Genomic DNA, 144,179 nt, shown 5'->3' with positions numbered 1-144,179 from the left:
CTTCCCGACCAGGAGAGGGAACTCGGTGTGCCGAGATACAACCCCGGATCTCACCTTTGTCAAGAGTCTGGAAAACGTCAAATGGACCAACACAGCTATCGACCTCGGTAGCGATCATTGCATCATCGAAGTGCTCATATAGGTTGCCCGCAACAAGACGAGGACCTTTAAGTTCATCGACTGGGACTTGTTCCGAGCCAACCGCTCCGAGCGCGCCTTTTCCCCGGATGCGGACCTAGACTCTTGGTGCGACGGGTTAAAAGAAGATGTGGCCAGCGCCACCAAAGAGGTGACAACCGATCTGGAGGTGGACAGGATGGACAGTAGGCTCGCGCATCTGTTGGAAGCCAAGCAGGCACTGCTCGCGAGATGGAAGACTCAGCGCCATAACAGAAGACTGCGCAAGAAAATGTCCGAAATCAACAAAACGGTAGGAGATCATTGCAAGGTCTTGTGCAAGCTGCAATGGGATGAGCTCTGTGATTCTATGGAGGGCCAACTCAAGACCGGTAAAAGCTGGAGACTCCTCAAACACCTACTGCACGACGGCAACACCAAGTCCAATCAGAAGAGAGCTTTGGCGAAAGCTGTCCATTTGGCCACCGACTCAACTCCAGATGAGGCGATCACAAAGAAGCTCACAGACAAGTACCTGGCGGCCACGGACGATCCGGTACCTCCCCAGTTTCCCGACTACGAGGGGCGCGACGCGCCATCGATGGACGAGGACTTCACCGTGGCTGAGGTCAAGCGGGTTCTCGCATCCCTCAATAGCAGACCCGCCCCTGGGCCAGATGGGGTAACCAACAAAATGCTCAAGCACCTCGACGACGACTCGATCGAGTTTCTTACAGACAAGATCAACGAAATCTGGCGCAGCGGTCTCATTCCCAAGAGCTGGAAAGCGGCCTGCACGGTACTGATACCCAAGCCGGGTAAGGCACCGAGCATCGAGAATCTTAGGCCAATCTCGTTGACGTCGTGCGTCGGGAAGGTGGCCGAGCACGTCATGCTCAACCGCCTCACTGACCACCTCGAGTCTAACGAATGCTATTACCACAACATGATTGGCTTTCGGTCGGGGCTCTCGACTCAGGACGCCATGAAGCTGATCAAGCACCAGGTCATTGACTCCGGCTCCGCCGACACCAAGGCGATTCTTGGATTGGATTTGGAAAAGGCTTTTGACAACATATCACACGCCTTTATTCTCAAGAGCTTGTCTGAGTTTCACGTCGGCAAGCGGGCGTACAATTTTGTGCGCTCCTTCCTTTCGTCGCGGTCCACAAGACTGAAGATTGACGATTTTTTGACCCACGAAATTACCCTTGGGCCAAAAGGGACACCTCAGGGGGCGGTGATCTCCCCGACGCTGTTCAATATCTGCATGATCAACCTGTCGAGGGCCTTGAACAAAATCCCGAACATTAACCACACGATCTACGCAGACATCACCATCTGGTGCCTCAGCGGATGTGAGGGTCAGGTCGAGAGTGCTTTGCAAGAGGCCATCGATGTGACGGAGCGCTATCTCATCCCCACCGGGCTAAGGTGCTCGCCCGCTAAGTCCGAGCTCTTACTGTATAAGAAGAGGCCCAGAGGCGGTTCTCACCGGTCCTGGAAGCCAGCAATGGAGAGCCACATTACGTTATTCACCGGTAACGGCTCCCCAGTTCCGCGGGTGGACACTATCAGGGTCCTTGGAATGTTTATCGAGTCTAACGGAGCCAATGGAGCCGCCGTCAAACGCATTTGTTCCAAGACCGAAAGCGCCTTCAGACTGATTTGAAGAATCGCTAACAGGCACCGCGGAATCAGAGAGGACAATCTGATCCGGATTATCCACGCATTCGTGCTATGCCACCTCGCTTATTCGGCGGCTATGCACAACTGGCTCGTGTCGGAGCGCAACAAAATCAATGCCCTAATCAGAAGAGTCTTCAAGCTGGCCCTTGGCATTCCCGTTCGAACGCACACGGAAGACCTCCTGAAGTTGGGAATCCACAACACGTTCGAAGAAATTGTCGAAGCCCAAGAGTTTGCACAGTTTGTCAGACTGTCTGGCACCCCAACGGGTAGAGCCATACTCGGCATGCTGGGACGAAACCCCACGGTTGTCGGTCCTGACGCTGTGAAGCTGCCCAACGACGTAAGATCCAAGGTCCAGATTGCGCGGATGCCGCGCATTATGCATCCAACCTACAACGAAGCACGAAGACGAGCCAGGGGTAAATCTCTGCTCGCCAGTGCCCGCTTGGACAAGGATCGAGCCTGCTTCGTCGATGCTGCTTCGTACATTCAAGAAGAAGCCTTCTCCTCAGTGGTCGTCGACTGTGATTGCAGAGTCATCAGCTGCGCTACCATCCGCACTTCTAGTTCCAGCGTTGCAGAGCAGGTTGCCATTGCTCTTGCATTGACGGACGGTGTACATGACACAATTTATTCAGACTCCAAGGCCGCTATCAAGGCCTTCCAGATGGGCATGGTGGCTCCCCAGGTCCTACAGATTATTCAAAAAGTCAAAGACCTCAAAAATCACTCATTGGTCTGGTTTCCTGCGCACCTTGGAACCATTGAGGGTGCCTCGCTCAATCCCAACGAGGAGGCGCACTCGGCTGCACGAGATTTGACTGACCGTGTGCCGGGTAACGCGTCATCTCCTGGGCGACCTGAGCCTCTCTGCTCGTACGACGAGATATGCAAGCACCACTATCTGTCAAGAAGACTGCTGCCTCTACCACACTCCTCGCTATGCAGGGCCCAAGCTGTTACTCTCCGAATGCTACAAACAAACACTTACCCGAGCCCTGCGGCACTGCACACAATGTACCCTGAACGGTTTCCAAGCCCGGACTGCCCCCTGTGTGGTGGTTATGCGGACTTCGAGCATGTACTGTGGGGCTGCGCCTCTGCCGGTCCCCCTTTCACCCAAGAGGAAATGAAGCGACTCATTAAGGCCCAGGACCAGACCTCTCAAATCCTGGCCGTCCAGAGGGCCCGCGCGAGGGCCGTCAGGTTTAACCTGATGGTCCCCGAGTGGGCCTAGCCAGGTGACGCTGAGTTTACTCGCGTCTATTGTGGACCGAATAAAGTTGTTTCACTCACTCACTCACTCTAGAAGTAGCAGGGTTGGCGTGCTTACGCTGCCACTCGTTAGTATCGTCACGTTGAGTTCCTTTGTGTCTTTCAAGGGCCGTTGTTTCCACGGATTCGGCGAAATTGGTATCGGCCGGGAATAGCACCTGACACTTCAAGTTTTTGAACCAACAGCACTGGTGCTGCTCCCCGCTTTAACTTTTCCACTTATACTTACTTTTTGCGAAATGAGTTACCATGAAAATATTAAAAATTAAGCATTATTTCGTAATAGCCGAGTTTAAAATAATGTCATTTTGCCTGGTGTTCGTGCGCCTGTATATCTATGAACGTTTATGCTTCCATTCCATTGTATAAACAGTTGTTAGTCAGCGCCGTGCGTCGTTTTTTTTTTTTTTTTGAGGCGAACTTTTGTGGAAAGTTGGTGTTGGAAGAACAATAAATATGACTGAAAGCGATCCCAGGAATAACTAACGGCAGTGCAAACGGGAAGGGCAGATGCTATAAGAATGGAGACGAGCGCGATTAACTGTTGCAGAAGCAACCGGCGATCGGAGGTTTCCGTACATCGCTATTTCGGTGAAAGTGTGCATGAATGGATGGATGGATGAAAAACTTTTATTGGGGTCCTGAAGGATGCCACCCCCGTTTTATAGGGGTAGGATCACGGGCCGCTCCCACGTTGGGACGGGGAGGCCCAGCCTCACCGCCATTCCCAGAAACAATGAGTAAATCATGACGCGCTCACGTAGCGAGAAGCATGCTGTATGCTACCCGCGCGTCACTTTTGTGCTGCAGTGAAGCAGGTCTTGTTTTCCCCAGGATATTCTGGTGGCATGGAAATGGGCTGTTGTACCACCCTGACACATTTTTTGGCTTTGGGCTAACTATTGTGCAACGTGACACACCACATAGACAGCCTGTTTGCGCATAGGCTACTCGGTCATTTGTGTGGAGGCTTTCTTTAATATAAATTTAATGGTAAGTCTTTGGAGCACTTCTCTTATCCAGTTCCTTCGCTGTCTTTGTGTTTTTGTTTTGTTTTTAGAGTGGTGGTAGGGGAGTTGGCTGGGTTCGTTTTATGTAGGTTGCTAAAGATTTTGATTAGTATCGTCATCTGAGTGAAAGAACCTCCTCCCAGCTTTACTCCTCTCTCGTCATTTTAAATGCGAAGCATATGTCGCACAACCTCGCGATTCGGCGTCAAAGGCGCCGTCAAAGTCAGGTGAAAATTGTTTTCTCTTCTCTCTACAAATCACCGAAGACGCTCAAAAATTAATCGTAAAAACCTCAACTATCAGCCATTGGCTGATTTCAACATGTCGCACTCAGTCGTTACAGAGATCGCTGCGGTAGGCCGAGACTTCACCACGCGAGCGCGCGCAATCACACTGACAAAGCCGCGCATTCGAAGAAAAAAAAAGTCGTAAGGTCAGGAAGCGCACGTGACATCTTTCTTTACACCTGCCTGACGTTTTTTTTTTTTAAATTGCACAGTGCAACACTTTCTGTAAGAACCTTCCATGAGGAGTGTTGTTATTATAACCTCAAGGAAGGTTTTACAGAAAGTGTTCCACTGTGTAATTTTAAAAAAGAACGTCAGGCAGGGGCAACGAAAGATGTCACGCGCGCCTCCCTCATCTTATGAATTTTTTTCTCTTGTTTTCTTCTTTGAATGCGCGGCAAGAAAGGATTTATGTTACGTCCTCATGGAGTCGGATATTTAGCAACTGAGCATGATCATGAATTACCGCCTTTGATTTATTCATGATCACTGCCTTTCACAGTATATGACGCTCTAGAATGGCTGCCTGACAGGAGACCAGCAATACAGTATTTTATAGAAAGTATGTCAAGGTTCCTCGAGGTAGTAGGAACAAATGAATGTTTTTTTATGGTTAGAAACAGTGAAAACCTTGCTTACTATGAATGCATATAAGACGTGATGTGTTACACCAGCGCTCGACGGCCATAGTAATTTTTCTGTTGGGCTTGTTGTGTTTTCTAATATATTAATATTATACCCCCTTGAGTAAAGTTTCACCGAAAATAAAGAAAATAAATTTGGCTTGATTCAGTTGTACAATATTGAGCTGGCACACATCGGGCCAGGTGCGAACTCCACTGTGTCCTCGGGGTTTTTTATTTAATGATGTTCTGTTTTCCTACTGCGTGCTATAGTGGTTACAGAAACCAGTGGCGGCAAACAACTACAGCACCGCGCATGACCCACGTGTTTTGATCTAATAAAAGGTTTAGCAGTAAAACAAGTGTTTATTTCGTATATACTTTGCACTGCAGAGCACCCTGCGCAGCTGAAACCTGGCTTGTCACGGCTTGCAGAGACTGAAGCACCGCGGGAGCCACGGGTGTCGTAACTTGCAGGCGATTGCATTGAATCCTCAGCATGTTGTACTCCACGAGGATCAGGCCACGCTGACTTGTACTTCCCGGACAATCTCGGCGATTCTCCACTGTGCGCACACATATTCTTGGAGGCGCTTCATAGGTCCCTGCATGATGGGCAAGGAAAAAGGGGGAGGTCAAATATGTGAGTAAGAGGAAGATCATTAAAGGAAGATCCACAGTGTAGTTGGTTCGTAGAAAAAACACTTTCAAAGTGTGCGAATAACTCTGTCCAACAGGATCACAACTTTTCATTTTCTAAACTTATAGAAAGCATTATCCCTGCTGTGTTGATTCGAAGGGTGATAAGATATCTCCGAGTTTACCATTCATTATCTCGGCCATCATTTTTGCTGTGACATTTAAAGAACTGTGTTGCAGTTATACTAATAACACATTTAGTTGCGAGTTTTCAAGAGATAAGTCTGATTAGAAGTTTGACTATAAATCAAAATAGATTCTTTCATATCATTCTTGAATATTAATAGCAATCCTGATTGTGTTTATGAGCCTAATTCATGGGTCCATGTGGCGCAAGAAGGTTCATTCTATCGCTGAACAGCATCGAACTGTACCTACCTGGAAACGACCTTCTATGATAGTGCAGAGGATCTCTGTTGTGGTAAAAGGCCACTGTTTTCCAAATGCAGAGAGTGCGTCTGCCTGGGACACGCTGTATAGCGGGACCGCTGGGAGCACCGAAACCCCAGGAAACAGCTGCACAAGGTCGTTTACTCGGCTCTGGAACCAATCACGGTTGAAGATGGTGCCGGCCTCGGAATGCAGGTTGCACAGGAGCACCCCGAACAGCACGTAGACGTCGTCCATCGTGGCGGTAGGCTCTGGTTCAGTCGTTCTGATCCACGGCTGCTGGCTAAGCACCATCCTGTCGATCTTCACTGGTTCCAGCCACAGGCCATCCTCGTCAGAGCCTTCCAAAACCTGATGGGCCAACAAAACCACCTTATTGAGCAGGATGTTCCTCTCCCATACTCTACTCCATGCGTAGCTTAAAGAACAAATCAGTCCAATTAACTGTCGGCGTCATGCCTTACAGGCCTTATTCAACCAGCTGTTTGCGGAAAAGTGTGATGCCACAGGAACTTTTACCTCAGCTGGTGTAAAGATTGATTCCCATCACTTTTAGCATACTCTGGTTACATTGCTTGGCATGTAGGAAGAAAATACTTATTATAATGTGTGCAATATTGCATCGCTGCTGTCATGTACTTTGCACTAAATCATTCCTTTCGGCTACTCTTTGCATGGGCTATCTCGTACAGTAGTCGCCTTCTTCACTAGATGTGTACATTCCTACATCATCTCTGCTTTAATGAAGTAGTCCCCCACGTGCCCCATTTTGCTTTTTGACGTCAGCTATGTGTTCATGTAGCACACTGACAATTGTTCAGATGAAACTGTTTTTTTAAGTTGATAACAAGATAACCTGGGATGCTTCATTAGATGCGGAAATTGTTAAAGAAGAATGATGCAAGAGATCATTATTTGAGAACGCCACCGTATGACGTTCTCATCGCATCGCAGATCAACTAAATTTGCGACATCGTCACAATGTTCTGTAAAGGGAAGTCGGTGGTCAGGTGGGACCATCCTACAGAAAGTGCAATACAAATGGAGGCCCGGATAATTGCAATGCAACCAGTCTTCGAGGCCTATCAAAATCATGTTAATGTTGCAGAAAGCTTTCAAATTGAGGCATTGTTGTTTCAGTGCATCAATTTAGAAGAGAAAAAATGAAAGAAAATTGCTTTCGCCTTTGTATTAGCTGAGGTAAATGCATAACAGACCCACTGACTATTTATACCATACAAAACGAGATTACATTTGGCCAGAAATAAACATTCACTCATTCCTTTACAATTTTCCTTGTGGCAAAGAATATTAAAAACTAACGGTATTAGCATTGAGAAGTAGCTCTGACGTTCGTTTAACTGCAACTGTTTTTTTGTAATTATAAATGATCAGACAACTTCAGCACCAAGAGTGTGTTGCCATTCTTATGCAACTAGCAAAAATGGTCTCCAGCATTGAAGTGTAGACGCCTTATTTACTCAAAGGGCAACTAGTACTAGCCTACATCACTTGGAGTGCAGCCGAGACAGACGTGATCTTAATGAGTAAGTGACCACACCACCCAGCTACTCAAGCTACACAGTTTCATTAGCCATCGTTGGAGTCCGTGGTTCCGATTCAGTCTTCAAAGTGTAAAAGTACATGTATGGGCTTTTCAAATGCGAAGTGATGTCTTCGTCTGGCTATGTCAGGCATCCGGCGTTGTCCCCGGTTCTTCCTCTCCCATAGCAACATTGCGGGCTCGCGTTTATCTTCTCCCCTAGCGACCGGGGCATGTGGTGCGAGAGAGTGTAGGAGAGGGTAGGTACAGTGCCTCGCTGCTCTTATTCTCGCCATTCACTCTCTGCTCTCCGCGCCTCACTCTCGACCGTTCGCTGGCAGGGCACCTCTCAAGAACACCCGGAATTGTGTGCTCGAGACGCCTCTCTAGAACGCCGAGCTGACAGAGCTGTTTGTTTTGTTCACTTTATATTATCTTTTAACCATGCATGCTAGATACTAGTGCTGAAAACGCTTGCCGCGTTTCTCGCGACAGAAAAACACCACCTGCGGTGAACAACACTATTTGCTGCACGGTGTAAGAAAAAAAAAGACAACATTATTCTTCTAAGGCTGGTTTTTCACCTGCGAAATGCCGTTATGGACACCACGCAATGCATTTCCCCACAATTCTTTTCGGGGAGATGGGGGCATTTTTTTTCGATCCACATATGGCATCAGCATTAAGAAGGATATATGCTTGCCTACCTTATAATATTGGGCCCCGCAGAAGCGCTTAATGAAGCCAACGAGGCAGGCAACAGCGGTGACCCTGTCGCCAGCTCTTGTAACCAAACGAATGCAATTCGGGTCGAAATCTTGCCACCGCGAAGGGAAAGTGTACACTGTCAGGCTGGGCACCGTGCTGACCCTGGCGTTGTGGACTTGACCGGCCTGCCTTCGCTCTGGAGTCATTTCCCTTGACTTCCTGCAGGAAATTGATACAGATGAGAGATGAAAGTTGGAAAATTTGTTTGTTGCAGAAAACTTGCTTACAGAGTTGTCTGTATGACATTAGTCAAGTCAAGGAGCTGACATATATTGCGGACAAAATATGGAAGAAAAAATTCATTGGCCTATTCACCTTACCCTAAATGTAAAGGGCTTGCTTGGCCCAAATAATACTTAATTTATATTCACTGAATTTGGCTGAGTTTGTTCATCACAAAGTGCAGATCAACTAGCCTGAGCGAAGCTATAGACGACTTCAGACAAACAAACAAAGCATTAAGCGAATAGGTTTTATCCTTTACCTTTTAAACATAACAGGCAGTAAGAGCGCTGCGCGGAGTTTCTGAAGTTATCTCCATTACAATAGCCAACCTCAATTTTAAATGGGCGGTCTTTTAGTAGTGTTCCTGTGAGAATTGATTTTCAAATGAAGTACGAAATTTTACAAGCTGAGCGGAACAGATAAAATCTTATGCTTTAAAAGTAATTAAGAGGAGTAAGGTAGCCAAGATCAAAAATACATGGAGAGAACCGGACTTGCTGTGAAAAACAGACCAAGCCTAAAAATCATGAAGACAAAAATAGCCGCAGTAGTACAAACCGGGAGTGTACATTAATTTGTAATGAGGGCTAGGTAGCTAGCTATGAGCACGTAGGATAGGTAAATTATCGGAATAGCTGCATAGAGATCAGTACAGTACCCAAGACAACTAATAAAATCATGGAAGAACCAGCACTCCATAGGCATTGGAAACCCCACTATTGTTATGACTGACGAAAAACAGAAAACCTCGGAAAGAATGCAGAGAGGAGAGGTGTTCGTGAGGAGGAGCTTGCAGCAGATGTATCACCAAGTGGTGTACAGATTGCATGAAAAAAAAAACAGACCACCCTTTACGCTGATTTGGCTACGTGCACTAATTTCGGGAAAAGGTTAAGATTATTATAATTTGTAACAAATGAGTTCTAGAAGGCTTAGAAAACTACAGGGTGATCCGCATAGCTGGCCAAAGCCTAAAAACTATTTACATGAGTAACCACAGATACAAACACATACAAGGGAGAATGCAATTTCTGTCGTTATTATTATTCTTTCACAATTCCAATATTGCCGGGCTCGGCCAGAAGACACTTGGTATGCGACGAAACGCGCATAAAGGAAATGAGGGTGGCAATGCCATTTGCAAATTCCTGCACTAGATGCCGGCAGGTCAAATATTTTGACGATATTTAATAAGGGCTATTTAGCTCCTTGTAGGTAAAAAATATCGTAGTTCCTTCTGATATAGGAAGTGGTATATAACATGAAAGTTAAGCCTGTCTTCACACAAGCAGTTTGATGCTTATTACACATTGGTATATAATGTCCGTTGGTGTTTAGTGGCAACAGCCCCCGCAGATATCGATGCGACCATTTGGATACCTAATGGCACCATGGTAATAAACGACTCGCGACCGGTATGCACTTTGCGGAGACGATGCATGCACCGGAGCATGGCGGAAATCGCAGTTGAACCTTAGCGTTCGTAAACCGTATGCAAGCGAAACCGAACGTGTTTTAATTCAATTGTTTTTGAACTCGCAATCTGCGGCTGCAGAGGAGCGCAATTTGAAGGTAGACTACCGTCCTGTGCATATGTGTCTGGCACGCAGCGTCGTGCGCAAACACGCTTCGGTGAAGGTAGTACGATCATTTAGGTCCTGCGTCGGTTCCAGTTGGGTCTCGATGCGCCCAACTTTGTAAACGCGAGAGACAGAGGTCTCGGCTTGTGCCGTGAAAGCGCGAAGGCATGTCACTGCGCCGAACTCCCTTGCGAATCATTGTACTTCAGTGGCGCTGAATGCAGCAGTTCTGGTAGTCAGTACCATCACACTCGCATACGTAGATGGCGGAGATGCACTGTTCACGCATATTGAAGCTGCACCCTACACACGCAACAGGAAGACCGAAGCAAAGCTCCACGGCGGCAGCACCGCCCCGACTCACGAATGGCGTGGGTACACGAAGAAGGAGTGTGAGAAATATACAGGGTGCGTCCAAGGATTGCCTCGATATGCTCTGATGGCTCAGTTAGGTAAGCGCGCGCTTTCTATTGTCCCTGATCGAAGGTTGTGGGAACGAATCTTGGGTCTCCGAAATCATTTATTTGCATGAGGCTCGTGCAAATTTTAACAACTTCATACCTGGGATGGAAATGCGTCGGGGAACTCTTGGTGGACCCTTGGCATAAAGCTTTATGGTATCAAAATGAAGCTCAGCATCCGCTTATGGGTACAAATACCTAACATACTTATTTTCGCGAAATTTCGTTGGAACAAAGCATGGAAAATACGTCACGTACAACTTGACAGTATATATTCATAAGAAGTTCTCAGAGAACACTTTATGAATTTAAACCAATTGATTGTTTCATTGTGGTGTCACTCTAACGTTGCCTCAGTAATTAGTCATCCAAAACACCAAGCAACATTTCGCACTGCATGGCTGTGGAAATGTAAAGCAAATTTGTTCTATGAAGAATATATAGCGAAAATCTCAAAATTCATTCAATGCCTCTAAACGGTGTTTTTAAATGCTATACTTTTTTTACAGTCAACCCGCTGGCGTCTTGGCTGAAGTACACTGAGCAACGTCAGAAAATTTCGTTACCTAATGCTTTTTCGAACGGCTAATCTACAATAACTCGTTAGTTAATCTTGTAAAATTTAACTTGAGCCAGTTCATTCCATGTTGTACTATATTGCAATTTATGGCATTTCCATTCATGAAGAATTCGAAAGTACACAACAGATTTGATATATTAAGCATTGAATATTAAGGCGCCGATCCTAGCGACATCGAGTGCGCAGCTAAAGGTGCAGTTCTTGTACGCCAGAGCAGATGTTCACGTGACAAGCATTCAAAAAAGACACGGCGCCAGAAGAGTCTTTTTAACTTGACTTAAATTTCATTGTTATATTGTTTTTGTAAAAAAATCAGCGTTGTCTTCAATCGTCATTGATTACGCGAAAGATTCTCAATGTGACATCAATAATAATAGTCCCGCAGGCATCGTGGAATCGTGATGTTAACAAACTATACATAACTAAAATACTGTTAAAAACCTGCAGCAGCTCCACAGCCACTGTTGTCCGTAAATAAAGCAATGAAATTCTGAGATAGTTGGGAGCAATAAAGGGAAAGTGAACTTTGTCCAGTGTTCATCACCGCGTGTTCTTGGAAGGGTTTCAGAGCCATGGATATATGAAACACTAGTTCATTTACAACGTTTAGTGTGGAACACCTTAATAAACCTTGACTGACTGATGACATCACGTACGTAATAACTGAGAAGAGGAATAGGAAGGCGTTATTACTCAATTGACAAGGAAACGCAAACGGTAGGGTAAAAATTGATAGACAAGAGGAAAGATAAAGAAATATTGCTTCCACCGATGTTGTCACCCCAAAGAAGAAAAAAAACAGATAAAGCTGCATAAACATAATAATACTGCAGTAAACATGAATTGTGAACAGCAGATGCATTCACAAAAGTGATAACACATAAAATGCAGCACGCACTGAAGCCTAACACATCCGGCAGGGCATTTGGTATACCTTCAATATAGCAACATGAAAATTCTCGCACCCGCTGGCGAGGTGTGTTGGCTACTACACAAATGGGACGTGACTTGGCGAAAAAAAAAACCTTCGAGATAGAATTTTTATCAAAGAGCTACGTAACGTGTGCATAAATATGCCCGCTTTCAGTGACCTTGGACAAACGATAGGCGTGCTAAAAGCGCCAATAAATGTCGGTGTCGTTCCGTGGTGGGCATCAAAAATGGATTCTGTGAGCGTCAACTATTCTCATAGTAAGAAACTTCCCTTTCCTGAAGAGACTAATATGTGTAGGTTTACGAACTCACTTCCGGTAGATTTGTTCTACAAACTATGACGGGGAAATGAACAACCCTGAAATTAAAAAAAAAAAGATTTGACCCACGGCCACGCACGTACCCAGCAGTTCTGCGGAAGCCTTTATGTGCACATTCGAGTAATATCGAGAAAGATGGCGGCCTGAATGTCTTACTTAAAAAACTCTATGACGGGCTGCAAAAATAGGAAATTTCACTTACCGCTATAAAGCGCTGTTCGATGTGGCGAAGAGACGTCAGACGTAGTCAAGCGAAGAACGTGAGAAGACACTCGTCTTATTCCCGGACACGAGCAACCACTGCGTGCACACGATGACAGGGGCTTAGGTTTTGTCGTCCCCCTTCCTCTTTCGGCGACACTGTAGTTCACTGCTGCTCCTTACTCGAAGTGCTAGCCGACTCAACTGAACGAAGTCGAAACTTCTTCCTGCTCATCTACCCTCTGACCGATGGGGACGTCTTCTCATTGGCCAATTTCTGTAGTGGCACGTGTCTTCTTAACCCAGCCATCAGTCGAGCACTGCAACCTATTGTTACCATTCACAGGCCATGTTTAACCTTTTTCGTCAAGCAGTTTTTCGAGACACCACAAGCAAGACTGGTTTCATGCTGCAGCGTACAGGTTATCAGGTACCACTTTTCACCAACCCTTTGTATGCGATTCCGAGAACTGCACAGGATGTGTGAAAGGGGTCAGTGGACAAAATATTTTTTTCAGTGCAGTAAAGCAAAGCACCCCCTCATGGAAACTAATAGCATATTTGCAACGCTTTCATCTTGTAGGTTGTAGGGGGCCATATTAGTCACGGCGAGGGAGATCTAGCGAGCGAGTTAAAGGGGGGGGGGGGGGGTACAGTCCTCTTGGTGACTCATGTGCTCTCATAGGTGGGAGACCGGCCGAAAGGAAACGCCCCGCCGCAGTATAGTCTAGTGGATAAGGTACTCGGCTACTGACCCGCAGGTCGCAGGATCAAATCTCGGTTGAGGCGGCTCCAACTTCGATATAGGCGAAAATGATGTAAGTTCATGTGCTCAGATTTCGATGCACGTTAAAGAACCCCGGGTGGTCGCACTTCCCGGAGCTCTCCTCAACGGCATCTCTCGTAATCATATGGTGGTTATGGCACGTTAAACCCCAAATATTAATCCATCAAAGGATCAATCCGCCTATAAAAATAACCTGGTTGGCTGCCACGTGGCCTTTGACCGACAGCAAACAATGACCAGTTTGGGAAGTTGATTTGATTGATATGTAGGGTTTAACGTCCCAAAACCACCATATGATTATGAGAGACGCCGTAGTGGAGGGCTCCGGAAATTTCGACCACCTGGGGTTCTTTAACGTGCACCCAGATCTGAGCACACGGGCCTACAACATTTCCGCCTCCATCGGAAATGCAGCCGCCGCAGCTGGGATTCGAACCCGCGACCTGCGGGTCAGCAGCCGAGTACCTTAGCCACTAGACCACCGCGGCGGGGCCCAGTTTGGGAAGTGTCACCGTCCATGTGCACCTGACAGTGTTTTCAAACAAATGTGAACTCTGCACTTGAACACGCCGAAGGAGATATAGTGTTCGCATTCAAGGGTCCTTTTTTTTTCAGTTTTCTTTGGTATCGATGTTTCTACAAATTCTTAGAAACGTGAGAGTTTCCTGTTGGAGAATTGAAGCTACTAAATTTCGACAAAACCTCTTGTTTTGGGTGTGAAGGATTGAACATGAAGCGCGAAATCAGTCTGTGAGGAAGAGTCAGGCGAGAGAATAAAAACTGTCACCTCACATGGAAACTAACTGCCCGATTAGCAACGCTTGTCGTAGTGTGATTTATTACTTACAGGCTGGTGAAAGTAAGAAGGGGCTAGGTCCTCATGTGGAACATCTATTTTCTAAATGCGGGAGATTTGACAGTAGTCAGAAAAGAAAATTTGCAACCACGCTGTGTTGTAGCTTAATAGGGAGTTTTAGTGCTGGGTACCCAAGCAGCTTGCGTACGCAGGACGTTGGGGCGGCGGTATGGCGCATGCGCGAAACCCCAAACAGATGCATCGCAAGATCGCTGGGGCGATGGGGCCATGCATCCGCGTGGTCCACCTTCGCAAGAGCTCACTGTATGCGCACTGCGGATACTCTAGCCGTCGAGTTAAAATAAGCCAAAGTGCGAGCACTTATAGCGATTACATGGTTTTGGCCAGATTTCCAAAGCTAGAATGGCCTGAAACATAGAAACTAAAAAGCATATGCCAGCCCCCGACCAGCTGAATAGGTGGCGCCATCTAGCGCAGCCATAGTGAAACAGACAACCACAACTTTGTTATTGCAGAAACATCGTGCATTCTACATCTGGTGCAAAAACTGCGCAGCGACAATATTACAAATTAGTAACCTTTTTATTCATTTTCACCTCAAAAACATTACGCGTAAGCTAACATGTTCATGACTGTGGTTGCACGACGTGTCAAAGATGTCGACACTGTCTTTACAGTACCCTTGTATTTTTCACTTTTTCGCATATACCAGATTACTGTACACAATAAAAATGTGTACTGATCACTATGTATGTTTAAGTTAACATTTTAAATCATAAAAAGACTTAAATAATACTTACGCGACAAGACGCTATGTCTCTGCGAGTGCGTGTGAACTTCGTGCGGCTTGCGTTTGCGTGCGTGCCACGGAGGCGCCAACTAAAAGGCATTCCGGTTAGGTGGGGGTTGGGCACGCAACGCCACGCGCTCCCAAGCCCGCAATGCCCCAAGAGAATGCGTACCCAGCACTAAAACTCCCTACTGTTGCCTTGCAGCCCAGGTAGAGGCATGACTTAGCAGGATACTAGTGCTACCGTATTTATTCGAAAATAGGTCACCCTTCTCTTCTTTCCCAAAATGTGTCCCACAATTTGCTCAAAGCTTTTACATTGTGTGCTGCGTGCATCACCGTCAGCGTGGCCGCCATGTCTGGGGTTTAGACAGTGTGTGCACACGAACACGCGGAGCAGGAAACTGCAGCATCAGATTAGTGATGGTGCTCTTCGCGATCCTCTCCGTACACCTTTGGCGCGGCTGGTGAAAATAAAAAAAAGATTGGGGGAGGGGGACACAAAGAACACGGGGACCGAACGACTGCGTGTACTTCCTTACCCTTACCCAACATAATGAGATAAAAAGCCATGGTAACCGCCATGTCTGGGTGTCCAGTGTGCTGAGAACCCTTCTGTAACAGGTTCTGAGCACCAGGTGCAGAAAACTGTCCAGGTGCAGAAACTGACATTTTTACGGAACCCATATAGTTATAGCTTACAAAATTGTAATATAAGTACTTATTGCAAAGGTGCCTGCAGAGTTTTTTTTATGTGTATCCGAATCGAAAACTTATCCAGCTTTCTTCTTTGAATATTTATCTCTTGTAGCAGTTTACGTCGTTCCACAACATATATTTATTATTTAGTGAAACTGGACTAAGAGAAGTGATAAGCACGCTCCAAAGATTTTATTAATTTAAAGAAAAAAGTAAGAGATCTTTCTCTCAATGGAAATATGATTGAACTAAGACACACATAAACTACAGCGCAGCATTCTATTTATTTTGCGGAAGATGTCTCCTGCCATGGTTCTTTGCGGGAGATATAATAAAGCTGTCCAAAAGTGTCGCAGCGTCTCTTTAAGGGGCGTTCATTTTTTAATAAGAAATAGCCTGAACATCTTGATGCTTCATCTCAAGAACCAACTCGGGATATTGTCCCCTGAAAAAGTATTATGGAGCTTTTAAATAGGTGCTCTCTGTTGGCCTCACCCTGTAGAGGTGCATGTGTGCCTAGACGTTGGATCACCGTATAAATATGACTGAGCTGTTTTTTTCAGTGAAACCTTTCTTTGGCATTTTCTTTTAGCATTAAGTAGCCCTTTTTTTATTTCTCCCCAGATAGAAACCTATCGCAATTTATTCGCCTGCCGCTTCAAGTAGACCATAAACACTTGTTCACTGCTCATAACGTCGAAAGTTATAATGTTGCTGGATTCCAAATAACCCTGAATTTAATGATATTCTTCTGAACTCACTGTAGTTGGTAAATTCCGGGTGAGCTTCGATGCTGGTATTTGGCGAGGACTGTTGACATAAGCTGAGTGACGAGTCTTCTCTCATTCACACGATTGGTACAGTAAAGATCTCGTTATCTCGAAGTCACTGGGAACGTGAGAAATCTTCGAATAAGCGAAGTTTCGATATAACGGAAATAGAAATAGGAACGACGCGAGGAACTTCAGTTTGTTTAAGCTGCCAGCTCATTTTTGGCTCCAAGGATTGTGTATTCCAGCAAGGCTTCATCTCAGTTTAGCCGCACACCCGTGTCATGATTAACCTAATTACGCACTCGCGAAAAACAAGACATCTTCACTGCAGCACAGCAGTGACACGCGGGCAGAATGTTGTCTGCTCCTCTCAGCGTCAGCCCGTCATCATGCAATCATTCGCACATTGTTTCTGGTAATACAAACAACTTAAATAAATATCTGTGGGATGAAGTTTGTGATGCGTGTTTGAAGGAATACAGGTTGACCGAACCTGTCAATCTTTCAAGTTTTCGTAGCAGGCGTTGCAGACAAGAATGCCGCGAGCAGTCAAGTGCGAGAATGGCTGGAGCAACCGACAATCGGAGGTTCGCCCCCATCGCAAATTCCACCAAAATGTCTTTTATTATATTCGTTAATCGAGAAAGTGTTTTATGTGGGGCTTTACCAAGACTTCGTTGACGTACTTCCGTCACAGAATTGATGTTCGAAAAACACACATGATCGAAAGAGAGAGAGAAAAAAAGTTCGTCAATGGGAATTTAATTCACGACATATTAGTCGGCTACTACAGTTTCTGGGCAGGCTATCCACTTGGCCATGGTTACATATATTCTAGCATTTAAAACGATTCCTTTTATATCTACCACTGCCCTCTCACATCGATCTTGGTAAAGTGCAGTAATGCATGATTACCGTAACATCCACGATTAGTTCATCCAGGCTCCATTTCTACGCATCTGTCCCATTCGACGCGTTCTCAATAGGAGACGTTAATTTCGTCAAAGCATTAACACATAAAATAGCTCTGCAGCGCATAGATCAAGGCGCCTGATTCTTCTGGATGTAACTCATCATTCGCCGCTTACGCTCACCCCGCGAAGAATTATGACTGCTCAACAGAGAAGACATAACGCGTGGTGCATTTCCCTCTAAATGGGTAGCGCCCTTCATTACCTCAAAGATGGCGTTAGTAGGTGATTTTCGGCAAAGTATGGCGTGCAGTCCGTCACGCTTTCTTTGGTTCGAACTCTCACTACAGGTATCCCAGGCACCCATGAACGCAAGGACATGCTCAATCATGAACGTTAGTCGTCTGGATGGAGATGTATCTCTAAGCATCAACGTGGATGCATTTACGTTAAATCATGCTTTATCTGTCAAACACCAACATACATTTTACAAGAGTATAAGCTCTGTTATTTATCCATGTACATTCTGTAGGGAGACGTACGTTTTATTTTACTTTATTGTGATTTTTAAAACGCAAAGATCACCCATGTCTTTTTTTTTTCTAGGCAAAGCATTTCTTAGCGAACTTCGGCGACATTGAGCGTATCTATCAATCTAGCTGTTTACGACTTTCAGCTCTCCTGGCCCTTTCGATAATGGTATTACAATTTGGTGTTACGTGATTTGAATGGATGACAAAATATACGACTGGTGGAAACATGATAATCCTGCCACGCGTGTCATTTAGGAACATGACGACATACCATGCTGATAGCATGCTCGCATCCGTTTCGCTAGGCCCACGTATAATAAATTTGGTACCACGTGACGTGAATAAATGACGAAAGTGAAGGACACATCCAAACATATTAATCATGGCACGGAAGTCATGTATCGCATCACTTACCTCCCCCCCCCCCTGCTCTTCGTAACGTTTTGCTGATTTTAAAGTGACAAATCAACATTTCTTATTCATGCTTCGCATATATACCATCGATTCCCTCTGTACGTGAATCTGCCAATTTTTTTTTCAAGAAGCAATGAATAAATCATGGTGCGCTGATGTTGAGAGAAGCAAGCTATATAAATTTCGTGGTGGACCACTGTATTGCAGTGAAGCACATCCTGTTCGCCGTAGGAGCACATTTAGGCGGACCACGAGGCCGTTTTTTTTTCTCGTTTAATTTTTTTTTTTTGCTGAAAGTAGCAGGCATGGCGTGCTTACGCTACCACTCCTTGTTATCGTCACGTTGAGTTTCTTTGTGTCTTTCAAAAGGCCGTTGTTTCCACGGATTTGCGGCGAAATCGGTATCGGCCAGGAATAGCACATGACACTTCAAGTTTTCGAACCAACCGGACTGCTTTAAATTTTCCACTTATACTTACGTATTGAGAAATATGGTACCATGAAAATATTTAAAATAAGCAATATTTAGTAATAGCCGAGTTTATAATAATGTCATTTTGCCTGGTGTTCGCGCGCCTGTATATCTAAACGTTTATGCTTCCATTCCATTGTATAAACAGTTGTTAGTCAGCGCTGTGCGTCGTCTTTTTTTTTTTTTTTTGATGCGAACTTTTGTGGAAAATTGGTGTTGGAAGAACAATAAATATGACTGAAAGCGATCCTAGGAATAACTAACGGCCGTGCAAACGAGAAGGGCAGATGCTATAAGAATGGAGACGAGCGCGATTAACTGTTGCAGAAGCAACCGGCGATTGGAGGTTCCCGTACATCGCGATTTCGGTGAAAGTGTGCATTAATAGTTTCTCTTTATTCCCAAAAACAATGAGTCAATCATGACGCGCTCACGTAGCCAGAACCATGCTATATGCTACCCGCACGTCACTTTGTGTTGTAGCGAAGTGGTCTTGTTTTCCCCAGGATATTCTGGTCTATCGAGGCATGCAAATGGGCTGTTGTACCACCCTGATACATTTATTGGCTTTGGGCTAACTATTGTGCAACGTGACACACCGCATAGACAGCCTGTTTGCGTATAGGCTACTCGGTCATTTGTGTGAAGGCATTCTTTATTATAAATTTAATGGTATATCTTTGGAGCACTTCTCTTGTCCGGTTCCTTCGCTGTCTTCGTTTTTTTTTTAGAGTGATGTTAGGGGAGTTGGGTTGGTTCGTTTTATGTACTTTGCTCAAGATCTTGATTAGTATCGTCATCTGAGCGAAAGAACCTCCTCCCAGCTTTACTCCTCTCTCGTCATTTTAATTGCGAAGCATATGTCGCACAACGTCGCGCTTCGTCGTCGAAGGCGCCGTCAAAGTCAGGTGAAAATTGTTTTCTCTTCTCTCTACAAATCACCGAAGACGCTCAAAAATTAATCGTAAAAACCTCAACTATCAGCCATTGGCTGATTTCAACATGTCGCACTCAGTCGTTACAGAGATCGCTGCGGTAGGCCGAGACTTCACCACGCGAGCGCGCGCAATCACACTGACAAAGCCGCGCATTCGAAGAAAAAAAAAGTCGTAAGGTCAGGAAGCGCACGTGACATCTTTCTTTACCGCTGCCTGACGTTCTCTTTTAAAATTACACAGTGCAACACTTTCTGTAAGAACCTTCCATGAGGAGTGTTGTTATTATATCCCCTTCAGGCGCAGCGTCCACATTTGTGGACGCCAACTTCACAGCTCAATATCTCGAAATTTACTTTGAATCTCGCGCGCAACCAGTGCTCTCTCTATCACTACATGTTGCTGCAGCGACCCGTGGCGCCATCTGCCGCAGCTGACACAAAATAACTACAAAAACAACTCTCAAAGATGGACGCCTCCACGTTTTACGGCGGCGCACGTAAGTGGCTCTCACTTTTCAAGCCCTTGCTATGTTTCATTCGAGGTGGCATGAAATTATGCACTTGTCAGTAAGAGCTAAGAGATACCTCATGCCAATAAACAAGACTTTTGCAACTAGAAACTATTTATAACGTCAAAAAGGGTGCGTAAAATACCGCGTCCACGATCGTGGACATTGCGCCTTAGTGCTGCCTTTGTTGCAGGGCAGCCATTTCGCACCGTGTGCGCAGATATGATGGTTATGTGTGATTTTTTGTCTCCAGGACTTGAAGATCATGCTTCAAAACGTCAGAAAGTTGATGATGCGACAGCAGAAGAAATCCTCATGAGAATATCAAATGGAGATATCTCAGATGGCGACTTTTCAGATGACGAATTGGAAGCAGAAAATGAAGAAAACATAGTAAGTTTGCTCGAGATTGTGAGACATTATTTTGTGTTCTCGGGAAACATATGGCACCAAACTGTCTAAAGGTACTTTGACCCTAATTTACGCTGTTTGTTTCAGCCTGCCAATGGTCAGGTGACCGCATCCACGACCACAGCTGCACTGCCTGCACGACCAGACGCCACGGTCAGCTCGAACGCACCTGCGGCATCTACGAAGGCTGAGTTCAAATGGGTGAAGAAAGATTTTGCTCCAAGTGATGTTGACTGCCACTACAATCCTGAAGTAGCCTCGACATGCCAGCAGCCACTTGTGTATTTTAGCAAGTATTTCACCGAACAGATATTTGAAGACCTTGCTGAATTCACAAACAGGTATGTCCTGCAAAGAAACGGTGCCGTATTAGCCACTACAAAAGAAGAGATCAAAATATTTTTTGGAATGCTCATGCTGATGGGTGTTCTGAAATACCCACGCGTCAGAATGTATTGGCAAACTGCAACGAGGATTCCCGCAATAGCCGATTCGATGGGCGTGAAGCGATTCTTCAAAATCAGAGGCGCTCTCCACATAAGCGACGCTAATGAAGAACGGGACCCGAACAGCCAAGACAAATTTTGGAAAGTTAGGCCGTTGCTAGAAGCTGTCAGAAGCCGCTGCTTACAGCTTGTTCCCTTGGAACAGAATAGCATCGATGAACAGATGGTGCCGTTCACAGGACGCATTGCTGCAAAGCAATTTGTGAAAGGAAAACCGAACCCAGAAGGCGTGAAGGTTTTTGTACGCTGCAGTTTTGACGGTCTTGCACATGACTTTGAGTTTTACCAAGGGAAGGGAACGGGAGTGAGCAAAGAACATGCACATCTTGGCCTTGGTGGCTCCGTCGTAATGCGCCTTGTTGAAAGCCTCCCGAAGGCACAGAACATCAAGTGCTACATGGACAATTATTTTACGTCCGTGAAGCTCTTTCTTGAGTTAAAAAAGATCGGCATTTTGGCTAGTGGCACAATTAGGGGAAACCGCTTGGCAGGATGCGTCATGAAAACAGACAAGGAAATGAAGAAAGAAGGACGGGGAAGCTATGATGAGCGGGTTTCCCAGAACGACGAAGTTGTCCTTGTTCGTTGGCAAGACAACGGGACCGTCAACATGGCTTCTACCCACCTTGGAGTTGGAAATATTGGCACCGTGAGAAGATGGAGCGAATCCCAAAAGGTCCACGTTGACATTGACTGTCCAGAGGTAGTCCTGGACTACAACAAATACATGGGTGGAGTAGACAAACTAGACTTCATCATGTCCCTCTACCCAATGCGGACGCGAACGAAAAAGTGGCCTGTGAGAGTGATTTCCCATTTTGCATCTTTTGCGCTCTCCAACAGTTGGCTTGAATACTTAAGGGATGCCAATAAAGCAGGGCTACTAAGAAAAGAGACACTGGACATGATGGCGTTCCAAACAGACGTCGCGAATTGCCTGCTGAACAGCAATAAGCCACAAAAGAAGCGTGGACGTCCGAGCAATGACAACTCCCGAACAGTGAAAAAGAAGGTACCCAATGCTTCACCACTACCAGTCAGCACTGTTCGCTATGATGGGATTAATCATTGGCCGCAGCAAGTAAACATGGCTAACGCACAACGCTGCCGGAGAGAGGAATGCACATCCAAAAGCCGTGTCCGCTGCAGGAAATGCAACATTTTCCTTTGTCTGACATCTCAGAACGACTGTTTTTATTTGTTTCATACCAAATAGACTCTTTCTGATTATTTTTGCGGAAAAGACTTCCTAAGCAGTGTTCCTGCAATGATTATTTGCGAGCCTCCGAAATAAAAGCGTTTGTTTTCTTCTTCTCCACCGTTCATGGGTATTGCAACAAGGAAAGCGAGATGTAAAATATGTATTTACTAGAGCCTATACAACAGGCAGTATGGCGAAAAACCCACGCACAAGCCATGGCGCACCTTCGTCGTCTTCCTTTCCCTGCGTCTTCGTGCGCGCGCTTGGGTAACGGTCACGTGACAATATGACTGCTTTGAGGCGCAATGTCCACATATGTGGACGCCATTGAAAAATTGAACCAATGAATTTTTTTCTGAATTTCTTGTGGATTCCTTCTTTAATAGCGTTATGTATTCATAATCTGAACAAAATTTTTTTTTCGCTACGTCAGATTTAATTCGCGCCTGAAGGGGATATTCTTATTGAAGGTTTTACAGATTTCTGTTAGGTCCTCATGGGGTCGGATATTTAGCAACTGAGCATGATCATGAATTACCGCCTTTGATTTAATCATGATCAGTTCATTTCACAGTATATGGCGCTCTAGAATGGCTGCCTGACGGGAGACCAGCAATACAGTATTTTATACAAAGTATGTCAAGGTTCCTCGAGGTAGTAGGAGCAAATGAATGTGTTTTTTTTTATGGTTAGAAAGGGTGGAAACCTTGCTTATTATGAAGGCATATTAATACGTTATGTGTTACACCAGCGCTCGACGGCCATAGTAATTTTTCTGTTATGCGTGTTGTGTATTCTAATATATTCATATTATCCCCCCTTGAGTAAAGTTTCATCGAAAATAAAGAAAATAAATTTGGCTTGATTCAGTTGTACAATATTGAGCTGGAACACATCAGGCCGGGGGCGAGCTCCACTGTGTCCTCGGTGTTTTTTATTTACTGATGTTCTGTTTTCCTACTGCGTGCTATAGTGGTTACAGAAACCAGCGGCGGCAAACTTCTACAGCGCCACACATGACCCACGTGTTGTGATCTCATAAAATATTTATCTGTAAAACAAGTGTTTATTTCGTATAATCTTTGCACTGCAGAGCTCCCTGCGCAGCTGGAACCTGGTTTGTCGCGGCTTGCAGGGTCTGTAGCACCGCAGGAACCATGGGTGCCGTAACTTGCAGGCAATTGCATCGAATCCTCAGCAGGTTGTACTCCACGAGGATCAGGCTACGCTTACTTGTACTTCCCGAACAATCTCGGCGATTCTCCACTGTGCGCACACATATTCTTGGAGACGCTTCATTGGTCCCTGCATGATGGGCAAGGAGAAAGGGGGAGGTCAAATAAGTGAGTAAGAGGAAGATCATTAAAGGAAAATTCACGGTGTAGTGGGTTCGTGGCAAAAACACTTTCAAAGGGTGCAAATAACTCGGTCCAACAGGATCACAACTTTACATTTTCTAAACTTATAGAAAGCATGGTCCCTGCTGTGTGTAATCGAATGGTGATAAGAAATCTCCTAGTTTACTATTCGTTATTTCGACCAGCATTTTTGCTGTTACATTTGAAGAACTGCGTTGCAGTTATACTAATAACACAGTTAGTTGCGAGTTTTCAAGAGATAAGTCTGATTAGAAGTTTGACTATAAATCAAAATAGATTCTTTCATATCATTCTTGAATATTAATAGCAATCCTGATTGTGTTTATGAGCCTAATTCATGGGTCCATGTGGCGCAAGAAGGTTCATTCTATCGCTGAACAGCATCGAACTGTACCTACCTGGAAACGACCTTCTATGATAGTGCAGAGGATCTCTGTTGTGGTGAAAGGCCACTGTTTTCCAAATGCAGAGAGTGCGTCTGCCTGGGACACGCTGTATGGCGGGACTGCTGGGAGCACCGAAACCCCAGGAAACAGCTGGACAAGGTCGTTTACTCGGCTCTGGAACCAATCACGGTTGAAGATGGTGCCGGCCTCGGAATGCAGGTTGCACAGCAGCACCCCGAACAGCACGTAGACATCGTCCATGGTGGCAGGAGGTTCTGGTCCAGTCATTCTTATCCACGGCTGCTGGCTAAGCACCCTCCTGTCGATCTTCACTGGTTCCAGCCACAGACCATCCTCGTCAGAGCCTTCCAAAACCTGATGGGCCAACGAAACGACATTTTTGAGCAGGATGTTCCTCTCCCATACTCTACTCCATGCGTAGCTTAAAGAACAAATCAGTCCAATTAACTGTCGGCGTCATGCCTTACAGGCCTTATTCAACCAGCTGTTTGCGGAAAAGGTCGATGCCACAGGAACTTTTACCTCAGCTGGTGTAAAGATTGATTCCCATCACTTTTAGCACACTCGGGTAAGATTGCCTGGTATGTTAATATTTGTGTGCAATATTGCATCGCTGCTTTCATGTACTTTGCACTAAATAAATCCTTTTGTCTCCTCTTTGCACGGGCTGTCACGTCCAGTAGTGAGCTTCTTCCCTAGATCTGATCATTCCTACATCTTCTCTCCATTAATCAAGTAGTCCACCACATGCCCCAATATACTTTTTGACGTCAGGTATGTGTTCAGGCAGCAGACTCACAATTGTTCCGATCAAAGTGTTTTTTCAAGTTAATAACAATGTAACCTGGGATTCCTCGTTAGATGCGAAAATTGTCGAAAGAGAATGATCCAAGAGATCATGATGTGATGAAGCCTCCATATGACCTCATCATCGTATCGCAGGCCCTCTAAATCTGCGACATCGTCATGATGTGACATAACGTGAATTCAGTGATGAGATGGGTCCATCTTACAGAAAGTGCACTACAAACAGAGGCCCAGATCATTGCAATGCACCAATCTTCGAGGCCTATCAAAATCATGTTAGTGTTGCAGAAAGCTTTCGAAGTGAGGCATTGGAGATTCAGTGCATCGATTTTGAAGAAAAAAAATAAAGAAATTGGCTTTCGCTTTCATATCAGCTGATCTAAATACATAACAGACCCCCTGACTTTTCATACCGCACAAAATGAGATTACGTTTGGCCAGAAATAAACATTTATTCATTTAGTTATTCACTTTTTCTTGTGGCAAACAATATTAAACACTAATGGTATTAGCTTGGAGAAGTTGGTTTGATGTTCGTTGAACAGCAACCATTTTGTTTTTTGTAATTATGAGTGATCGGGCAAGTTTAGCACCAAGGGTCTGTTGCCATTCTTATGCAACTAGCTCATGTCGGCTCCAACATTGAAATGTTGACACCTTATTTGCTCGAAGGGCAACTAGTACTAGCCTACATCACTTGGAGTGCAGTCGAGAGAGACGTAGTCCTAATGAATAAGCGACCACACCACCCACTACCTCAAGCTCCACGATTTGTTTAGCTACTGTTGGAGTCTGTAGTTGCGATTCATTCTTCAAAGCAATAAACTACAGATATCGTCTTCTAGATGCGGAGCATCCAATACTCGAGGCTTGTAGTGCGGCGCCGTCCGCAAGCTTCCTCCTCCTTCTTCCACCATCTGTGCATCCCTTCCTCCTCTACACACCGCACGCGCTTCACTCCTCCACCATCTGTGCACCCTTCCTCCTCTACACACCGCGTGCGCTTCTCCTCTTCACGAACATTCGCTAGCTGTATAATGTAGCGCGCATGCGCCGTCACGCTTCGAGAACATCGGCAGCTGACGCGCGCGCATGCGCCGTCGCGCTTTGAGAACATGGGCAGCTGACGCGCGCGCATGCGCCGTTGCGCTTCTCCCCCATCTAGAACATTCGACAGCTGACAGTGCATGCGCCGTCGCGCTGTATATATACTCAAGGTCGGTGCTCGCTCGCTCAGTTGCCGCTTGTCGGTTGGCTTGTACGGCGCGTCGACGTCCGAGGTCGCAATGATCGACGTCCCTTCGACCAGCGCCGGCCAAAGTGTTGGCGGAACCGCTCAAAGTTAGTCGCAATAAATAAACACCGCACTTTCGCATACGTGTCGTACGTGTTCACTCATTTAACACCCCTCCTGCAACCACGTTAACCAATTTAGCCAGCGACCCAAGTAAGTCGCAATTTAACACCCCATTTCACAATCACGTTAACCAATTTAGCCATCGACCCAAGTAAGTCGCACTTTAACACCCCTTTAACCAATTATATGCTCCGCATCCTCCTCAGTGTTCCCCCGAGGGAAGCTGCGGGCAATTTTTTTTCAATGCGAATTCATTTCTAAATTGGGCTATGTCAGGCATTCGGTGGGATGCACGGCTCTCCCTCTGCCATAGCAACAGCTTCGGGCGCGCGCTTTGTTTCTCCCTTAGGAACCGGGGCATGTGGTGCGAGAGAGTGTAGGAGAGGGTAGGTGCAGTGTTTTGCTGCACTATCTCTCGCAGGCAGTTCCCTTTCTCTCTTCCCGGTGCCTCACTCTCAACCATTCGCTTGCAGGGCACCTCTGAAGAACATTCGGAAATGCTTGCTCGAGACGCCTTTCTGGAACGCCGAGCCGAGAACGCTGTTTGTTTTGTTCACTTTATAGTATCTTTTAACTATGCACGCTAACTACTAGAGCTCGAAACGCATACCACGTTTCTCGCGACAGAAAAACGCCACCTGTGGCGAATAGCGCTATTGTGTGCATAGTGTAAGAAATAAAAAGGCAACATCATTCTTCTAACGCTGGGTTCTCACGTGCGAAACGCTGTTACGGACGCCACGCAATGAATTCGCATATGCTCACAATTCTTTTCGAAAAGGTCTGGGCATTTTTTTTATTGAACATTTTGTTTCCACATTTAGATGGTACATGTTTGCTTACCTTATAATATTGGGCCCCGCAGAAGCGCTTGATGAAGCCAATCAGACAGGCAACAGCGGTGACCCTGTCGCCAGCTCTTGTTACCAGACGAATGCAATTCGGGTCGAAATCTTGCCACCGCGAAGGGAAAGTGTACACTGTCAGGCTGGGCACCGTGCTGACCCTGGCGTTGTGGACTTGTTCGGCCTGCCTTCGCTCTGGAGTCATATCCATTGATTTCCTGCAGGCAATTGATACACATGAGAAACGGAAGTTGGAAAATTTCTGTTTGTTGCAGAAAACTTGCATACAGAGTTGTCTACACGCCATGAGTCAAGTCAAGCAGGTGACATATATTGCGGAAAAAATATGAAGGAAAAAAGTATTTGGCTTCTTTGCCGACAGCCTATTTGTAAAGGACTTGCTTGACACTAATATTAACCACTTGAGCCTGAACTTTTCCGAGTTTCTAGTTCACAAAACGCAGAATGACTTGCCTGAGCAAAGTTATAAACGACTTGCTGAGCAAAGCTATATTGACTTGCCCGAGCAAAGCTATAATGAAGCACAACGCCCACTGATGGGGCCATATACTTAACATACTTATTCTTTAGAAATTTCGTCAGAACAATGTGGGTGAAATACACCATGTACGCTTTCAATGTACAGATTGACATTAGGTTTTCAGAGAAAACTTTGTGAATCTACGCCAATTTATTGTTTCACTTTAGTGCTGAATTAAGGCCACCTTAGTAATTAATCAGCCAATTGACCAGGCAATATTTCACACTTTCTGTTGGACAGTAAAGGATATTCGTTCTACCAAGAAGTGATAAAGCAAATCGGAAAATTTAATCAACACCTCTGAAAGGTTTTTTTTTTACTTGCTACATTTTTAAAATTCAAAACATGATGACAGTGTGGCATTTGACGTCCTCGCTGAAGTACACTCAGCCGTGTCAGAAAACTTTTGCACTTAAATTTTATTTGAGATGGCTCATCTACACGAACCTAATTAAACTTTTATTTACTAACTTGAGGCAGTTCTTTGCATGTTGTAATACGTTACAATTCAAGGCATGTGCAACATACGTGAGAGTTTATGGCATTCCCATAAGAATTCAAAAATACGCAACCAATTTGAGTTATTAACCATAAAAATTTAAGGCAACGATCCTAGCGATATCAAGTGCGCAGCTGATGCGGCTGTTGCATACGTCAGAGTGGAAGTTCACGGGACAAGCTTTAAAAAAGGCGTGGCGCAGAAGAGTCTTCTAGGCGTGACATGGGCTGGAATGTCATATTTTTCATATAAAAAAAAAACCTGCACTGTCTTCAAACACCCTTCACAGGTTATGCAAATTCATTCGATTCGAAATCAATGGTCATAAGCATGCGTGTCGAAATCGCGATGTAGACAAGCTCTACAGAACTATATGCAGTTGGAGTGGCTTCACTGCCACTGTTGTCGTCTATAAGCAAAGCAATACAATTCCGAGATATTCGGTAGTAATGCAGGGAAAGTAACATTTCTCCAGTGCTCATCACTGCGCGTTTTCGGAGGTTTTAAGTACCTTAATAAACCTTGATTGACTCATGACATTATGTACTCAATAACTGATTGGACGAATTCGAAGGCGTCAATACTAAATTGACTATGAAATGCAAATGGTAGGTTGAAAATTATTAGGCAGGAAAAAGAAAGTGAAGCATTATTGCGTCAAGCAATCTTGTGGCTACAAAGGAAGAGAAAACGAGTTTAAACCACGTGCAAGGAATCCGTTTTCCGAGTTTGTACTTCACAAAACGCAGAATGACTTGTCTGAGCAAAGTTTTAAACGACTTGCTGAGCAAAGCTATATTGACTTGCCCGAGCAAAGCTATAATGAAGCACAACGCCCACTGATGAGGCCATATACCTAAAATTCTTACTTTTTGGAAATTTCGTCGGAACAATGTGGGTGAAATACGCCATGTACACTTTCAAGGTACAGATTTACATTAGGTTTTCAGAGAAAATTTTGTTAATCTACGCCAATTTATTGTTTCACTTTAGTGCTGCCTTAAGGCCGCCTTAGTAATTAATCAGCCAAATGACCAAGCAACAATTCACATTGGAAGCTGGACAGTAAAGCAAATTTGTTCTACCAAGAAGTGATAAAGCAAATCTGAAAATTTCATCAACCCCTCTAAAAGGTTTTTTTACGTTCTACAACTTTAAAATTCAAAACGTTATAACCGTGTGGCCATTGACGTCCTCGCTGAAGTACACTCAGCCGTGTCAGAAAACTTTTACACTTAAAGTTTATTTGAGGCGGATCATCTACACGATCTTGGTAATTAAAATTTTAATTATTACCTTATGGCAGTTGGTTGCATGTTGTAATACGTTACAATTTATGGCATGAGCAACATACGCGAGAGTTTTTGGCATTCCTATAAGAATTCAAAAATACGCAACTAATTTGAGATATTAACCATTGAAATTTAAAGCGCCGATCCTAGCGTTATCGAGTGCGCAGCTGATGCAGCTGTTGCATACGTCAGAGTGGAAGTTCACAGGACAAGCATTCAAAAAAGGCGTGGCGCAGAAGAATCTTCTAGCCATAACAAGGGCTAGATGGTCATAATTTTCATATTTAAAAAATCTGCACTGTCTTCAAACACTTTTCACAGATTGCGCAAATGCATTCAATTCAAAATCATTGGTCATAAGACAGAACTACAATATCGTTAGAAATCTCCAGCGGCGCCACAGCAACTGTTGTCCGTAAACAAAGCAATAAATTCCGAGATATAAGGGAGTAATGCATGGCAAGTAAGATTTCTCCAGTGCTCATTACCACGTGTTTTCAGAAGGTTTTCAGTACTTTAATAAACCTTGATTGACTGATGACATTACGTACTCAATAACCAATGGGACGAATTCAAAGGGGCACTACTAAATTATTTGAAACGGTTGGTTGAAAATTATTAGGCAGGAAAAAGAAAGTGAAGCATTATTGCATCGAGTAATCTCGTGGCTACAAAGGAAAAGAAAACGAGTTCAAACCACTTGCAAGAAACCCGCTCATTTTCCAAAGATTCTAGAAACGTATTGGCGACGCAATATACTTACACTCCGGGCATTCCAGACACACCACGAACAGTAATTCTTAACTTCTTTTAGGGGCAAGGAGTCCGAGTAAAGAGACAATAACATCTAACACTACAATGCATCTCAAGTTCCACCTCCCTTCTCAATTGCCATTAACCAGCAAAAAGGAGGAAATGGCATTGCTGTACTGTTTTCGTCTAAATTCAAAATAGTGGCGACAAAATATTCACCCCACGGAAAAGAAATAGAGGCACATGTCCTACCGAACGCGACAAAATAAATTTAAATGTCGTCGAGGACAGCATGTGAAGCCCTGAAATGTGCTCCCACAAGATAGGGTTATTTGCAGATTACTATAATTTACGCAATGCCCTGTACATGATCTTCTTTTGGTAAACAGAATAGTCGCCCTGTCAAAAAACACAGTCCAGGCGTTCATAAACGTGGTAATGCATCGCATGCATCTATTGTACTGGAGCCTAACATACGGCAGCTCAATTAGTATCTTCATTATAGCAACACGAAAACGCTCGCGCACACAGCCAAGGGGTTTTTTTTTTTTTGCCTTATACATAAATGGGACCTCTCACATGGTGAATAAACTTGGAACCTACAAGTTGAATGAAAGCTCTACGTAAGGCGCGCATGAACATTCGCGCCTTTAGTGTCTCTCCGTGCACAAACTATACACATATGCGCGCTAAAACTGCTAAGAAACCTCGGTTCTAAGGAATGGATTCTATAAGCGTTAAATGTTAAATGGTCACTAAGGCAAAAACTTTAATGGAAGTATGTTTACATCGATGACCTAATCATACTGAAACTGATACAGCGCATTACGACAGAGAATAAATGGCCGAGCACATCGCCGCAGCAGGACTGGCGCTCTGTCCGCTTGTGGCGAACCAGCTCGCCAAAACTTCAACACGTAATCATCCTTTCAACTCTGCAATTTCAGTTCTAATTGTGTACACTTTTCGCTGCGCCCATATTTACCTCTAGAATAGTTGTCGACTCAATTGAATTTGTTCACTGGTATCCTTAGCGGACATGACTTTTTCTTCGTTTATTTAACCTCGGGGAATCTCGTCATCGGAAGTCGACGTGAAGGTACGACCACGAAAGAAACAAGGCGATAGCTACGTCACTTTGTAATAATGAAAATTCCACAGAAGCGTTTCCTTGCACTCGAGTGACACAGAAAAATACTCTGGCCAAAAAGTTTTATTTTATGAACGCTACGATGGGCTCCAAGTGGAAAATGTCACTTACCTCTAAGGTGCTCTTCGATGTCACAAAGAGGCGATGACCGCGAAGAATGTGAGATGGCTCTCGTTGATTCGGGCCGGCACACGAAGACACGAGCAACCACTGAGCGCAGGCGATGACTGGCGCGTACGTTGTGCCGTGCTCCTTCCGGGACAATGTAGCGAACTACTGCTCCGTACTCCAAGTGCAAACGAGCTCAACTAAAGGAGATCGCAACTGCGTCCGGTTCACCTACCCTCTGAGTGAGTGGAACGTATTTTCATTGGTAAATATCTGTAGTCTGGCACGACCGTGTCACTTGACAATTTAACCCCGCCATTGTTACCATTTGAAGGTCGTGCCAAGTTTTATTCGACAAGCAGATGTTCCGAACAACTGAAACGGGACCGGTTTTCGGTGACGGCTTGAAGCTTATCAGCTGCTATATCTTTAGGGAGCCTCGTGTCCAGAATGCGAACAATGCAACGTGAAGCGTGAAATCGGTCTGTGAACAAGAGGTGACCAAGGTGACTGGAGGAAAAAATGTCGCCCCATCATGAAAATTAACGACCCGATTAGGAACGCTTGTCCTAGTGTCCCATATGACTCAGAGAGAAGGGGCTGGTGAAAGTATCGAGGGGTTAGATTCTCATTGGGAACCACCATTTCTTAAGATCGGGAGAACTGCTGATAGCAAGGCGAGGGAACTTGCTACCACGTGGCTCTACCACAAGCAGCCTGTGTAGGTGCGTGACTCAGCTGGATAGCGGGGCTGACGTTATTATTAGAACATAGGTACACGTTCTGCTTTTCCGAAGTGTTCCCCGCAATTTGCTCTAGACTCATTATATTCGTGATCAAGGCTAGAAAATGTACAGAGTATTTTAACCACTGCAGAGGCACTCTTCAAGCACCGGCCAGCCTCAATTTATAATATTTATTTATTTTAAATCGTTAGATAGAAAATTATTTGGTATTGAAAAAAGAATAATAAAAAATCCCAAATGAGGACAGTGCTGAAGGCGATAGTTCTGGACAATATACACAGAAGTAAAAAGAAGCCCGTCAGGTTCACTCTGTATAGGAATAGTTATAATATATATTGTTTATTTTAAATGATATATTTTCGAGTATATGTGGTAGCCTTCATTCTGCTCACTCGCATTCTCCTTACAGAGAATACTTGTATGAAGTACATCAAAGGTACGAGGTTCTGGTCGGTTGCAGAGTAAAAAAAAGCTCTTCCAGTGAAGAAAGGTTTATTCTTGCAAGCAGGCCTATCAGCAAAAGAACGAAATAAGGCCATGCCCTCCCCGCGTGGTCGTCCTTGTTTCAATTCAGTTGCTTCTAAGAATAATCCAAAGACATCATGTATTTTCATGCCGAGCTTATTTCAAGAAAAGTATACTTACATAGAACAAATATATATGCATAACGTGTAGCTTACAGAATTATAACTAGTGGAGTTAGCACAAAGGGGACTGGCATGGTTATACTTGATATTTATATAAGGCTCACAAAATTTTTCCGCTTTTTATATCTTGCTCTTCAATCAGATTGCGTCGTTTCTCATGATAACAGTTATCATATGGTGAAGCTCCGTATAGAGATGAATTACCTCGCTCGAAATGTTTCGTTTATTCGCCAATACGAGAGATGGACTTTTCTCTCCCTGGAAATATGGGACCGTGACGTGCACCCACACACACCAGAGTTGAACATCTCGAAAACTCGCGCACAGCCCTTTTTTTTTTTCTCCAAGATTCCAAGTATTTCTTTTTCTAATTTCAAATCTGTTTTCTCCCACCCCCTTTGTGCTTTCACCATCTTCAGTGTCTCGACAGTGTGCTAGGTGATTGAGACCCTTGGCTCAGCGAGTGGAAGCAGCAAAACCGGTCCGGGTATCGCATTTTTTCTTGGGGGGGGGGGGGGGGGGGGGGGAATTAGGTGACTCACATATTTATGACTGTCCTCACAGGACATGCTTGAAAACGTCTTTGTTTTCTGCTAACGTCTGATTTTCTATATGTCTATGGCGGCCGATTGCGCCGATACTGAGATGGTATAAATGAGCTACGTCGCGTGTTTTGGTCAGTGAAGACAGGGTGCCTAGAAAATAGGATATAACATGCTCTACATGAGCAAACAGATTATTTTGATAAACTTTAGTTTTCCTAGTGATAAATGGTGCACGTCTCGTCTATTTCGCGCACTTCAAGCTTTATTCCTGGTAGCCCTCTGCCAGATCAGCCGCCGCCCACTACAACAAGCAAATGGCAGGCACGTCAATTGTTTTCGAAAAGCAACGATCATTACCAACACATGTGTTACCATTATGCGAGTGTAATTATTACGCAAGCGACTACATCTTTTATCGAAAAGACAATGTACTGAAAATGGTGTTTCCAAACTTTAGAAGGCGTCGGGACGTGTAACATTTGTTTTGCTGAGCGTGGCTTGGAACGCTTGAGCTCGCGCAGCCGTGAGTCCGCACTTTTCGAGGCAGTCGGGGAAATATGGCTCGATAACTCACGGATACTAGTTACTGCGCATACGCGAGCAAGACAGTTTTCCACAAACTTGCTCGCAAACTATTCACAAACTTGTCAACGGGCCTTTTTTTTTTTTTTTTGAAGTCTGAACATCGCCTCTGTGGAGATCACCGGAATCGATATTGGGGGTCCGTGGCCTGCGAAGTTATCCGCCACGTACCGGTAAAAAAAATCACGTAGGCTTGGTATTTTTGGGACAATTTGCAAATGGTGCCAGGTCCCCTCAGTTCGCACCTTTCGCCTCCCTGTGCAACATTTATAGAAGTTGTTTAGCCTCCTGACCTCCCCCCCCCCCCAAAAAAAAAATATGACATGTGAGAAGCCACCCACCCTTCGCATGCGAACTAGCCTCTCGAAAAAGGTCTATTGTCGTACTAACATTCAACTGGTGTCAGGTGAAATAGTCGAACACAAACTGCCAAACACGCGCCACCTCTCCGCGAAGGGAAAGCAGACTACCAGGTAAAGTCCTACGAGTCTCAAAGCAAGGCCAAGTTCTTTGTGTACTTCAAAAATTCTTCTATTGTCCCCTGGTTACAAAGGCGAGCAACCACGATGGTCCTGAAATCAACGGCACAATAGCTTATCCTGGTCGTCAAGAATGCGATACGCTTTGTTTCCTTGTTTCTTTCTGTCACTCCCTCTCTTTATTTTCATCTATAGTAGCCCCTCAGGGGTTACATTGTGCATTGAAGACGTAGCGACTAGATTTTAGCCACTGGGCTAAACGCTGGACTCTGGAGAAATAACTCATACGTGTTTCGCCGGCTGTCATGTTTAGCGGCGTCACTTTTGACAAACCTTGAAATTGACGTGAGACAACTTCTGAGTTTTTTTTTTTCTTCACAGATGGCGACACCACTAAAATATATTTACGAGATTTATTATTTCTTGAAAATTTGTTGATTTAAGCACGGCTTCGTAAAGTTAGTTAGCACTAGTAATCACAAGACATGACACGGACCTGCCAACGTGCAACATGCTTCTTGTGAATTGACCTATAAAGGAAAAATAAAAGTAAATTTGTACGGATCTTGGCAAGCAGAAAAATAGACTTCATTCATTCTATCCTACAATTTCACTAATTGACGTAAGACAAGTTTATTTTAATAGAAACCCAGAGAAAGACTTGCTGCATGAATACTTAAAATTTCAAATTTTCAGCTTGAATAGTTTTGTCACTTCGTCGGCAATGCCTAAACATGCGGAGCCGTAAATTGCCGAATTCAAGTAGTAATAATTCTTGAACTGTTCGCCAGAATGTTAAACAACTTCGCGCAGACCTTAGGTACATTGTAGCCTGGAGATTCATTCGATATTGTTGTTCTGCACAAAAAAAAAGAGTCATTCACTCATAAACTTACATTGTTTCACCCATTTTTATTGCAGCCTGTATCACTTATTAATTGCTTTACTGGCTATATCTCTTCTTAGAAACATTGAATAATGCTTCATTATGACGCTCAGCAAATTTCATTTGGTTATGTTGAACAGTTTTGCCACACGGCCAGTACGACGATGGCTTGTACAGCAAGAACAGTGGTTTTTGCTTGCACTGTTTCCATTGCTATGCAATACCGCTTCAGACTGGGCAACGATACTAGCTGTCATTACAAAGTGGAGAACATAAGCTTTCTAATGCAATACAATTCACATCAATACGGTGAGCGCAGTAAGCGAAGTGCGTCGGCAAGCAATGAGTTTCTCTGCAGCTTGCTCAAGCGACTCTTTCGGACAATCAATGAAAATCAAGATATGTCTACGTATATGCACACAAAATACGTAGACATCGATGTCAGATAAAATATTCTGATCTTTATGGGCGAGGTAGATATAGGATAGGCGCCAAACATGACCCTATGATATAACGCCACTTTTTTGTGTGTACTGGCAATTTTCCCACGACATAGGTTTTTGGTATACATTGAGTGTGCGCGCGGGTGCTGCCGAATGTGCTGTGTTAATCTCTTCCCTCTCTGCTCTCTATCTTTCATTTGCCCCTCCCATGCGCAGGGTAGCAAACCGGCTGCTTATAGGCTGGCTCACCTCCCTGCCGTTCTTTTCCTCCTATTTTCCTTCCTTCCTTGTCAGCAAATTCATAAACACCGGAAGTGGTATGCCTGCGGCGTTATGGAAAGAAAACGGTCAATGCGTTCTTCTACACATTTTAACATATATTGTCACGTGGTAGTGATTGATAGAGATATTTAACATCTATGTAGAGAAAATGCTTGTAGGCTCCTCCCCTCTTCTTTTAAAAACCTGATTACAGCGTCCGAGTCTTTTACCAAATAAGGGTCTCCGACAGTTAACAGATTAAGCTCACTTTGCAAAGAGTATGGCAACAGATCTCCGCCAGGTCCCTTTTTTGGTTACAATTACTCTAAGTGGACAGTCGTCTTTGTGGGTGTTACCAATATCTGTTTTTTTACGTCCCAAAACCACGCATGTATGACTATGAGAAACAACGTATATAGTGAAGGGATTTGAAATTTGGACCCATTTAATGTTTTTAATGGTCATCGACATTGCACAGCATGCACGGGACTCGAGTATTTTGCTTATATCGAAATGCGAACCGTGGCCAAGATCGAATCTGCGACATTCAGGTCAGCAGCCGAACACCTTAATTACTGATTTATCGTGGTGGACTCTGGTTTTTAGAAGCAGAAATGAAATCTGAGCTAAGCTTTCTCGATTTTTTTTTACATACTCAAGAGAAGCAAGGAGCCTTTTGGCCTCGGGTTTTACTTTCTTTGAACATATGCTATCGTCGCGTACATGTATAAATATTCATTCTTTCCTTCCATTCTATAAACCATTGTAAGTCGGCGCTATACATGTGCGTCGCCCTTTTTCTGTCCACGTCTTCTTCTTGCGACGTGTTACCTCCAAAAAAAAAAAAAACTAAAACAGTGGCGTGACGTATCCTGGGTGTTTACGTCAGCTTTGTAAAGTTGACACAGTACGCATAAGTAAAAATACGATATAAAGAAGAAACAAGAATAGGCGACAATAAAAACAAACCTCTACCTAACGTCCGTATACATCATTATCTAATGAAGACATTCGCCATCATGAGCCCATGAAGGATTCTGCGTTTTTATTAACGCAAACATTTTTTTTTTCCTTAATGGGCTATAACGCCCCAAAACCACGATATGACTAAGAGGGACGCCGCAGCAGAGGGCTCCGAAAACTTCGTCCACCTTGAGTGTTTAACGTGCATGTAAATCTAAGTACACGTTTCAATTGATTTACCTCCGTCGAAAGTGCGGCCGGGAATCGGTTCTGCGACCTTCGGCTGAGCGACCGAGCACCATAAGCACTATGAGGGCCACTGTGGCGGGTATGGATTCGAACTAACAATTCTGACTCAGCCGCAAGTATTGAACGATGTGTCTCCTAAAACAACACAGCAAAAAAAAATCTACTATTTGTTTTAAACTTTGACACAAATGGGTTGTCGACAGTGGTAGCCCATTCGCTTTTCTTGCTACGGAATATGGCCTCTGTGAAATTTCATGTCTAAACAGGCCATGATTGACATATCGTTGTGCGCAGTTTCGTGTTTGCACTAAACGTATAACACTAAATATAACTTTGAGTATAAGATTCAGTAAAAGTTTTTGTCACTTTCCTCGGTGGTAGCGCATATGTGGCATATGTACAAATGTTCACCGTTCTCTTCCACGGAATAAAGTGCTGTAAGTCAGCGCTGTGTCTGCGTCAGCCTTTCTTGTCCGCGTCTTCTTTTGCGCTCTGTTACCTCCAATCGTTCAACCAACCCGCCCAAGCTTCCACCGTTTAATACCGCCTTTTCTTGGACGAATATCTTTCAGAGCCATGTAGACTCCAATACCGCGGAATCGCTAGCACGTTACATACTGAAGTTGACTCGGGCCACGCCTAGTTCTTTGCGAGAGATATTAACAGGGCTGTCGAAAAGGTGTCGCATGAGCCGTTTAAAGGGGCCCTGCAACACTTTTTGAGCATGGTCATAAAACGCTGCTGATCGGTAGTAGAGAGAGAGATAGGTTTATTTACAGAAAGGCTGAGAGGTCGGCCTAGCCATAGCTTGCTCTAGCCTGCTACGATATACTGGGGGAAGGGAAAGGGGAAAAGAAAGATTAATGGATGACGATGGTGGGACAGAGAGGTGAGTATGTAGTACTCTTTCTAGCTGAGACAAACTTTATAGCCGCGCATATAGTCCAGTTGCTTCCAAAAAGGTTATAACCGCTCTTATGACCACAATTGCACTGTTGGTGTCTGGCCAAGGGCCCAACATGGTCTCATCAGTTAATGACCTACTGCGATATCGTTCACTAGAAAAAAAATCAGCGTTTTTTGTTCACGTGCGTATGCCGGGCAGACATAAAATATGTGCTCAAGTGTTTCTGGCACATCCCAGTGCCAGAAACACTTGAGCACATCACATCAATTAGGACCGGTGTCAGTGTGACCGATGATATGTGCGTAACGTCTGGTGTACGCCACACCAAGACGAATGTGGTGGATCATACTTGTGAGTTGCCGTTTCAATTTAGGGGGCATGCGGAACCTCATTTCCAAGTCCCATTTGTGAAGTCACCGGTGTCGCCGTTTCGGTTTGGTGCAGGGCTGAAGTGTGTAGCTGCGCATGACGCAGCGAAGCAGGGCGTTCGTGTCAGCTCGTTAAAACGCAATGGCTCCCAACAGCACGCGAGCCAAATAATGTAGCACACAACGCTGCCTGGAATTCACCATAAATTATCAAAGTCAGCTAAATATTGCTTTCTTTTCTCTCGACAAATCACGTTATATGTCCAAAAATCATACGTCAACGACACATCTGTCAACCATTGGCTGATTTGAACATGGCGCGCTCGCTTGTTACAGAGATCGCAGCGGAAGGCCGCTACTTGTCCGCGTGTTCTTTTTTTTTTTTTTTAACAGTGAAAGCTTTCTTTATTTGGCACCTCTCAACAGTGAATAATCCTTCCTGAATTCTGCCCACTTGTCGAGCGCATCGCAATTGATTCTCCTGCCACTTCAAGTTAAATAACTGGACTAGAAAAAACTTGTTCAGTGCTCCTAATAACGCCTTCAGACACGGCGTACGCAAATGTGTACGCAAAGTTTCATAATTTTTTTTTGCGGCCGCCAGCCATTTTGGCGACTTCGAATTGCGCGCCACACGTCTGCGCCAAGTTTGAGAACTAACATGTGGCGCCATCTAACTGAAAGAATTAAAAAAAAAACAAGAAGGAAGAAGTTCCGCAATGGATGTCGCTTCGTTCTACGGCAGCTCTGGTAAGTGGGTTACAAAAACACAATTTTCACCTAATGGCACAATCTCGCAATTATTGTGCATGGTTGGTAGCTGGTCCGAAGAAGTTTATTAACAACCTGACTAAATATCAGCTTTTGGGACAACGAATTTGTCGCGATAAGAGGAGTTGACTTTATGCGTACACATTTGTGTACATTGTGCCGCTACCCATACAACACTACATGTCTTGCCATTTCGCTAGTGGTGCTGCAGAAGTGCTCAAAACGGCTATTATTTTGCTGTTTTGTACTTAGAGCTGGCGGACCATGCGAAGAATCGCACGAGAATAAAAAACGAAGCAGCTGAAAATCTGCTAATGAGAATAGCGGATGGGAATACGTCAGACATCAGTTTGTCAGACGACGAGGAAGGCGACCAGCAGCCGACTCAAACTGTAAGCAGTTATTCCATTTTCTTCGTGCTTGCAAACCAGTTTTCGTGATATTGAAGAATATACTTAAAACGCAGGACAACCAACCAGATGTTGCGGCCGGGCCTTCATCACCGGTGGACGAAAACGACAACAACGATGGAGAGTCCACTGCGAAAACTAGAGTTTCGTGGACCGCGAAGGACTTCGTGCGGCCAGACACCACGTTCCAGTGCGAGTACGATGACCCTGTTGCAGTCGCCGAACCCATTGAGTACTTTCTGAAGTACATTTCTGAGGAAGTGTTTGAAGAAATGGCAAGATGCACAAACATTTATGTCATGGAAACGACAGGAACGATCCTCGCGACTACTCCAGATGAGATAAAAAGGTTCCTTGGTGTTCTGATTATAATGGGAACCCTTAAATTTCCGCGCACGCGCATGTATTGGCAACCAGCGACACAGATTCCTACAATTTGTGAAGCAATGAGCGTGAATAGATTTTGCAAGGTCAGGTCCGCCCTACACGTCACTGAGTCAACAACACCGCACTCACCAGCTGACAAATTTTGGAAAGTGCGACCACTCCGAAACGCTGTCAAAGAACGTGTTTTACAGTTGCCACCTTCGGAGCACTACAGCATTGATGAGCAAATCATCCCGTTTACAAGCAGGGTAGCGGCGAAACAGTTCATCAGGAACAAACTCAACCAAGAGGGAGTAAAGGTGTTCCTTCGTTGTAGTGCAGAGGGCATGGCCCATGACTTTGAACTGTACCAAGGAAAAGGAACTGGTGTGTCCGAGGAGCACAAGAGCCTTGGCTTGGGTGGCTAAATCGTCATGAGGCTTGTTAAAGACTTGCCCTTGTATCAAAATTTCAAATGTTATTTCGATAACTACTTTACATCCGTAGGTCTTCTGCAAGAACTGAAGTCCATAGGGATCTGGGCAGTCGGAACAATCCGCGCCAATCGACTGCAAGGCTGCGTCTTGAAGACTGACAAGGAGCTGAGACGCGAAGGCAAAGGAAGCTACGACCAGAAAGTCACAAAAGACGGGGACGTCATTCTGGTACGGTGGCAAGACAACGGAGTCGTAAACGTCGCTTCAAGCTACGTGGGCGTGGATGACCTGTCCACTGCAAGGAGGTAGAGCGAGGCCACAAAACAGCACGTCGACATCCCATGCCCTGCTCTCATAAAGGACTACAACACCTTTATGGGAGGCGTGGACAAAATGGATTTTCTCTTCTCGCTGTACCCTCTCCGCCAAAGAACCAAGAAATGGCCAGTGCGGGTCATATGCCACTTTGTCTCTTTTGCCATAGTGAACAGCTGGCTCGAATACGTGAAACATGCGGAAGCGAACCGAATGCAGCGTAAGGACACTTTGGATTTGCTGGCATTCCAGAATGAAGTTGCCATGGCACTCATCATGTGCAGCTAGAACGTTGCGAAGAAACGGGGCCGCCCAAGCCTCCAGGAGCCGTCTGAACCTCCTCCCCGCAAAGTACACAACGCGGAGCCAAGGCCAGTCAACGCTGTTCGCTATGATGGCCTAAACCACTGGCCAGCCCACTCCGCACAACCGTTTGCTCAGCGTTGCAAGTTTGAAGGCTGCACATCTAGAACGCGCATCCGCTGCCAAAAGTGCAATGTGTTCCTTTGTCTTTCTGCCACCAAGAATTGTTTTTACGTTTTTAATAACAAATGAGTGATCGAAAGCACGGTTTGCATGAAAAACACAGTATGTAAAATGCCAGAATAACGTTGGCTTGTGTGTAAATAAACCTTTTTCTATTTTGCAATTACCAGCAAATGTGGTGTGTTTGTACTGTGTGGGGCACGATGTACACAAATGTGCACGCGACCTAAAACTAAACCAGAGGTATGTAGAATTTTGTTGATGTGTTTAATTTATTCACTAGGGTCATAGATGGCAGAAAAGAAAAAAAAAATTTTATCCATAACATTTATTCGTGTCTGAAGGGGTTAATGTGAAATGGTAGTGTAGGATTCAAAACAAACGTGAACATTAAGATATATACTTTCGAGCTCACAGTAGTTTAGCGAATGCAGGTCAGTGACAGCCACAACGGTGATTTTTGGCGAGGATTCTTGGCATACTTTTGTTAACCCTGCCGTACGTGAGCGCCTCAACGCGTTCCCCACGCCGCAGGTGTTGGAGCGGTGCCAAGTACGTCGCTGGTACATGTGCGTTGACGTCATGCTCCCATCGCAGGTCTGTGCTGACGTCACTCTCTTCCTCACCCGCAGCACGCTTGCCGCAGCACCTGCATCTGCCGGCTACCCCGCTCCCTCGCAACACACTTCTCTCTCGCTTCACCCTCTCCAACGCCCGCAATTAGCTCGACCGCACTTCAAGTAGAAACACTCTTTCGGCTCGTTTATCTGTGATGAAACCTACATAAAACCTAACGCACCCACCGTGTCTTTGTGTTTCAAACAAGCGTTTACTCAAGTAAACGCTACACTGAGCTTTGCTTCAAACCGAACGTTCTTCTAGCACCCACGTCGACGCCAGTTTCAAACGGCTCAACACCGTTCGCACCGCTGCTACTTCTCATCCCATCAGGGTTCCCTTCGGGGACATGGTTCATAATGTATTATGGTAAAGTGTGCGTATGGCAGGCAGTATGGCAGGGTGCTGAAAGATCATGAAACGTCCGGCATGTGATGGGGAGGAGACTTGCCTGCTTATTTCACAGTATGCTATCGCTCGCCCATTTTTAATGACACCCAGACATGAAATGCGAGAAGCATGTAATCAAACGCCAAAAAGGGGGAGGGGGAACGCCTAAGCCTGCGCCAAAGCGCAGTCACTAAAACTAATACGATTTAATGTACCCACTACACCATAAACAATTATTTCTATCAAGTTCTTTGTGGTTGATTTGAACAATAGTTTTGGTTGGACGCGCTCATCAAAAGATCATAACCTCTACAAATTCCTGCACTGGCATGGAATGCGCCACGTCTATGCTCAGCGGTGAGTGTATGACGCTTCGCCCAAAACTGTCAGATACAACTTGTAAAGCTGCAACGTCACAGCAGACCAAGACCAAGAGGCGTCAGTCTTTTTGGACAACAAAGGTACTGCTTTAGTGCACTCTACCGCACCCCACTCCTCACGTGTGTGAAGAACGAAACTGGAACTGTAAAAAGAGAAAGAAAAAAAAAAAGAACTGTAGATTGTTTGCCAGCTAACGCTATTCAATATAAAGCCTGTACTTCTCATTTCATCTTCCCACGATCGTACTATGATAGCGGTGCCAGTTTTTAAGGCCTTTGAGATGGCAACAATATCGCTTATAATCTCAAAGTCCATGGGTGTGCTCGCCCTACCGTTTAATTCACGGATTGTTATTGCGTGCTTCAGTATTATCAAAAAAGTGCACTTCTTATCAGTGACGACATTTTTTATTGAACTTACGTTAAACAAACCTAGAGTAATTGTTTTTAAGCATACCTTTCTATGTTTTCAGTAATTCCGCCTGCCAGTAGTGGCGCCACCAGCACGTTTCAGCGTTGGTCTGGCTACAGTGGCTAAAAGAAGTGAAGTCTGGCTTTGGTTAGCGCTTTCAAAAAACCAGCGGGTGCACACGAGTTTAGGATCGAATTTGTGAGAAAATGGCCAATTCTGGGCAGTTAGGCCAGTGCGGAACATTCGCACATTGTTGGTAATGATGCCTGGAGGTAGTAAATGCGCCGCTGCGTGGTGCCGCAATGAATCGGAGAACGGCATTTCCTTCCACAAGTTTCCTACGAACCGCAAGTAGCAGTGTGTTTTTCATTTGCGCCATAGTTTCGTCTTGCCCATTTCGATGGGTTTAAAAAATGCCGTGTCATTGATAGAGGCTTACGACACGTGTGTGACATTCCGTTTAGTAAATATTAGTCTGCGGCATCTCGCAGTACTCGAGCGATCGGTAGTTCGCTGACTGCTGTCCCTGCGCATTCTACGGACTGGGCAAGCTTTGTAGTTTATGGACGATCCATGAGCGAGCGCGGTAGTACGAGCGACATTAGATTTCTGTGTTACAGATATTCTAGTTGCGCCAGGATCAGAGTGTGGCATTGAATATAACGCCGTAGTGGGCTAGTGCTGTTCAACTTTGACCTCGTGTTGTTTGGTTGTTTGTTGACATGCACCTAATTATAAATGCGCAGGTGTGTTCACATATCGCTTGTATAAAAACGCGGGCGTTGTTACTTGCAATCGAACCCGTGACCTCCTGCTACGCCATCGTGACACAATAAGTGATGTGGTACCACAGCAGGTTCACTTTCAAGCACAAGTCATGTGTAGAGTTACTCAGTACATATTTTTTAGGTCCAACCATATTGTTAAAAGTCTGCAAGTTATTTTCTTGCAAGTATGTTTGTAGTGTGTAGGTGTTGATAGTTGGCATATATAAGACTTCATATCGAAATGCGGCATTTCACTTTAGCAGGCAAAAGTTTCTTCACATAACAAGAAACGCTAGGCCGAACATTATAGGATTGTCGAGGAAAAGCTTTTGTTCGCTGCAACGCTATGACTACTGGACAAATCGATGCATCAGGTTGCCTCGGTGCCATTTGTCAAGGTAGCCATGACTTTTTATAGCGATAACTTCTTTGGTCACTGGTTGGTTGGTTGAGCTGCCTACAACTTGGAATTCATTGCAGCATGTCAAAGAGCCCTACTCTACAAAGCCATGTGTTAAATTTAATGTGTCGAAATCAGAATTCAATGTCGAAGACACACCCATTAGGCATTAAAGGGTTTTACGTGCAGGATTTCGGTCTTGACAGTACTTGCTTGTAGTACTAAACTGCTACTTTTTTCTGTGCAGCGTCGACCAATGGATCGAATATGCAAATTGCCCAAGGCTCAAGGATCTTCCAAGCAAGCAGCTGGACAGAGTCAGGCTGTGCGCCCTTCATTTTACACCGTTTATGTTCCTGAGGCCGGGGCCCACGGCAAGGGGCATATTGAAGAGGCTGAAAAAATGTGCCGTGCCTACTGTCCCCGTCTACGACCCGGAGCTGAGGCCTTTCGTTCCACCAAGTAAGTTCAGTACGTTTTTCCAGTTTAGGGGGAATGACTAGTCTTCATTTGCCTCTAATTACGAGACATTCAACCTGCTCTGCTTATCATGACAAGGCTAAAGTTTACGGGAAGAGGAAAGCTTGAAGAGATGATAAGTCATCAAAGCTAGTTTTCACTCAACAGGATCTGTCTTCATCAGATTGCTCCAAGTCTTCAACCTTATGAAGACTCTTGCTGCGAGCAGTTGATGCCGGACGAATGCAAGTTCTCTTGTCGAGGCAATGGCACCAGTAACGTTCATTGTTGATTACTTTTCTTTTGCTTTGCTTAGGAGCATGCGAGAAGTACTGCTTGCCGGACTTGTCGGTTATTGTTTCTGATCAGGGTATAAAAATATGGCAGTTTTTGCTCGATGAAAAAACGATGGAAAAGGTCAAGGGGAGCGCAAGCTTTGGACTGAGAGTCGAAAGTTTGTACTCCCTGCGACCCCTTCCCTCGTTTTTTTTTTTGTCGTGCAAAAATAGCCATAATTGTGTTGCCTTTCCAGAGGAACCAGGAGTATGCATACGACACATTGGCATCTTTTCTGCTCTCTCTTTCAGAGTTTTACAAAGGACCAGTGGAAGAAGAAGGTACGTGTGTTTTTACACGCTGGTGTGTACCGATCCCTCTGGCTCAGAATGGAAAGCAGATATTTGGCATGTATTTATGCTGAGGGCTGTGCAACACTAACATAGAGGACTAGAATAGAAGAAGTGCACATGACATGCCGTCACGCCGACGCGATGGTGTAGTGGTTATGGCGCTCGACTGCTTACCCAAAAGTCGCTTGATCGAATCTCGGCTGTGGCGGCTGCGTTTTTGATGGAGGCGAAAATGTTTCAGGTCCGTGTACTTAGATTTAGGTGCATGTTGAGAAAAACCCCAGGTGGTCGAAATTTCTGAAGCCCTCTACTAGGTTGTCACTCATCATTACATTGTGGTTTTGGTACGTTAAACACCAGTTATTATGGATATGTGCTGTCGTGTGCATGGTGTCTGTGGAATGTGGGGTACACTTCACAGACACCAACCAAATGTCTGTGAAGTGTGGGGCACACGCTTCACAGAGACCATGGTAATTTATAAACAAAAAAAAAGCAGCTTGCCACAGAAATTATGAAGGCCTTCCACATCAGACGAAGGAATGCCAGACGCGTAAGCCACCCATCACTTTAAGCTTTCGGATACAAAGAATGCGAATACTAGGTTGGCACTTGTAACGATTTGTCCTGGGATTCATTGCGCGTATGTTTAGTTCAGGGGCAACGACAAGGAAAGTTCTTTTTCGTTTGACATGATCCCATGTTTTTCGTAGATTAGGGTTTTGTGTTTGTGTAAATGAAAATTCAGTTGGTAGTGGGTGGTTGTTCTGTGCACTCCATCCGTCCTTGTCCTTTTTGTGAGCGCTGCACAATCCTGAACATGAATACCATGGCTCGTTTAGCTTGCCTTCACATTTAATACTGAGGGGGGGGGGGAATTTTTGTCATGGCTGCGTTATTTACTTGTTCCATTTTGAACGCGCAGAAGCGTAATTTCTCTTATGGTAGTGTGAAAAAGCAAGCACAAATTTTAAAGTACCATAACATTGCCTGCAGTGGTGGCTTGGTGAATACCGTTTGGTGGTACTAATTATGCAGGAGGCTTGTGTTCCATACATCGTTGTGGTTGTGCACTTCAGTAGAGGCAAATCACAAAAAGGCGTATGTATCTGCAGCGAGGTGAATGCTACAAGTGTCTTCTTGGCAAAAAAAAAAACAGAAAAAAACACATTTTGTGTGCAGCAAGCACTACTATGCGCAGCTCAACCACTTTTTGTAGTAGGAGCATGAACTTGCCACTCTCTCAAGTGCACTCTCTTGATACAGAAGATTCTCCTCACTTTTTTCGAAGCTGACGATGCCAGCTTTTTTATGTAATTTTGCAGAATGGTGTGATATCTCAAGAGCTGATACAAATAGTGGCATTCGGATGAAATGGAGGAAAAGAATTCTCAGGGGTTGGTTTCTTTCTTTGACACTGCCTTAAAGGCGCCCTGGACCACTTTTTCAGGTAGCCACGTAATGGATTCACTAAAGGAGCTTATTGCCTCACAAATTCACCGCCGCAAAAATGTTCAGAATCCGTCCTGTACAAGCGGCGTTACAAAGATTTGTCGCATGCTGAAATTGCATTCGCTCTTCTCTTGTCCCGACTAGCTGGAAGCTAAGCAGGGAGGGATGGCAGGGGGGAAGAAAACATGTCATGCACGCCTCGTTACCTTGAGCATGTTTTCTCTCTCCCCTCTTTTTTTTTTCGAATACGCGGATTTTCAGTGCTATCGCCCGCACATGCGTGGACAAGCAGTGGCTTCCTACGGTAGCCCGAGTAATGAATGAGCACATCATACTCAGATCAGACTGTGGCAGATAACAGGCCTGGGACGCAGTGATTTTGAGCCTGTAGCATCATTTAATGAGAGAAGAGAAAGCATTTTTTAGCTGAATTTCATAATTTATTGTAAATTCCACACAAATGTGCCTTGCTATAAAGTTTGACACATGTGTTCTCGGTAATGTCAAGCATTGATCAGCAGCGTTCTTTGACTGTGCTCGAAAAGTGTTGCTGGGCCCCTTTAACAAACATCCCTCACACACATCCAAAAAGAAGCACACCAGAGTACTTTTTCGGCAAATAATATTCTTGCTCTAACTCTAGAAACTTTTGAGCGTGTGGCAGTGTTTGAAAAATGGTTCACTCAGAGTTGTTTGTTGCACTCAGTGCACATGTATCACATTTTTTTACGAAGTTCCTGTCGCTGAGAGGTGTTGGTACTGACAGCATCTTCTCTGGGTCCCGCTTCTTCTAGCATTGGAGGGCGAGAATTTCTCTATAAAGTGTTCGTTGCGCACTTCCGTAGTGTAAGCAAACTGCATCAGTGAATGCATGGAAGAAAAAAAAAAACATTGGTTCCGCACCCGTCTAAAAAGCAAAAAGAGTGAAAAGGTATAATAATCCTTTGTCTTATCACTAGTGAGATGCAGATAGTTTTTGCTTGCCCCAAAACAGGAAACATAACCATGGCGGCATCGTTTGTAAATACAGAGCTGCACGGACACAAATGTAGTCATGCCCCCTGGAGCAATAAACAAGAGAGTAACAAGTGGTCGCCCTTTGAGAGATTAGAAATCAGGCTGTCATCAGCTTTCCAGGCGCGAAAAGCGATAACCACCTGAAGGGATGAAGGCGAAACCAGCCACACCACGCACGTGTGCTTGGATGTGTAAGCAAAAGCTGGTGCATCGCTCTGGAAAAAAAACAGAAACAGTGACACATCAAAAAGATTCGTCTTATTATGGCTAGTATGTTCAAAAAGGGCACACAATGCTGTGTAAACAATGCTTCACTTGGAACAAAGTAGTATGTTCTGTACTTTCCTTTCTTACATTGCTCTAATTTTCCAGGTGCACCACTGCCTTCAGCAAGCACTATTCCGTACACAATCCCCCTGTCACTCTTGCCTCCTCTTTCGTCGCTGTGCATCGATGCCTCTTCGCACTCTGCTTCTCCTGCATCGCCTGCGGCCCTTGCCTCTCCTCCATCCCCTTCGGCTCCTCCGTCCCCCTCCGTTCCTGTGTCTCCTGAGGCTCCGCCCTCCCGTGCTGCCCCACTGTCCCCATCCACTACCTCGTCAACGCGGCTGAAGCAGAGGACGGAAGAGTTGACAGACCCTTTGCAAGCACTCTCACAGCAACTGTCAACAGATCCGGGTGAGGATCAAGGTAAGTGATTCCGATGTTTTAAATAACTGTGCGAGGGAATCTGAGAAACTTTCTGTAAATGGACTGCTGACACCTGCTTGGTAGCTTAATGATTACGGCATTGTGTTGCTGGTTGCATTGGCCAAATTTCAGTGGGGGCGAAATGCAGGAGCGCCTGCATGCTTGGGGTTAGGTGTATGTTTAAGAACCTTAATCAGGTAAAATAAATCAAGTGTTCCTCTTTTGAAACTAGTGTTTATAAGAAACCTCTTTAGAAACTAGTGCTTATATTGCTTAGGCACTCTTTACTGTGGCACAAAATACATTTTGCAAAAAATGAGGCAGGCAGTAGAGAAGAAACTGAAGTGCTGGCTAGCAACTGTTAAGTACTGAAGCAATGATTGGGAATTCTCGGCTATGCCAGCCCTTAAAGGGACCCTGAAACGGTTTGGATATATCGTACAAACAGGTTAGAGCAGTAGACCAAGTCAAAAGAGTCATTTAAAAAACCAATTTGAGCTGTCTGCATAAACTGTGTAATTTATTACAACGCTTTAAAGGTGTGAACCGCTGCAGATCGCTCCGACTCGACCAAACGTGCTTTCAACTGCCTATTCATAGAGCGACATGCTCTGCTCCATTGGCGCCACCGTGGCTGCTTATCTGATTGAATTGACTGTGGAATGCGCGGCACAGGCCCCGTGAAGGCGGAGCTTAGCCACGAGTGCTCGAAAGAAGAGCTTAGGTAGTTGACGGTGAAAGGCAGAGTGAATGAGGGGGTACCTGTTTATTGCTCATAGCTTCATTTATAAAGAGTTTTTTTGATTGAATTATGGTGCCAATGTCAGAAGTGGTGTAATCAAAAACGGAATGTGAAAAAAAACGTTTCAGGGACCTTTTAAGAGAAGATGCGATTTGGGAAAAAAGTTGTGTTAATCTGTAGCCTATCGTAAAAAAGTTTTTGCAGTAAAGTTTTGCTATATGAGCGTTCATGCCGATTTCAAACGTGAAATTAGCTTCGTAGTAAGTTAAGCTGTTTTAGTTTTATGCAATGAGAATATGTAACTTATACTTGGTTTTGGACAAACTTTTACTCCCTGTAAACATTTATGATTGTCAGCTATTAATGGCTCGTGTTCCTCTATATTAAGTGTAGAATGCAAATAACTATCAAGAAAGGGCGTATAGCTAATTTTAATGGACGACGAAAAAAATTGTGATGTGAGAATGCTTAGAATCCTCAGCCTATATTCGTGTTAGGTTTGAAATTATTATGCTGGTTATATGAAGTTTTAAGGAAGATACTTGCACCCTCCACACGTTAAGGAATATGTGAGGCAAAATTTCATCACAATCCGGCTATCAGAAATACCAAAAACATGTCTAAACTGAAGGAGTGACCCAAAAATGGATCTTAAGAAAAATGCACTTTAAAGGTATAAGTGAAAGGTCATCTATATGATTTTTAAGATGATTTCTTCTATCATGATAGCTTGGCAATCACAGCCATTTTTAGTGTGTGGTTTTATGAACTCGTGGGAAATGCAATGGCAAATAGCCAGGTTACAATTTTCAGGGGACTTCAGAAAATGAGTTCCTTTTAGTTTTTAGTAGCCACCTTGAGCTCCTTAAAAGCGATTTATACCTACTACTAGTTTATTTGTAATTTTGAGTTTCTTTTTTCGTGAAGGTAGAGAAACTATAAGCCGTTTTTGCCGAAAGGAGGATCGTAGCCTCGAACCAGTCTGTTCGTCACGCTCTATCTCTCTGCACAGGCTGTTCCGCCACTATGGCTAGTGTGTGGGGATTGCTGCGTTTTTCAAGCGCGCGCGGCACATGAGAAGTCCCTGTGTTTTCTTCCTTTTCCTTCCCTTTTTTTTTATCCGCTAAAGCAGTTGTGCTGTCTGGACGAGAGCAGGTCGACAGGCTATCGGGGCGCTGTGTTTAGCTGCGATAACTACTATAGAAAGCACAAAAGGCTGGCAGCCGAGACATGCGAGGTGCACCTTCCTTCGAAATGACTTTACTTCAGTCGCAAGTCTTCTTCTCCCATTAGTATTTTATTATACGTGGTGCTTGTCCTTGTGCCCTTTTCTTCACTCTGCTGCAAAGAGAAGCAATGTCAAAGATGACGGTTAATACAGAGAATGCTTTGCCCTCTGTAACACCAACATCCCCAATTTTTATGCAACAGCACATGAGTTACAATGCCTGTGGCTACTGAAAACAAAGCGCGGGCAATTGGAATATTATCGAATGAGCACTTTTTACCCTGAATGGCAGAAAGGCCAGCATGACATAAGTGTTCTTTGTCTTAGGAACGTGCCATTAGCTTTTTTTTTTTTTTTTTGATGGCACGTCATTTCTCAACTTGTCGATTTCGCGACTATAACAGGAAAACTTTAATGACAACCACACTTTTTTCGCGGCAGCCTTGGGGTCGTGAGTAATCGACTGACAGTCGTTGATGCCATGTCGTTACCTGAACACGTGCTGATCGTGATGCTTCCTGAAAAAAAAAAAAAAAAAGAAAACGACAGCAATGTTACCGAAAACAGGTGCAGTTTCGGGGGTATCACCAGTGGTGGCTGTTCGCACCTAAGTGAACTAACCTAAAGCCATGCCATGCTTCCAGATTTGCAAGACAGAGGGGTAGCCAGGGGGCGACACATCGAGACTGTCCCCCCTCCCCCCAATTTTTTTTTCGCCATGGCATAAAGAGCAAGAAATTATTACCACTTAAAGCGGGTGCCTCTTCCAAAATCAACAAAATGTCCCGCTCTTCCACGAACAAAATTTCTGGCTATGCCCCTGGTGCAAGACGTTAATTTTCATTGTTTCATTGTGTTTCTCAAAAGGAAATTCGAGCTCATCCGTCTTACATTCTTTTGTTATCCTGCGCAACACAAGCTTTTGACTACGACAACAATGCGGATGGACACACACCTCGATGTTTGTGCTTTCTTTGTTTCATTAACTTTGTATTGTGACGTTCTGAACTGAATGAGATGATGTGCTATTGATTGTAGAGTTACGTTAAACTTAAGGACTCACACTAAAGAAACCAGAGAGTAATTTTAAGCACTCATGCGAGCACTTGAAGTGCAGCTAGACTGTGGCGTACGAATTCATTTGTCTCCATTTACGTTTTGGCTGTTACAGTTGTCCGAAAATTTAGCGCTAGTGCATACTCTTAGAGCCACCAGAAAGCTAAGTATAACAAAAAGTAATAACGAATAACCCATTTACACGGGCTGCTTAACCCTGTCAGAAGCTATGTACACACTTGTGAACACCTCTCGTTTTTGTTACTATTAAGTAGAGACTAAGAAAGAGCAAGATATATTGTACATTAGATGAATTGAATCTGCTGCATGATTAATTTATCTTCATTTAACCTAATTTTGCGGTGTACTGATAGGTGTGATCTCTTTTCTGAAGGCACTACCACGTTTAACGAGTCGTGTGATGGGCGGCTTCCTGCAAGCAATGTGAAAAGCAGAAATATTCCTTGCTCACAATTGACATGAACGAAAATAAATTTGCACTAAATTTCTAACCTGCGATTAGATTCTATTTGTGCCAAAAGTAAGCATCAATGACTCCAGGATGAAGAGATATTGAATTGCAACTTAACTAGAACAAGTTACTATGACACACATAGATTCAACAATTATCTTATTTTTGTTGCTATAGAATATGGAGTACCTTGAAGTAAGAAACGTTGGAGTAATTTGACACATTTACAGACATTTCTAAATAAATGGCATCTGAATTGGTAAGGAATGCATTGCAATTTTACTAACATTCCTTCTTACGTCGGCGCCGCTGCGGGAATGTCTCATGGGCCGCCGTTGCTTTCGGTTTCAGCTATTTGGAAGCCAACAGCTTAGCAATTACAGTCGACGACCGATTTTTCGAACCCTCAAGGGACCGCGAAAATGTCTGAAAAATTGGGCAGTCCGAAAAAGCAAATGTGCCCCAAAAATGCTCATTTTATTGGTTACTATTGAAATGGAGGGCGGAAAAAGGGATCCATCCTCTTCTGGGCCATGCTTCGCTTCCGTGCGAGCACATCCGCCCGCATTTCAGCTAGAGTTGCCGTGTCGCTGTACGCTGACGAAACGGTTGCGATAGCTTGCATCAGCTCGGCTTGCGTCGGCTGTGCTGTTGCAGGTAAGTCATCGTCACTCTCGGACTCCGCAAGCACTTGCCGAATTATTTCCTCATCCGTGAAGCCAGCGCACAGTTCCAAATCGTTGTCCACACACGCAAACTCGGAAAACGAGACATCTGATGGAATATCGACGCCCGCAGTGCTAAGGTCGTCAATAAGCTGCTCGCTTCCCAACACGTGGTCGACGACGCTGTCTTCGTCCAAGGTGGCCGACTCGCCATTCAACACAGATCCCGCGTGGCGGAAACATTTGCGCAGCGTTGTCGATGCCATCGACTTCCACGTAGCGGCGGCGAGCATGCTTAGTGCCCCAAGCAAATCGACCGAGTACACTTTTCCACTGTCGTGGCACACCACCGCATGCGAAAGCAAGTGTGATCGATAGTTCTCTTTGAGAGTGCGTATGACACTCTGGTCCATCGGTTGTAGGACACTTGTCGTGTTCGGTGGCAAGAACTCGACGCGCACAGCCTTCAAATTGGTTATGTGCCCGTGTGAAGCGCAGTTGTCGACAAACAACAAAATTTTGCGGCCTTCTAAGTCAAATTTGTGGTCCAGTCTTCTCACATAGCTTTCAAAAAGCTGCTGAGTTACCCAGGCCTTTTTGTTGGCCCCGTACAAAACAGGCAGGGGCTTTACGCCTTTGAAGCACCTCGAAGATTTGGACTTGCCGATGACGAGCATCGGCAGTTTTTCTGTGCCCGACATGTTGCTACCGATCAGTACAGTAACTCGCTCCTTACTGTGTTTGTCACCATGACAAGGGTCGCCAGCAAAGGCAAGTGTCTTTTCTGGCATCAGCTTGAAAAAAAGCCCGGTCTTGTCACTGTTGAAAGTATCATCTGGCGAGTACTCTAGTAAAAGGGACTGCAGCTTTTCAGAGCGGTAATTCGCAACGACGCTGAAGTCAACAGCTGCACTTTTGCCGCACAGTTCTTTAAAACTGAGATCAAAGCGCTTCTTGAAGTTTCTTAGCCAGCCGTCACTGAACTTAAATTCTTTAATGTTCATTTGAAGCGCCATCGTCTCAGCTTTCTGTTTCAGGAGGCTCCCAGAGACGGGAACCTTGCTGGCCACTGTCGACTTCAGCCAAACGAGAAGGGTCTCCTCGAGCTTAGGGTAGGTGCCTTGGCTGACATTCTTCTGAGGACATCCTGTAGACTTTTCGGCCGCCTCCAAAATCTTTTGCTTATTTTTGATGTAGTCCGAAATAGTCTGTTTAGAAATATGGAACTCTTTCGCAACGTCTGCCTGTGATTGGCCGCTGTCAACGAGCTTGATGATGGCAGCTTTTTTCCGACATGGTGACATACTTTCCGCGCTTCATCGGAGCTTTCGAGGCCGACGACATCGAGGGTCCCTTATCCATTCTGAATCAGCGCTTGTAGCTAGGCAACACACATGGCAAACGCACAGGCGAACAGTCGGTCGATTCGGTCCTGTTCATCCAACGGTCACAGCAGAGAAGAAAGAAATATTGTTCGGCAGCGACACTGATGCGGAAACAGCCTCGATCCAGCAGTTTGAGGTAGCCACCCTAGCGGAGGTTGGTGGACGTCGCGCGCACGGCCAGCACCGGTTCGAGGCTACTGGATGAAAAAGTAAACAAGCAAGATCGCAGCGGCGCGAAAAATGATGGCGGTCGGCTCGACTGACGCTTGGAAAGTCCGAAATATCAAACAGCCCGTCCTTAAGTGTCCGAAATTTCAAGCTGCCAAATACATTGAATTTATAGGGTATGTTCTGGTGCCAAGTAAATGTCCAAATTATCGAGCATGTCCGAAAAATTAGGTGTCCGAAATATCGGTCTTCGACTGTACTTACTAGCGCCTTTACACTCGCGAAGCGTTGCTGTGTTTTTTGTTTCCATTGAGTTCCAGTTCCAGTTTTGCATTGGGGCTAAGGAGAGGCAAATGAAACATGTGAGTAGCAGATGACAATGTCGGTACAGAGTGGACTACGGCTAGTTGGACATTAGATTTTGGAGAGAGGAGGCAAGGAAGATATGTTTCTGTTTAGCTGACTTGGAACAGGCACTGCAACATCATGGACATACACACGCTAGACTGCCTCATGATGAACTCTGTAGCCAGTTGGTACGCAATACTGAAGCAAATCACTCAGTACATCTTGTTTCTGCACACATATAGACCCGTGATCAAAAATTTCTTTGCTTGTTTAAGGCAAATGTGGGCTACGCTCGAGCTTGTTCATTGCTGGGATGAATGAAATGGGGCATTTTTTACTGGATGGATGGATGGATGGATGTGGCTGTACCCTTTAGATCGGGTGGCGGCTAACGCCACCTAGCCGTAATACTTAGTGAACTAACCATTAGATTTATCTTTTCTTTAAATAGTGAGGTTGAAGATTTGTGCTTTGCAGTGAAGGGTTTAATTTTCACTTGTGCCTTGACTTTAGCCACCAATCAGATAACCTCCTTCTAGTTAATTGTACCCGCTTAAAGTCTATTTCGCCCTCTCTGTCCCTAAACGCCAGTGCGTTGAAAAACTCTGCGCCATCATCCTGAACTATGGGGTGAAGCCCTTTACAGAACATTATCAAGTGTTCGGCAGTTTCTTCTTCCTGTCCACACGCACTGCATACTGTGTCTACCCCTTCGCATTTGGCCCGATACGTCTTGGTTCGCAATACTCCCGACCTGTCCTCAAACAGTAGAGAACTACCCCGAGTATTAATTATAATAGATCCATTCCTTGGCAATTTCCTGCTTAAAAGTTCGATAGATCTCTAGTGCGGACTTCTTAATCATGCCGATTCTCCACATGTCAGTCTCTGTTTCCTCCACTTTCTTCTTAACCGATAGTTCTGTTCGGTTTGGCCACCTGCTGTTTTCTAAGTATTTACCAATTTCCTGGTTCGCTTCCTCCATTTTGTATCGACATTCTTCAAGTACAAGTAGCTAAAAACCTTCCTAGCCCAACGATCCTCCCTCATTTCTCTTAATCGTGTCTCAAATTTTATCTTGCTGCTAGGTTCCCTGCCCTCAAATGATGTCCATCCCATATCACCTTGTACTCTCTGATTTGGTGTATTCCCGTGAGCTCCTAAAGCAAGCCTACCTATACCACGTTGCTTAATTTCTAATCTTGCTCGAACTTCTGATCTCATGCAGAAGACCGCATTGCCGAACGTCAGCCCAGGAACCATGACCCCTTTCCATATTCCTCTCACAACATCATACCTATTGTAATTCCACAGTGCCCTATTTTTCATCACTGCTGCATTCCTGTTACCTTTAGTCGTCACGTATATTTCGTGTTCCCTTAGGTACTCGGTCCCATTGCTTATCCATACGCCTAGATATTTGTATTTATCTGTTATCTCTAGCGTGACCTCCTGTATTCTAAGCTCACTACTTTCGTTATCATTGAAAATCATGACTGCTGATTTTTCCTTACTGAATCTAAAATCTAACCTATCTCCCTCATCACCGCAGATGTGCATCAATCTCTGTAAATCTTCTTTGTTGTCGGCCATTAGCACTATATCATCTGCGTACATTAATGCTGGTAGTGCTTGATCAATGAGTTTTCCTTGTTTGACTTAACAGAGGTTGAAGCCCAGTCCACTTCCCTCTAATTTGGCCTCTAATCCTTGTAGGTACATCATGAATAACAAGGGTGACAGTGGACACCCCTGCCTAAGCCCCCGTTTTACCTCTGCAGGCTTGGATACCTGTTTTTCCCACTTTATAACTACCTTGTTACCTTTATAGATATCCTCTAAAAGATTAGTGACTATATGATCCACGCCTAGTGTGTCCAGTATTCCCCACAACTCCTCTTGAACCACGCTATCGTACGCTCCCTTGAGATCCAAAAATGCTAGCCACAGGGGCCTGTGTTCCTTTTCTGCTATTTCGATGCACTGCATCAGTGAGAACACATTGTCTTCCAACCTCCTGTGTTTCCGAAACCCATTCTGCACTTCCCCCAGCACCTCCTCATCCTCTATCCATGCCTGCAGTCTTTCCTTTATAATCTGCATCGCCAGCCTGTTGACCACTGATGTCGCTGTTATAGGACGGTAGTTGTTTATGGCAGCTATGTCCCCCTTTCCTTTATAGATCATGCTCATCCTGCTAACTTTCCATCCAGCAAGAACTTCACCATCGATTATTAGTTTGCTCACTGCCTCTCTCAAAGCCTGCTTAGATTTTGGACCTAATGTCTTTATCAGCGTAATTGAAATGCTATCTGGGCCTGTTGATGTACTACTAGGAACCTTTTTCTCAGCCCTTTCCCACTCTCGTTGTGAAAATGGAGCCATTGCACCACTTGATTCATCCTTGTCTGTTGTGGTGCATAAAGCACTTCTTTGTTCAAATTTTTCTGTCACCCTTGTTCTTATATATTCAATAGCTTCATCCCCTTCTAGCCTAGCACCTTGGGCAGTAGTTATAAACCTCTGCTCTAGGCTCGTCTCATTTCTTAGGGAGTTTAGATGGTTCCAAAATTTCGCAGCTGCCTTTCTATCTTTTTTATGTACTTCTACCAGCCACTGAGCTCCTTTCTTCTAATCTTTTCATTGATCAGAAGGGATGCATCCCTTCTACAGCTTAGAAAGGTTTCCCATTTTCTTTCAACATCATCTGTCGGTTCACCCCGCTGCTTAGCATGTCTGTGTTCCCTAGAGGCTTCCTGACGTTTTGTTATGGCTCTTTAAACTTCCTCAACCCACCAACTTTTGGGTTTGTGTCTGCTTTTCCGGGGTGACTTGTCACGCGTCTTAGCAAGCTCTAGCTCAAACAGTCTAATTAGATTCGTGTATGTCCACACTGTTTTATTATCCTCCGTGATTACTTTCTCAATTTGTTTAGTGGCTATTTCAATTTCCCTTTCTGGATAAAAATTTTCCTGTAGTTGCTCACCTTGTCTCCTTCCCTCTTTCACTGCTCTTCCAAAACTTAGCTTGATACGTTTGTGATCACTACCCAGACTTCTGGAGCCACCTTCATCTATGCGTATTCCTCTGAGCTTATCATACATCCTATGTGACATCAGTGCATAATCTAGCGTCGACTGCAGCCTTCCTACCTCCCATGTTATTTGCCCTTCACACTCCTCCGTACTGTTGCAAATGATCAACTCAAGCCTTTCACACATATCCATGATCATTTTGCCTGTCGGGTCGGTATACCCATCTATATCTTCTATGTCCGCTTTCATATCTCCTAGTATAATTATCTCGCACTCTCTTCCTAACTCCTGAATGTCCTTTGATATACACTCTACCATTGCCTGGTTTTCCTCTCTGGCGTTTGCTCCCGTCCACAAGTACACGAAACCAAAAAGTGTCATTTGACCTGCCACTTTCCCTTTTAGCCATAAATGTTCCTTGCACTCCTGCTTGAACCTTTTGCCAGTCTGTACTTTTATGAATGAATGCCCCAATACCACCCCTCTTTCTGCTGCCTTCTGTTCCATTACAATATTCCCTCGCGTAGTTCGGATTGTTCTGAGGTTGTTCCATGTCCCTGAGATGTGTTTCTACAAAACCGTACACCATCGGCGTCTCTTCTCTTAGCTGTTCTTCTATCTCTTCCCACTTCAGCCTGTTCCTACCACCCTGCATGGTAAAGTACCCTATGTCTGGATTGGCTCGGCGCTCGTGGCTACGTCTATTTCTGCCCCGGACTCTACCTATCTTAGATACTGGTGCCACTTTGGAATCGTATCTGTCCATACCACCTGTCAAAGAGTCTCCCTGGTTGTTGTTCTCGTTACTAGCTACTCTGCACCCCGAAGGGCCCGCTTGCCCCCCAAAAAAGCTACAGCGCGTCCTGCAAGTCGCGAACCCACCTCATGACCTAGCCGCCCATCGAAGTGAATTCTGTCTCGTTGAAAACCACCCCACCTATGCACCTCTTTGTTTATTTCCACCACCTCAAAGCCTTTCTCTCGACTCATTCGCCATATCTCTTGGTTTGTGTTGACAACCGCTCTTTGCATGTTGCTATCACGCACCGGTACCTCTGGTATCGTGCATATCACTACCTGTACCTGAGGAGAAGTGGCGTGCATGTCATCGACGCCTTTCGCCAGTGTGGTTGCTAGTCCTGCTGTATCTTCATTCAAGACATCATTTAAGCCGCCTGAAATTATCACGAGGTTTCGTCTATCAGCTGTAGTTTTGAGTTTTGCGCTCGTTTGCCTCATGACTGCTTCCAGCTTGCGTCCTGGGAACACCCCTACTGCAGCCCTCTTGTCACCTCTTACCCTCTCTTTGATGGCTTCTGTTCATCGATTTAAATTCGAGTCCCCGGCAATTATCACATGCTGTGACTTTTCAGCTGGAGCGTCCTGCACCTGCAGGCTACTTGCACCTGTGACGTCGGCTGCTTTGTCCCCTCCTAGCCCCACCACTACCTCGCTGAAGCTGGGCCTTGCGACAATTGAACCGGCTGAACCTTTTTTTTTTTCAAACTTGCTTGCTTTTTCTTCTCCGCGGTTCTGGTTGCCGGTTCTCTACTGTTCTCTCCGTAGGCTACTCCTTTGTTCAGCTTCTCTAGTGCTTCCTCGGCGGACTTCAGCCTTTCTCCCATTGCCCTCGTTTTCTCTTGCTCTGTCGCCAACGCTGTCTCCATCTCGGCGATTCTCATCAGCAGTTCACTCTGGGCAACCATAATTTTCTCCATTTTTTCCTCGACCTCACATTGCCTACACTTCGAGTCAGCCTCTTCTCCATCCGTTTCTACACTTGGGTTCACTTTCAGGCCCACTCCACATCCTGAACACTTTACAGTCTTTTTAACCATGTCTTTCTGACACCAATTGTCCCTATACTCGATAATTACTGAACTCGAGCCCTGCACTACGAAACAAAAAGAAAGTCTAAGCTCTACTACAAAAATTTGCGTGTTCAATGTACGTGCGCCTCCCCCACGGGGTGGCAAAAGAAAAAAACAACAAACAATTCAAACACACGCACACACGCGCACTAACTAATAAATACCTGGTGACTGGCCCCCGAAAAAGCCGTACCATAAAATAAGTGCTACGAAGATTTCAACTCCTGCCTTATATCTATAAAGACAAGCTCAAAACATGCAATAACACTTATCTGCGCAGTCGATCGTGAGCGCTAAAAAACACGTCCATTCACCGTGACAGTCCGAAGCGTGAAAAGTGTCCATACTAGTGTCAGCTGGCAGCGCCACGAGTGGCAAGCACTGGCAATTGGGAAAAAATGACAGTAAAGAGTGTGATCAATTAGAGGGGCTTTTTTGACAGGCATAGATTTACAACAGAGCTCGCCTGCTTGAAGTGCCACCAGCTGTATACATCTTTCATGCAGCCAGAGATGCTTACAATAAAAAAACAAGCGCCCCTCCCCCCCCCTCCCTGAAGGGAATTGTGAAAAAATAAGACTGCATTTCTTGCAGGAAGAGTACATGGTGTAGTAATTTTAATGGCGTAAATAATGACGAGGCGAGGAGTTGTACCGTAACCATTTATTCACACATTCATCAGCCACCAAACGATCGAGAGTGAGGTGCACGCTTCACTCCATTTATATATATACGTACGGGTGAGCAGACAGGAGGGTGGGGCGCAGGGAGGAGAGAGAGTTAACGGCAAGAGAAAAAGCGGCGGAGCACTGCACCTACCCCCTCCTACACTGCCTCCACACACGCGGGTGCTTTGCCGAGCTCCCGCGATGAGAGTGCCCTCACACACCAGAGCGTGCTTCCCCTTTCTACTCACTCTCCACTACTCCGCCTGCACCACCTGCTCCGGTTGCTCGGTGCGAGGATAATCGCGCGCGCCTGCAGCTGTTTCTATGGGGGAGAGAGCTATAGCGGAGAAATAACACCTGCCGATGCGAAAACACCGACAGACGCCCTACATGCTCCCACTAAGAAATGCATTCTCATTAAAAAAAGAGAGACTGTATGCAGATGTGGCACTTGACATATCTATCAGGATTTCTGGGTGGAGATTGGGTTTGAGCGAAAGGTACAATTATCTCTAGTTCACAAGTGAATATGGTGCGGGTTGTCGAAACTAGAGCAGGCTCCCAGCAACTAGTCAATTCTAGTTAATCATTTAGGACACTCATGCACATGCCAGCACATGTTCGAGTGTTTAAGGGAAGGGGTAGTGAGCATTAAGTTTGGAATACGCCAGGTTTGTGTAGGTCTGTTGAAGCGGGAGCCTTACTTAAAATATCAGTACCATGACTTTACTGCGATATCAATAGTGGTGGTTAAAATTCCCCTTGTATGCACAGATATTTGTAATCACTATCAAATCAAGTATAATGACTTAACCTTATCTCTGTAAATGAACTGCATAACAGTTTATGAGAAAACAGGCAGATGGATACTAGTGGCAACTGACTTCTAAAAACAAAACGTCAACTTTGAAATAAGTTATTAGGTGAATGTTAATATTCAAGTTCATGAATATTTCTTCCTCTAATGTGCACCTTATTTACTAGGTCTAGCATGTACCAACAACTCCATCAACAAAGTCTACTAAAGCACTGTACAATAATAATATGAATTTATCCAATGTGTGAGGAAAAATATATTGAACTGCGCTTTCATTACCATGATAACCCAAAACTGTTGTGTAAAAAAAAAAAGTTTGAAAGAATGCAGTCATAAGCATTCCCTTTTTGTAATCTTCTGTTGTTTGAAGATTCATTTATACCCAATGTCATCAATGGCCGCCACCCTCTTTTTACATTGTTCTTAAAATCGTAGCACTGTTGAGAAGTTTAAGACATTTTTGTGTAATAAAAAATTTTAGAAAAACACATAGACGCTTTACAGAACCTACTCACATTGTGCATGCTTTGGATGAGTATTAGAATTTCAGCATAAGCATTTCTGCTTGTTGTTGACATAATACAATGTCTTTACTGTGCAGAGCCCTGTCCTCAGCCAGCGTCCTTGCCTGATGGCCATAGCGACCATGCATATTCTACTCCACTGTCACTGTCTGATGGCTATTATGACCATGCATACTTCAAAAGTAAGTTTGTCACCCTAGAAGTAAGTTTGAAAAATCCGTGAACAAGAGTTGCGTGCTCGAGCCACCGTTTTAACTAGTGGACCCGTTTTCCTTCAGAGTAGAACTAATTCCTTTAGTGCTAAGGTGTATATGCTTCGAACCCTCTTCTCCAATCAGAATGAAGGAGGGCGAGAGGGAAACTGGACGTTGTTTGCCGGAGGGTGCGTTGTGACAAATTGTGTGGGTAAAATGGAAAAGATATACTGAAGTAAAAGCAAAGAAGAGAGCCGGAGGTGGGGTGTTTAATTGTTTCTCTGAATCATGGCTGTCAAAAGAAGCACCTCTGGACAATGGTAGGCTTGAAATTTTTAGGGAGTTTAAATCTCATTGGTTTTCATTTTGTATGTATCATATCGAATGGATTCAATAGCGCTCTTAGAAACTGTAGTGAAGAAGAGAGGCCTCAGCGGCATTTCTCCGTGCCTCAGGGGGCATCGCCAGCAGCATAAGCTCGTGCTTACTGCGCTTGGCCAGACGCTGCTGACTACTTCGCCTTCTGCGTTATGCTCTGCAAACAAACCCCGTTACAAGTGGTGGAGGTGCGGGGTTTCGATCACCCTGGAGCTTCGGGATCGCATTTTACGGTCCATTATGCCTACCGACGCAAGCGCCGCTCCAACTCCTCCACTGGCACCGCCTACTGTCTTCTGCGCCGATTCTCTGCGTCTGCGAGATCCCCCTGTTTTCTCAGGCACAGAAGACAAGGATGTTGATGACTGGATTTCTATGTATGAGCGAGTGAGTGCTCACAGCAAATGGGATGACGCTGCCTAGTTGGCCTACGTCTCCTACCTGTCGGACGGGGCCAAGCTGTGGTTTATAAATCACGAAGTGGAACTACCTACGTGGTCTTTCTTCAAAACGAGCCTCACACAAGTTTTTGGACGGCCTGAGGTATGCAAACGCCGTGCCGAACAACGCTTGCATGCTCGGTCCCAGCAACTTGGTGAGAATTTCACAAACTATATTGAGGACGTTCTGGACCTTTGCAAGTGAGTCAACGGGTCGATGTCCGAAGAGCTTAAGATCAAGCACATCATGAAAGGCATTGAGGACGACGCTTTCCAAATGTTGCTTTCTAAAAGTCTTCGCACTGTCATAGAACTGACCGAGTTATGCCAGAGTTTGGACGAGTTACGCAGGCAACATCTTTTCACCCGACGTCCCTCGGTGCCCGACGACTCCTTGTGCAGCCTGTCCACCCTTGGCAAAGGAGATGACCATGCCCCTTTTTTCTCAAAGATCCAAGAGTTCATCCGCGTTGAGGTCGCTCGTCAACTCTCTTTGATGTCCTGTGTACCCGATCAGCCACACAGATTGACGTCTACACTCCGCGACTTCATTCAAGACCAGGTCGCATAAGCTCTTCCTCCCGCCTGTGAACAGCCGTCAGTCGCCGCACCTCTCACATACGCCGAGAGGTGCAGCGACTGGCGGAACGGGGCCTCGGACAACAAGACATTCAGTTGGGACCGCAGGCTGTGGCATCGTCTAAGTGCCAAGCGTAGAAGCCGTTGCTCGACCTCGACAGCCTGCGTTCCATCCAGCGCCTATGTATTTGCCGCCGACCTATTCACCGCCGCCTACGCTGATACCACCTCGGCCACAGTTTTCTGCCCTCCAGCAATGGCGGACCTACGACACCGTCCTATAAGTTTTGCTTGTGGCGGTGTTGGCCACGTGGCGCGTTTTGTCGTCGTTGCCAGGCTGCTCTGAACATTGACGAATGCCCTCTTTCGACCCTCACTTTTCTTCTGCGCCTTCAAGCCCTCCTTAATTTTTCTTTCCCTCTGATCGTCCACTCAGCGCCATCCACCTCTCCCCATCTCCACGTCGACATTCGCCTTCCCCTATGCGTCGCCGTTCCGGACCCACCAAACAGGAAAACTAACGGCTGCAGTTCCTGAGGCACGAACTGCATCCCCGTCGCCATGCGCAAGTCCTCGCCCCTGTCTAGCTAATGTGATTGAAGTGTCAGTCGATAGTATCGTCATCGTGGCACTTGTTGACACCGGAGCCGCTCTATCCGCCATTTTCGTCCACCTGTGCCGCAAACTCCGCGAAGTTCTGACGCCATTTTCCGGTCTCTCTCTTAGAACGGCTAACGCACAAGGTGTAATACCTCTCGCAGCCAGTACCACACGAGTCGTCATCAAAGGGATTGTGTATATCGTCGAATTTGTAGTGCTGCTCTCGTGTTCCCATGACGTAATACTCGGCCGGGACTTCCTTGCGAATAATAATGCCGTCATTGACTGCTGTCACGCTGAACTTGAGCTGTCTGCACCTCCTGATGTTGACGCTGTTGAAGCCTCCCTACAGTATTATGAACTGTCTGTTTCTGACGACACCACCATACCACCGCGCTCTTCTCTGATGGTGACTGTGTCGTGTGACGCTATTTCCGATGGTGATGTTTTATTTACGCCTTCTGCCCTGTTCATTAAACACAAATGTTCTCCACTACCCATTGCTCTCCTTACTCTCCACCATGGCGTCACTAAGACGCTCGTGTACAATACGCTAGAAGGGCCTTTACCTTTATTCCATGATGAATGTCTCGATCACGTGCATTCGATCGACGCCCATCACATTTTCGACGCTCCGTCTAATTTACTTTCTACGGACCTCAGCGCACTTATTTCTGGCCTTGTTGTTGATCAGTCACTCCTTGATGCTTTCCACCGCTCCATCGATGTCGCAACGTCTTCTTCAGAACGAAGCCAGTTGATCAACCTGCTGCAAAAGTTTCACACTTCTTTTGACAGCCACTGTTGGACCTCTAAGCCTTACTGCTGTGGCACGGCTCACATCAAGTGAAGAACACGTCTTGCCAAATGAAAGGCTTTAATGGAACTCAAGAAGAAAGAAAGAGACAAGGGTGAACCGGCGCTGCTGCGGGGCCGAGTGTCAGCTCGTGAGGAGGCTTGCTCACGATGATGCTTGCTCTTCTGCTGTGAGGGGTGAATAAAGGAGGTCGCAACCGTCTCCCGCGCTGAGAGATGACGCTAGGCGGCTTCCAATGGGTACAGTAGCTGCACCGGACGCTTCACAATAGTGCCGTCGGGCAAGCATAGAAGGCAAGTCCTCACGATGTCGTCACGTCCACCGATCAGTTCTTCTATGTGAACCAAGCTCCACAGTTGCCTTGGACGATGTTTTTCTCCGAGTAGAACTACATTACCTTTCTTCAATATGGGATTTCTTTTTGCTTGGTTGAATGTGTAATTCCTGAGTTCATTGAGGTACTCCTTTGACCAACGAGATCAGAAACTTTGCAAATCCACTTCTCTCTTGCTCTAAAGTTTCTTCAGTTGATCGTTGGTCGACTCGGTTTTGATTTTGAAGTGGTAGGGTGATAGCGTTGTCAGTCTTCTTCCAGCGAGAAAATCTGCTGGAGATAGGGGGTACGGCACATCCACATCATTGTACACATATGTTAAAGGCCGAGAATTTATTACTGCTTCCACTTCCGTTAGTAAAGTAGCCAACTCTGTCTGATTTATCAAACAACGACCAAGCATCTTCTTCAAGCAGATCATCACAGAACGTACGAGTCTCATAAAATCCACCCCACCAAGGAGCACTCAGGCAAATGAATTTCCACTGAATCTTTGAGGAAGAGAAAAATGCAAGTACATCGGGATGCCGGATGGTTCGCTAGGGCTTCTGTAGATCTTTGGACGTTTTGACAGAGGTTCAGGCATTGTCGCTGTACCTTGTGTGACAGAGGCCTCGACGTGATACGAATCTCCGAAGTAAAATCTCCGACGGTGAAAGGAAATTCACCGTTGTCAAATCTTCCAACAAGTTCCAAGTGAACAGCTCTTGTTACAGCACAAGTAAAAAGAGCGATGTAAGAGCGCTGGTGAAGATGCCCTTTGATGTAAAGTGGACCCGCAAAATGTATTCCACTTACAAAAAATGGAGGGGTTTGATTACAACGATCCTGGGGCATACAAGGTGAAACTTGCTCAACTGGTCTAGACTGTAGACATTGGCAGATGACACACCGTCGTATTGTTTTTTTCACCAGCTGTCGTAATTGTGGAATCCAGTATTGTTGTCTGGAGTCAGTGTGTCTCGTACTCTTCCGTGGAAGACTTTTTCGTTAGCATGATTGATGATTAAAGTAATGAGGTGAGAGTCTTTCGGTAGGAGCATTGAATGGCGAGAACCGTACGAGTCGTCCGTCATTTGAACTTTTCCTTGTATCCGAAGCAGCCCATTGTTGTCGAGGAACAATCTTAATTGTCGAACGAGACATTGGGAAGGAATCGGATTCTCGTTTGTGACGCAGTTGCCTTCTTTACCAAAGTGAGCTCTCTGTTCTACGCGAATCAAGTAGCACTCCGCCTGTTGAATTTCTTCAGCAGACAGCTCCTCGAACCTATTGCTTTCCTTCAACTTTTTAACATAACGGAAATTCCATGCCGTTACTTTTACAAGTTTTGTGAGGCTGCTGAATTATTCGTTATCAATCAGCGTTGGCATCGATGTTCTTGTGTTAAAAGCGTGGATATTTGTTTCTGGCCCCGTATCAGCTGCCTCTAGTTTTCCATTTTCGGGGTCAAGTTTTCCTACGAATTCAGGCCAGAACGTATGAGACATGGCAAGCCATCCGGGTTCATACCACCACAACTGTGATCTACTCAGTTTGTGTACAGTCAAGCCTCGAGTGAGCAAATCTGCAGGGTTTTCTTTTCCGGGACAAAATCGCCATTGAGAATATACTGTCAAATTTCTGATCTCTGGCATCCTGTTTGTACAAATGCCTTCCAAGAAACGGGGTCCTTGTAAGTCGAGCAAAGGGTAATCTGGGAAGCGGACCAAAATGTTACTTCACCAATGCCCAGGTCGCAGTTCTTGATGATGTAGGCAAAAAAGCGGGCTGCAAGCAAAGCTGACATCAATTCCAGCCTCGCCAAGGTGACCGTCTTTAACGGCGCAACTCTGGTTTTTGCCATTAATAGTATAGGGTGGACAGTACCACTAGAGTCGACGGTACGAAGGTAGGCTACAGCACCGTATGCTGATTCACTTGCGTCGGAAAAGATGTGCAGTTCTGCCTTTTTATAAGCGCCTTCGCTGCCCGCTGCAAGGAACCTGGGAATACTGATCTCATGTAGCATGGCTACCTCCTTGCTCCATTTTTTCCAGACAGCTGACAGCTTCATTGGCATGGTGTCATCCCAAATGAGGTTTTCCCTCCAGAGATGTTGTAGGAAAATCTTCGCCCTTACTAGAAAGGGTGGCAGAAACCCCAGAGGGTCGTAGATCCTTGCAACAGCCTGAAGCACAAAGCGTTTGGCAATTCGATGCTCCTCCATAAACTGTAGAATATCGTGCGGCCTAAATGAAAAGGGATCCATCTGCTTGTTCCAATAATGTCCCAGGACTTTGTCCAGAAGGTGAGAAAAATGATTTTTCGGAAGAAGTGATTCGTTGTACGAAGACGGCAGATACAACCGGGTTGTTGCTGGCCCATTTAGGAATGTTCGTCGAAGCATCTTTGAAGATTTCAATTATCTCTTTATGCATTTGAATAGCTTGTTCAATGGTGTCAGCATCAATAAGAGGTTCAAACGCTTACAACATGATAGAGTGTTCATATTGTCACAAATAGTTGACAAACATGTCATGAACGAAATTTCGTTTCATGCATGCCGCAGTCAGTTTAGCTTGTGAGTGACATCTCTTCTATGTCTCATCTCCATGTTGTCTTGAGGAAGCTTCTCGTGGCGGCATGCCAGGCTGCAGCACCCACGATAGACCTAACGAGCTCTAGCTGCCTTATCGGTAGGGGCTGCCGATTGTCTAAGTTACTGTTTGGTGCTGAACCAAAAAGGCATTTTACAGTTGTTGCAATTAGAAGGGGTGACTTTGCATATTCAATGAAAACGAGGGCTTGTGTGAGCAACACTCGAATGATGGTTTGTAATCGCCACTGTTTTCTACATTGCGCACATTCCCGGACAATCGAAAAAATGAGAAAATTTGAATGGCTGTTTGACATGTAGTGTCTGCGCAGAGTGGTACTGTGGTAGGTTCGCATAAATGAAGAGGTCCAAAACGTTGTCTGGTAGCTTTTCATTATGGCTCATATTTTCCCCCTACATCGGTTATGTAAGCACCGCAAGTCCATGGGTGCTAACTGTTAAACATCTTCAAATGCAAGCAGATCAAAACTTGCATCCTTGTCGCATGCCTCGATAGTCTGAATCGCACAGCCATGTCTTGCACATGTTGCAAAAATATTGTTTTGGTTATAGTGTACAGTGCAGTCCACTTATAACGATACCACATATAACGATATATCGGTTATAACGATGGGTCGACTTAACAGTCTCATTTTATGCATTGGGGCTATGGGGAAAAAAACCATATATAACGATATGTTATCCACCGCATATCGGATACAACGATGAAAAGTTTGCCGTGGACGGCATGTTTCATTCAGAATAATCGTAACCTTTAGATTGATAAGTTCCTCTGAAACGAACTATGCCGAGACAAGACGAAAAGTTAGCGTAGGCGAGTACCTGCCGCCACTGCAGCACAGCGCCGGCAGCGCGTCCCGGCCGTTCAAAAAGCCGAGGAGAGCATCGCGAGTTCGCGCGACGCGCTACAGATGGCGCCAGCTGTGTCACGTTTTGCGCCTCGCCGCGCGACGACCGCGGAGAGGCTAAGAGAATTTAAAAAAAAATGCGAAAAGCAAAGCGCCGCGCACCGCGGCTCCCCGCCTTCTACAACGGCAAGCCGGCAAGCTACTCGTAGCTTGCCGAACGAAAGCGGGAAAGAGAGAGAAAATAAAAAAAGCGAAAAGCAAAGCGGCGCGGCAGCATCGGGGCGGGGCCTCGTTGGCATTCCGGCTGTGTACCTCTGGCTGTGCTTTCTTCTTCCCACTGCTCCCACCCCGCCGTCGGTCAGTCTCTCTTCCTCAGCGAACCCGTGATGCGTTCTTCGGAGTAAGAAATAAAGTCTTGTTTTTGACATCCTACTATCTACAATATTTATTAACTGGTGAAAATAGCGAAATGAAGCCTGGAGCTACAAAAGGTACGTCCGGCGACGATTTTTTGGCGGCAGTCCAGATATAACGATCACCGGTTATAACGATCATATTTTTAGGTTTTCTCGATATCGTTATAAGTGGACTGCACTGTAGTTCTACTTCTAACACATATATTCCTGACCGTGGCAAATTATGGTATATGCTCTATAGGGATGGAGAAACTGCAATGTCACGTAAAAGTGTTGTGCGGTTATATTGTGTTTCTTTATAGAATGCGAAATTCCAACACGCCCTGTCTAAGAAAGCTGTAAAATAAAGCTGTGTGAAAAACATAAATGAATAAAAATCGCTACTGTTGGTTGGGTGTATTGAATACCAGGCTAAAACCAAGCACAAAGGTAATACATGCATCTGTTCTATGTGTTAGTGATTATGGTAAAACATTGCCAATTTCTGTAAATGCAACATGACTCCACACTAGAGCTGTGCGGATAGCAAAATCTTGGGCTCCAAGCAAGTTTGAATGTTTTTTAATTATTTCTAAAATATTTTTACAATATTTTGAAGCAAAATTGCAGAAAAAGAAGTTGGAAAGGATTCCAGAGCACGTTCTCATAAGATAGTGCCATCGGAGTGTTTCAATTCGCTAGGTTGCGGAAGTGCTGGGAGTGGTGTTTCATAGTTGTCGTATCAAGAATGGGGCAATGCAGAAGCCAAATTGTATTTATGTACATGATTTGGTGGAACCACGATGTAAGAAAAATAATTTAGGTGTGGACACTCCGCCCGATGGCGTGTCCAAAGAAGGTTCACCTCTTTCCTCCTCTCGGCCACCGTGTTGGAGCGTTCTTCAAGCAACTGGGGCTGCCGCATGTACTATAAATATGAGCTGTGTGCATAGGGTTCGTAACGGTGTTTAGCACGTGAGAACTCAGAGTTACAAATATCATGCTTTCCTTTTTTTTTTTTCTTGCACCGTGCAGCCAATAGCGGTGTTCGCTGCACGTGGTGTTTTTCGGTTGCGAGAAATGCAGTATGTGTTTATATCTCTAGTTTATAGCATGCACAGTTTAAAAAAGTACCACGAGTTGGAAAAAAAATGCGTGTTCGCCTCGTAGCGCAAGGTTTCTTAAGCCCCCATGTCACAGCGCCCCCAACAAAGCTGCGGCCGCGCATGTCTTAAAGGAGCACTGACATCAAATTTACTCATGCCAAGATTTTTGTGTCAGCGAGTAGCTATAGACCCTGTAGCAGCGATTCGCGACCTAAAACGCAACTGAGGGATGAATAACTATCACTTTTATTGATTTATGTTTGACAGACATTTATGTTTGACTTTTATTGATTTTATGTTATGACAGCAGTGGCAGCGCCACTGCTGTCACCAGCAGTGGGGCTGCCTCGCGGTCACCACCAGATCACGCCACAGCTGACCACTTCTTCACAGAAAAGAGTGACGTCAGGCGCAGCTGCTCCACAAACATTTCGTCGGCTAGGCGGACACATTAAGTCATACTTTGTCACCTGCATAACTGTCGTCGCCGTACAAAGTGTTGACTTGGGTTCAATACGATAGTCTGGAGCTTGGAATCCCTGCGATTTGTGATGTCGCAAATTATTTTTGTTTCGATCGACCTTTTGCAGAACAGTGTTTCCGAAATGGACGCTGTTCCAAGCAGCACTGCAGAGGTGCTCGAAGATGCACGCTTCAGCCATGTTCGCTCGTGTGTCTCAGTTAGCTATATTTGTGTGTTTTGGTGTGCAAAGCATTCAGGTATACGCAGAGGGGTCATTGCAATATAGCTATCGTGAATGAGCATTAGCAGAGAAACAGAATACGTGTCCTGTTTGCCAGGTTCTTTTTTGGGGCTCCAGATGGCCTTATCTATCCAGCCTCTCACGGTTAAGGCGGTATTACTTCTTTTATGTGGATGCAAAGTCTACAGATGAACTAAAATTCAACAATACCTGCATGTTACTTGTTAGCGATGATATCTGACTATACGCTGTTCGACTTTTGATAGCTTGTGGTCGTGTTGATGTGTAACACATACATGGTATGGAAAGACACCCTCATTGCGCTTTTTCCGTGCTTCGAACTAGACGACTGCAACTCACCTGCAACTCGCAACGATTCCTCGACATGCTGACCGACAAGCACACGTTTAATGATGCTCTTTTCTTTCGCCGTTCTTTTAAAGGTGGTTTTTATCTTGATAATTTGACGAAATCGTTCAAACTGTTCGACGAAGATCAGACGCGACGAGCGAGTTCATTTCTGCGCTGTGGCGCCAGTGGGCGCCACGATAAGAACACTCGGATTGTACACGTCATCGCTACTTGGGCATCATCACTCAGGATGGTATTTGTAGAATTACACCGAACACGTAGCACTGGTGACCATGCCGCAGGGCAGTCTACTTTTAGTTTTTTCTCCTTGCTTTTTCTACACTGTTTGACATCGAATTAAAATAACTTCCTTGCGACGGATGCCGTTCAAATTTGGCCAAGAAGACCTATGCATACTGAGCGACTGAATGATGGGCACATCTCGATCTTGTAATTTGTTGCGAGTGCTCCTTAAAGGCGAACATTATCTGAATGGGATTTCTCTAACGACGGACGGAGTGTGTCCACACCTAAATTCTTTTTCTTACACCGTGAGTGGAGCCGAAGCGTTGCCAAAAGCACTTTACATGTGAAAGGCAGAGAAGCTATATTCTCGGCCTCTCCTCCTCTTTCAACTTCTGTGGAAACCCAACTAATGTGGCGGGCAAGGGTGTGCTGCCTTCGAATCCAGAGTTCCAAATCTGCCTTGTAGACGCCAATATGTAAGAACATCTGAAATTTTGTATTTTAAAGATCTTCGGGGGGGTCCAGTTCTTTTGGACTTCCTGCCCGAATTTCAGGTCCAAAATAGCATTAACCGAGCTCCCGTCTCTGCCACATTTATCAACTTCATGTTGGAACGAACGCTTTCTTGAGTCAATACAATTGCAATTGGAGCAAAGCCTGAAAGGTATTTTTCACCGCGATACTAGAGTGAGATTAGGTGAAGCGTATTGAAAAATGTCATTTGCAGTCTGATGTTGATTGTATTTGTCTTTTGGAAGTTTAAATAGTCCAAGTAGTATAATTCTAGTGTGAATCAAATCGAATAGCAAACACTAATATAAATATATTAGAAATTTTGAATCTCCACACATCTCTATTATACAGTTAATGATAGCATACAGTCATCACGAAGTACAATGTACCTTAACGGTCATGTGTCAGCATTATGTTATTCTAAACATGAAAATGTGTTCGTAAACTTGTTCGTATCTTCCAGCTCGTTTGGATACTAGCCCCTTAAGTCACATATTTAATCGTGTGTGAATATTCAAGACAATTAAAAATATGCATTTTACTAATTGTATATACTTTCAATAAAATATATTTGCTTTTGAAATTTTGAAATATTCAAACACCCCCTAGTTGGGACACATTGAGAAATTGCCGTCTCTGTCTTCCAGAGAACAAAGGAACAGAAGAAAACGGTACGTATATTTTTCATACACTAACATATATATCTCATGAATAGAAGCTGCAGGTATTCCTGTCTGCTCTGACCCTTATGGTGCACTATTGTATTTGGCACGAAAGGATGGTATTTTGTAGCGGGTGCATTATGTGATTGTTTGATTTGTTGAACAAGCAATCCTATTTCCCCTTAGAGTAGTACCCAGCAGCAGGTATACACTCCAAGGAAACCCAAGTTTACCTGCTGTAGTGACTTAGTCATTACCTTCTGGCATTATTAAGCCACGGGTACATGTTCATTACTTGGCCGCGGGGACACATTTCATTGGAGACGCGTTACAAAAAGTGCCCTTGTATCAGTAGGAAAGTGCATGATTCTGAACCGTTCCTCAAGCTTGCGTAAAACTCGCATTTTATGAACAGCAAGCACTGCTCTGAACAGCTCAGCTAAATTCTATAAATGTGTGTGGCCTGTAAAGATTATAAGCGTAGTAAGTGATGCAATAATTGTGGTTGATGCGGAAGCCACCTCATCGCCCAGTGCTCTAAAATTCAGGGCAGGCGCCATTTGTGAGCACTAGAAATGCTTTCATTGACGCTAATCCACTTCAGATATGAATTATTATGAACTATCTGCAAATTTATCTAACATAAACAATATTTTTTCAAGTGAAACTATGCTATATTTCAAGAAAAAAAAGGAGGTGTGAATTTCAGTAATAAGCTTAATTAGCTAGTAATCAAGTATCTCTCTATTGTGCAGTCAGTAGGGCTTCATTTTATTTTATAGAGCGAATTTAATAATGGCCAGAAAACACTTGCGTGATTTGCTTTTGCTTTTGTTTTCTTTACAGCAAAAAAAATCATACTTTTGACAACATTGCTCCTGGTATCCTCCATGTCATAACGATGCTTTGTAGTGCCTTCACCAAAGTGCTCTGCTGCAGTCTTATGTGACATTTTGAGGTTAAGTGTAGACACCCAAACTATGCGGGAGGTTGAGTTCAGCTATCTAACGTGCGTCTCACTCGTTGCTGGCCACTAGTCGAATGAACTGAGAAAACTGAATTGCGTTTGAGTATGGGCACACTGCGTCTCATAAGAAGATATTACTTGTCTGGTTGACTGGTACAGCGTTCACTAATCAGGGTGTCTACCAACCAAGAAAACCGGGTAATCTCGGGGATTTTGGTTAGTCTGGAAAACTCCGGGAATTCGGGCTTCTCTCAGGGAAAAACGGCTGAATCTTCATTGAGGGAACGAAAGTCGTGGTAATGCTGGCTCTAACTATGCACCTTGTAAACGAAGGCTGGCGGAGCGCTGTTAACATCTGATTTGGTTTGTGACCGTATGGGACAAAATGAGCCCTTCATAAGATGCACGTGCCACCTTCGAACAACAGAAGGCAGTCGCGCTGCCAGTGGGTTCCCGAAGTGCGCACAACGAAAAAACAATTATTAAAGACGGCGCAACAACGTGTCGGACATCGAGCGGCGGCGCGTCAACATCCTTACCACCTGGAAGCAGAAGCCGGCATCGCCTAGAAAGACTGAGAAGGAATGATGCCACAGCTTGTGTCGCCACTGTCAGCGGAAAGTACCAAAGAAAACTGAAAGCGTTCATAGCCTCGGCTGTGCTGCACGCAAGCAAAGGCCCCAGAACCGCAGGCCCAGGCGCAAGGCTATAAAAGCATGCAGCGGCGGGGAGCAGTCAGTCTCAGTCCGATGCTTCACATGCATGCAGCGCAGGGGCAGCTACGGACGCTTCCCGTCTTCTCTGGAACATCCCGCCGACAGTGGTGTTGCAAGCCGCGGTGTCATTCCTTCTCTGTCTTTCTAGGCGATCCCGGCGGCTGTTTCCAGGTAGGGAGGAAGTTGTCGTGCCGTCTTTAATGGTTGTTTTTTCATTGTGCGCGCTTTAAACGTGAACCCGCTGGCGGCGTGGATGCTTTCCCTCGTTCGAAGGTGGAACTCGCGCCTAAAAGAGCACTCACTTTGTGACCACAGAGCTGCCAAGTGACAAATCGTCTCTTATTTTTGTGTAATCACTCTAAACTGACTGTTTTTTAAACATGGCAGTGGTGTCGCGAGCAACTTTCGTTTGAGACGTATGACGGCGTTCAAGTGTAATTTGACGAATCCCGAACATTCCGAGTGTGCAGCTTGGATAAGGGCCGTTAAAAACAATGTGAATGCGGCGTACTATCTGCTGTGCAGAAAACAGCTTTCACTTAGTAACATGGCAAAGAGAGCTGTGGCAAGCCACGCCAATAGTAAAAAGCATAGACTTGTTATGAGTGGAGACGGGATACCCTCCGTACGACACCCTCCGTAGGGCACCCTCCGGAGCCGGGACACCCTTTGTAGTCGACAGTCGATCACCGGTTTGACCAAGACAGGACCAGCGACGTCAAGATCTGCGCATCCTTCACCTGCTACAACTATGCCTACATACTTTCAGCTCCCAAGTACAGCAAAAGATTTGTTTCAACGTGACAAAGAGGTCATTAGTACGGAAGTAATTTGGTGCCTCAGTGCTGTCATGACGCACTCATCACTACATGCTGCTGCGGGGTCGCCTTTCCTGTTTCCGCTGATGTGTCTGTCGTCAGCTACAGCCCAGAAAACGCAACTTGGCAACGACAAGGGGAGTTATACCATTGTCTACGGTCCCACATCTTTTTTGAAAGAAAGGCTTGTGTCGGAAGTGAGTCAAGCGTGCTACCTCGTCATAGCATTTGATGAATCGTTGAACAAGGTTGTACGAAAGGAGCAAATGGACGTGTGAGTTCGCTTCTGGTCAGATGCAAAGGAACGCGTGAAAACTCCCTGCCTGACGTCATGCCTTCTCGGGCGCACTCGAGCTGAAAAAATGGTGTCCACATTTAAAAAGGCCACAGAAGGTCTCTCACGATCGAAAATCTTACAGGTATCAATGGACGAGCCAAATGTCAACTTGGAAGTTTCTACGCAAGATTAAGCAAGGGCTTTGTGAAGTGAATGACGGCCGCTGAATCCTCGACATTGGTAGCTGTGTACTTGACGTTGTAAACGGTGCATTCAAAATGGGACATGCGGAAACAGGGTGGCAAGTTGTGGAATTTCTACGGGCTATGAACTATTCGTTCAAATGTGTACCTGCCTGACGCGCTGAATATGCACGCATTACTTGGAGCAACATTTACCTGCTGAAGTTTTGCGCCGTCCGGTAGATTGAAAATGTTCGCGTGCTTTCAAGGGCCCTTGAGGTACTGCCATACATGAAGGTGTTCGTCAAGTTGTGTCAAAACAAGAACAAGTGGCCGAGCAGTGCCAGTTACGCCATGGTCAACAAAGCCATCTGCGATCCTCTGCTGTGCGCGAAGTTAACCTTCATGCTTAGTGTTGCGGAAAAACTGTAGCCATTCCTGGTCTAGTTACAAAGCGATACATTGATGCTTTCATTTCTCAGAACATTGCTGGGAACGCTTCTACGATTCCTAATGAGCGGAAATGTAAAGAAAGAGGTGATGATGAGGGGGAACAGCCCATTGAAGTTAATTAGGATATGGACCAGCTCTTGCAAACATTTTTCCGGCGCCCAAGATAGACTTTGGATTTGCTACAAAAAATGTGCTCACTAAGGCCCTGAAACTTTATGACTGGATTATCCTTCAGTTCAGAAGTTACGGTGTCTCATTTTCAAAGAATTGTGCCAAAAAATTGTGGAAATGTCGCTGCTGAAGTTCCAGCTGACGAGAGGGTCTTCATCGCTAGATCTTGCGTGTGTGCCAATTCCAAAGCTTGGAGAAAGGCATTTAACTGATGCTCTTGAAGTTTGAATGGAACACCAGTGGTGGACTGGAACAGGGGCTGATCAGGCAATGCGTGCCTACAAGCATGTATGTTTTTTGGCATCGACGCAAACAGCGTTTAAAAACTTCGATAGGAGCATGGATTTGCTGGATGCCCTTTGATAACAGAAGGAACAATCTCTGATTGCCCAAAGAATTGTCTTCGACATTGTGTCGTCAGCTGGAGGAGTTGCCCATGTGCAACTGACGGAAAGGATGTTTCAAATGGTCGTGGGGCAAATGCCGGTTAATAAGAATAGTTGGAGAAGCCTAGTACAGATAGGGCCAACACGTTACGAAACGAGCATGAAAAGAAGCGTGCAGCCGCTTCTCTGAAGGAGCTAGAGCTAAAGAAACAATGTTTTGGTGGATACCGCTAAGCAGGTTTCCTTCTTAAAAACAGAAATGAAATCTCTAAGGCAGTGACACAGTATGTGGTCGTATTAGGATAGTTGAATATCTGGCTGAAGAGACAATATCACTCGTGCCAATGTTTGAATTTCAAGTTGATGAGATCGCAATTATATGATGAAAGGTCCATGTTTAAAAAAAGGTTGCTCATGTTGCACCTCCTCTTTATTCTTATTTGAATATTGCTCTCGGCCATATCAAAGGGTGTTCCTGTTTTCAAAAACTTTTATTTGCTGCACATTTATTTTTACTAACTTGTCTTTTTGTGTGAAATAATTATTTGCTTACCATCTCAAGAGGTCTAACTGATTTTTTTAAGTCTTAGAGGGCTTTCGCTGTACACGTAAGGCGATAGTTTTCTGTCCTGCGAGGTCTGACGCACGGGAACATTTTCGACCCTCCGTTTAAAATTTTGCACCGTAACCATGCATGCTCACTAGGAGGTGCTTGGAGTTGTGCCATCTTCTTGTGGAAATAAGCAGAACTGATTTCTAGCATCAGCGTGCAGCACAGTTAGTGGCAACGCCCTGTCGTGGTTTCAGTTTCTCTGCGTGATCGCAATACTTAGGTGCGCAACACTTGCTTTTTATCTTTCTCGGCACTGCTTTACAGGGGGGTGGCGGAAGTCGATTTTCATCTTTATTGGGGAAGCTTTTAGCATGTTTATCATCGATGCTGACGAGGTATTTTTCCTCTTCTTGATTATCAATGTTACTCTACCCAAGGCAGCTGCACACAGAGGTGCCCCGTGTGTGCCAACCCAACTCATTGCTCCAAGAAAACAGATACATTTTATTTGTGCAGACTGCGATAAGGCCCTGTGCATTGACCCGTGTTTCAAAGAGTACCACATTTTAGGTATTCACATGACGTCATTCGCAAGGGCTGCAGGCGCGGCAACCACCGTAGTGTGGTCACGCATAGTGGTGATCGTATGACGACCAAGGTGCTTGGCGACGCGACTGCGTCCCCGGCGCGAGTTGTTGTGGTACCTTTTCTCATCTCTTCATATAGAATCAGAACATCATATGATAGATCGCTGATAGACCACGGCATTGTTGGCTGAAGATGGTTAAAGATGTACTTCTTCGCTGGCGCCGCCGGGCTGAACTACTTGAACGCTGCCTATGGTACAGTTTGCAGTTATAAATGATGCTGACACTAAAATACTGTTCCAGATTTTTTCATATAGATTTTTCTCTACATTACACATTTCGTAATTCAAACTCCGCATTAGATTAATTTGACCTATTGGAAATCTTGGAAAACTCGACCCACAAAGCATTGCACATGCTTGCTAGACAGCGACAGCAAATGGTGGCACGGTGCCTTCTTGTATTGACATGGCAGAAAGTTATGTGCCACTTAGGGAATTTCGCAAAAATACTCGGGGAAAATCTGGGAATGTGTTAATTTTGAAATGCTGACTTGGTAAACACCCTGCTAATAGAAAAGTTTAACGATTGAACTTTGTCTACGGGATAACTCCTTTGACACTCCGAGCAGTGGTCACTTCTATGCATCTGCTGTAAATGCTGACTGACTAGCCAAATGTCTTCAAGATTGTGGAACAGCAAAGTTGTGGTAAACAGTGTACCCACACAAAGTCATTGTATGAAATCTTGAGTATCATATTTTGTGAGGGCTAGCCTGTTAAAAGCTGTTGTCGAGGTCATAGCTTGTTGTCAGTCTTGTTCATATCTCATCAGCACTACAATAGAGATAAAATTGTGTACGGTGTTTATCTGTTAGACAACTGTCTATCCGGCAATCACACTACACATTCTCGATTCCTTGAAAGTACTAGTAAATATTTTACCATTCCATTTGACAAACTCAAAACATATGGGAAGCACAGCACTGCATTGGGCATGAAGCGGGCAAACAGTATTCACTTCATTCAGACCTGACATGCCAGCCTTGTGATACCGGTGTACGCCGGTGAGTGCACGCTCACTACGATGAGTGTAAGGCACCTTGGGGAAAATGTAAGGTCATAGCTGGATACTGTTTCCAAGAGAAGCGTATCGTTAAAGAGACTCTAAAGATTAACCATGGCTTAGTTTATATTGATTAACAGCGCTCTGAGAACTCTAATCCCCAATGCTTCACTACCATAAGTTCATTATTAGCGGAGAAAATCAAGATTAAAGTTTTAGTTTTAAATATCGCACTGAAATCTCCCTGTGTGACATAAACAATTCTAAAATGTATTTCTCGTATTTTCATGATATTGGCTCGACGAAGTTTTCTGAAACGTCCCATCGAATGAAGCATGACTCAAACTAAGCCTCATTATAATGAAGATGGCATTACTATTAACCTGCACGACTTTCTTTTTGATGCTTTCTCTACTTGATTTAGTCAGATGGTCGCTAAAGAAACGATGTCAGTAGTGTACAATGAGTTCTTGGTGGTGGTGAGGGGTGCAGCAAGCACAGGAGACATCAGTTAATGTGGTCTCTCATATGCTGCTGTACTCACTCACTCACTCTCTACATTTCTTGTGGTCGAACGAAATCGCATATTTCAGATGAATCGCCGAATCAGCAGCAGACACCAAAGCCACCACCAAAAAGGCGCGGTCGTCCCCCTTTCCGCAAGAAGGTCCGGCCATTTGAATTCGTGGATGATCGGCTAAGTAACGATGGAGTAGGCAGTCCTCCAGACTCTTCGCAACTCGAACAGCTGCCAAGCCATTTCAGTGACACAGAAAGTGTAGTATCTAAGGAACTATCTTCCCATGAAAGAAGAAGCATGTTGCGACGCCATTACTGGACAGCGAGGCATCATTTTCTGCGTTTCGCTTCAAAGTTTCAAAGACCGAGAAGAGCGGTCATGGATCGTGAAAAGATTGTATCCAGTGCCGCCAAGTATGTCAGCGGAGAATTCCTGGACATCTTGCGTGCCGAGCTTCGCCTTCCACCCCTAAAGAGGTACTGTGTAGTAGTTGGTCTGGGTCATCTGACCATCTTTTATTTAACTCGCTTTTGTTTTTAAAGGGGCACTTGAAGCAAATAACAATTTTTGTTAGAGTGAAAGCTCAATGTATGACAGTCTAAAATGGCAATATTATCAACAGCTGTGTCTTACTTACCGAGAAATTAACCTAAATGTACCACACGATGAGCCCCAGGAGTGGAATATTTTGGAAATGATCCCGTTGACGTGAGAGCGACTGATTACAATTAATCACTAGTAATAAAACTAACCTTAATAAAGAAAAGAACCTTCCATGCATCAAGAGATACAATAAAATGCTGCCTGTCCTTTTCTGTGCGACTTATAAAAAAAGGAACATAAAAAAAGGAACCACCGGGAGTTACTGTGGGAACTGGCGGGAGTAGTTCAAGTGTTCCATTTTTGCCTGGTCAAACTTAACTGGTGGTGCCATCTAGCGGGGCCTAGTTGAACCAAGCACGCGAGCCATCTTGGAGGCCATGGCAGAAAATTGTTCAGTGGCTGTTGTTGCTGTTGTGACTCCCACTACTTTCGCTCTGCTTGTACTAGTGTCGGTGGCCGCACAGTAAAGCCGGGCACCGTAGTGCACGGCTACAGTGACGTGAGACGGTCGACTTTCGGGGGGGGGACTTGAAGTGTGCTATTGCGATGCGGAGCTGTAAAACTTAATTTCATTTCAGAATAAGCACTTTTTGGCTCAGAATCAGAACTATGAGATTTCTAGACAGCTATTTCAGCAATCGAAATTGACTTAATGTTTGCCTTTAGTGTTCTTTTAAGGACTGCAAAGTATTATGTACTGGCGGGTTGTGAACGGCTCGCAGTAAAGCTTCATCAAAAATTTACGCTTATAACACTGAACAAACCCTACTGATCGAACATTAAGTACTTTCACAAGACAATAGGTCACCAATTTTATATCCATCCGCGTAATGATAAACAGGTCATTTATTGTTAAAACAAACTGAGCCAAGAACAACTTCAATCGTCAATTGGTATTGAACATGAATGGCTACTTATCTAGGCAATAAATTGTGTATACGGGAATGCAAAACTGACAAATGCATGCCAGTCATGGCTTCAACAAACACTAATGAGCAGCCTCAGCAAAAAGAAAAGCGTGATCCTGCCAAAAAGCGAAGAAAAGAAATACCTGTTATAACACAGGTTTCTCACTGAACATTATAGTTTCTATTCTGTATTGTTCTGAAATATATATGAAATATCAAATCTTTAAATTACTTCTGAAAGAAAAAAAATCGTAGAATATGACACACCTACAAGCATGCTACTATAACTGTTATCATCCTAACACTTATAAAAAATTCCTTAATGATATGAGTGATCAGGTGATAATAGCAAAGAGGTTTGCGTGGATGACCAGCTTAAAAGTACCCTGCAATCTTTTTCCCTTGTCGACGTCTAAGGTAGCACTGTTATTTTTGTTTTTTTTAGATTAAAACTTTTTTGAATTGGCAGTAGCTATGAAGTCTATGTGTACAATTTACGCTGCACTCGGTGTGAGGCGAGCACGAGAGTAGTTCTAGCGGGTGGGTGGAGGTTCGCCGCACACGTGCCGTGGAACAACCGGTTCCGTTATAGTTTCATTTCATTTCATTTCATTTATTTACTCTCAAGGCACTGGGCATTACAGAGAGGAGTGGGACAACAAATATCAATAAGAAGTAAAACAAAATGGCACGATTAGAATAGATTATAATGCACTTTCGGAAATGATTGATTTGAACGCGTTGGCATCTGTGATTGAAGCGATCGATGCGGGAAGGTGGTTCCAGTCAGTACATGTTCTAGGGATGAAAGAGTTGAAAAGCTGGTTCGTATGGCAGAAGGGAACGCCAACCTTGTATTGATGGTCACTGCGTGCTGATATGTTGGCTGGTGGAAAAAACAGTGAATCAGAGAGGGTTCTGTTAGTGTGATAGATCTTATGAAAGAGACAGAGACGTTAATTTTTGTGTCGTATTGAGAGGTTATACAAATTGAGTTGAGCCTTCATTAATGTGACACTTGCAGTTCGAGAGTAATTGGACAATATGAAACATGCTGAGTGATTCTGAATGGATTCAATGTTGTCTATGAGCTTGTGAATACGAGGATCCTAGATAGACGACGCATATTCGAGTTTTGGCCGCACCAATGATTTATACAGGAGAAGCTTTAGGTTAATTGGAGCACGAGAAAAATTTCGGCTTAAATAGCCAAGAGTTCGATTAGCATTGCATGTTATGTAGTCAACGTGAGCCTGCCATGACAGGTTGTTACAAATGTTGACACCGAGGTACTTGTAAGTAGAAACGTTGTTTAGGGGAGTGTTATTAAGTAGGTACGAGGGGGACGCAACTTTTGAAGGGTTACAAGCTACCCTCATTGATTTGCATTTATTTGTGTCAAGTTTCATTAGCCAATTATTACACCACAAAGAAATATTGTCCATGTCAGATTTCAGCGTGTCAGTGTCATTAGAGGTCAAAATTTCGCGGTAACACAATCGTCAGCAAATAACCTAATGGAAGAGGAAATATTATAAGGCAAATCATTAATATATATTAAAAAAAGTAAGGGACCCAAAACAGGGCCTTGAGGCACACTTGAGATTAAGGCAGTAGGAGGAAAGTTACATTCATTAGCAGTCACAAATTGCTCGTGGTTATGTAAGAAGCACTTGATCCACTTTAAGATGTGTGGGTCAAGATTTAGTTTACCTAACTTTAAAAGTAGTAATTCGTGACAAACTGTGTCAAATGCTTTAGAAAAGTCGATAAATACACAATCAATAAAAGTACCACGATCAATAGCAGAGAACAAATCATTAGTAAAGCATAAGAGCAGAGTTTCACAGGAGTAACTTTTTCTAAAATCATGTTGAAAGTTAGTAAAAGAAGAATTATTCTCAAGAAAGTTGACTAAGTTGCAGTAAATGACATGTTCTAATAGCTTACATGGCACACTAGTTAGTGAGATGGGTCTGTAATTGTGGGGATCGTTGGTGTTACCTGGCTTGTGAAGTGGAACCACCTTCCCCACTTTCCAGTCGTTTGACAGGGTACTCGATTCCAAAGACTGTGAAAAAATTTTGGACAGTATTAAGGACGAAAACAATGCGGTGTTTTTAAGAAACTTGGCGCTAATTCCGTCATCTCCGGGGAAAGAAGGCGGCTTGAGATTTTCAATTAATTTTCTTATGCCCTCCCAATTAAGCTCTACTGGCTCTATTAGATCGTAGTTGTGAGTAGACAAGTTAGGAACAGTGGTTGGCGCCACGTTTGCAAATGATGATGCGAATACACTGCTAAGAGCTAGGCAGCAATTTTCTCTTGGAATAAATGATTCGCTCCCTGAAACTGGGTCGATTTGTTTTTTGTTATTTCCATCGATTACCTGCCAAAATCTACGAGGATTAGTTACTAACAAAGAATGCAACGTTTGTTCAAAATATGAGTGCTTGGCAAGTGATAGTGCGCGTGCGTACTCGTCGGCTACACTACGATAATCATCCCATCTTTTGATGTTGCCCGAGTGCTTTGCACTTCGAAAGATGCGCTTCTTTTTATTAAGTAGCTGCCTTAAAGTAGGCGTGAACCCAGCAGACTGATTGTTATCGGTTGTTTTACGGCGCGGTATGAAGCGCTCGGTAAATTCTTCGATTTTACTCTAAAGCGTAGCCAGTTTTCGTTTACCGAGTGTTCATGTAAGCTAGAAAAAAATTCGTGTGAATATGTCTCCAGTTCAGCATTAACTAACGTGTAGTCAGCTCTCCCGTAATCTCTGATTGTTTTTGTAGTTTTACTAATTTTTGACGGCGTGTTCGGTACGAGAAAGTGAATGGCAGAGTGATCGCTGAGACTTGGCCGACTGACAGAAACTGGATGAGATCAGGGTTATTTGTGAACACCAAATCTAATATGGTAGAACTAGTAGACGTGATACGGGTTGGGGAGTTGACCAACTGGCTAAGGTTAAACTCTAAGCATGTATTAATAAGGAGGTGGATTCCGAATTACTGGAGCCAGGTAAGGTACAAGGCAAATTTCAATGGATGTCGGGGAAATTAAAATCACCTAAAAGAATAACATGCGAGGCGGGAAACCGAACATAAAGCATGTTAAGGGCATCGTACAAATCTGAAGAAAAACCAGCAGGTACATTAGGAGGCCGATAGCACACACAAAGGAGAGCGTCTCTATTGTGTAAGCAAACACTAACGCACACTAATTCTAGAGGGCAAACGAGAGCTACGTGCGATGAAACCAGATCGTCTGCAACAGCTATGAGGACACCGCCTCTGGAACGCGATTCACGATCGCATCGATAAAACTTGTATTTTTTTTCGCAATTTAGAATTTTGGAGCTGTCTACTTCCGCGGAAAGCCACGTCTGTGTCAATACGAGGACGTCTGCAAGACAGGTGTCAGTCAGAGATGACAAAGCGTCTCGCTTGCCCATTACACTTTTCACATTACTAAGCAGAAAGGAACAATTGTGTTTGACAGTACCACGTCATGGATTTGTTTTTTGCTACGAAGACTCTTGGACCGACGAGCTAGGAGGACTTAGGTTACTGTTGTTTTCGTTGTTATCGTCAACTGGAACAACAGACAGGATACCATCAGTGACTCGGCAGCACACGTAACTTTTCTTGTTAGTAACAACCTTGTTGTATTTTACTGAATACTTTTGACCGCTGGCTTTACCGAAATCAGTTAGTTTTTTCCTGGCTGTCCGTGTGGCTTTACAGAAATCTTCGTTCATGTTAATGTTCATACCGTGCAACTTTGCTTTTTGGGAAAAGATGTTGTCTCTAACTTTGAATGACGCAAACCGTACAATAACAGGGCAGCATTTGTTTGGCACAAATGCTCCTAGTCTGTGGGCTCGAGATATCGCGTCATCTGAAAGCTGCATCTCGAAAGAACTTGAAAGAATTGCCCTAAACTTTTCTTCCGTGTCTGACCATGTTTTGGCTGCAGCATTGGTAATTCCGTGGAAGATTAAAGAGCAAACCTCATAAGCGTGAAAGCGATGCTGTGAGTGACGAAACAGGGCGTTCGCGCGACGTGTCGCGTGCTCGTTTTCGAAGCGACCGCTTGGTTCTCCAGATTTGGAAACCGTCGCTCATTGCCCGGAAGTGCTGGGCTCAAGCAGCCAATAGCGAAAAACCGGAAAAAGACAAAAACTACGTAGCTGCACGTGATCCTGCCCGAGTCATGTATGTGCAACAAGAAATAACGCAATGTTTATGCATGTGCATATAAAAAAATTGCTGCAAGGCATTCATAAACACTTTCCGTTTCATTACACCACAATATATCTTATTTTTAAATTGCATACCGCTCTCTACGTGGTTTTCTTGGTGCGAGTAGAGGGCCTCATATCAGCAACAGTGGAATTAGCTCGCCGAAGCCGTTGCGTGAATGAGGTATGCCTGCCCTAGCGACTGATCGCGCGAAGACGATCTACGTCACGTCGCTCGTCGCTGTCGCGTGCATTTTCGTGCTTATGAGGTTTGGCCCTTAGTTGTCTCGTCGCGATCAGTCATCGGAGTCGTCAAGTCATGCGCGAAGAGCAGCATTCTCACTATGAACTGCTGATGCAATCCAAATTAAACAATCCAAACGTGATCCCTCGGATAAGTTTTCAAAAGCGTTCGCCTTTTCTTCAAGGTTTGCTAAACGTGTTGTGAGGTCGGACACTTTGTTGTCAAGAAATTTTTGGTTATTTCTGACTACTTCAGTGGATGCTAGAAGATTGTCGTGCCGCTGATCGAGGTGCTTCGTTAGGTGACCGATAGCTAATAGGACTGCATTATTCTGTACTTTGGGGTCTGGCTTTAGGGGACCAGGATTCAGTTCAACGTCGCCTCCTAACAAAAGAAATTTCACAACATGAACACATTCACCAGCAGTAACCATTAAAACGTGTGGGCATGGGAATAGCAGCAAACATACGTTATTACATCTTCTACAGTGAATAGAATAACAACCAACCTGGGTGAAAAGACAGAAGTGGTTTTTAGCGACCATTGTCGCTGCTGCCATCCCATGTCCACTGAACGAACAGGTGATGCTTCGAGGACGAGCTTATGTAGTCCACCGTTGTCGCTGTCGATGTCGTCGCGGCCTTCCTCAAACGCTCCGGTGTCGCATCACACAGTGGGTGAGGGGGTCCCAGGAAATCAGCGCCGATATCGCTGCAAGCCTCCGGAAGAGGGCACGTGCCAGACTAGGGTACGTGCGCGGCACAATCCACGCGGACAGGGATGCACGTTCTGACAGGGATGCAGTTATCCCAATGACAGTGCTTCTCCTCAACGTGCAACTGCTTTTCCCTTGTAAATTGCACAGAATAGAATGAATTTGAGTAATAATATACATACTCTTATCTTGAGTGCCAATTGTGATGCGGATGAGACCATCAGACTACTGCAGCCAAATAATCGACTCCATGATAGAGCTTCGAGGCTCTTCCGCTGCATGACATACCGATTTCTCGTGGCCTTTTGTGCTCAATTAAAAATATATATATATGTAGTAGTGAAGAAGAGTGGCCTCATCGGCATTGCTTGTACTCCCCCTGCCTGGCACTTAGCTATTCATAGGTGACGTCGCTTGTGAAAGGAGCCTGCACCTTGAAAACCCGTCGAAACACATGTGAGCACAAAAACGGGAGACCTACACGAGTGGGGGGATCAAGTGGCTCTGAGTCGTATGTCAGTTGGCTTAGTCTGGGTGATTTGACGGAGGAGGACGAAAGCTGAGACGTTGTGGTAGTCCGCGACATGAGCCCAGCTGTTAGTGGTCCAGCTGCCACACGGAACTTTGATGATGACATCGTACATGACGTAGTTTCTACGCGAGCAACGTGGACGCGGTACTTGCTTTCGGTGCCGCGCTACCTGGCTCAATACGCATGGGCAATGTGCCTGGGCGGTAGCACAGCGATGAGGCCACTCTTCATATATATATATATATATATATATATATATATATATATATATATATATATATATATATAATGAAGACTTTCGTTGGTTCGGCACTATATATTTCCACTAAAATTTCGTCTCGTCCTCCGGATCAAACATTGAACATATACAGTGCCAAACCATCGAAAGTCCTTCTTCCCTATTCCGTGTTATATTGGGATTTACAAGATTTTTTCTAAAATATATATATATATATATATATTACTCAGGTCGTATGAAGGATGCCTGAATCTATCACTATAATTCATGTTTTTTTCATTTCCACCAATACCTAATTACACTTTCTGGCCAATTGTTGTACCTTTAAATGCATTTTTTTCCTCATATTTTCCTTACAACAGGCCCGTAGCTGAGGGGGCGCAGAGTGTCCACAGGCCCGGTATCCACCTATCTGAAGTCTGTATGGAGGGGGGGGGGGGGGTGTTTAACCAAAAACAAATAATGATAATAGGTGTTTTTCAAGGCCTTCAAAAAGTGCCCCTCCCCCCCCCCCCCCCCAAATAAATAAATTGTAAAAAATCTTTTTGGCTACAAGTCTGCCTTCTAAGCCCGCTGAAGTCTGCATGAGAACGATGACAAATTGGCGGGATGCTATGTTAGCTCATGTCATGACCTTGAGCACTTTTTTTTCCTTTGAATGCGTTGGCTCATTTTCAGTGCTGTCGCTAGTGTCGCTACTGTGTAATGTTATCGTATCACAGAGTGCTTCTTCTGCATGTGACAGCACCCCGTGGCAGCCGCTGTAGCCAATCAACACAAGTACGTTGAAATTATCCAATGGTCATGTCACTCCCTTCTTTATGTAGTCAGTCTGCTTGGTGCCGTAATATTCGCTAAGAAGAGCAAGCGATTTCGAGCATTCTGAAAAATGACTGCAAGTTCCCTGCTGCGTGCAGTGCTGTAATATTTGGATGTGAGTTCACAGGAAGCCCCGACTAGTAATTGGTCGCATTTTCTGGCCACGTTTGTTGAATAAGTGCTGCAGGGCCCCTTTAAAGGTTGTGCAGCTTGCTTATGTACTAAGATGTGAGCAGATTCTTGCTGCTCTCACATGACCTTGGTTCCAGCATTTGACTTGTATGTTGCGCTGTTTAAGTGCTTTGAGAGTGTTGTTCTGTAGAGGCCTCTACATCAGACCTTTGAGATTTTTACTTTGAATGATTGCACAGTTAGCTACAATTCCCTGTACGAGGTGTATAAAATCAGAAGCAGCATTGTGAACTCCGCACATTCCTCTTGATATCTTTGCCTCTTTGATACGTTTGCTACCATGTCAGAAATATTATATAGTCAACCCTTCTCACTTCTCATCTATCTCACTCTTTCATAGCGTCAAGAACAAGCAGACAAGTTGCTCAAGCAATCTGTTCGCTGCTGAGAGTGGAGGCGACTGCAGGCAGGTGAGAGTCTTCAGACATGTTTATCCACAAAATTGGGAGCTAGCTCGAGTTAGAGGTCAAAAGTGCCCCACTCTTAATTCTGCTACAATTAGCTGCCGAGAACAGTGGCCAGGCGGTCACTGGAGTTTCTTATGACCACGCCGATGCTTGTGATGCATTGATTTGCCCTTAATGTTCAGTCGCGCGCAATATGAGTTGCACCATGGTGGCCATGGTTGAAGGGGTCCCCGAGTCTGAGTGGTGCCATGAGCTAATGGTTAATTGGTTGAGAGCATGGCTCGGCAACATTTGAGGTCGAGAGCTAAAGTTGAACAAAGCTGACATGGCAGGTGCCAGACAGCTTCATGCCCAAGGGGAGAGAGGGGTTTACAAGCTGAAAAAATTTGTTGAATTGACAGTAATCCACATTGCTGGAATAAATATCATGCTTATATAAACTGTCAAGGCAATATTTTTTGCTCAATATTGAAAGCGCTTCATTACAGCTCTTATAAGTAGTGATGGGGGGATGAAGGGAGGGGGGGTGTGCTTCAGACATCGTGCCAGTGGCCGCATAATAATTTCTTGCGGGCAGCAGGTTGCAGACCCCTCGTTTAGAGAATACGAATTAATGAAACATTGTTAACTTCACTAGTTTACTCTGTGTCGGCAGCGCTTTGCAGTATTGGTGCCACTTTACATGCGGACCTCACTTTGCAACTCATATTAGGCATGACTACATGCCACACACCCATGATGAGAGACATGCGCTGGGCAGATTCTAAGCGCTAATGTATTGCCCCTCACCAGTCTCCCCCCCCCTCTTTTGTTCTGAAATTCACTATAATAGCATGGACATTTTAAGAGCAAGTCCTTTTAGTGCGCCAGCAAATCCCGGTTGTCATCCAAAGGCTGGTCGTAATTCAAAGATAGTTAGGCGTGGGACCTGCCAGTTTTTGTGTGATTTATTGAAACATTACCGTCTTTTTCTTCTGCTTTTTTTCAGTTTCACAATTTGACTTCATTCGGCCCCGAGTCTCTGGATGACCCACAAATTTTCCTGAGCTCCTTAGATGGTACAAATGCGTCGACGCAAGTTTCTTGTTGGCAAGTTTCCGTTCCCACGGCACAAAATAGAGCCAAAGTTCCTCACAGGCCCTCTTCTCAGATTGCCACGTGACGAAAGCTGCTCAAGTGGAAGCTACCCTTGGATGTGCGTTCCGCTGTTCTTGCGGCGTTATGCTATGGTAACTGTTTCTGCCACGCAGTTTACACAGCTTTTAGCAGGTCTTGAAGTTAAAAGTGTCTGTGACACAAACGCGTATTGCTGCATTTCATTGCATTGTCAGTTCTGCTGGCACTGCCTTCTTGAACTCACCACTTTACTCGTTTCTTAAATATAAAGAAATGGTAATACTGGAATCGTTCAGAAAGCAGCATTGTAAAATTTTGTTGTCATACAGATGTTGCATATTAAATGTTACTCTGATCCACATATTGACACATGACAGTCGGCTCTCATGGCAGTGGGCACTCTTCCTCAGCCTCGGCGAGCGCTATCCCTGCTATCCAAAGCAAGCGTGAAAAAGCATGCAAGCTGGTTTCGCTTAGCAGCAAACTTATAACAGGTGCTATAACATGCTCATTATGTAAAGTGGAATTACTGTACTTTGGAGGAACGGTGGCCAGTACAGTTTTATTTGGAAACACTAAAATAAAATAGCTCGTCCATTGATGCCATGGATTATTTTTTTTTGTAATGTCCGTAAATGATTTTTTGGGCAGTTAAAATGACACTGAACAAAAACAACTTTTTGTGCATTGATAAATTACTAATTTAAGATACTAAAAACGCCACTCTTACCGCAAGAAGACGCTCGGTAAGTGAGAAAATGCACGAAAGGAAAATGTTGGTGGTGACGCTACCTTGTAGTTCCCGCTCCAAACACTGCGATTTTAGAGATTTCGGCGTCTTCTAGGCTGTGCATAGTCGATAATCTGTAAAAATGAAGTACATTTTACTGCAAGGAGGCCATAAACATGACATACAAAGTTTCAGGAAATTTTGTTCGGCCCATGTCACCATAATACTCAAAATACCATTTGAAATTTTATGTCATGTGTGAAGATTTCAGCTTGAAATTTCAAAATAAAATTTTACCTTCATTTTTCCTCTAAATATAAAGATATGATACTGAAATTAAATATGTTAAGGTTCTCAGAGTATAATTTAGTAATAACTGTTGTCTCATTGTTTCACCTCAGTTTCTCTTTAAGACAAAAAAAAAAGCCACTGTTCTCTCACTGAATTGAGCATTTTGCGTCAAAACACCCAAGGATGTTTAATAGTGCAAGTCTATTGCCAGCAGTTGAGTTCTGGTTGTTGCAGCTGTCACCGCCTGCTTGTGCACCATCTTTTTGGTCATAATCACTGCCATCTTTCTTGCCATCATCTTGGCAGCAGTCATCTTTATAATGTGTTCCACACTGCGCAACTTGCATGTCATGAGATGGTCATCTGTGCACACAAACTCTTGAGGAAGCGTTTACTGTCCATTGATCCCAGCTCCGGGTCTGTGAAATCCACATTTTACAGACGAAAGCTGTTATGAGATCACAACTCGGGTCACGCGCAGTTGTCCGCCGCTGCCGCTGATGTTCATAATCACATTGCGCGATATTAGAAAAAAAAAAAAGCTAGCTCCAATGCCACAGTGGGGCTCAAAGCCGGGTCCACTGGGTGCCAGCCCAGTATTCTACCACTGAGCTACGCCGTTTTTTTTTTCCCGGTTAAACTTCACAAACGGGTGGCTAAGATAAATATATTACAATTCACAACGAACAATACAAAAAACTTAAAAATAACTAAGTCCGTCAAGCATTACTATAACACATCACGTCCTAGAATTCCTTCATGATCAGTAGGGCTTCTACCCTTTCTACCCATAAAAGTACACATTCGTCTGTTCTTACTACCTCGAGTAATCTTGAGATGCTTTCTTTAAAATACTCTCTTGCTGGTCTTCTGTCCGGGTCACAATGAAATCCAGCCATTCTAGAGCGCCATATACTGTGCAAGGCAGTCATCATGATAAAATCGAAAGGTAATCCATCCTCATTCTCTATTGCCAAATACCTGATCCCATGAGGGTCTAACGGGAACTCTTTTTTGATTGTCCTTTGTAATACGTCCCAAAAATAAACTCCTTCCCAACAGTGCAGAAAAACATAGTCAATAATTTCCGGTTTCTTACAGATTAGACAGTGAAATCCCCAAGGCATATAAAACCCACGCTTCTCTAGGAAGGTTCTTACAGGAAGTGTTCCAGTGTGTAATTTGAAAAAGAACGTTTTTGCACTTGGAGCTGCTGGCATTTTTTTAACTCGTTTAAGTACATTCTGACCCTTGCGTGCTGTATATAGCGCTCTGTACAATGGGATAGGGAGCATGGTGTCGCATAAATCTTTGTACAGTTTTTTCTTTCCAACAGACCACAGGTAGTCAGTTGAAAACCGAACACACAAAAAACGCACGCTGGCCACAACTTCCTTCATGTATCCTTGCACAGCCCCTGTGGTAACATGAGTGCTCACAACAAACTCGGGCAACGGTCTACTTAGTTTTGTTTGACACACTGTTAGTAGGAAAGGATCTCTTGTCTCGCGAAAAAAGAAAAACTTATTTACTAACTGCTTGACAAACAGATGTCCTAGCCCAAGGCCTCCACACTTCACTCGCCTAAACAAATTCGTGCGACTGCACCTTTCCCAGTTAAAACCCCCACACAAATACTGCAAACACCCGATGTAATTTTTGCACATTGACCCGGGAACAGTACAGCACTTGCATCACATACCACAGCTTAGACACAAAAAACCAGTTGCATGCAGTAGCCCTAGCAAAAATGGACAGATAGGTTGCATTCCACCTATTCGCTTTCTTTTTAATTTCTTTCGTTTGGTGTGTCCAATATTCATCAGTACTTTTGTATGACTCGAGCGGTACTCCGAGATATTTAATTGGCATTCTTGTCCATTTAATGGCTGCAAAAAATTCTGGTGTTGAAGGCCGATATCCATGCCAGAAGCCGAGGCATTTACCCCAGTTTATGTGGCTTCCCGTAACTTCGGCGAAAGATTTAGAAACTCTGATTGATTCTTCAATACCTTCATAGCAAGTGCTACAAATCGCAACATCATCAGCGTATGCGAGTAGTTTGACCTCTGAAGATTGTACTCTAAACCCATTAATGATGTCATTCTGCAATATCGACCGACATAAAGTTTCAATATATATGCAAAACAAAAGTGGACTAACAGGGCAACCTTGACGCACTGAGCGCTCAATTCTAATGGGGGGCCCAATGTCTTGTTGATAATTAGTCTCGTACTACCATTCCGATATGCCATGGCTACTCCGTCAATAATTATCTTACCAACATTAATGTGCTTCAATACTGCAAACAAAAGAGCGTGGGCAACGCAATCAAACGCTTTCTCCAGATCCAGCTGGAGTATGGCCACACGAGCTTGACTGGTGTCAACACATTTGAGCACGGATCGCATTTTATGAACGTTTGTAACTATGGACTGACCTTTGATTCCACACGTTTGGTGTGGACCGACGATATCTTTTATTACTGACTGAAGTCTAGCCGCCAAAATTTTCAATAATATTTTGTAGTCTACGTTTGTCAGTGCGATTGGCCTGTACGCTGTGACGTGCCTGAGTTTTTCAACCTCGTCTGTTTTCGGAATCAGAACGGTACGCGATTCACCAAAGGATGGTGGTAATTTCTTTTCCTCATATGTCTCATTAAAAACGCCCACAAGTATTGAAGACAACTCACTTTTAAAAGATTTGTACCACTTGGCACAAAGACTATCGGGTCCTGGAGATTTCCCGGGATTTAACTTATCAATCGCCCGTTCAACTTCAGATGCAGATATAGATAATTCCAAAGAGTTTTTCACTTCCTCACTCACTTGCGGCATGCGTCCTAAATATTCGTCTTTAAATCTTTCTAGGTATACCTGTCTACACGCAAAAAGGTTTTCAAAATGACTTAAAAATACGGATAAAATGCTGTCCGTATCGGTTACTTCGTGACCATCCTTCTCTATTTTTTCGATATGATTCCGTCGAGCGTTCGTTTTCTCCACCCCTAACGCTCTTTTGGTTGGCGTGTCTCCAGCCGCTAAAGCCTCAGCCCTTGCACGGACGAGTGCACCGCGGTAGCGTTCCTCGTCATGCAGTGCAAGTTTCTGCTTAATATTGCGTATGTCAATTTTATACTCTCCCGGTTGTTTGCACTCCAAGTCTATTAGTCTTTCCAAAGTCTTTTGGAGTTCTTTTTCTTTTTTTTTTCCTTTCGTAACTCAATGCGCTAGAACAATCAATAGCTTTTATTTTTATTCGCTGCTTGAACTCTTTCCATTGTTCTGCAAGTTTAGCTCCATCATCCATATTTATTTCATTGATGCAGTTCATAACCTGATCTAAGAAATATTCGTTAGTGATCAAAGTGAAATTCATCTTCCACAGCTCCCATGAGAAAGTTCCACCTTTTGTTTTCTCCCCCATATCACATTTAACTAAACAATTATCACTGAAGTGTATTGGGTAGACAGCATATGTCTTACAGTGGGCTATTAATTCAAGCAACAGGTAAATGCGATCAAGGCGCGCATGGCTATTCCCCTGAAAATGTGTGAAATGCACATCCCGCGTACCCTCCATACAGCTGCCCACGTCTTCTAACTCGAATTCAGTAACTACGTCCGCTAGCGTCCTACTACTTTTATCGTAAATGGCGCGTCCATTTGCTCGATCTCACCCGTTGAGGATGCAGTAATACATATTTCCTTTCCAAAGTGAAGTGCTGCTTTAGGCTTGAAAAAAAAAGTGATCGCTCCTCGCAAATGGTTGGTGCATATATACACACCATACGCCACTGACATTCATTGAATACAAAATCACAGGAAACCAATCTACCAGACGGGAAAGAGAATGTATCTTGCACTACCAGACCCGGCAACTTCTTAATGAACAAAACACAGCCTGCCTATCGCTTGACTTACAATTGCATAGTAACGCGCCGTAAACCTCAGCACCATGCCCCGGGTCTCCTCCTCACCGTCTACTTTTGTTTCTTGTACAGCTAGTATATCCAGATCATGATCCACGAGCAGCCTGTAGACTTGGCTTTGTTTCCACTTGGCGGCAAGACCTCGAACATTTAACGTTGCCACTCTAAGTTTCGGTACAAAAGCCATGTCTACATAGTGAAGAAGTTAGCCCGGGGCATGATGCTTACCTTCAGCATCTAGCATAGAGCTAGACATCTTCGGAGCCTCCAGGTGGACCCGTGCTACTGGAGGACAAAGGTGGCCAGTGTTTGTCCAATATCGTGTTGGGACGCAGCCTTGTGCTGCTGTGTCTGAACGAGGTCGCCTTCGCAGGTGGCCCCTCTTCATGCTTTTCACTGGACACCTTACGCCGTCCTGCAGACTGCTCGCGGGGTCTTTTGCTTGATGCCCTACCACTGATACTCTCGCACGACACTGTAAGTTCGGTTAATTCCACCGGCTCAGGCTCCTTCGATGGGGTGCTTGTGAAGCCTTCTTCAGTTTGGCCGGCTGGCTCTTGAGTAACCTCCCCAGATTCTATGTCTGCTTGGGCTGTTGGTTCATCACCACCAGTCGGTGTGGCTGTAGTAGTTGAAGCTTCTGGATTCACCACGTCGCCTGCGCCTTTCGCCACGTCTTCAGCCTCGGTCACGTCCATCACCAACTCTGCTGTGTCTTCACCTTCAGCTGATCCTATAGCCGATGCGTACGTTCGCATGCATGCGTCTTCGCTGTAGCCAAACCGCCGACAACGCGACCATCGGGGTACCTTACACTCTCTTCTAACATGGCCGGTACCTTGGCAGCGCGGACACTGCATTGGCCGACCAGGTGCAATCACAAGTGCCAGTTCACCAGCCACCCTGATTTGATGCGGGAGATCTTCAACCTTCACGTCACTCTTGAGCTTAAGAAGCACAGTCCGTGTGGTTGACCCCTTGTCGCTGACTCCTAGAACACGCCAATTCTCCCTGGTGACTTGTACGACCTTCCCATAAGCCGCCAATGCCGTTCGCACATCTTCATCGTTGACGCCATACAGCAGCCAATGAAGACGCAGCCGCACCTGCTGATCCTGGGGGTCTACAATGATGCAGCGTCGACCCTTGACTTTCAGCTCCTTCACGTCCAGCAAGCGTCTCGTAGCGTCCGCGTTGTTCATGGTGACTGCCCAGACATGATTCATCTGGTAGGCCCCCAGTGCCAACACCTCCGGCAGCAGTCCTGTAGGTCTGAAATCTTCTAGTCGATACGGTCTGCCACGCACATCACCGTGTAAAAACACCGTGTTTTGCGCGACGCATTTCTTGGGCAGTGGTGGCAAAATTACCTCGTATCCTGCGTCTTGCTCTTCGCTCGTCCTGTTACCGTGGCTAGTATGTGGCGCAAACGCCGCTCCTACGGAGCACATGATTCTTGCGTCCGACGCGCGTGAGTGCCGACGAAAGAATGAGCTACGCCGGTGCTTGTGACTTGTTGGCTAACTTGCCTTAGGCAGGCTTGATGTCGGGGAAAGCAATTGCATTAATACGACTTATGAAGCATATTAAAACACCGAAAGAACAGCGACTTGTCGCACAATGCGAATACCTAGAGTAACAAGTGGGCCGGCCAATGCTCCAACTCATTACAAAAGCTTGTTCTTGTTCCCCTAATAACTGTGGCGCATACCCACTTTAGCCACAATTCCTGATCGTCGGTAGCCACAGCATGAACAATTGGCACAAAATTTCTTGCAAGTGTTTAGTGGATACCAGGCTTCTCAGAAGAATGATGAAAAATAGCATAGCGAATGCAGACCTACCACCCCAAAAAATTTATTATTAATGCCCTAGTGGGCATCAAGCAAGTGTGCTTGCAGTAGTTACCCAATGAGTGTTTTGGGAAGGCTCTGAAAGGCCGCTCTTCTAGCTTTCGCTGTGGCTGCGCTGCACCTTCCGCGCAGGTCCGGTGTTTTTTTAACAGTTATCAATGCTTTCTGGCTCTGCACAATCCCACGACATCACCTAAAAGTGAATGGCATCAAGAAGGTCCATCTGTATCCTTCTCCCGGATATTGGCTAAAGCAAGCTTCTTTGCATGATCATCGAAAGCAAGGTTCTTATTTTCACTGGATATTTCAACTGGCTGAAAGCAAGCACAAGCTTTGAGGGTGTGTTCCATCAGTCCATGTTGTGCACTCCATGTTGGTTTTTGGTCGCCATTCACAACTTTCCGCAAATTCCTTCACATCATTACTGTTTTCAGCGCTGGAACTGGCAAACCAAGTTTGCGTGCCAGATTTATATGCTTCTTTGGGTTTTACTCACACTTGAGTTATTTTGTTTTTTTCTCAGTCAGCACCTTTAATTTCGTCGACATTGTCAGAGGGTTCATACCACCATTAGGCTAACAACTTTGAGATGCAAGAAACTCGTTGGACATGCAAACAAAACGCTCCGTTATACAGCAGTAATATTATCAGCATATACTTTGGCTGATGATCTCATTTTTGTTGTCCTGGCCTCATCAAGCGTGAGGCCCACGGGACGGCTTTATGCTTTCCCATATTAGAGTACCATGTACTCTAAATCCTTAACAGCTTGAGATCCAGGAAGTGATGCGAGAGCGAGACAGAACAAAGGGAATGCAAATGATTCAATATGACACTGCTAAACAAATGGTCTAGCCGACACCATATGGGAGTGCAAAAGTAGTGGTTAGGCAGGTCCGCATGATACCAGCGCCTTGTGTGTATGTAATTGAAGCAGCAGTTCTTATTGGTCTTTTAAATGGCTGCACTTAAAATTGTAGCAACTTGTATGAAGTCACACAAAACTAGGTCATGCAGAGCTGGTGGGCACCTGTCTAGTCCTGACTTGGCTAGGCTTATAGCCCCTCACCTCTCACTTTCCCACCCTTTGTTGTTCCCTCTCATTCTGTCTATATTCCTTTTTTTATGCTACACTTTACTCTTTCCACTTCTTCCTTTGCTGCTCCTAACACTCACTTCCCTTTTCCATGCTCTTGCTACACTAAACTGTACAAAGTTATGCCATGCTCTTAGAGTACTTGGGTAGCATAGTGCTAACAACCCTCACCTTTTAATTGTAACTGCGCTAGCGCAAATCTCAATCTCGCCAAATTTTTTTCGGAAGAATTTCTCGTTCGATCTCTCTCCGGGATCGTTCTGTTGCCCATCAGAGTTGTTGCATCTCACGATGGAAAAATCAGTGCTTGTGTTCTGGGAGTGGAACAGAAAAGGAAGAGGGGGGCGAAAAAAGCATGTGGCAGTTCGGGATGATTATAATTTCTGGTCCATGCTACACAGCGAACCTCGAGCAAAACTGCTTTGCTGTAAAGTGAGGAGAAAATGAAGACACGTTCAACAGACAGACGCCGCCTTTTCTTTGAGTATGTTACACGAACTTGCCCACATCAAGCTCTGGATGCTCGCTGGTCTTCTTTGCTCACACACTTTTCTCACCAGAGCACACCGCTATTTAAATTAGTTCCGGACTGATGCCTCCTACTGCATGAAAAAGTTCCTTTGTGGTAGCTTTTGTGGAGAGCATTCTACTGCCCTTAGTGTGCAATGCACATTGTTCAGCTTGGGTGGCTGGCTCTTCACACATCATTTATTGGGAGCTGGAACACAGCTTAATCAAGTACATTGAAGCTCTGAGCTTCAGAAATGCCAGTTTGCTGTCCCAATATACAACTCTTGGTGTCAATGCTATTTTTTTGACCGCATTGTTACTAAAGGGGTGTTAGCCAGAAAAAGAAAACTTACACTCTTAATCAGAGCTTGGGTAAATGTTGTCTATATCCTGGAAACCAGACCAAAAATTTTGATTTCCTGGCTATATTCATCACTTTAGGTGGGATTTGATTACGAGTGTATTATCCTGAAATACATATGCCAAATCATATCAACAAGGTTTCACTGTATGTACCATAATGAGCCAGCCATCTTCGTGTGCACAGCGCTTGCATTTTGTGCTAGAAAGTGGTGGGTGCCATACGGGCTTTCTTTCACCTGCCATGTCCTGATCACTGTACATGCCCCAATACTCTAATGCATAGTGCACAGTGAGTGCTTTTCGAAGCACCATTGGAAAATAATTCTGTATAATATGTATGGACGATTTCAAGATTGGAAGGTTTGTACCCTAGAAAACTTCTGGTCACCTCATTTACCAGCTCCTAATGTCGAAACTGAAAGCACTTTTTCAAGTTTCTTTTAAATGTAAGAAATGTCTCTTTTTAGTTCTTTAGATAAAAGGAGTGTGCGTAAGGTTCAAGGGAATCTCATAGCTTTTATGCAGCTCAAAAGAATATTTATTTGAATATATTTTGCTAAATAAGGGAAAGAAAGTGTAGGAAATCAGCGGTCTATTTTTAAAGCTTTTCTTGCCCATCGATGCTATTAAGGCACATTTGTAGACGAAACCGGATGTCATCAAGGGGCTGCGTTGTTAAACAGTAGAAGGGTCTATAGACTGTGCATGTGCCACATACGTTGTGAATGGGATTTACTGAATCATGCTTTGTTAATATATTTACGGCACTTACTGGAATGAGAAGTATGTGGACACTGAGAACGTGTGCACTTTGGTATTTCACAATAAAAAGAGAAATTCATTTCTGGTTGTGGCTTACGTTGGTTGGTGTATAGCATCATACATTTCACTTGCACTATGTAGCTGTCATTGCTGAATGTAAGTCTCTCTTCAGTACACATGATGTGTTTGCTCCCTTTTCAACGCAACAGCAGTTTGCTGCAAAGAATGAAAGAAAATATATGCAACACGAGAACTCGCACTTATGTCATAACGTGAGTGCTCATAAGTTCCTCTGTAGTGTTTTTTTTTTTCTGTTGTAATCTTCTGAATTGAGAACTGCAGCTTACACATTTTTTGTTTTGTAAGGAAAGTTCAAGTATTGCAGTAGCCACTTCAGCTCAAGTTATTCATTTTTGCTAGAAGTACTTCTTGCAGGCTGTGTGTAAAAAGTAACAGTGAATAAAAAATTTAAATGGTTGTCTTAGGTTAACATCTTAACAACGATGTCTTAGGTTTTCACATTATTTTGCTGCTTCCTCATGGGGCTTGAGCCGGCCTCAAGTTTACTTAAAGGGACACTAAAGTCAACTACCAAGTTGAACTTGATTGTTGAAATGGCGGTCTAGAAACCTCGTAGTGTTACTTTTGTGCCAAGGAAGGGCCTATTCTGAAATAAAATCACGTTTTAGTGTTCCGGATCGGGTTAGCACAGTTCAAATTGCCCGCCTCAGGAAGCGGACCGACCGGACCAATTGTTCTAAAAACGTTGGACCGGACTGATTCACGTCACTGTTGCGATGCACAACGTTGCCCAGTTTCACTGCTCTAGTAGCTGCAGACTGAAAGTAGCGGGAGCCACAGCAGCGACAAAGGTCTTTGATCAATTACCCGCCACTGGCTTCGAGATTGCAGGCGATTTTGTTTAAACTGAACCCCGCTAGATGGCACCACCTGTCCAATGTAACTACGCAAAATTGAATTTTGAACCACTCGCGCCATTCCCCATAGTAACGTCCGACGGTTCTTTTTTCCATGAATCAAACAGAAACGAACAAGGAGCATTTGATTGCATCTCTTGATGCACGGAAGGTTCTTTATTTTGTGCAGTTAGATCAATTACTAGTGATTAATTGTAGGTGGTCTGTCTGATGTCTTCGGGATCATTTTGAAAATGTCCTACTGCAGCGTTTGTGTTCTTGTGCATTTACCTTAATTTCTCGATAAGTAGGGTTTTGTTGTTGATAATATTGTTGTTTTAATGTTGTCATACATTGCGCTTTCAGTCTGACGTAAATTGTTATTTGACTTAAGTGTCCCTCTAGTGATCCGAGGAATGCGGAAAAAATCAGATCTACCGACACATGCCTTAAAGCAACCGAGTCTATTCCTACTGGACCAGAACTGCAGCAACCTTGTGCATATCTGTGCTGATAGCTCGACTACGTTGTCCAGTTATGATGGAGCAGTGGCTATACCATCACAAGGGGTAAGTCTGCGTTTTAAGACCTCACATGCGACGATGTCCACGATGGCAGAACTCGCGGAACTCATCGATTCTGAAGAACTCATCGAACTGGAACTCATCGATTCTGAAGAAAGACCGAGAAAATGGGCCGTGCTTTGTGACTCAAAAACGGTGTTAAAGTGCCTGCGGTCAGTTATCCGACACGAATGCCATGACCAGTTGACATGTGAAACTGCAAAACTTCACCACGTCGTAATCCAAAAAGTCCACAACATCGTCTTTCAGCGGTTACTTGAGCTTTGTGATATCAGCGTAAATGATTCCGCAGATCATGCTGCTCATGCGTCACATCAGGAAGCAAAGAGCGTTCCAATTCCACTTTCAAGAGTGAACGTTGCAAGGCAGATTCGTCAACTGGCCCGCAGTCTCACACTGACTGATTGAAACACACCAAGCTTACAACGTACCGGACTACATGAACTTGACCCTTCACTGCAACTCGGGCCTTCGCCTGGTCTACATCAACGTGAAGCTTCGTTTTTCTATCGCCTTCGGCTGGGAGTTGCTTTCACGAAAGCATGTATACCTCATTAATCGCAATGACTGACTGTGCGGCATGTGATGTTTGCGGCACCAATGAAAATATCGAACACTTGCTGTACCACTGTCCTCGAATTGTGTCGGAGAAACAAGTACTTGGCAACGTGTTGCGGTGACTGGATGATCGGCCTATTTCTGTGCAGGTGCGATTACAGCACCGTCCACATCCCTCGACAGCCCACAAGGCAGTGAAAGCCCTCTTGTGTTTTTTGAGGATGATGACTTTGGGTGAACGCCTCTGACTTGTGGTTGATTTCTACACGCTGCAGTGAATTTATTGTATGTCTCTTCCTTTTCTTTTCCTTCTCTTCCCTCTTTCTGATCTTTCTTTGTCCCCTTCCCTAATCCCCCAGTGTAGGGTAGCCAACCGGGTGTCTTTCTGGTTAACCTCTCTGTCTTCTCCCTTCGTCTGCTTCCTTCGTTTGTTGTTTGTTAGCTCTCATTAAAAGAAAACTAGTCCTGAGATTTACCCGTACTCCTCAGACGGCATATATTCCATTAACACCATGTTAAACTACGCTACCGTAATATTGTTTTAAATTCGCGGTTTCAAACTACAGTTATGGGGCAACGATATACTTACGGAATTATGAGAGTATAAAGCAGCTCAAAAAACAGACACAGGAACAACAGGCAGTAAGCAGTGTGGAACGTTCTTCTGTTCTTTTTGCGTCTTCGTTTTTCCGCGCTGTTCTGCAGTCACGAAGACATGCGAAAGCATCCATTTCCAGACCTTTTGGAACACTTTTGGCAATTAACTTGCGCAGTTGAAGGGACGTGGCAAAGAAAAACTCTTTCACTCTTATTCGCTAATTATGCTTTACCTCTGCCAGCACATCACTCTTGCCACGAGGAAGCGTTTGGTAAGCCAGGAAACGCTAAGAAAGAGCTCCAATCGCTAACTGCTTCGCGTAACCGTCGATTCGCTCGGAGTGTGTGATTTGTCGGCCGTATGCCTTCGGTATGGGGCTCGCAAAAATGGCCAGTTTCCCGTTCTTACAAACGTTTCCTTGAACTCCTCAAGAATCATTAGCGGCAAAAGTGCAATTAAACAGGCTCTTTACCGCGAGAACGATGCATCGTGAAGACGACCGAATATTCTTTGTTTTGGGGACGGCCAGAGAATCGCGGTTTTAAGTGGAGAGATCGCGTATTGTGACGGAGCGAGGATTATGTGGCGCAATTAGGGGAATGGCGCGAGCTGTGTACAACGACAAGCTACACGTAAAAAGCTCCCGCATGCAACTGCCAACAGCCGTCGAAATAACACGAAACACACGCGGAGTGCATCTCGGGTGTCGAGTGAAAGCCCGGTCCGACAGCATAAGACCGTCAAACCAGAAAACAATGACACGTCGCTGAATGAATGAGCACTTGTGTTTCATTCTTTACAGATGAGTAGAAACGCCTCCTTGTTGGTGTTGTTGTGGCCTCACAGCTTGCCATAACTCGGGGGATAATTGAGTCTTTCTTTCTTTTTTTTTTATGAGGTCAAGAAACCGCTTGGTTTCGTGCCATCGTGCCCCATTTTCTGAGTTGACTCGGCCTCGGGGCAGTTCCTTTTCGAGCTGGCCTTTTGCTAGTCCGGCCGAACACTCTTCTCTGGGATCTCTGGTTACAATAGACCGAAAAATGCGATCTGCCTGTGGCCTTTAGTGAATGAGCGTGTTTCCGTAGCAGAACCATTAGGCCCGTCTGGCCTACGTGGAGGTGCGACCGCTGTCTAAAGACAGAAGCGCAAGAAAATTTCACCCCGTGTCTGGTATAAGGCTGTTAGGTGATGATTGATTTGTAGGTCCGGTTCTTAATCGACACCGAATTAGCAGAGATTTTCATTCCTATGCTTCTTTGCAACTGATCGTGCGAAATCGATTGCCAATGGTGTGGCTATAGTGTCGGGAATATCCGGAAACGAACAATTTTAGGTTAATAGATCACGTGGTTAACAATTTAGAGTACTTGGTACTCTACAATGGGAGGAAGCCGTCCGGTGGGCCTCACAAATGCGAGGCCTTGCTGCCAAAAATTGCGGCATAAACAAGAACTTTCTCCCAATAGCATGACCTCTTTGAATTGACTTTATTTCCTCTGTTAAAACCAGAAAGGAAGCAGAAGCTAAAGACCGTGTTGCGTGACAAAGGCTTCTGCTCCTACGGCAGTTCGGCACGCAGGCCGTACATAGCACAAGTCAATACAAACCATACTGTACGGACATATTCCACTGAATAGTCACGAAATTAAAAGAACTTGTGTACCAAAAAAAAAGTGGAAAAGTGAGGAGAAACACGTTATGTCTGCAAAGAGAAAACAAAAAATGTTAGATTTTTTGTTGTATTTATGTGTGTGATTACGGACCAAGAGTCGCATGGTTCCTTATGAATTTGCCTAAGATGATTTGAACGCGAAGAGTATGTTCTTTGTCTCAGTCGATTGTACTCAGCATAGTACTGCCCCTAGTTCTCAGGTGGGTGGGCGGCCGTGGCAAATGCCGCTTACTGGTCTGCTTCATCGCGTACCTCTTTCGGTGGACCAGGGGTCTCAAACTCGCCTCAGCGAGCGGGCCGCAGCTACGCAACGAGGTCCCGCAAGGCCTGTCGCTACAGGGGAGGAGGTACAAACGATGGGGGGGGGGGGGGGGGGCTATAGGGGGGAGCGGCTGTAGTTTGTATTTTGTCAGCGAACGTACGTTGCCATCTAAAAGCAGCCTTCCCACATGTCATACGGGTCTTTCCTGAGGGTGATATGGCGCCAGGGTTCCTACAAGATGTCGATACCTAACGCCAAAATCATTAAAATCTAGACACCGATTCCGAAATGCAGTTTTTGTTTCACGGCTATGTCTCAACACATGGTCACCACATGGGGTGCTTCACGAAAACAGTGCTTTCAATCAGTCATGCCTGTCTAGCCCACGTACATACTTAACAAGAGAAGAAATTCACGCATATCCACCAAGTGGATGCTGACGATGAAGCGAATATTGGTCATAAGGTCTATACAATGTAAGGACGGACAGATGGAGGGACGCACTCACGGACAGACAGAGGGATGGTCTATTTTAAAACCATACCTGTGTTGCACCTGCCCTTCGACTGTGCGCGGCGCACGGATGGATTGAAGCCGGATGGTCATCGTGAGGTCCTAGAAAGTTTCGCTTAGAGAGAAAAAAAGAAGTGCGATACAAACAGTCATGTGAGGGCCGCAAGCGAGAGGATCGCGAGCCGCATGGGGCCCGGGCCCCGCGGACCGCGGGTTTGAGACCCCTGTGATAGACGGTCCAGCCCTCCGATTGTCCTTTGAAGCGGGCGCCTTAGGAAAAATAAATAGCAAGCGTGCGCGCGCAATGCCGATGAGCCGTGCCTGACGCGACCTGTTGATGGTGAAAGTCTGTACAGTCACCCTTGTGGTTTTAATGGCCGTCAACTCCGAGAATAGAGCTAGAACACAAGCGCCCTCGCTTGCGTTTTTTTAGGCGCGTCATAAATGCGAGGTGTGAAATAAAATGTAAAAGTGTTTCAAGAACGACAAATTTGAAAACCTGAAATTCGTAAACTCAATACTTTTATACTGCAGTCTCTCTTCTTCCCCCCCCCCCCTACAGTGTTTTAACCTGTCCGTCCTAAAAATTTCTGGGTAGAAACCCTGTTGTTTCCACAGTACAATGTCGACGCCAAAAGAAACTTTTTTTTGGTATGAGAATTGTGTCGAGAATATGTGGTACGGCTCTTAGCCGTTGTGTGCCTCTCTCTCTCTCTCTCTCTCTCTCTCTCTCTCTCTCTCTCTGTGTGTGTGTGTGTGTGTGTGTGTGTGTGTGTGTGTGTGTGTGTGTGCGCTTGGACATGGCAGGTGATTGTGCAAACCGCAGAGAAACAAACCATTTGCTGAGGGAAAAACTATTGATCTGCTCAACAGGGACCTGAGTAAAGTCAATATCGCTACGACACCCACGTAGAGTGGCAATATATAAGACACAAATATACCGTGCGTATACCACAAGAAACAAAACAAGTCGAAAGCGTGCACTTGCCAGTGCTTTTCCTCCGTCTTTGTCGATAGTAGTTGCACATTTAATTTTCTCCATTATAAACATTCTCGGTTAGCGATAGGCTTTATTGAGCATATACATTAAGCAATAATATTTAGAATGATTACGTGTAATAAAAAATCTTCAGCATATGGCAGCCCATTTCGCAGTTTTGAAGCTGTGAGCATGCTAACTCATAACAAAAATTATCATTAAACGAATTAGCTTGCTTTACAGTCTTGCTCTTACAGGCAGGACATAATGCGACTCGGGTTGCTGCGGCAGCCTTGACCGTCACGTATATTGCGTCAGTGCGAAACGCGTAGAAGGAATTCTTAAAAGCGGAAATTTTTTTCTTCGAATAACTGCGCTGACGTCAACTTCGTGGTGATTAACATGCGTGCTTAGACTTCGCAGCGTTGTTCTTGTGTCTAGGTAAATTGTCTTTTTTGTGCGTTGCTTTTTTTTTTTGTCTGCAAGGAGACGAGGTAAAGCGGATGGTTTTGTTAGTTATTCCATTCAGCTGCGTAAGAAAATTAGTGGGTTGTGTATGCATTAGCGAACAAGTGCTATTCGCGTACAGTGTTCTCGAAATTACGATGGCAAATTCTGAAAGAAAAAATAAAGACTGCACTTTTAACGCGGCTTGAGCTTGGAGCGTGACATATTCGAGACCCGTCACAATGTACCTAATTTGCGCTACGCAACACAAAAGAGCTGCTGCTGCCTCTAAGCTCCGCAGGCCTCATTGAAGTGCTATAAATGGTTCCATTGTGTATGTGCGTGCGTGCTAGCGTTATTCGCGTGTATGTGATATCGCTGTGTGTACCATGCTGTTCATCGAGTGGCGCCTGCAGTAACGAGGCAGTCGCAATCCAGGCCCGTAACTGGAAGGGGAAGGATGCTGAGGGGGTTGTGACGCCCTCCCCCAAAACATTTTTAACACGAAAGTGTTTTATGCCGAGGCCCACCGCAGCTTCGCTGATGTATTTCCGTCACGTATACGGCATAAAATATTTACAAAGATATTGCAAAGAAAAAAAAAACTAAGTGCAAAACATCTGCAGCCGGGCGTCGAACCAGCGACCTGCCACTAAGTAGCGTGTGACGCAAGCCACTGTGCCACGAAACGTTTTTTTATTACTTTTGCACATCGTGCAATATTAATACAGTGCATAAACAGTACATACAAAGGTGCTGAACAGAATGGTTAAGTAGTGACTAGAATATCTTTATACGGATAAGAATCTCAAGTTGTTCGAGCTACTCTTGAACAGGGTCTTTAGTTTTACTCTTCAGTAAAGTTCGTCTCTGGCCATGCTAGCTAACGGCAAACCATTTATATACACCATGTACGTTTCTTTGAGGGCGCACCTCCACTGGGCATGGTCTCTCCTGCGCGCGCGCTTATCAGATCAGACTCGCGATTCAGAAAAGCACGAAGTTGTAGTGTGCTAGTAAACTATAATGAAGGTCACTTCGCTGGCTGTTGCGGCCACGTTTACGAAAGGAGCGCGCTGCCCACTTACGATGAAGTGAAAATTGTGACAGTAGTTCGCGCTCGTCCTGTGTGTATACTTGTGCGCATCGTATCGTGCGTCTCTCTGTTTGAGCAGCGTGTTTTTAAGTGTCGAGCTGAGACAGTTGTTTGTTCGCGCTCGTGCTGCGTATGCTCGCTCATTTCGTGCGTGCTGTCTGCATGAGGTGCGCGCTGCAAGTTTCGAGCTGCTTGCCGTTCTTCGCATGAAATTGCAATTTGTTGCTGCAGCGTTCATGCCCTCGCTCCTGTGGGGAAACAATGCAAAACGATTGTTCAACTATACCACGGTGAAGACATGCTTCACTTTCGTGTTATACCGATTCTCAAAAATGGGGATCAGCCATGTTTTTTTTTCGTGGTTTCACTTTTCCAGGTGATGCTAATATATTTCCTTCAGAACAACCTGCAGCTGTTAATGTTTGCCGTTCTAGACACAGCAGCCCCCCCCTCCCGCCCGCCACACACACAGAAAAAAAGGCAGGAAAAAAATGTCTTAGTGCCGCCCTGCAGAGGGCTATCCGAGGATGTCGTCGAGAATTTCGGTCTCTGTCCGTATGCCATTCGAAAACGCTTAGCAAGCAACAAAAAATTTACTTGCACAGGCATGACTATAGCGTGAAATTTCTCATCGAATGCTTATTTAAACTTTTTTATTTTGTGCTTTCCCGGTTATGGTAGGCGCTTTCGACTCGAAATGGTGATACGACCGTATACTCGAAAGACAGCGTGCACTTTGATTCTTCTGCCGTTTTGTTCAGAGGTGGTTGCCATATTACGTGACCATTGGTAGGATAATTTTGTATTCACATCAATAAAAATATGTGCGTCGTCTATAGCCGTGAAACGAAGCCTATATATGGTGAAGTGGTATCAACGAAAATCACTACCCAATGGGGGTGTTCATATGGTGAAATTGAGAACCGAATCGGATAGCGATGACATCGAATCGATTACAAATAGAATACTGTTCGGAAAGTTTTCACATAGTGACGCAACCACTTTCAACACATACATATAACGATAATGTCACTCTTTTCGAAAAAGCGTAAGCAGGGGGCCTTAACAATACTAAGCGAAGGCAATCCCGCTCCTCGTTGGAGATTTCTGGTGCTAACCTTCCTCCGCTGAAATATTTAAGTAAGCATAGAGAACAAAAATACAAAGTAGATAGACCAAAGGGATAACACATACAACATATACAAAAATCAGGTCTTGACGTCCCCACGCGGGAGATCTCAAGCCCGGTTGGCGAAAGCTCTGCCGGACTATACTAATAAAGTTGTTACTAACCAATGCAAAAAAAGCACAAAGCACTACAGCAGGTGCACCGTGGTGTTTATATTAAAAACATCTTGAAACGGATCTTACGAGCGCTCACTCAAGTGCTCAGGTAGACCGCTCCAGAATGTTTAGCAGTGGTTAATATTTAAAGCGGAGCTCTGTTCACCCCTTCTTTTGACTTTCCCGCTGCTGCTGATGCGTACTTGCTTGGCTGGACGTGGAGACGAGACGCAGTAGCGCTCTGCAGACCGACGCCGAGTACGTTGCCGAATGCCAACTTGCTGTCACGCGTGAGCGTCGTGCATTGTCAAGTCTTGGGTCCATATACACAAACGAGCCTTATATATCATGTTTTCCTTTCACTGTCTGTACACTGTACGTGCGTTGTAAGGTTGAAAAAAATGGTAACAGGGTGGAATAACTGCAACGTTTACATTTGAATGTGACCTACGTCGTCTATTAAACGCACTAGAGGCACTAAACGGATAAGAAAAACGCGTGATGAAGATGTGGTTGGTTTATGAGTACAGGCCTTAGATCTTCACGTGGAGCGCTCGCCAGGGACGCGGCTATTCTTTTCTCCCAACCCTGAACGCTGTTGTCCCCTTGGCTCACGCCGTAATTTTTGTAAACAAAGCCTCATTAAGTGTGAGGCCCACGGGATGGCTTCATGCTCTCTCATAGTAGAGTACTAAGTACTCAGAATAGTTAACCACTCTTTTTTACAGCGAAATCTGTCATGAAATCACAACACGGGTCACATGCGGCGCCGTAGTTGTCCGCCGCCGCCGGTGTCCGTGACCAGTATCGCACGAAATAAGAAAAAAAAATAACAGCATGTCCACAGAGTGAGTGATGACGAGTGGGGTGAAGCGTCCGTCCGTCTAGTGAACAACACTCTAAGTACCGTCAGCTCGCATATTTTCAACATATACCGCCATCCAGCGGGCATTCTAAGGACTAAACGAGAGGTGGCTATACTATGACGACCACGACGACACGAGACACACGACCGACGGCGTAAGGAGCGTCCCCTATAAAAACTGAGTAAACAAAAAACACCAATGACACTATGGAATTCGAACCCGTGTCCCCTGCGTACCAGCCAAGTATTTTACCACTGAGCCACGTCGATTTTTTTTCTTTATTAATTATTACTGAGCCACGTCGATGCCTGGAAGTTGTTTCCAAACTAGCCTTAGGCAGGCCTGATGTCGGAAAGGAATCGCGTTCATATGAGTAATATAGCGTTTTATAACATCAAAAGAGTAACCAGGCGTAACACAACCCGAATTGAGGTACGGATTGGTTGTCCAATGTTCCGACCCATTAAGAAAGTTTGTTCTTGATAAGCTGTTAATTATGGCTGTTAATTATATACTGTTAATTATATAGCTGTTAATTATATAGCTCTTAACTATATACCTATACGTCAGGCATAATTCTTGATCGTCGTCAGCCACTGCATAAAAAACAAAATTTTTTGCGAATGTGTAGCGGGTATACCACGCTTCTCGAAAGAGTGACGAAGGATAACATAGTGAATGCTGGCATACTACACAAAAATTAGGATTATTTATGGCTTGCAGGTACCAAGCAAGCGGGCTTGTAGCAGTTACCCAAAGAGCGTTTAAAAATGCTCTGAAAAGCCGCTCTTCCAGCTTTCGCTGTGACTGTGCTGCGCGTTCTGCACAGGCCTGCCGTTTTTTTTTTTTCGCTCTCTCTCTCACAGCGGTATCACGTGAGAAGGACTCAGATAGAAGAGAACTCAGAGGAGTATGACAGACAGTCAGTCGTCCAATATCCGCTCAGCCATCGTTTGTATAGGCTTCTTTTTTCCAGTGCTGATAGTACCGTGCAGTTTGCGCTGTGGTCGATATTGCGGTTGCGAGTTAATGGTAATACGCACGGTAAAGTGCGATAATGTATTGGGACGATAAGAGTGGCGAATACAGGTATTGAAGTGGGCATGCGTTGTGCTCGTAACTCGGGTATTTCAATACTCGAGTTACGGGTACAAATATGGTATAGTACCGTATACTTGGACGTATACATATACAGCAAACTAGCACTGCCAACACGTCACATTCAGTCCCCGTGAAAATGTACTCATATGTAGTCAGACTTAATCGTGTAGACTTATACATTGAGTCTTGATTAAATTCTACTCTCATTACTTCGCACGCACCGTGGCTAAATGAGCGGCGTAGATTCAGGCTTCACAGTACGACAACACATTTGACGGTACAGCACGCGCTAAGGAAAGCGCCCGCCACTGTGTATCAGTGGTAACCGTGCTCGGCTGCTGCACGGAAGGTCGCAGGTTCGCTCCTAACTGTGACGTTCGCATTTCGGGGGAGGCGAAATTGTAGAGACCCGCGTAATGGGCGATTTCAATGCACCCTAAAGAACCCCAGGGGGTCGAAATCTACGGAGCCCTCCACTACGGTGTTCCTCGTAATTATGTCGTGGTTTTGGGATATAAGACCCCATATTATTATTATTATTATTATTATTATTATTATTATTATTATTACGGGAACGAAAACACTGTTGTTTCTCATAAGTGGTATAGTTGATGCCCCGCGTGCATGGTTCTGGCACTTGAAACGCGGTAGGGAGCTCTGTAGCACGATATAGGGCATGAACATATATATAGTCACGTGGTTTTATTTCATATTTCGCGGATTTTTGTTGAATACCGCGAAACGTCAATACGTAGCACGTATAACCACAGACATATTGGATCGGTCGTTCTGAAACTCCCTCTATTCAACGTAACAAGATACGCTTAACCCAAAAGTGAATGTGATCAATTTTGCATAACTGATGTAAGTTAATTAGCAATATAAAGGAAAACGGAAAGATATACTAAGCACTGTCAGACGGTTGCAAACTATATGTAATTCATTTGAGTTTTACCACCTTTTAAATATCAGGTCTAGCTTCGAGAAACAATACCTTCACACACGCTCACACACAAAACATGCAGAAAAAACACACACACGCACGCTCGCACGCACAAAACACTGTCACCTTCTAAAAAACGTCATTCCTACAGAAAAGTTCACTAAAAATGCGACGTTTTCGATACGACTAAGTTTCCATTTTTTAATATTTTATGTTTAATTTCTCAAGACGACTTCTCTTGAATGAGCGATGATGAAGAGTAAACAATCGCAAGTAGCCCTGTTGTGTTGACTGCGACGCGCGTGGCTGGCCGTCCATGGCTGCGCAACTTCGCTTCCCGTCGTTGTCTAAAACAAAGGCATAATTAAGGCGACCGAAAAATAAAAGAGTGGACAGGAAGGAAAATGTGCGGGTGCTGACCCGTACCTACAAAAAAAAAAACGTGGGTGAGTGGGTTTTCGGGGTATGAATTTAATGCGGCTGGCGGAAAGGGAAAGTTTTTTTTTTAAAGAAGCGAATTAGCATGCGGAATATGTGCATCCTCAAGCGCAATAGGTGAAATAAATGCCGGTGCGGGTTGAAAAGAGCAGCTTCTAGCGCGCACAATAGATGCCATTATGTGCTCCATTGTTACGAGTGCCCGCGTATCAGGTTCTCACTCCTGAGGAGGAGGCGTGAAGGGATCTTTCTCCCTGACCGAATGTCGCCCAGCCCACACGCGCTTCAAATCGGATACGTAGTGAAGCCGGCGTCGCTTCTTTCGAAGGTAGGTGCATTGCCGAACCGGTGGTTTCACGTTTCTGCATCGATTAAGGTACCAGCAATTCTAAGGCGTTCTCGTGATAGGATACGTTTGTTGCAAACACTAATCGGCTCGACGTCAATGCGGCAATCTATTTGTGATTTACACATATTTATAGAAATTTGGTACGTTCGGGCTGTATCTTCCCGCTGTTGGAACCGATAGCGGGATTTTCTCTATACGCATGGTGTTCCGACCTTTGGTGAGTCAGGTGTTTAATATTCTTTTGTAACAGTAACAATTTTTTGTTGATTGCGCCGGTTATCTGTCATACTTAGGGAGGAAGACGTCTGTCACAGGAGCAATTAAGATGTATATATAATTTAACAATGATTATCGGCAGTTCCTTCCGAAACACTGAAAAGGATACGAACGTTTATCGTTAGCCTGATGCCGGAGTGATAATGGACGTCACCAACATATTCGCGGCCATAGCATTTGTATGGTTCATGAGCTGAAATGTAAATAAAGCTGTCTGCGTTCGTAGGCGCACAAAGAAAATGTTAATTATATTAACTTCGAGGTTTGCTATTAACTCGTCACAGTGTATGGTTTGCACGCAGTTGTGCAGCAGGAAGGCTGATGTGTACAAACACTCAGTCTGCATGGAAGAAGCGGAGCCAGAAGCTATTGGGCTCAAACAATAGCTCAATGAACGCATTCAGCATCGTGATTAGCTTGTTTAGCTCCACCGCTTTGGCAGCCACACGTATATCTTTCGCCAAATACGCACCCCGCATGTATGGACAGCTTCAGTATAGCCTTGCTGTATGCAGTTTCAGTTCGTGCTAGCCTGTGCAAGGCTGGTGAAAAGTTCCCACGCTACTATCTACTGTAGTGTCGCGGGAAATTGAAATTCTTGAATTTTGGGAGTGGCGATAGTGATCGCTGTGCACTCTGACAACATTCGAAATTTTCATAGACTGTCGCGCCGCCTAGCCGAATTCAGGAGCATCCACTCAAGGATGATCACTAGAAAGACGCTCCCTTGTTCGGCTGCGCTAGCCTCAGTGCTAATGAGTTAGCAAGAAACGAACACAAACCACTGTTTTTTTTGCATCAGTGAATATACCGAACCGTTCGTGATGCGATAAATCTGATACGTTCTTGCGAGACGCGAAGTTTCTGTGACACACACACACAAACACACACACACACACACACACACACACACACACACACACACACACACACACACACACACACACACACACACACACACACACACACACACACACACACACACACACACACACACACACACACACACACACACACACACACACACACACACACACACACACACACACACACACACACACACACACACACACACGGAGGCTCAAAATGATAATAATTTCTGGGGTTTAACGTGCCTCAATACCACCGTATGATTATAAAGGACGTATGTAAAACGCGAATTTTAAGAATTTTCACCTCCATCATCAATACAGCCGCCGTGACCAAAATACGATCCCGTGGCCTTCTGGGTAGTAGTCGAGCACAATAAGTTCATAACCACCTAGGGAGGGGGTGGGGTGGGTAAAGTGCAAAAGCATAAAGCGATTAGGTTGTCCTTTCGGCATCGCATGATGGAACTGAAGATTATTGATTATTCTTGCTTCATGTTTCTGTGCGCTGCTTCACACGTTAAGATGTAATGCTGATACACAGCACCCACCAAAATGTTACGGCTGATTTCTTTGTAAAATCACGTCTGCCGATGACGATCTTAGTCTAGGCCTCAAGGATGGATCCTAGGCAAACATCGCGTGGAACGAAAAAAGTTTTGAAACCCTGCCACGTAGTTCTATGGTAATAGTCCTTTCGAAGTCCGAATACTGTGTCTACAATGTTTGACATCTTTGCAAAGTAACTAACATTCGCTTATCGTATTTTTACTTAAACCTCACATGTTATATTTCTTAGTAATACGCTGGGAAATTCGAACAAGGTGCGCTTATCGTGCAGCATACTGGGAGCATGTGGTATGCATTAAGTGTGCGCATGAGTTTCAAAATAATTTCCTTTTTGCTTTGGAAGTCTACAAGAGGAATTGTAGATGTCCATAATGTTTACTTTTGAGTAATTTTTACAACGTGGGTGTTTTACTTGTTTATTTAAGAAGACAAGTCGCTACGCTTAAGCGATAAGCAGGTGTGAAACAGCTAAATTGTAAAATTTAGCCTTGTACACTTTTTTTTTCTAGTTACACTGCACGATGCATGCTTTGACACGCGGCTATGTTCAAGATAACATCAATCAAGTGTAATAAATTAATGCTATAATTGTTTCAAATGTCACTTTTTGAAATATAGTGCGTCTATTCTGCATTCTAGATTTGTTGAGAAATCAGATTTCAAGCTAATTATAGCGTAACAATAACACAGGCGTACTCTTTTCCCGCAGTACGCATACCTCTCGTGGCATTGGACACCTCAGGGATACTGAAACGATGAAGTTCACCCTCAACCCCATCGCTCTGTCCAATCAGATCCGCCAGTTGGGTGATCCCCGAACACGCGACTACCCCGTCGTAACGGACCCTTTGTTCATGTTTACGCTTTTGGCCACGTACCTATATTTCGTCAAGATAGCTGGTCCGCGTTGGATGAAGAACAGGGAACCCTTCCAGATCATCAACATCATACGCTTCTACAACCTGTTCTCCATAGCTGTGGCCATCCGCTTCCTCTACCTCGTGCTCAAGTTCACCTACCTTCCGGGCGGCCACTACAACCTCTGGTGCCAGGGCATCACGGGTTACATGACCGACGAGATGCGGGAGTACTACCGCACGGGATGGATCTACATCGCGATACGCTACACCGACCTCCTCGACACGGTGTTCTTCGTGCTGCGCAAGAAGTTCACCCACGTCTCGCTCCTGCACGTGCTGCATCACACGATAGTGGCAGCCAACACGTGGTTCTTCGCCCTGTTCGCGCCCGAAGGTCAGCCAACCCTGAGCATGTGCCTGAACGTGTTCGTCCACGTCATCATGTACTCGTACTACTTCCTGGCGACGTTTGGTCCTTCCGTTCGCAAGTACCTGTGGTGGAAGAAGTACCTGACCACGCTGCAGATTGTGCAGTTCGTGCTCATCATGATACACTTGTCCATACCACTGTTCGTCGACTGCGGTTTCCCGAGGCACCTGATCATGCTGGGCAACGTGCAGACGTTCCTAATTCTCTGCCTCTTCGTGAACTTCTACATCCAGACGTACGTCGTTAAGCCCACTAATTCTACTCCACAGGTCGGTCAAGGTGCCGAAAGGAAAGCAGTCGGTGCAGTCCGGAACGGAAAAAATGAGTGATCACCATGTTTGAGGGTGAAGAATACTTTGCAGTGTCGTTTTACTATGTCACCTTAATCGGGATAGCCCTTGTCACGTTCTTGCACGCCACGAATGGGAATACAGACATTATCTTAATGAACTTACGATCTCCCCACAGTGCTCAGTCTGGGGCACTTCCCATGCTGATGTCGACCTGATGGCACGCAGATAAAGTGTAAGGTGGCATGTTGCATGCAGCGGCATGGTTCCTGGCCAGCGATTCACGCTTGCTGACCAGTAACTGCGAAAAAGAACATTGAATCAGTTGGTTTCAACGAATGAATTCTCTTTACTGTGCTTGAACATACGAACGCTGGATCTTTTTTGGCAGGTTGTGTTAAAGGGTATTATGATAAAGCCATTTATAACATCATAGCAAATAAAGCTTTATTTGATTGTATACCAACGATATCTTCTAGAGGCGCGAATTCTGTTGCTCACCGCCCCCCCCCCCTTTTTTTTTCAGTGTAATTAGAGATTTATTGTCTCGCGGTACCTTCATGTATGAAAATTACTATTTTATACGGTTGCTACTTGTAAAATAAAGTTACTGCAACACACAGAAAACGTAGCTGTGTTCTGGAACAACGAAGAACGCGTCATCGAAGTGGCTGATGCGGGAAAGAAATTTCTTCGAACTTCAGGCTGTGTGACTATTTTGGGGCAAACCAGACGGAATGCTGTACGATATTCGAGAAATATTTGCCCACTCAAGTGGAATCCTTAAAGTGGACTTCTATGTGTATGAGCTTCTCGGTGTTCCGCTGTAAAAGTTTTTAGACACCGCATATAAATCGAAGGATTGCGTAGTACTCGGAAGTGGAGCAGGAAACGAGGTTTGCGAGAGCTGCACTGTACAATTTATTCGTCGGCGCTGAGGCTTGATGCGTACTGCAGGCCTTCGAACGTTCAAAATAGCATACAAAGATTGTGCTGTAAGTCTGCCATTTTGGTCGGGATCATGTATGAAAGCATACAAGACTTACCAGTTGCGTTCGTGTCGGCTAAACGGGGATACCTCATTGCAAGATTACTTCTTCGCGAAGGAAGTCATTTGATGATTGATGCTCTCGCACCATAACAAAAATTAATTGTCGACGCTGTGCGTAACGTTTCGCTCATTGCTACATTGTACCATCGTGAGTAGCGAGATCAGTTGGTATACTGGCAGTATTCACATAAAACAGTGCTAATAACGAGGGACAAGAAAAGAAGAAGACAGACGGCGGCACTGACTTACAACAAGATTTATTTGCTGGAACCGCGCAATATATACTTGAGCAGTATCTGACAAATAAGAGGAATGACAAACCAAAGAAAACAGAATTCACCTAACAACCGAGTAATTATCGTGATAACACGCCATGAACATCACGTGTGCCAACATTCTGAAGAAAAAATATATATTTTTTTGTGATAGAGCAATCGAAGGCCTGCTTACACATAGATTGCCCAGCCTTTCCATTTCTGCGGCCTCATAAATTTCGCGTATCATCTGATCCCGATGACGCCTAATGACCGTACAATGCTGCAAGTTGGGAACACCACCGCAGTCCCGGCAAGGAATGCCGAGGTGACCCAATACTGTAGAAGAGAATCCTGGTTCCAGGAAAGAACGTGGCTGCAAAATTAAGCATCGCAACAAGTGCGTTCCATTCATCGAAGGGGCGGTGTATTCTCTACCCCACTCCTGTAACAAGTTGTACATCGGCCAAACAGGCAGGTGTTTAAATGAGCGGCTGTCTCTTTACAGTATAGTCTTTTTCACAGTATAGGGCCACCTCGACATTCAGTGCCGGGACTGCGGTTGTGTCCCCGACTTTCAGCATTGTACAGTCATTAGGCGTCATCGGTATCAGATGATACGCGAAATTTATGAGGCCGCAGAAATGGAAAAGCTGGGCAATCTGTGTGTCAGCAGGCCTTCGATTGCTATATCACAAAAAGAAATATATATTTTCTTCAGAATGTTGGCACACGTGTTGTTCATGGCGCGTTATTACGATTATTACTTGGTTGTTAGGTGAATTCTGTTCTTTTTTTTTGGGGGGGGGGGGGTGTCATTCCTCTTATTTGTCAGATACTATATTGCGTAGCTCCAGCAAATAAATCTTGTTGTAAGGCAGTGCCGCTGTCTGTCTCCTTTTCTTGTCCCTCGTAATTGGTGCTGTATTTATATGAATAATGTCGTACCAACTCACCCAACCAACCACGTTATACTGACAGGTTTGGGAGTGAGGCTGTACGGACGTTTGAATTCATATGCACGCGTTTTGTTGCAGAGTATTTGAGCTACGCTAAACAAGGTGCACTGTGTCATTCAATTAACTCTGCTAGCAATAATAAAAAGTGCCGAAATCAGGGCCAAGGTGATTAAAAAGTTTGCAGGTGTAACGTGGCAGCAGAAACCACAACACCGGGTTGATCGTGTGATCATAGGAAAGCCCTTTACCTTGCAGTGGGCGTAGTCAGGCTGATGATGGTGGTGATGAAAATAATTGTTTGACTGATGTGTGGGGCTCAACGTCCCAAAACTACCATATCATTATTATGAGAGACGTCGTAGTGAAGGGCTCCAGAAATTTCGGCCACCTGAAGTTCTTTCAACGTCCGCCCAAATATGAGCACATGGACCTACAGCATTTTAGCCTACACCGAACATGCAGCCGCCGCAGCCGGGATTCGACCCGCGACTTGCGGGTCAGCAGCCGAGTACCTTAGCCACTAGAACACCGTGGCGGGGCAGGTGATCAAAACTAGGACGGGCAGGTAAGATGGTTTGTCGATTACGACTCGGTTGTCATGACATGAAGAATGTCGCATTCTTGTCGCATGCGTCGGAGACACAATATTCCAAGGCAAAGTGGCACGTACCCGGGGCGGGTATGGGCCGCTGGTATGTGGGTATGTGTGACACAGGTGATAGATATTATAAGGAACAGCTTTATTGGAGACGAGCTTGAGCTGGCTCACACTGATGATAGTATCTACTGGTGAGGAAATTATACAAATGATGATGACACGTCTAATTGATAAAGAAGAGTCGGTGACTTCGCTTACAATACTTCAGATGTACTCAGGGAAGGAGAGAACATTCATGGTTAACTTTAACGCTTGAGCGTTAAGAAAAACCTGCCGTAGACAGCGTTGGCTGGAATGCAAATAATAAATGTCAGTGTCCCAGCAGGAATCGTACCTCTATGTATATATACTCAAGCGAAATTGAAAATTTTTGATTGGGGGAAGGGGGGGGGGGGGGAGTGAGCGACACGATCGAGACACGGGGCCATAAATTGTAGTATCAGTTTTGTAAATTTAAACGACGTTTCGTAGCCAAGGCTTTCATAGCCTCCACCTTGGCTACGAAAAACTGAATTTACAAAACTGTGCTTTCACAATTTATGGCCCCATGTCTTAATCTTGACGCTCGCGTTCCCTTATCACTTAATTCTCGGTTTTGGCAGAAGCTCGAAGAGAAATCAGCGCATGCTCTTTCCTGCAAGCGAACGCCTCACATATACCGTTATTCAAGGGCGCATCTAGCAAGGTTACGTCAAAGAGTCTGCAATGAGGTCCACACGAATGGGGGAAGCTACTAAAATACATTTTCGAAATTCGCCACGTTAGGTGGAGTGTCACGTACTTACCCGTACAATTATACAAAATGACTCTTCAAATAACGGTATCAAATGGTATTACACGCCGATGCAACTTAGCAGGCAAGGTTGAAGGACGCTTCCAAGTTTAGGGACGCGAGTGCGATTCTCTGTTGGGGCGGTGAATTTTAGACTAGGGCGAAATGCCAGAATATCATTCTCACAAATACTTTGCTGCAACGCTGGCGCGACGTGCTCGAAATTCCGCAACTCCTCAAGTTCATACCGGAGTAATGGAACACAAAGCCCGTTAAATAAGTTTCAAGCACATGTAACTTGCCCGTCCTCTAAAAGTAGGAAGCACTGGCTCATTGGAATTGATACGCTTGGAGGTGTCCGTTCGAACTTTCTTTTTCCTCTATCTGAACGACATTCAAGTGTGTCTAGAAAAAAAAATGTCTAACGATTTTGAGTACTTCGTATTCAACTATGGGAGAGCAGCAAGCTGTCCCGCCGAGTCGTTGAGCACAACTCGGAACAGTACATGTACGAGTGTCATGCGTTTCAGCCCCTTCGAAATGAAACCCTTGTGCGTGAGTTCACCATCTTACCCATGTAACATCCTACATTTCATTTCTGCCAGCACTCAGAAAATATCATTCAGCCCGGATGAGTGATCGTTTATTGAGAACAGAACAATGTTTTCTTTCGAGTGAATAGCAGAGAATGGTTGAGATGCATGCAGTGAAACAAAATGAATACGTCGAAAGGGGGCGAAAGAGAATCATGTATATGAAGACGAAACATGGAATGGTTGATGCGATGGCGAGCCAGTTCGTGCGCTGCCAAAATGAACCATATGCATATTGTCACGAATAAAGACTCTGGATAATACGGATACAGGGCCGACCATCGAAACTCTCAACATCTCTGACGCGCAGCCGACACCCGGTATCCGTGCGAACGCTTGCGTCCGAGCCAACGCAGGAGAAGGGGCGTTTTCTGACGTCCGGAGAACGCTGCACTACTTCGTCTTTCTGGCGTAGGACTTGATTGCTGCAATGGCAGAAAGAACAAACATGCACCACTGCTTGAGAATTTCGTGGCCACGTCTCTACAAAAAGGTGGCAGTGGGTGTGAGAGTAAATGCGGAACAAAAGCAAGAGCACAGAAACTAAGTAACTAGCATATCTCACAGCTGGCTCAATAAGGAACCAGGATGGTTCTCTTGCCATAGGCAGCATATCCGGCTTTCAAGAAAGTTGAGCTGGTTGAACACAGGAGAAACGCGGGCGTTAATTGTTCATTCGCGTACTTATGTATTGAATCGAATTAAGTTTATTGCGCAACGAGGTTGCGAGGAGACCAGGCGAAAAAGCTGCATTGAGCAGCCTGATGCCTCGGAGCCCCATCCCCTCCCCCCTTTTTTTGTCATGGCATGCAGAGCGCAAAATGGCACTCCACGACATCCGACTACCTGCCGCCACTTCAAATAAAAAATGTGCCTTTTCACCCCGGGAAACAATTCTCACTGCGCCCCTGCGCAGGAGCCCGGACTGCCAACCGGTGGCACTGCCTAACCGTGTTCAAGTGTTGCAGGATCTCGTTAAGTGGCGTACAAACAGTTGCCAGTGCTTTAGCTAAAATATGGTTGCTTTTAAAACGTACCTAATCGCCAGCTGTCATCGCAGTGCATTTGCAGAGTGAAGACGAGAAGCACTTTACTGAAGCTTTACATTCACAAAGTAAAACTATCCCTCCTGGCACTTTCTCATACATTTAAGCTTTACATCGCGAAACCATGATCGTCCTTCGTTACTGCTTACCTTTGGTGTAGCGCTGAAGTTGAGCCACGAGGGCCAAATGCCTCGCGTGAAGAAGCGATCCTCCACCGATTCGTTCGTGGTCCTTTCGTGCACTAAGCGTCTGAGGAGGGCGGCCACCTTGCTGCGCGATCGACGAACCGTTGCCCTCGGCTTGGGAGAGATGGGGCTCAGGTCGCACCTGTTAGAAAAAGATATGGATGGGTAGGTAGGAAACAGTCAGTTTTATGTCCTAAAACCACGATGTGATTATGGGGGACGTGGTAGGGGAGGGCTCCGGAAATTTCAACTGTTCAGTGTTCTTTAAGGTGCACTGTCGTCGCGCTGCACACGGGCCTCTACCATTTTGCTTCCACCGAAATGTGACAGTCGTGAAAACAGCCGTTGAAACAGACAAGCTTACTGTCGCACTTCCACATCTCGCCACACGTCCGCTCTTCACTCACCCAGCAGCGTAGTTAATTCTATTGAGCAGGAAAAAAAAAAAGGGAGGGTGGGGAGTCCAATCATACTTTATGCATGTTCGTTCTTCAGTTTATATGTGTGCATTTGTATATAGCAAACAATGAAAAAAATCGGAAAAAGCATTTACTTTCCCATAGCCACCACCACCAACCCCAACAGGCCATTACCGATAAGGGATCGCTTAACACGGTGATGAAGGAAAACACTAGCAGGGATCGAGCGCCATGTGACAAGTGTGAAGCCTACGAAACAACAACAACAAAAATTAAGGAAAAAATTGGCCCTAGCGACGTGGTTTCCATGCGCTACTATTGCTTGGCTCGCTTTGGTTGAGCCTCCTGTGAGCATGCGTAGGCCTAATCTTACCAACGGCTGGACCAGAGGACTGAAGGGGCGACGCGCAAGTCACTCCTCCAATCCGGCCGTGTCTTAAGAGGCAACGCGCACTGGTCGATATGGGCGGGGTTAGCTTTTTCGTAGCTTCTTTTTGCTTGCTGCGCGATATAACAAGGCTCAAATTCAAGCTCACAGAGAAGAGTGGTACCATACTTTGAAAGCCTAAACGTCTTGGGAGTCTTGCACATCCGCTTGGAGGACTTCGCCTTGACGTCCTTTTCGTCCGCGTCGCCTTTCTCTTCACACGGTAACGCTGTGATCTCCAACGAGTCGCGGCTGAAGGAGGCGTGGCGCGGTTCCTCCCAAGACTGGCACGGATTCCACGAAAGCTGCGCCGTGTGGAACCGTGAAACCTCGGGGAAATTGTCCAGGCAGGAGTCGAACTGCTGCTGCGAAGAGCGGTCTTGATAGTGGGACAATGACACCCAGTCGGGCTGCTCTGCCTGCGAACATTTTTTTTTTTTTGCAGCGCAAGAAGTTAGGGTTAAGTCCGTTAGCCGACCATCAGTCAACATAACTGCTGGCGTGTTCTTTTGTGGTGAAAATAAAATGTGTCTTCCTCGCTACAAGTGTTTATAAAGTTTACACATGATTTTAATAACGAAAAATAATGTCTCACAATGGGCTTAAAATCAACTAACCTTCATGCGTTGCACGTAGAGCCACAGTTCCTCTTTGTGGGCGTCGTCCAGCTGGACGCCTCTTTCATCTGCCAGTTTTCCCACGCGTTCGAAAGAAAAATCTAGAAGCTCTTCCATCTGGACGCCTTCGTCTGGAACAGGGCCCAATTCACACATTTTGTTACCGAAGTTTTCAATTAATACGATATGAAATGCATAAGTAAATGCGATGTCACTGACTATACGGTAAAAAAGCCGGTTGCAGCCCGAAGGCGCACACTCAGTGATCCTTCGTGCCTTGTGCCGAGTTCGCGCTGAAACTATTGGCTTCTAATCTACCGAGACGCCCACTTTGTGAACCCTTTTGGTAATGCAACCACTGCAACTGTGAAACAAACAAATCCGCTTGAAAGTCGTTTTCGCATTCTGTTTTGATGCCGGGCCAGATAGCCAACACTTGTCTAACAGTATTCGACACGGCATCCAAACCTGATATTCAATGTTTCGTTCTTTTTAACGAGAGAAGACAGTTGATAGCATGAAGCACTGCAGTATTGTGTGCGTGTGTGACGGCGTAGGTTTACACATTCCGTGAAAACCGTCGTCTAGCATTCTTTTCTGGAATTGGTTTTCATGGGGAAAAGCGTACGGAAGGAAGCATAGCCACTGGCACGGTGAAGCTTGCGTATTTCAATGAACCGAGTCCTCGTACGGTTGACGAATTTGATGACCCCCCCCCCCCAAAAAAAAAACGATAATGAAACTATTAGAACTTCATGACATACCCCAGAGAATATGCAGTATCTTCTCGTCCAAGCTGAAGCACGGAAGTGAAGCAACGCTGACGTTGGCCATGCCTCGGACAACGGGTATGTCGTAGAGACGAGGTACAGATGATTCTGGCGCGTCGATGAGGATGAATGAGGGATCACTGCCCGTCTGCGGATTGCTCTGGATTTTGATGTCCCGGTGACGATTCAGTCAAATATATACATATCTTTCGTGGCGGAAATTGCTGCGTGACGTCCTGAACACAGAATATCTTATCTTCATACGGCCAAGAGCTACATTTCACGTGAGCATGTCAGCTGATTCGAATTTCGCAGCAAGTGTTATGAGGGGAAAACCTTTTGTTGGTTTAATATTGACGCGAAACAAAGGTGTATTGTCGCTGTTATACGCGAACATGGCCGGAAATTGATCGGAGCTGCACGTCTTATCCGCTTTCTCTTCTTTTATACGGTGAGGAAATATTCCATTTTTAGACGCGAAGCAGCTCTTTGACTAACGTGTGTAACGCCGTACGTAGTGTGCGTCCGTACGAATGCGCCGCAACGTGTTCTCCTCGCCGCAGAGGTTGCAACGGTGCCAAGTTGGTCACGCCGCAGCTGCGCGTTGAGGTCACGCTCCCTTCGCACGCTTCTGTCGCAGGTGCGCGCTGATGTCACTATCTCCCTCATCCCTGGCACGCTCGCCGCAGCGCCCGCAGCCGCCGGCTCTTCCGCCCACTCGCAACACACTTCTCTTTCGCTTCACTCTGTCCACCGCCCGCAATGGTTTACCGCACGTTGAGTGGAAGCATCCTTTCGGCTCGTTTGTCTGCGACGAAACATGAAACCCAAGCTGCCTCACGTGTCTTCGCGTTTCGAACAAACGTTTACACGAGTAAACGCTACACCGAGTTTCGGTTCAAACCGTTCTTCCAGCACCCGTGCCGACTCTCGTTTCAACCGGGTCAACGCCGTGCACACCGCTGCTGTTTCGCATCCGTTCAGGGTTCTCTTCGGGGAGATGATTCCTGCAGGCATTATGTGAACCAAGTTGAGATAAACCTAAACGCATAAAAAACTTACTATATAGTTTTAATTTGTCACCAGTTTTATACCTTGAATCTTATAACATGGCTGCGTGTGCATGTATGTTTACCAGAGCATATGTAGACTGTACGTATACATATGTTTTCGTATATGTTTACGTGAGAATATGCAGAAATGTGCAAAACAAAAAAATGGCAGCATATCCACGGGGTGAATGATGAAGAGTGGGGTGAAGAATTCGTCCGTCCATTCGTTCTTGCTTCCGTCCATCTATGCGTCCGTCCCTGCGTCCGTCCATGCAACCACCCCTGCGTCCGTTCATGCGTCCATCCATGCATCTGTCTATGTGTCCGTTCGTCCATCTATTTAACACTCCAAGTACTACCATCTCGCATCTTTTCATCATATATTCCCCATTTGAAGCACCGCCATCCAGCGGACATTCCAAGGACTAAACGAGAGGTGGCACACGCACACTTTCTTACGGCTTGCGCTTCGGTTCCACTTCGCACCTTTAACCACCTCGAGTGGATGGTATATACTAGTTCACTGTATTCATGGCACTGCGGCCGAACGCTCGCTAAACCTTTCGAAAACCAAGGAGGTTGCGCCCAGCGAGTATGACGTAGCAAACATTTTCAGTCAGATAGTGCTCAATGTACATGCCAATGGCTGCTAATGGTAAATGAGAGGCAAAGAATTCGGCTTTTACTTTCTTACGGCTTGCGCTTCGTATCTACTTCCCATTTTCAACCACCTCGAGTTCATTCATGGTATATACAAGTTCATTGTATTCATGGCACTGCGGCTCAACGCTCGCTAAACCTTTCTAAAGCTAAGGAGGTTACACCCAGCGAGTATAACGTAGCAACCCTTTCTTGTCAGATAGTGCTCAATGTACATGCCAATGGCTGCTAATGGTGATCGCAGCCTGCGCGTTAACTAAAAGCCGAATGCTCCTGTCTCTCATTCCCCATTAGCAGCCATTGACATGTACATTGAGCACTATTTTTTATTGTTCAACAACGCACAGAATAAGTCTCTCACCGGCACCACCTTGAAAGTCAAAATGTTATACTTGTTACATACTACAGGGGACGAACGGGTGCCGCTATAAGGAGCTTCGCCCCTGAAACGCTTCGCAGATTTTCAGGGGCGAAGCTCGTTAAGGCATGGATCGTGTGTCTCCTGTATGTGGTAGCCACCTCTGGTTTTATTTCTTGAAATGTCTGCTGGGTGGCGGTACATGTATGCGACGAAAATACAATGAAAAGATGCGAGATGGCGGTACTTGGAGTGTTCACTTGGAGTGACAGACAGAGATGGATGCACGGACAGACAGGCAGACGGATGAATGGACAGATGGACGGACGCGGCCAGCGCATGATTCACGGTTTGCCGATAAAACCCTTCGAAGCTTCACCCCACTCATAATCATTCACTCCGTGGATATGCTGTGATTTCTTTCATGTTTTCGTAGGGTTCTTTTCAGTCAGGGAGGTCTGTTCTTGATCAGTTTTGTAATTCGGGGTTAATTTACAGCATGTTAGAATTCAACCTGGTTCGCGTAGTTATCGTCGTTGGCCTGCTTTTGTGCTCATATAAAAATGTACTGTCGCCACCATGCTTATCATGTCCCGCCATGCTGTCACAGGCGCCTGCTTAAACCCAAACGATGCTCAGCACATGCGCGGTGCATTAGCGGTGAATATACATATATATACACCATGTAATGCAGCATCGAGTTGACTGTGTCATTTGAGAGATATTTCGTCCAAGGCGCTCACCGATGACGTGATTCGTACGCACTGTGATAGTGAAATGACCAGGTTGGGAACGAAGTGCGCATGCGCCGAGCCTTGCGTCTGTGTAGTTATAACTAGTACAGGGGTCACTGACAGCCCAATGCGGCTGACTTCAGGTGCGGGATGCACTCCCGTGTTCATGCAAAGTGTGCTCACGACTCTACGTAATAAGGTACGTGGTCTGAGAATCAAGCAGCTCAGAAATAAAAATAAAAGTTTAAAAAGAAATAGCTCAACCCTCAGGCACAATTGCATGAGTTGAAATTAAGATAATTGAAGTCTGACTGCATTACCTAAAAGTCGTCATACGAGAGCGGCGCCTTAGTAACGATACCGAGCATAGATCTTCATTCACTGCAGTGTCAGTTAATGAACTGGTTTGTATTGTAGTCCTCGTGAAGTGAAAAAGTCGGGATGGACGGTTTATGGTACTGGGCATTTAAGAAACCACAAAACACGGAGTGACCACAACAGGATCAGTAGGGTACAAAGCCACTGACTTGAAACATGAAAGCTACCGCGTTAACCAACGGACGACGAAGGGTATGAGAATCTTCACGTTTGCGAACGGTGTGTGGTCAGCTAAATCAACGCCACTCATTCTTTTAAAAAGGTCTAGCTGGTGTTGGCTAAGTATGGTTCTCGTGCACCATTTCTTCACTCCTTGACGGGCGTTTTTTGATCAAGTTTTATTATTTTACTTAATTTACAGCCGGCAAAACAATGTCGTTTGTGCGGATACAAGCGGTATTTATGACGTCGAAATAAATGAATAACAATATCGTTCCTTTGTGAGTCTCACTGTTTGGTACTCTAACAAGTTACGTATTCAGATAAAAACTCTACAGATGACCACTTGGAGGACGCTTGAGAAAAGTAGAACGCGATAGCGTAATCGGGCCCCGTTCACAACCCCTTCTCAACCGCCAGCCCATAGCCTCCCTTCTCTGTGGACAAGGTATAGGGAACGTCCGCACACGTGACGTTGACCGTTTCACATCATCCCATAGAATGCCTGCTGCAAGTATACTTACGCAGTGTCCACGAGGCCATAAATCTTCGTTTCGCGCATTTGCGAAGTATACCAAATAAGTTAATGTCAGACAGTTAGCGCATCTGCTCACCTTGTTGATGCCGCTGCTGCTTTCAATTATGCCTTAGTGCTTTGTAATAGGTGGGCCTTCAAACTACCCACTCGTTACGCAATTCATGTTTTGATACCTGGTGTGATGCTACCCTTCAGCCACGACATATTACATGCGTCAAGAAGGCTCCTCGCACTGTATCACACCTGCGTAGGGCTTTCTCGTGAAACAGTTCTAAACATTGGCGTGGCTGTATCACTGCTCGCTACACAGAAGGCCCGAGTTTGATTCTCGCAAGAACCCAATCTTTTCGTTATTTACCTACATCTTCCTTCGTGGTTTGCTATTAGAAGCGGTTTCGCTAATGTTATCGTGTTAAAATGACAGAATTCGCGCAGACTTTGGTGTATTTTATTGAGGCAAGCCCGCGTTGTCGCACAAAAATGATAATCGTACATAAGGAAAAATTTTATTTACAACGCACTGAGGTGTTGCAAATGCATTTAAAAACGAGCGCCGCTACAGATGTACTTGAACAACGCCAGTATGACAAGCTTGCATAGCAATAAACGTAAGAGTGTTCATACGTATGCACGAAGACCCTACCAGAACAGGGTCTTGGGCGTGTGGTATTCTGTTCACAAAAACACCGCCCTGCATTACAGAGTATCAGTTGACACATATCAAATATTGATGCAATCCAAAGAATAATCAAGTGTCATTATTTGCCTGTCGCCATCATAAGGGGAGTAACAAAGACATTTTAGCACTGGTCGTCTACAATAGAGAACACACTTATGCGACGTTCCCAACTGTAGTCATGCGTCGGTAATGTGAGTCAGTACAATGATTTTTAAGTTTTACCATCATTGTGCTCTGAAGAGCACTGAGCTACGCAGAAATCTTTTTTTTTTATTATCGAAAGTGATAACATCTACGGCGAGTGTGAGCGAGGCTTCTGCACACGGTAAGATTTTCGCCTGAAGGAGCGTCTGATGAAATCAGGAAAGCGTTCAGGTAATGGTCGATCTTGAAGATTTTGGTCTCGGCAGGTGGGCTGTAACGAAAATGAAGAAATTATTTAGCGCTAGATAGAATATGGTACAGAATATACGTTATCAATTAAGCAGCTGGCACCTGACCTTATATATTACGTATATCCCAGATTCTACATGCAGTGAATAAACGAAAGAAGAAAAATAGCGCGTAACGTGACGTCATCTGGGTAAAAAGTTGCACACTCACCACGTCGTGGCTACGAGCGGTGCTGACCAACACTTCCACGTTTGAGAGCTCAGAAACACCCGGAAAAATTTTCGGGAGCACAACAGCCACCGTAGTTCACTTGACAAAGTATCGGACGCGTTATTTGAAAGTTCCAGGTTCAGTCCCTGCCATTGGCATGTGATCTTTTTTGATTTCTTTATGCTAATTTCTTTGATTTCTTCAGGTTACTATAAATAGTATGCACAGTTAAAATACTGCAATTAACGTACCCTATACACTCACTTGCCTCATTTTCTGTTGATTTTAATTGAGGTTTTCACTAATGAAGAAACGGGCCCTTGAGTTCCTTTCTTCCGTTGATACATATAGTCGAACACTCGTCCAAGCTGTGCGTACGAAGTAATTTAAACGTGGAACCGATACTTGTTTACAATCCAAATTTCTGTTGGGCGAAATTTGTTCTTTGCATTTAGCTGCTCTCAAATCTCAAGGAACAGGTTTCATGGAAGACAGCACATATATACCGCGACGGCATTGGTCAATACTATTGTTGCGTACTATCCATGTATTCTACTAAAGTCCAAGATAAACGGTTGGAAAATGAAAAAAAAAACTGTCACGAATGTTATATTCAGTTCGCTGCGGTATCAATGTTTGATTTCAGTACATTTCGGTATATCATGAAAGAGAACATGCGAGCGCGTGCACTTCCTTTTGTGACGGTGGCTTTGACAACCGAAAACTGTTAGCAAGGGGGAAAATGTGAACTTTTGCGGTCTTCTTTGATCGGGCGAGATTATGAGGCACGGAAGACAGGCAAAGGTCCGCTAGATTCCCTCTTCTGGTAGAAGGATGTTCTGGTTACGAAAATATAACAACAGCGAGCACACTTCCCTTGCTACCATTTATTGGCAGGCTAAGCTACCGTCGTCTACAGCACATGCCATCTACTCGCGTGTTCCCTTTCATAAAAGACCACGCTGCCCCAGTACACAGCTGAGTTAACCTGATGCGTTGTGCTCATGTTTAGTGGCGTAGCCTACCTCGTGTAAACGTTCTAGAAGCAAACATATACGCATCTCAGAATTGTATGAACAATACTTGCACTTACAGTCCACTGATCACCTGTCACGTACGTGGACGACAGCTCCAGGTCTTCCACATCTTTCCCGCCATTTCGCCTGAACATGTCGATAACCTTATCCTTCAGAGTTGATGGCGATTTAAAGGGCACCACGGGCCGCTGCGAAGTGCCACGTTGCGTTAGTGCGGGAAGCGACCTACGACTTGGTCGTGGAGGAGTACCAACTGGCGGCTTTCTTAGAACGGGCGCATCGCATGCGGTGGCTTGCTTCGAAGCGTCAGTGGGCTCAGCTGTGGGCAAGCGAGCGTCTGCGCGTTTGAACCCCAGGCCACTGTCAACAGAAGTGGACCTTCTCGGGTTGCGCTCTTGAAACAGCCGCCTTCTTGACATTTCCCGGCAGTTGGTCGCCATTGGTCCGCTTGGCCGGATGGCTTTGTCCAGGACGTTTACGTTTAACTGACTTTGTTCAGTATACTGACTCTTGCACTGCTTGTATCGACGATGAAGACCACAGCTGCTGTGTCGATCGACTGCGCATGCCAGGACGATAATGCAGCAGTGATAACCTTGCCTGCGGTGGCTCGATAAAATGTAAATCTACGGCTAAACGCAAGGCGCCTTTTCCGGGTTATCTCATTTTAGAAATGAACTCTCGCCACTTTCTAGAGTTCATTCGAAAACGTGTTTTCGTGAGAGCATTCTAAAACTGGTGCTTGACCAATTGCCACCTAGATTACTTCAGGCCTGGTCACTGTGCCCGCCACGGTCTCTGACGTCACTCCGTTTTGACCAGCGTGTTTCGCTGCACAGACGTGCCTACGCTTGCTCTCGTCGGTCGACAGATACGGATTGCCGAGCCCGACGAAAGTTTACGTGCCGTGCTAGTGTTCTTGTTGGTGACTGAGGAGACCATCTTTTCCTGCGTCCGTGAACTTCAGCGTGGATATGTGATGCGTCTTGTGCACTGGATATTCGCAATCTGTACGGCTGGAAATCCGAATGGTTGGGAGATGCTGCGTGGCGAATTGTCGTGGCATAGGTACGGATGCTGCGAGTGTTCTTGTTTCCCGAGGACAACCGAAGAACGAAATGGGAGTGCGTCGTTTGTCAAGCTGACATCGACATCCGTTCTATTTGTGACCCGAAGGTACGTGTGTCCGTACTACATATTTTGAAGTCATTCAAATGACCCCATCGCCACCATATTCCGTTCTTGCTGCAAAATAAGAATGCCATGTTTGCTTTCGACTTCTTGTCGTAGGCCCTGTCATTGAAGTAATAAACGCGCGTAGCAGAACGCCTTTAGAACAGGCATTTTTTTTTCGGGGTCAGAAAACATTTTTCAACTGGCGATTAGTGCCACGGACTTGTATTACCGCTGTTGACTTGGCTGATAAAAATGGAAGATATATGCTATTGCATTACATAGTGCATTGGTTTCGTACATAGTATTTTTTGCCAATGTTATTATCTTATTATTGCAGTACTGTTGTGGTCAAAACCTTAATCTAATATATTTCCTTGAAATTTAGATGCGTGTAGACACTTACGGTAAAGCGTTTTCCTAATTGGTTTTCAGGTGTGTAATCTCTATACTTCAAGCTATAGAATAATTAAGAACCACTACCAAAAATATAACAATCCAAGAACCGGCCGTTTGGTAGAAGCACCCACGGGGGCTGCGTGGTTTAATATAGACACAATACTAACTGTTTTCCCAGGCCCTAAGTTATATAACCGACTACGCACCACTGCGAGAGTGGCCAGAGCAAAAGAGGAAACGCTGCTTCTTGCGTCGGTCACAAGCGATTTTTGTGAAACGAAAAAATTTGTGTTCTCTTGCAATGGTCATCGCCCTGATATTGTGCTGAATACCATACTTGTGGCTGCAGCAAACACTCTCCTCAGTAACTACGTGTCTATGAAGACTGATGTTGGAAAGAGTAAAACTGCAGAAACTTTGCAAATGAGTTGGGGACAGCTTCTCTGCATGCTATAGATGGTGTGTGTGTGTGTGTGTGTGTGTGTGTTTGTGTGTGTAAATAAATAAAGAATGAATAAAATTTGTCGTATTTAGTTTGTCAATTTGTGGGTCCATCAAAGTTTGCTCTTATACATCGAACGTTCGATAGCGTCAATCTCTGGCTTTTTCGTGGAAGGAAAAGCTCACAGGGGAATATCCCATTTATTTAAAGCGTAATACCTTACTTAAATAGGTGCCTTTTTTACCCCAAAGCAGAATAAAGCTGTTAAGCATGTGAAACTCGTCGCGAACGGTTTTTCTTTTAACTGAATACGATGCTGGCAATTGAGTCACAGACTCCCGTACGCGTGCTCGCTCGGGCAAAATGAGTGACGTCATGGCGGCAGAGAGCAGGCCTGATAATCTAGGTGGCATTGACTTGACACGCACATCGTGGAAATACTGCAGTAGAGCGAGCCCACGTGTTTGCAGAGTTAATTTGCGACACCGGAGGACACGAGTTGTTCTTTCTTGAAGGGATGTGTCAGATTTGTAAATCGCGATTTTTTTCTTCAGAAGTGTGCCAGACTGCCTTGGCCAGCTTATAAAGGAGGAAGAAAACCATGCAAAGGAACCCTATGCCAGAGTAATGACAAGGACTAATGCGACAAATCGTTCACGTCATAGACCGCGTCGGAAAAAAAAATACCCTGCTGTCGTGAACAAGATTTTGTGTCAAGGTTGTCAGGCCCGCAATATACGTGAGGTGGCAAGCTTCAAACACAAGTTATAGCAACACCGCAATGACAACCAAAAGAAAGAGCTTTCAAAGTCATAGCAGACCATCGCAAAAAAAAAAAAAACGGGACAGAGTATTGAGTGGCAATCGGCTTGCGTCGTGTGAAAAAGAAAAATTATCATCCCGACCCTTCTTTCAATCTTATCACGCAAAATGTACTGCTAATTCGGAAAATCGGACACAGGGTACTGTCCTTCAGTTATTGGGCGCGAGGCCCAGAACTGGAAACGCCGGTGTCGTTGTCGGCATGACGTGTTTGGCAGGATCGTGTGTTCTCGGCGGCCGCGTCGGCTGCTCGAGGCGCACTGCCGTGTACATTGAAAACGGCTTTCAATACCCGCCGGCGCTGGCGTCTCTTCAAATCTCTAATTTAGAACATAATTGAAACCATTGCAATGGGAGTGGCTGCTTCCGAAGGTGACGAACATGACACTTGGTGTCGCGCGGTGCCGGTAGTTCGCAACGGAGCCCGTTGTCAACTGGGACCCATTGGATAAAAAGAAAAAAAACTGCGTGAAGCATAGGTTGTGTTGTTAATAACCGGTAAGCAGCCAGCAGCTACGAGCAATGTGTGCAATAAGAACTTCCGCGACACTCTTTCGCTACTGCCTCGGGGCTGCGATGTTTGGTGAGTTGGGGAAAGCGCGCCCACTGAGACGATCGTTCGCGCGCGCTTCCCACCCGCTAATAGTGGTTATCTTTCGCTAGATGGAGAAGGCACTATTGTTTTACCAGGGACAATGCCATCTCGGATATTTCCCGTATATGACCTCTTGACCGGCTTTGTGCTCAGCGTCCACAACATCGGCTAGATATTTAAAGGGACGCCAGAGAGAAACAATGACTTGGTTGAGATTGACAAACTGCACGGCGAGAGATTGAATGCATTATGTTTCAATCTCATGAAATTTTTAAGAGTGGAGGAAATCCAGGTCGAAGTTTGATTTTTAAATCACGAACCACCAGCTCCGCGCGTGACGTCAAAAATTTCAAGATGTATTTTTTTGTATTTTCGCGTCATTAGTTGGCAGAAATTTTACGAAATTTAGTATGTAGTTCTAGGCAACGGCCGATAACAATGCACTTCATTTTTATCTATTAGGAGCTACGTGGAACTTAGTGGACGCCTTCAAAATTCGTGACGTCACGGTGTTTGGGGCAGGAATCTCAAGGTGATGTCTCCAACCGCATTTTCTTTTCAAACGTTTTCACGCTTACAAAGCGCCATGTCGAGGTAACATTGGTGTTTTCGGGATTGTGAAATTCTACTCTACTAATACGCGGAAACCCGTTTTGCTCTTTAGTGTCCCTAAAAGTAATTGTTCAGGTACGTTTTATGCATAGGTACTTTATGCATATCCTTAAAATTACTGCATGCAGGAAGCCAACTTCTTTTTCCTCCTCGTGCCAGTCGGTACGTCAGTTCTTCTACGTCCCCCTCCAAAGGCTTTCTGCACCTAATGCGGTCTTGCACTGCCTTCGTGATCAATCCACCGATCATGGTGGCTGCGCAAAAAGCGACCATGACGTGGGAATACTTCATAATATGGGGTGTCATGGGGACGTAATGATGGCTTCGTGTGTACTCCACCGGCAAACATCGTGTTGCACACATTGTGAAAACCTGTCACATCATTCTTACTTCCCCATGACGCCACATAACATGACGTATTCACACGACATGCTCGCTTTGCACAGCCTCCGTGATCAGATGCACACATCGCAGAAACCTATGACGTTATTATGACGTCACATACCATGACGTATTCGTTTCTCCTTTGCACTGCCTCGATTGAATAATTGATATGTGGGGTTTAGCGTCCCATAACTACCATATGGTTATGAGAGACGCCGTAGTGGAGGGTTCCGGAAATTTTGACCACCTGCGATTCTTTAGCGTGCACCCAAATCTGAGCACACGGGCCTACAACGTTCCCGCTTCCATCGAAAATGCAGCCACCACAGCCGGGATTCATTCCCGCGACATGCGGGTCAGCAGCCGAGTACCTTAGCCACTAAACCACCGCGGCGGGGCATCACTGCCTCTGTGATCGACCGACTGATTATGGAGGCTGTGCAAATAGACCATGTCGTGTAAGTACGTCATGTTGTGTGTCGTCATGGGGACGAAATAATGACGTAACAGGTTTCGGCAATATGTGGAACACGACGATTTAGCTGGTGCATGTACATAATGAGCGAACAAAACGCTGCGGCTGATGTGTGATGCATTTAATTCTGCCAGTCAAGCTTACGTTCAGTCGACGGAAATACGCACTAAAAAGCCCAATTTATTGCGCTACTCCCTAAGTAAAGTTGGGCCTCTCCAACCGCCTGTGTTTTAATGCCTAGTTCACACTGAAACATCCGCTTTCTACAGCGACCGAAATTCCCCTGCCGCCGAAACGAAGCGTCGTTCGCACTGGACGCGCCGCCGAATATGCCATCTACTACGGGGCGAACCGTCACCCCCGGAAAAGCTTCCGGGGGTGACGGGCGAACACGGGATGGATGCGCTGTCACCCGGTTGTTGTCGCGGCTCCCAAACGCTACTACGCTATCTGGTGGTGTATACTTCGACGATTCTCGTACGCAAGAAGCAAGAAAAGACAGTACTGCTTACTTTGATGGCACGTGGCTGTCTTGTGATGCACGAAGAGCAGAAAAACCACCGACGCCAGCGGCGTTGGTGGGTTCGTTTTGCTCTGCAAGACCGCAACAAGCTCGGTCATGCCAACAGCAAGCTCGGCCACCTATTTCACGAAATACGGAGACGAAGTAGGCACAGAGTAGGTTAAACTCCCGTCGGTTTCAACATTCAGTTACGTGCACTGCGGCATAACTAGTGAGTAGGGGTTGGCCGCCATTTTTCAAAATTCCTTGACTAGCGCTCCTATTGGTCCGCGGTGACCGATTCGGCGGCGGACGCCGCAAAAATCGGTTCGAGAGCGATCGGCGCTGAGAGGGCCCTTTCGGCGGATCTCGCCGCCGCCGAACCAGATTTGGAGCACTTTCGGCGGCCGGAATGCTCAGTGTGAACGCGGCCTAAATGTGAAGCATTTCTTAGTGAACTTCGACGACTTTGAGCGTATCTATCTATCTAGCCGCCTACGCCTTTTAGCTCTCCTGGCTGTTTCGATAATGGTATCAATACCAAACTTGGTATGGCATATCATGATTGTACGAAGAACATATTTGACTATTTATCACATGAAAATCATGGCATGTCTGTCATGAATGTCCTGATTTAAATTTCATGGTCCTGCGGCTCTTGCGGTGGTTTCGTTCACATGGCATGTTGCAAAACTGGTTTGGTGTGGAATGTTTGCATGGAGAACACAAGCGACAGACCCTAACATGTAAATCATGACATGCGTGTAATGTAACATGACTACATGCCACGCTCATGATGCGCTCGCGGCCGTATCGCTAGCGTCATATAACCAAATCTCGTATTACGAGACGTTAATGGATGACGAAAGTATAATACTGGTGCAAACATGATACATATTAATGCGTGTCATGTTACGACAGGACTACATGCTGCTCTCACGATGCGCTCGCGGCCGTTTCGCTAGGTTCACATGTATACAAAGCTCGGTATAACGTGACGCGAAATGACGACATAAGTAAATGACACATCCAATCATGACAATCACGACATGCGTGTCATGTAACAACATTACTACATTCCGCACTGTTGATGCGCTCGCGGCCGTTTCGCTAGCTTCACATATGCCAAATTTGGTATCACGTGACGCCAATGGATGACGAAGTTATGTGAGTGGTGCGAACATGATAATCATGAGATGCGTGTCATGTCAGAACATGACTACATGCCACAGTCAAGGCGCCAATCGACGTGACGTGGTGCGCGAGCTCGCCGGCGTTCATTTCGTCGCGTCACGCGGGCGTTGCAACACCATGCGCCGGTCCTGCCATATATACTCGAGGCGCGCGCCGCGCTACGTTGCTTTGACGTATGAGCATTTCAGTGCGTCCAGCGTCCATCTGTCATGAAAATAGGGAGACGCAGTGTTGTCTTGGTAACGCATTGGCGCGAATAGCAGCATGTCGGATTTCGCGCCGGTTGCCATCGGGCCACGTCGACGGACGCTGGTCGCGCCAGACGCCAGACTATAGAGTGCTCGCGTTTTGCAAACATAGCGTCGCTGTGCCCAGCGTGCGCGCACGTCATTGCTACATTAGAGTATATTGGGACCTTCATGACTCGCTCGCGGCTGTTTTTCCAGCTCCACATATACCCTGCAGAGTTGGTGTTACGTGACGTCAATGGATGACGAAATATATACCTGGTGCAAAAATGATAATCCTGACACGCGTGTCATGTAAGAACATGACACTATACCACGCTCATAGCAGGCTCGTGGCCGTTTTGCTTGCTCCACATATACTAAATTTTATATCACGTGACTTGAATATAAGACGAAGGTAAACGACACATCCAAACATGATAATCATTACACGGAAGTCATGTACGGCATCATTTACCTAGAACTCGTAACGTTGTGCTGGTTTTAAAGTGACATATCAACATTTCTCATTCGTGCTTCGCGTATCATTGATTCTCCCTGTACGTGGGATCTGCAAATTTTTTCTTGAAGACTTATTTATGACAGAGTAAAAGATGCCGCACCGTTTGCGTTCGACAGGACATGCTGCCAAAATTGCTGGGCTATTTAGCACATAATGCGGCGCATTAAAATATTGCATTTCGCTCTTGGCGTGCGTTTCACCGCTTTTTTCGAATTTATGTGGGTTCTTGTTCACAGCCGACGTTTGCAGAAGTCCCGTGAACGTTAATGTATTTCCTTTCTTTTTAATGGCGTTGCACGTTACTACATATTTGGCCTCGTAAGCGGCTTCTCCATCCACCAGCAATCACAAAGCGGTGAAGCTTTGGTCAAAAAGGTTGTCGAGGAAAAAGTGGCAAGTTCAGTGAAACGGAAACGAAATGATAATTAAGGTGCGTAATAAAACGGCGTGGTACATTATTTTACGCTTTGAGTCAGCATCAAAGCAAAATTACGCACTGAATTAAGAAACAGAAGCAGTGACATCTGGTTGCTGAGAGGACCGATCAATATGCAGCGCTAGGTGCCTTGTGAAATGAGATTGAAAAAAAGAAAAAAAGGAAACACTGAATCATCGTGATGGCCAGCATTTCAAATATGAGGTATACCGTCTGTTTCACGGCCGATTCCCTGTAATGGGTTGCGACAGGACTCGGAGGAACAACCAACCAACCAACATCAAAAGCTGCCATAGGCGTGCCGAAGTCTATAGTTGTAACCATAAGCATGCTCATGGGGGTGGGGGGCAGGGAATTACGCTTCCCTATATATAGTCACCTTCGAGAGATGGGGAGGGCTCAAATTCAGCATCATACATTGACAAACTAGAGAGGTGGGGGGTGGCCCTACGACAAACTTTCGCCCCCCTCTGAAGGGGAACCCGGCGAATACATATGGTAGTAACGATAGTGTTTTGGAAACTCTGATAGTGCCCGCGCAAAGTGGTTTTGTACTCAGAAATACTCAAATTTTTTGGCCTGAAGATTACAGTGTGGTGCCGAAACCAGTTCGTAGCGAAAGCGAAACTATCGATGGAAACAGACATGCACGCGCTCATACATGCAGAAGTACCGTTGGTCGTCGCTAACCCGTACGATCGCTGGCCTGAGGCTTCTTTCTGTAGCGCTCCATTTGTTTATACTAGCAATCTCTCTTAACTAAGAAATCATTTCACAGAGTTTGCACTAAGCGACTATCTTCCACGCAAGAAGCCGGTTCTGGGTACTCCACCCACCGCGGTGACCGCGTGAAGCGGGCGCTCCGATTTCTGCAAAGAGACAGCGACTGCAAACTATCTTGTGCTTTCTGTTCATTTGAAATTATTTTTTTTGTGGAGTAAAGAACATACTCTGTTTTAGAAGTACTTACACGAATGTTCTGCAGGGCTTCTGTGAGGTATTTTAGTAGTGCGCTGACCGCTTAAAAAGAGCGTGCCGGTGGTATCCTATACGAGGTGCGTCCAATAGAAGACGGCTCCTAACACACAAACGTATGACGGCTATCCATGGATGGCTATCCATGTTGTAAGGCACTTGTGTAGGGCGCCGAAACATTAAGAAACTCTGCTGTTTTGTGTTTCTTTCATTTGGACAGCATGTACGTCTTTTCTATAGCCAGTGTACCGTATGTTTGTGTGTTGTGCGTAACACATTTATTCGGTTTGATACACTGGTGGTGACTATCTACAGCAAGCAAATAAAGTATACTCTCAATCAAGTGAGCAGCAAGGGGTAAAACTGAGGGCCCATGGCCCCCTTTTCCTCCTGCGAATTTTTTCGGAGGAGGGGAGGGGGGGCACGGGCCCTCATAAAGCGCAAAATTACCATTTGCCTATCCAGTCCCCACTTCAAATAAAAAGGTGCCCCCTCCCTCCCCCGAAAAAACATTTCTGCATGCGACCATGCTCTCAACAGATGTATCTGTTTAAGCTTTAGGCTGGTGGACCAGTCGTATATGTATATGTGCATGATGCAAAGCTCTTAACATGAAGCAAGGTACGGCATCGAAGCACGAGGAGTGTTCCTGAGCCACGTGCTGGTGACGATCGATTCGCGTTCATTCTTTAGCTACAGTAGAAGCTACGAAATTGATTATGGGATTCATTGACCGCACGAACCAACATAACAGCTACCGCGTTAAACACTGACAGAGTTAACGTTGACGCTAAGTTCTAAACGAGAAAACCATGAAGATTGTAATGGCAGTAGCATGCTGCCCGACAAAGGCTGTAATGAAAGTAAATTGAGTGCTTAGTGGCCGTAAATAGGTTTTATTTGAATTGCTGGCCCAGAAATGTCACCTGAACAGACATATACTTTTATAACCAATAATACCTAAAATCTAAATTACGTATTTCTCGTAAACATCACCAGCATGTCACACAACCCCCTCATACTATAGACTTAAAACCACCTTGGAAAGACTTCAGGCCAATATATACTTAGGCCTATGCCCAGGGGCACTATTCACACATGTTCTCTTGCAAGCAGTCTCCGTGGAGAAATGGTTGGAGCCGATCAAGCAACGATGACCCAGCAGATACGAAGACGACGCCTTCAGGCAGCGTACCCGCCCACTTCCGGTCGTGATGTCCGCAAAGTAGGGGAACTTGAGCACGTCCACTTTACAGACGGTGCCCGCCTTGGGAGGCCTGCACGGAACGCGCCGCCTCCTGCCGGCGTGCGTTCTAACCCGCGTGGGGCGTAGCGGGAAACAGCGGCTCATGCATTCGTGTTGGCTGGCGAATACGTCTGTCTCTGCGAAGTCCGGACAGAGACCCCCGGGAAAGTGCCACGGCCGGCAGTGCTTGCCGTTGAAGAGCCACCAGGTTGCGGAAACGTCTTGCCTGCGTTGGATGGCGCAGGCAATATCAGCGGCTGCTGTGAACAAGTTGGCATAACTGCAGCGCGTTTTAGTGAAACGCGAAAAGATATGTAGTTCAAAGGGGAGCAACGCGATGCCGACGCGAGTACACGAAGCTAATAAGCGATGTAACTTATGAATTTCAAAAAGGTATAGAGTAATTAAGTTAAGGTTTGCAAGTACAACAGTGCCATTGCGTAAGCAAGGCAAATGACACCGAAACAGATATGTTGTTTAGCTACCGCGGTGGTTAAGTAGTTACATTGCTGGACAGCGGAATCAAAAGATGACGGAAGGTCTAGTGTCAAGGGATGGGGAAGTACCAATCGCAAAAGTACTGGTGGAGCGACACGCTGAGTAAGTTATACCTCATAACACAAAGCTCCCTATAGTGATCACTAATGTATTGCCGCTAATCTTAATCGTTTATGCCAAATATTATGATTAAATAAGCCTTTACAGTGGAGCATACATGTAATCTCACAACGAAATGCATAAACAATCCGAGAAATTCCTACTTTTCGCATTCTCATTATGTCCTTTTTTGTGAATTCTTGAGATTGATCAGTACTTCCATCAGTGTAGAGCGCTCACAGTTTCTATGCATTTCACCTATTTCAGTGCATGCAGTATACGTGATACGAAGTTGCATGGTTAATGATTGATTGATTGATATGTAAGGTTTAACGTGCCAGAACCACCACAAGATTACGAGAGACGCTGTAGTGGAGGGCTTCGGAAAGTTTGACCACTGTTGCAACGCGCGCTTCCGACGACGTTACGAAGAGCGCTTCGAAATCTCACCGCTGCAACCACTGTTTCGAAAGGCGGCGACGCCAACACGGTCCCGAAGGCGCCACTGCTTCGAATTCCACCGGGAAGGTCACCAGCCGTTTGGTAGCGTAGGTTTCTCAGCTCGCGACTGCTTCTGCGCAGAGCTGATAGACGAGCGGACGAGACGACGGTGAGTTAAACAAGGTTTATGTACAGCATACATACAGAGGCGTTACAAATTCGGCACTGGGGCCGACAGAGACTCGAAGAGCCGAGCTCTCCTCTCTAACACATAGGTCTGCTCTCAAATAGGACTCCTGTCAAAGGGGTCTGCTCTCGACGCGCCGCAGGGCTTCTTTTATATGCCCCGGGTCCAACCCAAATGTCCAACCAGAAGCGCCGCTGGTCGTGAAGTTAGAATCCTCCAATGGGGTCACCGCTGGGACGTGTCATTCTTTCTTATCGAATCTAGAGAGGCTGCGCTGCAGGTGGCTGCACCCAAGGACGAGTGACGTCGCCAAGCATTGCGTCACCCCCCCCCCCCCCCCCCAGACAGGAAGACGCCGGTCGCTGGCTGCGCTGACTCACTGCACGTGCGCGCCAGAAAGGCGCCGCGGGTGTTTACGCCGTTGAGTTATTCGCGTCAGGTGGGCTGGCCTTGACACAGATTGCCTTTTTCAGAGGCACGGACGTTCGCTGTGGACTCGCAGGCATAACAGCACCCCCGCCGCCAGACAATGCGCCGAAAAGACGAGCTGCTTCCACGTGGCTCGGATGTCAGGCGCGCTCGTTCGCCAGGTTCCTCCAGGTTCGCCTCCAGGGCCATGGGGAGAATGCAGCTCCAGACTCCGTTCCGGGAACACATCCCATTCTTGAGGACGGATCCCAGCTCCACTAACTTGTCGCCACAACTTGTCGACCAGCTTCGCTCGTCTCTTCTGACAATCTTTGGTTTCAGCACTTGTCGATGGTTCTGCAACTTGTCAAGAACGGTTTGACAACAGACAACACACGACACAAGCAAGTGCCCTCGCTCACCCGACAGAACACCAGACAAAGTATAGTACAACATATACCTAAGTACGTGTCTATCGGAATTTCGTTCCCTCTACATCAAGAGGCACATGTGGGACACAAGACTCTTGAAATGAGAACTCAATTTTTTTTCCACGTACAACAACGTAACGAATTAGAATACCATAAAGTTGCCTCGTTGAGATCACTCTGAACGAGAGCGCTCAGCAAAGGTCGTGATGAGGTCAAAATTTCGCCCCGAATCGCCAGCGAGAAACCGAAAGGTTGAGAGGGTACTAGCTAGAACGCACTGCTCAATGCACCTGCATTAGCGTTAGGCTCCCCCCCCCCCCCTTTTTTTTTAGCGAACGTCAAAGTTGTGCAATTGGAGCATCATGCTCCACCTCAGTAACCGGCCACTTTTAGGCGACGATACCTATGCGGTACCAAGAGCGGCTCACACTTGCGACGTTGCACAGGGGAACAACGATACGGCTTGCTACGGATTGAGTCCTCACCGCTAAGCTCGATATCGTGTTCGATCACCCTCGTGTTTCCGGGGCGGTCTGAAAACACGTCTACAAACTCGGAAACAATCCTTCTCAGGTCCTCCTTCCGGACGTCACTTAACCTAGGCTCTAGGTTTATCTGCTCCCTGATTACTTTCGATCCCCCTTCGATTGCCTCACAAGAACTAAAAATTTCTGCTTCCTCTTCCTTTGAAGCATTCAACAGCTGATTTACGACCGCTTGATGTTGAACGTAGGGTTTCATCAAGTTGTTAATTTTGTTCTGCCGCTTTCCTAATTTCACTTCATAATTCGTATCGGGAAGCTTCGATATTACATTGGCAGGCCCTTCCCAATCAACCTCAAGCTTGTTCCTTTTGGACAGCTGCAGCAGCATTACCTGAATTCCTACTTCAAAAGCATGCTTCTTCGCCGATTTGTCGTAGTACTCCTTCGACAACATTTGTGAAGCTTTCATGTGGCTTTCCTCTAGCGCTTCAATCGAGAGGTCCTCACGCTGCTCTTGAATGAGCGTCTCTCGATCAACCCTCGACAGCTCGCTCCAACTTTCCGCTACAGGCGAGAGCATTGCAGCCCTCTCGCTCTGACTCAATGGCGCCATGTCGTCTCCCCTTGCTACAGAAACCGCGCCGGTCGCTTCGGCGACAGGCCGTTCGCGTGACTGCTCACATGACTCACGCGGAAAATTTCCTCTCTGAGGTTCCGTCGACCCGCCGACAAGTCACTTGAGAGTTCACCGCATTGAACAAGAGCAAGCTCCTGCGAAAGCGTCCGCGCTTGCGATCGCGTGAGGGCCATGTACGCTAAGTTGGGGAAGAACGATTCACCCTGCTCTTTGAGAAGCTGCTCAGAGTTGTTGGAGAAAAGATAAGGAAAACGATCGGGAAGCGCGGCAGACACAGCCGCTTCGGTGCGAAGCTTACCGAACGGGCATTCAATGACAACCATGGCGATTGGTAAGCAAGCACTCTGCTCCTCGGCGACTTGCCTGATCCACGCGCATTCTCCTGTAAAGTCATCCGGATACACCAATGAAGGGTGGACAACATCCATGGTTGCCGCTGAGTCTTTAAGTGCTTGGCACGTTTTCCCATTCACCCTAATTTTTTGGAGATACGGCTCCAACAACCGCATGTTTTTTTCTGATTCTCGGATTGTTGCGAAAGCAAACTTTTCCTGACAGTTTATCGCGATGTGTCCTTCCTTTTTGCAGTTGTAGCAGATTAGCGGCTTCCGTTTGTTTTCCGATTCTAGGATAGTTTCAAACTTTTCCTGACAGTTTATCACGATGTACCCTTTCTTTTTGCAGTTGTAGCAGATTAGCGGCTTCCGTGATTCAAACTCCCGTGTGGTAGAAACCTCACTCGATTTCTCCGCTTCCGTTTGCCCTTCCCCTACAGTGTCATTCGTAAGAGACGGGTCCTTCTTGAAATTACGGTGCGGAGCGGGTTTCCGTTCATCAGGTTTCCTTGAAAAGCCCTCTTTCCTTTCATCCTTTTCAACGCGCACTGCCCTGCTATGCAACTTTCGGCGAGTATAATACTCCTCAGCTAACTCTGCTGCCGTGTTTAGCTGTACTTCACCAAGTCATTCCTGCAGCCAAAGTTTGACATCCTTCTCGATGCAGCGGTAGAATTGCTCCAATGCAACGCATTCCACCACTTTATCGCGGTCGTCAAAACACCTTCGCCCTTGAGCCATTCAATTAAATCGGCTTGAAGACGAAACACGAAGTCAACGGGCGACTCATTTCCCTTTTTAGCATACCGGAACCTTTGCCTGAAAGCCTCGGGTGACAACTTATAACGTCTCAAGAGCACTTCCTTAACCTCGTCATAGCTCTCAAACGCTTCCCTCGACAAGCAAGTTATCCCGTCAGACACTTCGCCGGGAAGAAGAGCTAACAGGTTCTGCGCCCAAAGAGACCGCTCCAAAGCGTTTCGCTCACAGACGTGTTCAAGCTTCACGAGATACTTCGCCATGTCCTCGCCTACTACGAACGGTGGCAGTTGGTCCCGAATTCTAAAACCGCTGACCTGAATTGTTGGAGAAGCTACGCTAGGCGCCTGCGAACACTGTAGTATTGCCAATTCTAGTCGTTTCAACTCGAGGCGCTCCTGTCTCTCGGCCTCCTCGTGCTCGCGACGTTCCCGCCTTTCAGCTTCTTCATGTTCGCGAGCTTTTCGCCTTTAAGCTTCTTCGCGTTCGCGAGCTTCTCGCCTTTCAGCCTCCTCGCGGCGTGCTTTGATATCCACCCAGGCCTCATCGACTTCCTCAGCCGACACTCCCTCATCCTTCATGATCTCAAGGATCGCTTGCTTTCGTTTCGCACGGCCCAAAGTATTGCCGAGTTCCTCACAAATTTTGATGAGTTCCTTCACTTTAAGGTTCTCCATCGTTCACACTAGCTTCTTGCTGTTTGTCCCTGTTAACAATTTACTTGCCGTACCCACTATAAGTCAACTAGCAAGACGCGCAAGCAATTTTTCACACTCCCGTGTTTACCCCCTCCGCATTAACTTTGGTTTCAAAGCGCTTCGACTTGGCTTGAAACGATCAAAGCTCACTTCAACGCTTCACAAAGCCCTTCTCTAAACTACTACAACCTGAGCTAGAGTAGTCTGGTGAACTGAGGGGAAAACATCAGGCACTCACCGCATCGATGTCGCTGACGCCGGCCGATCCCACAGCTGCCAACCACTGTTGCGACGCGCGCCTACGACGACGTTACGAAGGGCGCCTCGAAATCTCACCGCTGCAACCACTGTTTCGAAAGACGGCGACGCCAACGCGGTCCCGAAGGCGCCACTGCTTCGAATTCCACCGGGAAGGTCACCAGCCGTTTGGTAGCGTAGGTTTCTCAGCTCGCGACTGCTTCTGCGCAGAGCTGATAGACGAGCGGACGAGACGACGGTGAGTTAAACAAGGTTTATGTACAGCATATATACAGAGGCGTTACGAATTCGGCACTGGGGCCGACAGAGACTCGAAGAGCCGAGCTCTCCTCTCTAACACATAGATCTACTCTCAAATAGGACTCCTGTCAAAGGGGTCTGCTCTCGACGCGCCGCAGGGCTTCTTTTATATGC

The 144,179-nt window shown here is 45.3% G+C and overlaps 4 protein-coding genes across 7 annotated transcripts; 2 read left to right on the top strand and 2 right to left on the bottom strand.

The window, feature by feature from the left end:
• Positions 1 to 43,369: 43,369 nt before the first annotated feature.
• LOC119174442 (uncharacterized) lies at positions 43,370 to 98,752 on the top strand. Of its 4 annotated transcripts, none has more exons than XM_037425334.2 (9): positions 43,370 to 43,617; positions 44,678 to 44,892; positions 45,477 to 45,506; positions 48,360 to 48,677; positions 61,734 to 61,838; positions 72,408 to 72,431; positions 79,191 to 79,593; positions 87,952 to 88,021; positions 89,007 to 98,752. In XM_037425334.2, the coding sequence occupies exons 1-9, from the start codon at positions 43,523 to 43,525 to the stop codon at positions 89,178 to 89,180; spliced, it is 1,434 nt and encodes a 477-aa protein (XP_037281231.1). In that variant the 5' UTR covers positions 43,370 to 43,522; the 3' UTR covers positions 89,181 to 98,752. The 4 variants fall into 4 exon arrangements, with proteins under 4 accessions (XP_037281231.1, XP_037281233.1, XP_075751761.1 ...); XM_075895646.1 differs by having other exon boundaries at positions 43,383 to 43,610; XM_037425335.2 differs by having other exon boundaries at positions 43,383 to 43,620.
• Positions 89,112 to 115,080, top strand: LOC119174444 (very long chain fatty acid elongase AAEL008004). The gene is made up of 2 exons (XM_037425339.2): positions 89,112 to 89,247; positions 113,705 to 115,080. The coding sequence occupies exons 1-2, from the start codon at positions 89,240 to 89,242 to the stop codon at positions 114,612 to 114,614; spliced, it is 918 nt and encodes a 305-aa protein (XP_037281236.2). The 5' UTR covers positions 89,112 to 89,239; the 3' UTR covers positions 114,615 to 115,080.
• A 3,805-nt stretch (positions 115,081 to 118,885) lies between these two features.
• LOC119174443 (uncharacterized) lies at positions 118,886 to 122,498 on the bottom strand. The gene is made up of 5 exons (XM_037425338.2): positions 122,321 to 122,498; positions 121,557 to 121,687; positions 121,069 to 121,358; positions 120,058 to 120,235; positions 118,886 to 119,287 (listed from the first exon to the last, which is right to left on the bottom strand). Exons 1-5 carry the CDS (start codon positions 122,388 to 122,390, stop codon positions 119,153 to 119,155), a joined length of 804 nt encoding a protein of 267 aa, XP_037281235.2. The 5' UTR covers positions 122,391 to 122,498; the 3' UTR covers positions 118,886 to 119,152.
• A 4,196-nt stretch (positions 122,499 to 126,694) lies between these two features.
• On the bottom strand, positions 126,695 to 129,111 carry LOC119173437 (uncharacterized). The gene is made up of 2 exons (XM_037424260.2): positions 128,581 to 129,111; positions 126,695 to 127,299 (listed from the first exon to the last, which is right to left on the bottom strand). Exons 1-2 carry the CDS (start codon positions 128,962 to 128,964, stop codon positions 127,177 to 127,179), a joined length of 507 nt encoding a protein of 168 aa, XP_037280157.2. The 5' UTR covers positions 128,965 to 129,111; the 3' UTR covers positions 126,695 to 127,176.
• Positions 129,112 to 144,179: the final 15,068 nt, after the last annotated feature.

The sequence above is a fragment of the Rhipicephalus microplus genome, chromosome 5, assembly GCF_043290135.1.
Source record: "Rhipicephalus microplus isolate Deutch F79 chromosome 5, USDA_Rmic, whole genome shotgun sequence".
NCBI classification, from domain to species: Eukaryota; Metazoa; Arthropoda; class Arachnida; order Ixodida; family Ixodidae; genus Rhipicephalus; species Rhipicephalus microplus.
This window is presented reverse-complemented; position numbering and strand designations above follow the sequence as displayed.

Bases quoted from the DNA above. Each gene is read 5' to 3' on its own strand.
- LOC119174442 (XM_037425334.2), top strand. From the start codon at position 43,523: ATGATGCCTGGAGGTAGTAAATGCGCCGCTGCGTGGTGCCGCAATGAA. The intron at 48,678-61,733 runs GTAAGTGATTCC...TTTACTGTGCAG, and splicing joins AGATCCGGGTGAGGATCAAG to AGCCCTGTCCTCAGCCAGCG. The intron at 72,432-79,190 runs GTACGTATATTT...CGCATATTTCAG, and splicing joins CAAAGGAACAGAAGAAAACG to ATGAATCGCCGAATCAGCAG.
- LOC119174443 (XM_037425338.2), bottom strand. From the start codon at position 122,390: ATGGCCAACGTCAGCGTTGCTTCACTTCCGTGCTTCAGCTTGGACGAG. The intron at 121,688-122,320 runs GTATGTCATGAA...GCCCTGTTCCAG, and splicing joins GATACTGCATATTCTCTGGG to ACGAAGGCGTCCAGATGGAA. The intron at 121,359-121,556 runs GTTAGTTGATTT...AAATGTTCGCAG, and splicing joins TCTACGTGCAACGCATGAAG to GCAGAGCAGCCCGACTGGGT.
- LOC119173437 (XM_037424260.2), bottom strand. From the start codon at position 128,964: ATGGCGACCAACTGCCGGGAAATGTCAAGAAGGCGGCTGTTTCAAGAG. The intron at 127,300-128,580 runs GTAAGTGCAAGT...TTTTCGTTACAG, and splicing joins TGACAGGTGATCAGTGGACT to CCCACCTGCCGAGACCAAAA.